At 44.4% G+C, this 144,179-nt stretch overlaps 1 protein-coding gene across 1 annotated transcript; it reads left to right on the top strand.

The window, feature by feature from the left end:
- Positions 1-26,182: 26,182 nt before the first annotated feature.
- Positions 26,183-136,584, top strand: tmc2b (transmembrane channel-like 2b). Its single transcript, XM_070870711.1, has 20 exons — positions 26,183-26,195; positions 26,377-26,433; positions 28,324-28,804; positions 32,584-32,730; positions 35,437-35,527; positions 43,840-43,921; positions 48,772-48,878; positions 72,215-72,313; positions 75,983-76,125; positions 76,409-76,556; positions 83,494-83,682; positions 84,859-85,038; positions 94,623-94,772; positions 95,100-95,228; positions 95,589-95,656; positions 102,492-102,731; positions 110,689-110,814; positions 118,774-118,852; positions 130,110-130,221; positions 136,306-136,584. Exons 1-20 carry the CDS (start codon positions 26,183-26,185, stop codon positions 136,533-136,535), a joined length of 2,871 nt encoding a protein of 956 aa, XP_070726812.1. The 3' UTR covers positions 136,536-136,584.
- The last annotated feature ends 7,595 nt before the right edge of the window (positions 136,585-144,179 follow it).

Raw genomic sequence — 144,179 nt, 5'->3', positions numbered from 1 at the left:
GTTGATGCAGAGAGAGAGAGAGAGAGAGAGAGACCTTAATGCGCACACAATCTTGTTTATGGGATGATCGGTGCCTCGAGGTCTCATGCTTTGTGGAAGAACAGCTGGGGCCTTACAGATTAGGAGTTGGCCATAAGCCACATGCACCCATGTTTGTTCAATAGCATAAAGGAAGGGAACTGTCCAGTTGCTCTTTAAACTTCACCTTGGACCGTGATTCGCGAGCGGTGCCGGGTCCCCCAAGGCTCCTGACCAGCCGTCGTTGCAGAGTTCCCGACGGGCCGAAGGCTGTGAGCTTTGTTGCATCTTATCATACTTCTCTTTTCTTCGTAAACTGTATTATGTTTCTTTTCTCTCAGTGTTTTATCTTTACTTCATTTGTCTTGTCTCTTATTTAACATTCATCCAGATCCTGAACCTGGGTCTATTATTATCGATCCAAAACAACCTCATGCCCCCTTCCCCATTCCACATGGTTACTTTCTCATCCTGCAATCCCTTGTATTATGTATTTTAAATCATTTACAGCATTGTGTTTACTTATAACCATACATGCTTAAAAATATAAATTGGTGCTTTCTTAGCTGAGTGCTGGTAAACTGTATCAAAGCAGGAGCTCTTTATGGGTACAGGAACACTTTATGGAAAGTATGAGATTCAGATGAGATTGGTGACGAGGGAGAAGATCTAGAAGTGGAGGTGTTGGATGAACTTGGTGGGGGGAGGGAGAAGGGATTGAATCAGACTTCTTGGGGAGAGGGATAGCCATTCAGGATAATGCTTGTAAGGGATGGGACATGGCCAAGGTGGCCATCAACTGGTCCAGGCATCGGGCGGTTGAGGGGGTCATTCAGCCCGACTGCCTGCCTCTCTTCCACGGTTACATCCGAGCCAGCGTGTCCCTGAAGTTGGTGCACGCGATGTCCACTGGTATGCTCACAGCCTTCCGCGAGAGGTGGGCACCGGAGGGACTGGAGTGCATCATCACCCCCGGCAACCAAATTTTAATTTGAACCACATAATACTTAAAGTTTAATTTGTTTAAGTTTGTCATTTTTAGTGCCCCCCACCCCTCCTTTTTTAGCCAGGGGGCATTTGATTTAACGTTTTATTGTTTTACAGATACAACAAAATAGTTGTAAGGGATGGGACATGGCCAAAATGGCCATCAACCGGTCCAGGAGGTGGGCGGTTGAGGGGGTCGTTCAGCCCGACTGCCTGCCTCTCTTCCGCGGTTACATCCGAGCCAGGGTGTCCCTGGAGATGGAGCATGCAATGTCCACCGGTATGCTCGCGGCCTTCCGTGAGAGGCGGGTGCTGGTGGGACTGGAGTGCATCATCACCCCCGGCAACCAAATTTTTATTTGATCCAGTTGACTGTCCAAACTTTAATTTGTTTAATTTTGTCGGTTTTAGTGCCCCCCTTTAACCAGGGGACACTTGATTTACTTGTTTTATAGGTGCAACTTAAAATAGTTGTAAGGGATGGGATGGGGACATAATTCGGCATAAGCAGGGGTGTGGCTATGGAAGGATGAATAGCAGGAAGGGCAATAAGGCAGTATGGGATTAGGGAGGATAGAGGATGTAAAGGGGTAGTGCAAAGGGAAGGGGACAGAGACATGCTAGGAATGAGGGGTGGTGGGAAGGAGAGGAGTTGTGAGGAGGATTTATTTGGGTGGGGCAGTAGTATGGGAAGCAATGTGAGTAAGGGGATGAGGAGAAACAACAGGGATGGGGTGAAGTGCCCACCAGAAAGTGCAACCTGACCCCTTCAGCAGCTCATCGCCATGTCGCCCATCACTTCCTACCTAAAAGGAAAGAAAAATGGAAAGAAGCAAAAAGAGAGAAAAGGATAAAAGAAGATAAATACAGAGAATCATGGAGAAAAGAAAGAGAAACACTTAAGCAGGGGGTGAGAGATATGGGTTAAATTCAATAGTGCCCCAAACCTGGCCCAAGGACCAAAACAAATTCATCCACAAGTCTCATAGAATAAATAAAGAAAGATTTGGATTTATATAGTGCCTTTCACGCCCACTGGATATCTCAAAGCACTTTACAGCCAAGGAAGAGCTTTTGGAGTGTAGTCACTGTTGTAATGTAGGAACACAGGGCCATAGTAATACCCACCCTCCTGTATGGCTCAGAGTCATGAACCATGTACAGTAGACACCTCAAGTCGCTGGAGAAATATCATCAGCGATGGATCCTACGAATCCCCTGGGAGGACAGACGCACCGACATTAGCATCCTCGTCCAGACGAACATCCCCAATATTGAAGCATTGACCACACTTGATCAGCTCCGTTGGGCAGGCCACATAGTTCACATGCCAAACATGAGACTCCCAAAGCAAACGCTCTACTCGGAACTTGTCTACGGCAAACGAGCCAAAGGTGGGCAGAGGAAATATTACAAGGACACCCTCAAAGCTTCCTGATAAAATGCGACAGCCCCACTGACACCTGGGAGTCCCTGGCCAAAGACCGCCCTAAGTGGAGGAAGTGCATCCTGGAGGATGCTGAGCTCCTCGAGTATCGTTGCCGAGAGCATGCAGAAATCAAGCGCAGGCAGCGGAAGGAGCGTACGGCAAACCAGGCTCCCCGCCCACCCTTCCCCTCAACCACTGTCTGTCCCACCTGTGACAAGAGACTGTGGTTCTCGTATTGGACTGTACAACCAGCTAAAAACTAATGCTAAGAGCGGAAGCAAGTCTTCCTCGATTCCGAGGAACTGCCTATGATGATGACGATGTAGGAAATGCAGTGGCCAGTTTGCACACAGCAAGCTCCGACAAACAGATAATGACCAGATAATCTGTTTTTGTTATGTTGATTGAGGGATAAACACTAGCCAGGACACCGGGGATAACTCTCCTGCTCTTCTTCAAAATAGTGCCACGGGATCCTTTATGTCCACTTAAGGGAGCATACGAGGCCTCGGTTTAACACCTCTTCTGAAAGACAGCACCTCTGACAGTGCAGTGCTTCCTCAGCACTGCACTGGAGTGTCAGCCTAGATTTTTGTGCTCAAGTCCCTGGAGTGGGACTTGAACCCACAATCTTTTAACTCAGCGGTGAGAGTGCTACCCACTGAGCTACAGCTGACACACACACAAACAATGATATATAATAAACAGCCAAAAATGGAGCTCACTAGTAATATTTAGTAATAAATACGGAAAGCACACAGCAATAAGATCTATAATATATTCATTTTCTTACAACTGCATGCGCTATCTGTTGTTATACTTATTTACTTTTTGTGCTTTGATTTTGTCATGACTTGTAATGTTTGATAATGCTTGAAGTAATGTTTGGTTATATTTCTGTTAATAGATAACCTGTCACAACTATTAAAATTACCGTTACTCATATGTGATTGCCTTTCAGTCCTCCCATCAACAATGGTGTTGTGGCTTGGGTCATCCAGCTCTGTCTGTCACATTCAGTCCGTCTTCAGGTAAGTTTTATTTTTTAAAATTATTTATTTATTTTACTTTTATCTGTTTATTTTCATAGCCTTCTCTGCCACCACCAGTGCCTCTCCAACCCTTCCCACTACCACAGCTGCCCCACTCTCTCCATACTCTCTGCCTCCTCTTCTATCCACACCACGAGTTCCACATTCCTGGCCTCTCCTACTATTTATTTCTGTATCACTCCTGCATGGTGCAACCTGCACTGGCTCTGCAGGCCCCGCATGGTGGAAACTCCCACTGCTGCCCAACCCATTACACAGCCCAGCTCTCTAGCCCATCCTGGTAACACACTCTTTTGCATCGTTCAGCAGAAGAACCGCTGCTGTTATATCAATGCAACCAACCCACTTGACAGCCCCACTCTGTTTCAAATGCTTCCTGCACCAATTTAAAAAACAAATTCTGGTCCGCTGTATTGAAACTCTGCAACAGCCTGACCCCATTCACAGATCCAGCTCCCAAGCATATCCCTGCTGCCCACAACTTGGCCATTCTTCTAGCTTTGATGCAGTTATAGTTCCTTTTTGAATTCCTGCACCGGCATGGTCAAACAATATAATGATCAAGGCCAGAACTACTAGGAGGCAGCCAAAAAGCAGGAAACTATAGACCAGTTAGCCTAACATCTGTGGTTGGGAAAATGTTGGAGTCCACTATTAAAGAAGCAGTAGGATATTTGGAAAAGCAAAATTCGGTCAGGCAGAAACAGCATGGATTTATGAAGGGGAAGTCATGTTTGACAAATTTGCTGGAATTTTTTAAGGATGTAACAAACAGAGTGGATAATGGGGAACCAGTGAATGTGGTATATTTGGACTCCCAAAAGGCATTTGACAAGGTGCCACATAAAAGGTTACTGCACAAGATAAAAGTTCACGGGTGTTATGTCTTTAGATGCTCTGATAATGACTCCAAGAGGCAAAGTATTGCACTTGAACTGTAGTGACCTTAGTCCATTTAATATAACTCCAGAGTGAGGATACCACATGATGGACTCCCTTTTAAACCTGGGTACCTGTGGTGTACAGGTGACCCCTGGGCCTCCACCAGTTGCACCCTCTGGTGGTGCCAGCATAGTGTATACAGTGTGAATCTTGTTGATAGGTACCTCCAGTAAACAAGTCTCCATCTTATGCAACTATACAGTGACTACATCGAGAGTATATCTATAGTATGCATATATAACAGCGGGGTTGGGGGTAATATATTAGCATGGATAGAGGATTGGCTAACTAACAGAGAACAGAGAGTCGGGATAAATGGTTCATTCTCTGATTGACAATCAGTAACTAGTGGGGTGCCGCAGGGATCAGTGCTGGGACCCCAACTATTTACAACCTATATTAACGACTTGGAAGAAGGGACTGAGTGTAACATAGCCAAGTTTGCTGACGATACAAAGATGGGAGGAAAAGCAATGTGTGAGGAGGACACAAAAAATCTGCAAAAGGACATAGACAGGCTAAGTGAATGGGCAAAAATTTGGGAGATGGAGTATAATGTTGGAACATGTGAGGTCATGCACTTTGGCAGAAAAAAATCAAAAAGCAAGTTATTATTTAAATGGAGAAAGATTGCAAAGTACTACAGTACAGCGGGACCTGGGGGTACTTGTGCATGAAACACAAAAGGATAGTATGCAGATACAGCAAGTGATCAGGAAGGCCAATAGAATCTTGGCCTTTATTGCAAAGGGGATGGAGTATAAAAGCAGGGGAGTCTTGCTACAACTATACAGGGTATTGGTGAGGCCACACCTTGAATACTGTGTGCAGTTTTTTTGGTTTCCATATTTATGAAAGGATATACTTGTTTTGGAGACAGTTCAGAGAAGGTTCACTAGGTTGATTCCGGAGATGAGGGTGTTGACTTATGAGGAAAGGTTGGGCCTCTACTCATTGGAATTCAGAAGAATGAGAGCTGATCTTATCGAAATGTATAAGATTATGAGGGGGCTTGACAAGGTGGATGCAGAGAGGATGTTTCCATTGATAGGGGAGACTAGAACTAGAGGGCATGATCTTAGAATAAGGGGCCGTCCATTTAAAATTGAGATGAGGAGAAATTTCTTTTCTCAGAGGGTTGTAAATCTGTGAAATTTGCTGCCTCAGAGAGTCGTGGAAGCTGGGACATTGAATAAATTTAAGACAGATAGAGAGTTTCTTAAACGATAATGGATTAAGGGGTTATGGGGAACAGGCAGGGAAGTGGACCTGAGTCGATGATCGGATCAGCCATGATCTTATTGAATGGCGCTGGAGGCTCAAGGGGCCATATGGCTTACTCCTGCTCCTATTTCTTATGTTCTTATGTACTAGTGAAGCTCAGATAGCTCTAAATGGGCATAAATAAGCAGGTGCCTAGTGATAGAGGACTGAAACACAACACGGATACACCTAAAGGGGAAGGGCTATAGGTGTTGCAGGGTTACCACAAAGAATGCGTAGGGTATGGGGACTTTAGCAGGTAGTATTCAGAACATAACATTTCTCGATTTCACAGTGGATAGTATATGGAGTGCAACAAGTTAGGAGAACTGGTAGTTAGGTGTTTGTGGTGTCTGTGTAAACCATATAAGACAACACAGTTCACAAGATACCCGTGTCATGGCAAGGACAGTCGACAAGTCATCGACTGTAAAGCAAATTGCAATGCATCTGGAGGTGATAAGAATGTAAAGTGATATGAGAGGTGTTCAGAACAGGGACATCAAACAGTAAGGGATACTTTTCATGAGCAATGACACGGGAGATCCTTTAGCAGTTAATAATAAGGGGGAGCCAGAGCTAGTGTCCGCGACCCATTCCTTCCCCGGGGTCTACCTTTCTGCTCCATCCCAATGCAATACTGGCTATTCATCTAGTAACAGAGGGATTCAAAGAGAATCAGAGAAACTGTGTGCGAGGTATAGAGCAGGAGACACACAGTTGAGAGGAGAAAGACAAGGAGAGATTTAGGCAAAGTGAAGAGTAAGGAGAGCTGATGACAAACTCAAATATACAGATGACAATAAATATCTTTGAGAGGCACACAGAGAGCAAGACGAAGAGGAAAATGTCTTCCAAGTTCTGTAAGGAAAAACATCCTTCTGATTTCTAACTTTGCTTGAAGCTGGTTGATTTTGTAACTATGCTTCTAGTTTTGCGTACCCAGCCCAAATGAACTGCTTGCATCTGATTACCCATTTCTATTGTGGAAATTACAAACCCTTGGATCATGTCCTTCGTTCAGTTCGGAATCCGAGTTTATTACTTAGCCATGATTTACAGGGCACAAGAAAAGGCTTCCTGTAGGATGGAAGGGGCGTTTTGTTCTTTGCGATGGGCGCGGCCTCAGGAGCAGCCTGCTGCCATGTTTAAAAAAAACTGTATATGTCCCAGTATTGCTATTAATTAAAATTTCAGGAAATGGGACAAAAAAACTTTATAAAGCACATCAATATTGGAATGCTCAGATAAACTTGCACAAAGCGTATGAAATATTAACCCAATATAAATGTTGAATGGCAGACAGTCATGTATGTCAAGTACAGGAAGACACTCGTCGACTTCTAACGCATCCCCTCTGCCTGTTGCCGGGGTCACATCCGATCCGGGTTGTCACAGAGCGCGGCACCACCGCCCAGGAGCCAACCAATCCACCCAAACACCATCTGACATTTGTGTAGTGGTCTTCACACCAGCCGTCCGGGAAGAATTTAATAGTTCAAACAAGGAGAAACATCTCTTTTATTGAGAAGCTGGCGAAATCAGGCGATCATGGTAAATACGAATAAGACCAAGAACAAAAACCATGCAGATTTGGAAGAGGGTGAGTATAAAACATTTTTCTCCCACAACTATCTTTGTACACTTTCCCTGTCGTTATATTATCCCAAACGATTAAGCTCAATGTGATTTAAATAGTTTGGTGAGCAATCAATGAATGCGTTGTGCCAATTGCTTAATTCAATTAAGTTAACCTCTGTTATGTGATGCGGTACTATTCGTTCTCATTGTTTTAAATTGGGAAGGTGACCTTCAAATAACGATTACAAGGACAACAATAGATTAACGTATCATTCTAATGAAGGATTACTTGTTAATTAAAATCTATGGGTTTAAAAGGACAGTGGCAGTGTGGCAAGGGACAGAAAACATAGAGTATTGGTGAAAGGTTTTTCAGACTGGAGGGACGTATACAGTGATGCTCCCTAGGGACCACTGCTCTTTTTGATATTTATTATTGACCTGGACTTGGGTACATGGGGCATAATTTTAAAGTTTGCAGATGACACGAAACTCAGAAATGTAGTAAGCAATGAGAAGGATAGCAAGATATTTCAGGAGGTCTTAGACTGACTGGTGAAATAGGCAGACGTGGCAGGTGAAATTTAACGCAGTGAACTGTGAAGTGATATATTTTAGAAGGAATAATGTGGAGAGACAATATGAACTAAACAATACAATTTTAAAGAGGGGCAGGAATAGGGAGACCTGGAGGTGTACATACACAAATCTTTGATGGTGGCAGGACAAGTTGAGAAGGATGTTTTAAAAAAAACATGGTGTTTAGTACCATTCGCAACTCCTCAGATAATGAAGCAATCCGTGCCAGCATGCAGCAAGACCTGGGCGACATTCAGGCTTGAGCTGATAAGTGGCAAGTAACATTCCCATCACACAAGTGCCAGGCAATATCTATCTCCAACAAGAGAGTCTAACCACTGCCCCATGACATTCAATGGCATTACCATCGCTGAATTCCCCACCATCAGCAACCTGAGGGTCGCCATTGACCAGATATTCAACTGGACTAGTCACATAAATACTGGGGTAACAATAGCAGGTCAGATGCTGGATATTCTGCAGTGTGTGTCTCACCTCCTGACTCCCCAAAGCCTTTCCACCATCTACAAGCTCAGGAGTGTGATGGAATACTCTCCACTTGGCTGGATGAGTGCAGCTCCAACAACACTCCAACAAGCTTGACACCAAACAGAACAAAGCAGCCTGCTTGATTGGCATCCCATCCACCACCTTAAACATTCACTCCCTCCATCATCAGTGTACCATGGCTGCAGTGTGTACCATCTACAAGATGCACTGCAGCAACTCACCAAGGCTTCTTTGGTAGCACCTCCCAAACCCGTGACCTCTACCACCTAGAAGGACAAGGGCAGCAGGAACATGGGAACACCATCACCTACAAGTCTCCTTCAAGTTACACACCATCCTGACATGGAAGTATATCACCTTTCCTTCATTGACGCTGGGTCCAAATCCTGGAACTCCCTCCCTAACAGTGCAGTGGGAGTACCTTCACCACACAGACTGCAGTGGTTCAAAAAGGTGGCTCACCACCACCTTCTCCAGGGCAATTAGGGATGGGCAATAAATGCTGGCCTTGCCAGTGATGCCCACATCCCGTGAACGAATTAAAAAAAATGATGGGATCCTTGGCTTTTTTAATAGAGGCATAGAGTACAAAAGCAAGGAAGTTATGCTAAACCTTTATAAAACACTTGTTCGGCCTATGCTGGAGTATTTTGTTCAATTCTGGGCACCACACTTTAGGAAGGATGTCAAGGCCTTAGAGAGGGTACAGAAGAGATTTACTAGAATGGTGCCAGGGATGAAGAGCTTCAGTTATGTGGAGAGACTGGAGAAGCTGGTGTTGTTCTCCTTAGAGCAAAGAAGGTTAAGAGGAGATTTGATAGAGGCGTTGAAAACATTGAACAGTTTTAATAGAGTAAATAAGGAGAAACTGTTTCCAGTGGCAGAAGGCTTGGTAACCAGAGGACACAGATCTAAAGTGGTTGGCAAAAGTGTTGTGTTCCTAACACAGATGAGACTGCACATAGGGAGGTTAAAGTAACAGTGACCTCAGTCTTTATTAAGACACTCCAGAGTGAGGAACAGGCCTTAGGGGCCGGCTTATATACAGTGCTCCCAAGGGATGCTGGGATCCCTTGGGACTTCAGGGGATGCACTCCCTGGTGGCGGAATATGGGAGTGCATGCTTTAAAGATACACAACATCACTACCCCCCCAAAGTCAAAATGAAAATTTTTACAAGGTGAGGCGGTCGGGAGCCTTTCTTTCCCTGGTGGACTGCCTCGGTACAAATGTCTGTTCTGGTGTGTTGGCTGTGCCCTCGCTGGGCTGGCGTGTTGTTGGCCCTGCAGGGCTGCTGGGTGAGCCTGGCCTTGCTGGGCGTGTTGGGTTCGATTTCCTGGTCCAGGGTGGTGTCGTTGATCCTTTGGGTGTGTGTTGTGGGCTCTGATAAGGTGGTGTCTGGTGTGGGTTGTTCAGGGCAGTCTGTGAATCGCAGCCTCATTTGGTTCAAGTGCTTTCTGCAAATTTGTCCATTGTCTATTTTGACGACAAACACCCTACTCCCTTCTTTAGTTATCACCGTGCCCGCGATCCACTTGGGACCATGTCCATAGTTTAGCACATACACAGGGTCATTCAGATCAATTTCCCGTGACACAGTGGCGCGACCATTGTTTACATTTTGTTGCTGCCGCCTGCTCTCTACCTGATCATGCAGGTTGGGGTGAACCAATGAGAGTCTGGTTTTAAGTGTCGTTTTCATGAGTAGCTCACCCGGGGGCACCTCTGTGAGCGAGTGGGGTCTTGTGCGGTAGCTGAGCAGTACTCGGGACAGGCGGGTTTGGAGTGAGCCTTCTGTGACTCGTTTAAGGCTCTGTTTGATGGTTTGTACTGCCGGCTCTGCCTGCCCATTGGAGGCTGGTTTAAATGGGGCCGAGGTGACATGTTTGATCCCATTGCGGGTCATGAATTCTTTAAATTCGGCACTGGTGAAACATGGCCCGTTGTCACTGACCAGTATGTCAGGCAGGCCGTGGGTGGCAAACATGGCCCTCAGGCTTTCAATGGTGGCAGTGGCAGTGTTACTATTTCACATTTTGAAAAAGCATCCACCACCACCAGGAACATTTTACCGAGAAACGGGCCCGCACAGTCGAGGAGGTGGGTTAGCTCTGTTAATAAAGGATGATATCAGGGCAATTGTGAGAGACGATATTGGCTCTAATGAACAAAATGTTGAATCATTGTGGGTGGAGATTCGAGATAGTAAGGGGAAAAAGTCACTGGTGGGCGTAGTTTATAGGCTCCGAAATAATAACTTCACGGTGGGGCGGGCAATAATCAAGGGAATAATGGAGGCATGTGAAAAAGGAACGGCAGTAAACATGGGGGATTTTAACTTACATATCGATTGGTCAAACCAAATCGCACGGGGTAGCCTGGAGGAGGAACTCATAGAATGCATACGGGATTGTTTCTTAGAACAGTATGTTACAGAACCTACAAGGGAGCAAGCTATCTTAGATCTGGTCCTGTGTAATGTGACAGGAATAATAAACCATCTCCTAGTAAAAGATCCTCTCGGAATGAGTGATCACAGTATGGTTGAATTTGTAATACAGATTGAGGGTGAGGAAGTAGTGTCTCAAACGAGCGTATTATGCTTAAACAAAGGGGACTACAGTGGGATGAGGGCAGAGTTGGCTAAAGTAGACTTGGAACACAGACTAAACGGTGGCACAATTGAGGAACAGTGGAGGACTTTTAAGGAGCTCTTTCATAGTGCTCAACAAAAATATATTACAGTGAAAAAGAAGGGCAGTAAGAGAAGGGATAACCAGCCGTGGATAACCAAGGAAATAAAGGAGAGTATCAAATTAAAAACCAATGCATATAAGGTGGCCAAGGTTAGTGGGAAACTAGAAGATTGGGAAAATTTTAAACGACAGCAAAGAATGACTAAGAAAGCAATAAAGAAAGGAAAGATAGATTATGAAAGTAAACTTGCGCAAAACATAAAAACAGATAGTAAAAGCTTTTACCGATATATAAAACGGAAAAGAGTGACTAAAGTAAATGTTGGTCCCTTAGAAGATGAGAAGGGGGATTTAATAATGGGAAATGTGGAAATGGCTGAGACCTTAAACAATTATTTTGCTTTGGTCTTCACAGTGGAAGACACAAAAACCATGCCAAAAATTGCTGGTCACGGGAATGTGGGAAGGGAGGACCTTGAGACAATCACTATCACTAGCGGGGTAGTGCTGGACAGGCTAATGGGACTCAAGGTAGACAAGTCCCCTGGTCCTGATGAAATGCATCCCAGGGTATTAAAAGAGATGGCGGAAGTTATAGCAGATGCATTCGTTATAATCTACCAAAATTCTCTGGACTCTGGGGAGGTACCATCGGATTGGAAAGCAGCTAATGTAATGCCTCTGTTTAAAAAAGGGGGCAGACAAAAGGCCGGTAACTATAGGCTGGTTAGTTTAACATCTGTAGTGGGGAAAATGCTTGAAGCTATCATTAAGGAAGAAATAGCGGGACATCTAGATAGGAATAGTGCAATCAAGCAGACGCAACATGGATTCATGAAGGGGAAATCATGTTTAACTAATTTACTGGAATTCTTTGAGGATATAACGAGCATGATGGATAGAGGTGTACCGATGGATGTGGTGTATTTAGATTTCCAAAAGGCATTCGATAAGGTGCCACACAAAAGGTTACTGCAGAAGAAAAAGGTATGTGGAGTCAGAGGAAATATATTAGCATGAATAGAGAATTGGCTGGCGAACAGAAAGCAGAGAGTCGGGATAAATGGGTCCTTTTCGGGTTGGAAATCGGTGGTTAGTGGTGTGTCACAGGGATCGGTGCTGGGACCACAACTGTTTACAATATACATAGATGACCTGGAATAGGGGACAGAGTGTAGTGTAACAAAATGTGCAGATGACACAAAGATTAGTGGGAAAGCGGGTTGTGTAGAGGACACAGAGAGGCTGCAAAGAGATTTAGATAGGTTAAGCAAATGGGCTAAGGTTTGGCAGATGGACTACAATGTCAGAAAATGTGAGGTCATCCACCTTGGGGAAAAAAAACAGTCAAAGGGAATATTATTTGAATGGGGAGAAATTACAACATGCTGAGGTGCAGAGGGACCTGGGGGTCCTTGTGCATGAATCCCAAAAAGTTAGTTTGCAGGTGCAGCAGGTAATCAGGAAGCCGAATGGAATGTTGGCCTTCATTGCGAGAGGGATGGAGTACAAAAGCAGGGAGGTCCTGCTGCAACTGTATAGGGTATTGGTAAGGCCGCACCTGGAGTACTATGTGCAGTTTTGGTCACCTTACTTAAGGAAGGATATACTAGCTTTGGAGGGGGTACAGAGACGATTCAGTAGGCTGATACCAGAGATGAGGGGGTTACCTTCTGATGATAGATTGAGTAGACTGGGTCTTTACTCGTTGGAGTTCAAAAGGATGAGGGGTGATCTTATAGAAACATTTAAAATAATGAAAGGGATCGACAAGATCGAGGCAGAGAGGTTGTTTCCACTGGTCGGGGAGACTAGAACTAGGGGGCACAGCCTCAAAATACGGGGGAGCCAATTTAAAACCGAGTTGAGAAGGAATTTCTTCTCCCAGAGGGTTGTGAATCTGTGGAATTCTCTGCCCAAGGAAGCAGTTGAGGCTAGCTCATTGAATGTATTCAAATCACAGATAGATAGATAGATTTTTAACCAATAAGGGTATTGAGGGTTACGGGGAGCATGCGGGTAAGTGGAGCTGAGTCCACGGTCAGATCAGCCATGATCTTGTTGAATGGCGGAGCAGGCTCGAGGGGCTAGATGGCCTACTCCTGTTCCTAATTCTTATATTCTTATGTTCTTATGACATGGACCCTTGACCATGGTCTGGAGGGCCAGAACCATGAACTTAGTGGTGCCTCTCTGGGGGCGTAGCTCAACTGAGCACACACGCTGCATTGCTGTACACAGGACTCTAAGTCAGAGTCGATACCGGGCCACCACACGTGGGATCTGGCTATCGCTTTCATCATTACTATACCCGGGTGTGTGCTGTGTAGATCCGAGATGAACGTCTCCCTGCCATTTTTGGGTAGCACTACGCGGTTACCCCACAACAGGCAGTCTGTCTGAATGGACAGCTCTTCCTTTCGCCGCTGGAAATGCTTAATTAGCTCTTGCATTTCAACGCGAATGCTGGCCCAGCACCCATGCAGTACACAGTTTTTTACGAGGGACAGCAGAGGATCTTGGCTGGTCCAAGTCCTAATCTGGCGGGCCAGGACAGGTGATTTATCATTTTCAAACGCTTCCATGACCATCAACAAGTCTGCGGGCTGCGCCACCATCAACAAGTTTGCAGGTTGCGCCATTTCCACCCCCGTGGTGGGCAATGGTAATCGACTGAGAGTATCCGCACAGTTCTCGGTGCCTGGCCTGTGGCGGATGGTATAGTTATACGCTGATAGCGCGAGTGCCCACTTTTGTATGCGGGCTGAGGCATTAGTATTTATCCCCTTGTTTTCAGCGAACAGGGATATGAGGCTTGTGATTGGCCTCAAATTTGAGCTGGAAACCAAACAGGTGCTGATGCATTTTCTTTACCCTGAACACACACACTAATGCCTCTTTCTCAACCATGCTGTAGGCCCTCTCGTCTTAGACAAATTCCTGGAGGCATAGGCGACAGGTTGCAGCTTCCCCGCAACGTTAGTTTGTTGTAATACACACCAACTCCGTACGACGACGCATCACATGCTAGCAGGAGTCTTTTACACGGGTTATACAATACAACCAGCTTGTTGGAGCATAAAATGTTTCTGGCTTTCTGAAAAACGATTATTTGTTTTTTTTCCCATGCCCAGTTCTCACCTTTACGCAATAACACATGTAGGGGCTCTAAGAGGGTGCTTAACCCCGGTAGGAAGTTACCAAAATAGTTGAGGAGTCCCAGGAACGACCGCAGCTCCGTGATGTTCTGTGGCCTGAGCGCATTCCTGATAGCCTCTGTCTTGGCATCTGTGGGCCGAATGCCGTCTGCCGCGATCTTTCTGCCCAAAAGCTCCACTTCTGTTGCCATGAGGACGCATTTTGACCTCTTCAGCCGCAGCCCTACGCGATCCAGTCGCTGGAGGACCTCCTCCAGGTTTTGTAGGTGCTCGACTGTATCCCGACCCGTGACCAATATGTCGTCCTGAAAAACCACCGTGCGTGGTACCGACTTGAGTAGGCTCTCCATGTTTTTCTGGAAGATCACTGTAGCCGACCGAATTCCTAACAGACATCTGTTGAAGATGAACAGTCCCTTGTGCGTGTTGATGTAGGTGAGGCCCTTCGAAGACTCCTCCAGCTCCTGCTCATGTAGGCCGATGTCAGGTCGAGCTTGGTGAATGTCCTGCCTCCTGCCTTGGGTAGCGGGTATTGGTCCTGTAGCAAGAAACGATTAATAGTTACTTTATAATCGCCACAAATCCTGACCGTGCCATCACTTTTGAGTACTAGAACAATCGGGCTGGTCCACTCGCTGAATTCCACTGGGGAGATGATGCCCTCTCATTGCAGCCTGTCCAGCTCGATTTCCCCTCTCTCCCTCATCATGTGAGGTACCGCTCGCGCCTTGTGGTGAATGGGTTGTGCCTCTGGGACCAAGTGGATCCGCATCTTCACGCCAGAAAAGTTTCTAATTCCTGGCTCAAAAAGGGAAGGAAATTTGTTAAGAACCTGGGTACATGAGGCCTCATCGACATGTGATCGCGCTCGGATGTCATCCCAGTTCCAGCGGATTTTGCCCATCCAGCTTCTTCCAAGCAGTGTGGGGCCATCGCCTGGGAAAATCCAGAGTGGCATTTCGTGCACCGTGCCCTCGTAGGTGACCTTGACCATGGCGCAGCCCAGGACAGTGATAAGCTCTTTGGTGTATGTTCTCAGTTTCGTGTGGATGGGGCTCAGGGCTTGTCTGAGTGCCTTGTTGCACCATAGTCTCTCAAACATCTTTTTACTCATGATGGATTGGCTAGCGCCAGTGTCCAGTTCCATGGCTACGGGTAAGCCATTCAATTTTACATTTAGCATTATAGGTGGACATTTCATCGAAAATGTGTGCACCCCGTGTACTTCAGCATCTGCCTCCTCTCTCTGAGGCTCGAAATTGCTTTGATCCACCATGGACTGATCGTACTCTGCCACGTTAGCAGGTTTTGCAGAGCTTGCAGCTTGTCTGCATGTTCGTTGGAGGTGCCCCATTGTTCCACAGCTCTTGCAAACATACCCTTTGAAGTGGCATGAATTGGCTGAATGGAAGCCTCTACAATGCCAACAAGGTGTGAATTGCCTTGCATTCATCATTTGTTGTGGACTCTGAGTCATCTGGGTCACCTGAGGCCTGCTGGCAGTTGCAGACTCGTGGTTTCTGCCCTGTACATTTCTGCTCGCAAACACAGTTCCAGTTAATTTATGAACATTGCTAGCACTTGTGTGCTGAGAGATTTGTTTGGTGTTATCACTGGTGAACATAAATGCCTGTGCTATCGCAATGGACTTACTGAGGGTCGGTGTTTCTAGTCAAAAGTTTTTGTAGGATGGTCTTGTGGCCATTGCCCAGTACAAAAAAGTCTCTGAGTATTTGCTCCAGGTAGCCGTCAAACTCACATTGTCCTGCAAGTCGCCTTAGCTCGGCGACGTAGCTCGCCACTTCCTGACCTTCAGATCGGTGGCACGTGTAGAACCGATACCTCGCCATCAGCATGCTCTCCCTCGGGTTACGATGCTCCCGAACCAGTGTACACAGCTCCTCATACGACTTATCTGTTGGTTTCACCGGAGCCAGAAGATTCTTCATGAGGCTGTAACTCGGTGCCCCCGCAGATTGTGAGGAGGACCGCTCTCCTTTTTGCAGCGCTTCCTTCTCCATCCAGCTCATTGGCTACGAAGTACTGGTCTAGCTGTTCGACAAAGGCTTCCCAGTCCTCACCCTCCGAGAATTTCTCCAGGATGCCCACAGTTTGCTGCATCTTTGCGTTGGATTCGTATACTTGTCGCCAGTTGTTGTGTTCCTAACACAGATGAGACTGAACACAGGGAGGTTAAAGTAACCGTGACCTCAGTCTTTATTAAGACACTCCAGAGTGAGCAACAGGCCTTAGGGGCCGGCTTATATACAGTGCTCCCAAGGGATGCTGGGATCTCTTGGGACTTCAGGGGATGCACTCCCTGGTGGCGGAACATGGGAGAGCATGCTTTACAGATACACAACAAAAAGAACCAGAGATAATGTGAGGAAACATTTCTTTGACACACTGAGTTGTTATGATCCGAATGCACTGCCTGAATGGGTGGTGAAAGCAGATTCAATCGTAACTTTTGAAAGGGAATTGGATATATACTTGGAGGGAGGAAAATATACAGGGCTATGGGGAAAGAGCAGGGGAGTGGGACTTAATTGGATAGCTGTACCAAAGAGCTGGCACAGACTGAATGGTCTCCTTCTGTGCTGTATTAATCTATGGTTCTATGATTATCTAATGTTCCAGATATCTGAGGTTTGCATTTTATAATATAAAACATTTTTCATTGTTGTGAATAGTAGTTTCAGTCATATATGTACACAAAGAATGAATATATGTTATATAAAGGCATAATTTAGTAATATGTCATTTTGTTAAGTCCTAGTTCGGGTGGTCAGCTGCATTCGACAATAATCGAGTCAGACACTTTCAATCTTTACGTCTTTATTGAAGCAGCTTCGGACCTGTCACCAAACTGCCAGCACAGAGTCTACAGATTCCGGGGCAGGCAGACAAAAGGTCTGCCTATCCTCACAGACGCATCCCTTTTATTTTTACAAACCGAAGGAGGTATGGCCTGCTTCATCAATCACAGTGTGTTACTAGGGCTTCATGAATTGATAGCCTGTTTATCTTTAGAACACTTTATGCTTTTACGAGCGGAATTGCAACAAGCAGAATTGCTCAGTGACACCAAAACCTCCTACGTGCTAGGATAGCTTAGCTTAATCACGCGAAGCAGATGTGTTCCTTATCAAGTCAAGGCCATAAACCCTTGTTTATCAGTGATGGTCACACAAGCTACTTTGCCCACTACTTTCTCACGGGAAACTAAGTCTGTCTTTTCTTATTTTCTTATTGATTCCTAGAACCATTTTATTATTCATGATTCTTCCACATACATTCACATTCCCCCCCTTTTTATCATTTCATGATAAATTCTCATTCATAAATGTTTACTCTCAATTTTGTGCACGGCCCGGTACTCCCTGCGTCAACGTGCTGGCCAGTCACGCGGTTTCAGGAGTCCCGGTTGCTTAGATCAAATTATGCCCCATATTATTGCTAAGATCAATTTTGTCCCGACCAGTATGTGTGAAATTATACGAATCCAAGGATGGATGTTCACATTTATTCCCCAATCCCAGACCTTTCTCCACCTACTCTGACTTTGTAAGTCTACATCGATATCTTCTTCCAGTACTTTGATTTTAGTTTGCAGTTGGTGGTAGAGCTTTATGGATTGACCCACTCTGAGCCTCAACTCTCGTAATATTTCGGTTAGATGTGGGATGGGTGATATGCGCTTGCCCGATCGTGACAGGTCGTAGTGGCGTAAAGCAAAAGTTTGGCTGTGGTATGGGGCACTGCAGGTCATTTGGGTCCCTTGTCTTACTTCTACACAGGTATCCACACTCTGGCAAGAGGTGATGCCCGTGTTTGAGTCGTGAAGACAGGAATAATTGGACTGCTTTGTGAGACAGGACTGGTTAACGGGCACGTCCACTTCTGCGCACCCGAATCCTGTACCATTCCAACACTGTGGGTACCCATCCTTCCCAAACCCTGTGGTGTTTAGGCAGGTGGCCGGTGTACCTCAGCCATCGGAATATGTGAAGGTAATGTTTTCGGCGGGCGGGGTATCATTGTATCCTCGTATGTAAAGACTGGGATCCATAACCGGGGTTGGGGTAAACAATTCGGTGACCGACATAACAGGGTAGCATACAACTGACTCTGGCGCGAATAAGATCTTATGAGTCCTCAGGAATATATTATGATCATTCCCCAGTTGCCCTTGCACGTTCCTTTTCCTCCTTTGCCTTGTTACTGATTCCAGGGATTGGTCCTTTGAATCAACTAAGTCATCTTCAGGTTGGTCAGGGCAAACAAAGTCCATCTCACATTCCCTGAACCGGCATGGCAAATTCCATCAGTCTTTGCCCTGTAGAGTTACCTGTCGATCAACCTGTGAGAGTATACCCATACGGGATTTTATTTTAGTCATGGTCCATGATTCGAGATCGTCTGGTGTCCTGGTTCCACATTGTACGATATCTCCCTTACAGAGGCGGAGAATTTGCTCCCGTGAGCCGTTGGTTGGGCAGCTGAGTAGTCGTCCCCCTGTTTTTGTTACTGTTATCAGCATGATCACGACTCCTAGATGCAGGGTTCCGTGCATTCTTTCAATCCTGAAAGACAAAGGGGCTTGCAAACCGTCATGTTACTATCGTGGCTACCAAGGACTCATGTTATGCCTAAATACCTAAAAGCAGGACAAACAATCATATGATAATTCGATTAATTAAAATTATGGCTTAAAATTATGGCTAAAACGGTTACGGAATGACGGGAACGAACGTATTATGGCACTTCAATTATTAGTCCACGTCTATCTCCACTCCCCCCCTTTTGATTACCGCCGGTAATCAATGATGCATGTGCACCCACGCGTCTCTACCTTCCACCTTTATAGCGGTGGGGGTGGTGAGTAAGACCTGAAATGGACCATCCCATCGGGGCTGGAGATGACGTCGCGTCCAATTTTTGATGAGGACGAAGGATCCGGGCTCGATAGGGGATGATCCGTGAGAGGAGGGACGGTCATCATAAGCGGCGCGAACCTGTGAATGAGAGGCTCGCAATGCCTTAGTTAGGGCTAACACATAGGTAGTCATCTCCTCATTCATGTGATAAAAGTGAACGGCAACTGGGGAATGGTGGTCCCAAGGGGTGCGAAGAGGTCTGCCGTACACAATCTCGGCCGGGGTGAGACGCGTCGTCCCTGCGGGGGTGGAGTGAATCTGAAAAAGAGCTACAGGTAACAATTTTAACCAAGTCGACCCTGTTTGAGAGGTCAGTTTAGCTAACTTGGTTTTAAGAGTCTGGTTGGTTCGCTCGACCAGACCCGCCGCCTGGGGGCGATAGGCACAATAGAGTTGTTGATGTATCCCTAACTGTTGCACAATTCCTTGTTTACAGCTGCAATGAAATGGGGTCCGTTATCTGAGCTAAGACGACCGGGAACCCCGAAGCGAGGATAATTTCCTTCAGCAATATCTTAACAACAGTACAGGCTCTATTATCCGTAGTGGGATAAGCTTCAATCCATTTACTAAAAACATCAACAATAACCAACACATATTTATAACACTGATAGCGTGGCAATTCTATATAGTCCATCTGCAAAGTCTCGAAGGGTCCGGCTGGCAAGGGTGTTTTACCTAATAAACATGGTACCCCCTTCCAGGATTATGGCATTGGCAGGTAAGGCAACGAGAAATAATATTCTGCGCAAACATTTGGAGGCTAGGATGCCACCATGTCTGGAGGAGCAGGTCACTAGTGGCTTTTGCTCCACAATGCGTGGCATAATGAACACATTCAATTACCCAAAGGGCCAATTCATCGGACATACAAGTTTGACCAGCGGGTGTGATCCACAATCCGGAGGCAGTATCATTTTTACAATCAAGATCGTTCCAAAGTTGTTTTTGTATAGCAGGAGCGTCCACCTATAGGCGAAGTACTTCTTCGATGGTTGGCATTGGCTTTTCAGGGGCCGACAGCTTGGTTTAGAGCTGGACGTCGGCCTCATCATTCGGGGCACAACAATCTGCTGACTCCTTGCAGCACACTTAGCCGCCTCGTCAGCACGGCGATTTCCGATGTCGATTGGAGAGGAACCGGCAGTATGAGCGGAACATTTAATAACAGCGATTTATCGAGGGAGCAGAAGAGCAAGTAATAGGTCAGACACAAGCACTTGGTTCGAGATTGGCGTACCGGTTGAAGTTAGGAATCCTCGGTTTTTCCAGAGCTGGCCGAAGTCGTGGACAACCCCAAAGGCGTAACGGGAGTCAGTGTAGATATTGACTCGGAGATCCTCTCCTAAAATACACGCACGGGTGAGGGCAAAAAGTTCTGTTTGCTGAGCGGAAAGGGGGACCTGGAAGGCTCCAGACTCGAGAGTCGTTCCTTCTTTGTTGATGGAGGAACTGCCATCAGTGAACATAACGAGATCAGGGTTTAACAGAGGGGTATCTGAAAGGTTGGAGCGAGGGCTCGTGTCCTCGAGGACTGAGTACAGACAGTCATGATCCGGCTTCTCAATAACAAGAGGTGGACTTTCAATGAAAGTTGCCGGGTTTAGCGTGGTACAGTGTCTGAAGGTGAGGTGTGGATTATTAAGGAGGTAGATCTCATATCTGTTCTGTCGGGCTGAGGTCAAGTGCTGAGTTTGAAGTTGGCCGAGCAAGGCTACTACGGCGTGGGAGCTATAGACCACAATCTCTTGCTGCAGAGTCATATTAGCAGCGGATTGCAAGCTATCATAAATGGCAGCCAGAATCTGTGTACAGTGGGGATATCCAAGGGCGACAGGGTCTAATTTTGAGGAAAAATATGCAACTGGTCGGTGTCTATCTCCATGCTTCTGAATCAGAACCGAAGTAGCGCATTCTTGGAGAACAGTACAATATAACTGGAACGGGCGATCGTAGAGGGGTCTTCCCAAGGCTGGTGCTTGTGTAAGGCAAAGCTTTAACTGTTGGAAGGCATCTGTCGCCTCTGGTGACAGCGTGAAATCTCCTTCGCTGCTTCTAAGGCTTCGTGAGTTTGATGTGTTAAGGCTTCCTTAAATCTAGTCCATTCAGGACCAGTAAGTACCTGTTGTACCAGAGACCAAAGGTCCCTTGAGTCTGCTTGATAGACTCTGATGGTTCTTGACAAAAATTCAATGAACCGTTGAGGACAGGTATTTTTATTCAGGGCGCTGGTTAATATGGACATAAGTTCATGAGGTTTCCAAGGTAACCACACTTGTATCTTAGCAGGGGGCTGCACATCCGGGCCTCCATCCTCAATAGGCGCTGCTGGTGCCAACACGCGAGGGTTAGGGATAGTTCTGACGGGCAGCTGTTTCGGCGCGCGTTTCTTCAGAGGTCTTGGTGTCTCCCCGTCATTGTCCCCTTCAACATCGTCAACCCATCCCGACTCTGAATCTGTCCCAGTATCTGACCCTGACACTATCACATCATCCTCATCCGTAGGGGTTGATTTCCCCTTTTTCCCTTTACCACTACGTCGTTGATTTCTTTCAAGCTGTTGTAATCTCCCTATTTCCTGTTCAAGTTGACGCCGTCTTTGAACCTGGCCTCTAGTCCCCTCTGCAACGGATCGACAGAAAACCTCATCATCAGACTTAGTTCCCCGACACTGTCGTTCTATATTAGACACATTGTCTAAACTGGGATAAATGAGTGTTGCAGCAGCAGTGGTGCCCGGGGTTGGGACATTAGGACCGGGGTAAGGGGGTGGTAGAACTCCGTTCGTCTGTAAATTTGGCACCGGCACATTTACTGCCACAGCCGCGTCAGCCAAGGCATTAACATCGGGTTGTGCCGTCGGACGAGGCGGGGGAGCCCCTGGAGTCCTATTCCAATTATCCCATTCATTGTCCTCGTCAGCCCCTTGCATGCCAAGACCAGCCATTGAACTACGTAGTTCAGTTAAAGATTCCTTGTTTGTTCTATTTCTCTTTTCCTGTGCACATTCCTTTCTTTAAATTTCCAATGACTTAGGGATTCCCGCATCGGTTAATTTAATTCCTGCCTTGAGAGCATTCTCCTGCCAACTCGCCAGAATATTCTTATCTTTTTCATCCTGACAATGTTGGCGCCAGATTTCAATCAATTTCTTACTCTTTTTCCCGATTCCCCTTTTCCAAATTAATTCTTGGGCGCATTTAATTGTTTCTAAATCGCTTGAACCCCCTAATGGCCATATGTCTGAACCTAATGATATAACTTATCTTAACCTATTTATTCAACATTTTGACGGACTCATTAAGTGAGACAATTTCAAATTGGTTATTCAACGGTTTGACGGACTCATTAAGTGAGACAATTTCAAATCAGTTATTCAACGTTTTGACGGACTCATTAAGTGAGACAATTTCAAATCAGTTATCTTTTAACCCACCACCGTGGTGGGCACCCACAACTTCCTTTTCTCTTTATTCCTTTTCTCTTTATTTATTCCTTTTCTCTTTATTCCTACTGTTTTAACGTTTGACGGACTACTTGTGGTGGACAATTTCCAGATCAACCTATTCCTTCGTAACTTTAACGGACCACCATCGTGGACAATTCCAAATCTATTCCTTCGTAACTTTAACGGACCACCATCGTGGACAATTCCAAATCTATCTTTTCCTGGGGTAATCTGACAACTGACCACGGGCGATCCCGTCAACAATTAATTGAACAGTGGTGAAAGATCCGCGACAAGAACTTACAACAGGAGGAAAACAAAGTGGCAATTTAACTAAATATACTCACTTTGGGGCCCATTTCCTCTGCCGCGTCCCATCTGTAGGATATCAATGATTCAGCCACTTCCAATCGAGAGTTTTTTGGGATCCCACTTCTGACACCAAATGTTAAGTCCTAGTTCGGGTGGTCAGCTGCATTCGACAATAATCGAGTCAGACACTTTCAATCTTTACGTCTTTATTGAAGCAGCTTCGGACCTGTCACCAAACTGCCAGCACAGAGTCTACAGATTCCGGGGCAGGCAGACAAAAGGTCTGCCTATTCTCACAGACGCATCCCTTTTATTTTTACAAACCGAAGGAGGTATGGCCTGCTTCATCAATCACAGTGTGTTACTAGGGCTTCATGAATTGATAGCCTGTTTATCTTTAGAACACTTTATGCTTTTACGAGCGGAATTGCAACAAGCAGAATTGCTCAGTGACACCAAAACCTCCTACGTGCTAGGATAGCTTAGCTTAATCACGCGAAGCAGATGTGTTCCTTATCAAGTCAAGGCCATAAACCCTTGTTTATCAGTGATGGTCACACAAGCTACTTTGCCCACTACTTTCTCACGGGAAACTAAGTCTGTCTTTTCTTATTTTCTTATTGATTCCTAGAACCATTTTATTAACCCTTTCATGATTCTTCCACATACATTCACAATTTTATTACAAAATTTGTTGCAGCTTTGAATTTTTTTACCTAAACAAGATTGATTATTTAACTTATTTTCTAATAGTATTTTTTTAAAATTTTGGGCACTGGCTGTATCAAAAGAATATTTGTTCTCCACAGATATTTTTGTTGTTCCTGATTAGGAGTTGTGATTTAGCTGTGGTTGTTTCAGTAGTTTGTTACGTTTTAAACCTTCAGATTTTAGAGATAAACCTGATTAGGCCTTCAAATAACCCATGAAAGTTGAAACTCTTTTTGGAGTTCACCTGCAAAAACATAAAACATTAAACGGTGCCACCCGACCTGGGTGACACTCCAGACATTTACAAGGCCCTTTTTTTTTCCCCCCCTTTTTTTTGTGTTTTTCTTTTTTTTTGGGCACTAAAATCACAATTTTCCCCAGTGCCCCCTATAAAAGGGAAGGGGGACACTAAAAGCACCGGCAATTAAAACAAATTAAACTTAAAAACGTAAAATCAAATTAAAATTTGGTTGCCGGGCGTGATGATGCACTCCAGTCCCTCCGGTGCCCACCTCTCGCGGAAGGCCGCGAGCGTACCGGTGGACACCGCGTGCTCCATCTCCAAGGACACCCTGGACCGGATGTAAGAGCGGAAGAGAGGCAGGCAGTCAGGTTGAACGACCCCCTCGACCGCCCGCTGCCTGGACCGGCTGATGGCACCCTTGGCCGTGCCCAGGAGCAGTCCTACGAGGAGGCCTTCGGACCTACCCGCTCCCCTCCGCACAGGGTGCCCAAAGATCAGGAGAGTGGGACTGAAGTGCAGCCAGAATTTCAGGAGCAGCCCCTTCAAATAATAAAACAGGGGCTGCAACCTTGTGCATTCCATAAAAACATGGAACACGGACTCTTCCAGACCGCAGAAATTGCAGGCGGCCTGGGAGTCCGTGAACCGGCTTAAAAATTTGTTGCACGGCACTGCTCCGTGCACCACCCTCCAGGCCAAGTCCCCGATGAATAGTGGGCCCATGAAAGTTGAATTCCAAAATTAGAGTTAAACCCAATAAAACTATAAGTATTTGGCTTTCTGGTCATTTTCCCTGTTTAATGCAGAGAGCATGCCGTCTCTCCGTAGCAGTAGCAGCAACGATATAGAATGCAGTTGCATCTTACATCATATACAAAACAAGTTCCGTGGGTCAGAAATCACTGAATTCCAGCTGCTAATGATACATCAACTCCTTTTAGTATTATATTTTGTGAAGAGAGTTGTAAGCATTATTATTTACTTAAAGGTATTGCAAAATATTTTATGTTTTTTTCCTGGCAATGCATTTTTTGCTGCCAACACATTGAGGGAACTTCTCTTCTCCAGATTTTGTACAGTGTCATTATTAGCATATGGGCGCTGCTTTACCAGTGCACTTTGGCTGGCTCACTGAGATGGTGACAAGATCACATGCTGTGCCTCTTGTTCTGACTGATCAGTGGCTCCTTTCCCTGCTGCTACTGGTCCATTTCCTCTCCATCTTCAATCTTGAGACGAGCTAGCAAAATCCTTTAAGCAATGCCCATGGTATGGGTTAAGTTGCCTTGACCAGGCAAGGTGGCTGGATGTTTTGGGGTGCGGAAGTCAAGCTCCAATGCAAATGTTCTCTGCGTATCATAATAAGAAGTAAACAAAAATATCTCAAGTCAAAAATAGCTGGCACAATAAGGAACAAGTAACAAGATCATCAAAGTTGTATATAGAGAGAATGAGCTCACCTTTAAGAGGTTCTGGGGTGCTGCAAAAATAGCCCTGCCCTCTGCTGCATATTTTTGTTGCATTACAGAATAGCACTGTGCAAATGGTACAAAGTAGGACAATTTCTGGGAAGGTGTGAACATCCAACCCACTCCCCCAGTATACATCAATGAGGCTAGTGCTATGGAGCAGCACAAGCTTCTTGAATTCCTGGAGCAGATCCAACACAAAACATGATCCTATTACAAAACTGGTACAGGGATGAAATTCCAGAATTTCCATTCCCTCTGTGCTTGTGCCTGCATCAGTGACACAAGGGAGCCCAATTTCCAGTCTCATGGTTGTAAACGTTTGGCTCGGTTTTACTTTGCTTTTTATAAGAACACTAAGGAGTGGAAATTTAAGAACATTAGAATTAGGAACAGGAGTAGGCCCAACAGCTCTTTGAGCCTGCTATGCCATTCAATAAGATCACAGCTGATCTTTGACCTCAACTCCACTTTCACACCCGATCTCCATATCCCTTGATTCCACTAGAGTCCAAAAATCTATCTAGATTAGCCTTGAATATACTCAACCTTCAGCATCCACAGCCCTTTGGAGTAGGGAATTTCAAAGATTCACAACCTTCGGAGTTCATAGAAACATAGAAACAGTCTTAAATGGCTGACTCCGTATCCTGAGACTATGTCCCCTAGTTCTAGACTTTCTTGGCAGGGAAACAGCCTCTCAACTTCTACTCTGTCAATACCCCTCAGAATTTTATGTTTCAATGAGATCACCTCTAATTTTATTAAACTCCAGGGAGTATAGGCCCAATCTAGTCAATCTCTCATAGGACAACCCTCAATCTAGTGAACCTTTATTGCACCATGTCTAAGGCATGTATGTCTTTTCTCAGATAAGGAGACCAAAACTGTGCACAGTATTCCAGGTGTGGGCTCATCAAAGCTCTGTGCATTTGTTAAGAATAAAGCAAAATACTAGTTACTTTGTGGTTTTGCATACTGACTAAAGCAATAAATCAAAAAAGCATCTCAGTGCAAAATCAAATTCTTGTTTGCAGTTGGAATTCAGATAGATGATGATGAAATGACTGAGTCAGAAGAAGAAGATGATGATGGTAAGACAAACATAATTACTTCTTTGAAAAATGGTTGTTGGAATGTTTAATGATCAAGCTCACCAACAATAGGCCTTCTAAAACTAAAACAGTTAAAATTATTATACTTAACAATTGCATTCAAAATCATATCTTTGCTCAAACATTGAAACAGAGAACCCCGTAAGCAGGAGGCAGTAATGTGTCAGCCTTGGCTCAGTGTTAGTACTTTTGACTCTCAGTCAGAAGGTTGTGGGTTCAAGCTCCAGTCCAGAGACTTAAGTGCATATTCTAGGCTGATACTTCAGTGTTTTAGTGAGGTGTGCAGCACTGTTGGAGCTGCTGTCTTTTGGATGAGACATTAAACTGAGGCCAAGTCTGCCCTCCACTGAAACTATTTGAAGAAGGAGAGGAGAGTTCTCCCTGGTGTCCTAGCCAACATTTATCCTTCAACCAACACCACAAAAACAGATAATTTGGTCATTTAATACATGCACAAATTCACAGGCACATTTCTCTACATTGCAACAATGAATACATTTTTAAAAGTACTTTATTGGCGTTGAGGTGCTTTGGAGTGCAGGTGCAGCGTCCAAAATCCAGAGTTCTGGAATCCGGGCCGATTGGTGGCAGGGTCGTCTGGAATCCATAAAATGTTCCAGAATCTGGACCCTGCTGACCTCGAGGTGTCGCCGCTACCCAACCTCGGGTCTCACCTCGCCGCCCGACCTTGGGCCTTGCCACACCACTCCGCTCTGCTGCCCGACCTCGGGCCTCACCTCGTTGCCGCTGCCGAACATCGGGACCTCCTCGCTGGCCCGCCCGAACACCTCGGGGCCTCCCCGCCTGCCTGCCCGACCAGCTCTTCGGCGGCGGGGCCCGCCCGAACACCTCAGCACCCGGCGACCTGAACAGCTGTTCGGCGAGCACCCCCCCCCCCTCCCCGCCACGACTTTCTGACGTTCCGAAATCCGGAAATACCCGAATCTGGGCTCGGGTGTTTCCGGATTCGTGACATCAGAAAGACATTCCAAAATCCAGCAAATCGCAAAATCTGGAATGACCTCGGTCTCGAGGGTTCCGGATTTGGGACGCTATACTTGTACTCTGAAGTAATGCAAATTATTTCTTTGTTACAATCACTGGAATATAATATGTCTGGTGGTAAATGTATGTTGTTTCAGCTAGAAAACTATCTAAAGTCCTTAACACTTGACAGTCCAACATTCGCACCCAGAATACATGAGCTAAAAGATACGTATACAAATCCATCACATTTACTTGAAATGTAAGAATGATGCTTTGGCTGTGAATCATAAAATGAAGTTTTAAATTTTCTTTTACGCTATAGTTACAGTAAAATCTGCCGGATTATGACTTTTTATATACTTTGACATTGAGGTGCAACTTGTATTCTGCAACAAATATTCTGAATCTTTACAATAACTGTTTCTTTTGATTTTTTTTGACAATTATTCTCGCCTTTTATGACTTCTCTCTCTCCTGAAAATGTTAACCTGCTAGGGTTCGGTTCTGAGAGTGTTGGGCATCTTGTCTAAGGAGCTCTACACCATCAGTAAGCTTAGACACTGAGCTGTTGCACTATGGGGCACATGACCATGAAGCCTGATCCTGCCCTCACCCGAGATCTACATGCTTGCAAGTTGCAGCAGGTATCACTGGGTTGCAATCAGAAGAGGGAAGTCTGGTTGATTTTCCGTTCGCTGTCCCAGGGGAATTAAGGCCAATTGTAGCAGCCATCCTGCCACCCTGACTGAAATCGGCTATCTCAGCACAGATAGGAATCAAACGTGGGACTTTCGGGTCTATATAGCTCAGCTACTCTGCCAATTGAATCATCAGAGGAGTTTCCAAATGTTGCTGGTTTTAACATATTTTCTGTCAATGCAGAGGTAGAAGAGGATGTGAAGCAACCAGAGAAGAAAAGAAAGCAACAAAATAGTAGAAAACCGTCAAAAGCATCTCAGGATGAAGAGGATAGTTCGGAAGAAGATACCAAACCCAAACAAAGGAACAACAGGAGGAGACCTCCCGTTCAGAATGGGACAAAAAAGAACAAGAATAATAAAGATGATGAAAGCGAAGACGATGAAAGCGAAGAAGAAGCAGCTAAAAATTCAAGGAAGAAAACAAGAAACAAAAAGAATAGTAAAGTAGAGGAAAGTGATGACGACAGTGAACTAGAGGGAGAAAATAAGAAAACGAAAAAGAACCCAGCACGCAGTAATAATAAAAATAATAGAAACAATGGAAACAAAAAACAGAAGAATGAAGATAATAAAAAGGAGAAACAAGCAAACCAAAAAGACAACAAGAAGGGTGAAAAGGGCAATAGGAAGGACAAGAAAAAGAAGAAAGGCAAATCCTCCAGGTATTTGGTTGCTGTTTACTGTGCGTGGACACTGACCATGTATTACTGTAGATATGAAATTATTCTAGTGCAACATAAGAACTTGATGGCAAGACAATGAGGTAAATATGCCAGCTGCCTGTATGTATTTCGTAAGCCATAAGGCTGCATACAGTTTTGCTCTGTATATTTATAGAAGGGCATTGGTACTTTGAAATGTCCCATCACATAATAAGAACATAAGAAATAGGAGCAGGAGTAGGCCATTTGGCCCCTTGAGCCTGCTCTGCTATTTAATAAGATCATGGCTGATCTGATCATGGACTCAGCTCCACTTCCCTGCCCGCTCCACATAAACCTTTTACTCCCTTATCACTCAAAAATCTGTGTATCTCCACCTTAAATATATTCAATGACCCAGCCTCCAGAGCTCTCTGGGGCAGAGAATTCCATAGATTTACAACTCTCTGAGAGTAGAAATTCCTCCTCATCTCAGTTTTAAATGAGCGGCTCCTTATTCTAAGACTATAGGCTCAAATTTCCCCAACACTTTTTTCTGATGCCCTCACTCGAGGTGTGCCACTTTTGTCCACCTCCAAGCGCGCCAAAAATCTTCCTCCCGATTCTGGCCGCTCCCCAGCCTCTCCTCGGTGATGGCATAGCGTGACCCAGTGTATTGGGGGCGGAGCAAGGTCCTGGCACTGAAAACAGTGCCGGGACCTCTGCACATGGGCGCTAGAGTCTGCGCGCATGTGCAGTAGCTCCTGGCAGGCTGAATCTGTGAGTGCACGCTGTGTGGGAGGGGTCCGAAGCACGCCGTCCCTAGCCCTGGCCGAATGGACTCCCTCATCGGCGGCCCGCTGCATTCCCTAAGGTAGGACTTCTATTTTTTTTATTTGTTATTTACTGATTGATTGATTGCTTATTACTTTGGTCTTCGTGCTTTAGGTGCAGGATTCCTTCTATTTTTTATTAATTAATTGCTTATTACTTTTAGTGCTTGGTGCAAATGTACTGCTTTGTTTAGTGCTTAGTGATTTAAATGTATCTATGCTTCTTTAATGTTGTTGTGAAGGTGTTTAGTACTTTGTAAGGTCCACTTCCCTCCCCTCCACCCCACCTCATTTCTGGCTGTCTGCTCTGATTTCTTAAATCACCGCAACGTTTTTCTGAACGTACAGGAGTGCCCACTTACGCTGGCCTAAGTTAATTTGGAGTAACTTTTAGCTGGCTAAATTTGCTTAAATGGCCAAAACAGGCGTAAGTGGCTGGTAACGCCCCCTTTTGGAAAAAAAAACTAAACTTAAAAAAAAACCTAACTAACTCACTTACACTGGAGCAAATTAAATGGCCAGAATTGCAACTAAAAAGATTGTCCAGAGAAATCGAGTTGCTCCAAAAAAAATAAACAACTCCTAGGGAAATTTGGGCCCTATGTCCCCTAGTTTTAGTTTCCCCTATGAGTGGAAATATCCTCTCTGCATTCACCTTGTCTAGCCTCCTCATTATCTTATAAGTTTCAATAAGATCACCTCTCATTCTTCTGAACTCCAATGAGTATAGGCCCAGCCTACTCAACCTATCCTCATAAGTCAACCCCCGCATCCCCAGAATCAACCTAGTGAACCTTCTCTGAACAGCCTCCAATGCAAGTTTATCCTTCCTTAAATACGGAGACCAAAACTGTACACAGTACTCTAGGTGTGGCCTCACCAATACCCTGTACAGTTGTAGCAGGACTTCTCTGCTTTCATACTCCATCCCCATTGCAATAAAGGCCAACATTCCATTTGCCTTCCTGCATGGAACATGGGCTGAGCATTTAATCGAGTGAAAATAAAACTCGATAGGAATTATATTCTACCTTTTGGATAAGGAAATAGGGAAAGAAGAGGAAGGAGGAGAACCAGCTGTCACATATTGTGCTTTGAATGAAGTGCACGATTATGGTTATAAAGAGTTAATCAATGAGCAAAGCCCAGGAGATTTCCAGCATCAGAGATGGCAATAAAACAGAGCCCCTGATTCTCTTGCTTCCTGTCCCCACCTTAAGATGGTCCTAAAGAGGTTTTTTTTTAGGGATAGGCATCCTTTAGGGGCTGAGAGTGATTTGTACTCATCATCATAATCAAAGGAATGAATACACTTTTTAAAGAATATTAAATAAAAATAGAAAATATTGGAAATACACTCCAAATCTATCAATAACTGATGTTTTAGGAGTCGGTTTTTCATTAACACTTTGTGATCTAATTAAGGACCTTGACCTAAAACATTAGACTATTTTCTCTTTTCAAATGCTGACAGAGTTATTGTGAGTTTCCATCATTTTCACTTTTATTTCAGATATCCAGCATATGCAGTATATTTTTACTCAATGAAAGAATCTTACTTGTTTGTGCTGCACATTGTTCACTTGAATTGAGCAATATTCCAAAGCATCTGAACCCAGACAGACTATGAGAGCAGAATTGCCCGGTGCAATGTGAGTGGGAAAAGTCAGCGAGCAGTCCCGATATCCCCTTGCTCCGTACCTGTACTATCCAATTTAACGTGACCACCTCTTGTCCGGAAAAATCCCTTATCCAGAACAGGCCAGGTGCGGAGGGTTCCTGATAAGGGACATTCAACCTGTAGTCAGTTCGCACACTGCAATGTCCCACAAACAGCAATGAGATACATGGCCAGTTTTTAGTTATATTGGTTGAGGAATAAAATTGGCCAGGACATCAGGAGAACTCTCCCGCTCTTCAAGTAGTGCCATGGAAACTTTTGCGTCCACCTGAGAGGGCAAATGGGGCCTCAGTTTAATATCTCATGAAAGAACACCATCTCTTACAGTATAGCACATCCACTAGTCAACCAGGATTATGTGCTCAAGTCTCTGGAGTGGTGCATTAACCCACAACCATCTGACTTCGCGGTGAGATTGCTACCACTGAGCCAAGGCTGACACTGCATGGCTAGTTTTTGAAAAGTCACTTTTGTGACTTTAATTTTCTCTACATTGACCTGTTCCCAGAACGAGGTTTGGTGCAGCCAGGAAAGCAAAATCTTCATTACTGGCTTATATAAGTGGGTTGAGAGTTCATCATGCCTCCAGCGAGCAAAATTGATGGCCTCAGCATCCAGCAATGTTGGCAGTACCCATGTATATTTGCCACTAGCAGTGGTTTTCCTACAGTAGCACAGAAGACAAATCACTTCCAGGGTTTTCTTGAGGCATTAGTGCTGCCTTCTTTATATTATACTGCCGCTGTCTGAGTCAGGGTTGCTTCTAGCAGTACAGCAGTAGCATAAATATTACTCCCCGTTTTTCACATCCCTTTTCTGTATTGCTATTTGTGTTTTGTGCAAAACTTCTCAGTGGTGAAATTATCCTATCCTGACTGATGCTAGATAAGCATTGTAGCCTAACCCATGATGAAATATTTAATTTCTTATTAAATAAAACTTTGTGTGATATTATTTAGACAATAATGTATATAAAACCTGTGCACATTCTTTTCAGCTAATATTATGTCAAAGTTGTACACCCATCTAATCAAACCTTTCGTCAGATGATATGAGTATGTGTCAGCAGCAGGCACGGTTTCCTTTAAGTTTTGGCTTGCTGAAATGAATGGAAGGAAAATTTGGCAGGTTCTGTAAGGAGGATGCAACCCTCCCAGACAGAATTTCACTTCTGCATTCTGCGATGCTTAATACCCAGGCAGTAAAGATGAAAATCTACTCCAATAATTGCCCTGAACCATCCAAGGTGTGAATTGTTTACAGCTGTTATACTTTTTCCTTGACAGCTCATCATCAGGTTCATCACAAAGTGAAGATTCTTTGTCAGAGGGAGAACTTGCCAAAGTTTTGGAAGAAGTGGAAGAAAAGAAGAAGCTAGTAGCAATCATGAGGACCAAAGCCTGGCGTATGAAAAGGAAACTTGCGAAATTAAGGTAATTGATTTGCAATTTCTGCATAATATTTCAGTCCTCTTCTTCACTTAAATTATCTACATGCTATAGTTAAAATTACCGTTTAAATAATATGATATTCAACAATTTTAAACAATCTGTATTCATCTAAAAAATAAAATACAAAACAAAATCTCTCCCTAAGATTGTCTGAATCACAGTTCAAGACTCTGTTTAGCCAGATCATTGCATCATGCACACATTTTTCAAGAAATGAATCTTGAAATTACCCTCTGTGAATATTAGGATACAGATGATTAATGTGTTTGTGTAAAATTCCTTTGTCCATTGTTTTATTTTAACAGAAGGATTAACCCATTTTTTGCAGATTAATGCATTAATTAAAATAGTGGACAAATATGTTAATCTTTTGTATGCTAATATTTGTACAATATGTGATTGTAATTTGCAAAAAAAAAATCTTGACTGTTGAAAAATACAATGGTTAAGCAGACCGGTGATTCGTTTAGTTAGGAAAGGCATTCGGACGCATTCATGGTGTAAAGGTCAGTTAAGGGTTTTGTTTTCAAGGGATTGAATATGCCATTACAGTCTGTAGATGACAGTAGAACTATTCTTGTCTTGAACCAGAGTGTGTCCATAATCGAGTCCAGTTGAAGTGTCCCATCAGTGACCAGAATTGGTCCCACTGTATCAGCCATCTTCAACTGAGCCTTTTGGAGGGTACATTCCAATTCTCTGAGCTAGGTTTATTTCTGGATGAGACTAGTTAGTGTGAAGTTAATTGTAAGACAAAGTAGTCATCTACATTTTGGCTTCTTATGTGATATCTGACCAAATTCTGTTGATGGTTTGGCATAACATTTGAAGACCAGTTCATGTGCATTCAAGGTATTTCTGAGTTAATCAAGAACAAATGTAAAAAGGAATGTTCAGTATTGAGGGTACATGAATGATGGTGTGAAAAGGGCACTGATTCTTGCAGGTGTCACCATTTATATTTTGTATTCAATTAATTTTTATTGAGTACTTCCGATGGGCTCAAAATTGGCCTACCACTTTTTTCGGCACACTCACCGGAGATGCGCCGACTTTCTGCGTGGAAAAGTGCTCCGAAAAAATCGGTCCCCACTTTAGCCGCTGTCCAGCCTCTCCCGGGTCTTCGCACAGCGTGGCCAGTCGGGTTGGGGGTGGAGCCAGCGTTTGAAAACAGTGCCGGGTTGTCTGCACATGCGCGTTGGAGTGTGCACGCATGTGCAGTAGCTCCTGCCTCCAGTGTGCGTGCTGCAGCGTGGGAATTCGGCATAATTGATACTAGTTAGAGGTATGCCTGGCCTGAGAGACAGAAGCAGGAGAAATGTTTGGACCGGACATCAGATCGTGCCATTCGGGGAAAGAGCAAGCTCGATTCGGAAAAGATTGATTTTGCCAATTGTAATTTTTGTTATTGTTGGGAAAGACCATACACACAATTATTTGGAATATATCCATTTGAGTCTGTCAAATTACTTTGAAAAGTGGGATGATGATGATCATCATACCAGCTGCTGATGGGTCCCGCCCCTATCCCAGGCCGAGCGGCCTAGCGTACAGGCCGGCCTGCTGCCTTCCCAGGCTGAAGATGAAGGTAGGGTAGGACTGACTTCTATTTTTTATTTGGATATTTTGAAAAAATTATGTAAATATGTTTTGTCTCTTGTGAATAGTGGTGACCATTTGTCAAGCCTATTTACCTGGTGCTATTGTGAAAGAAGAACATAAGTGACGGAGGAACACTGAGAGAATATCATATTTATTGAAGTAGACTTTATTTAGACAACATGGGCTCAATTTTGGCCCAGTATAATCATTGCAAACAAATAGTTGTTTAAATTAGTTGTGAGATTAGGGCAATTTAATTCAACTATCTTTTACTTCTTTTTTTTTTGTAGTTTAAGCTTCCATGAATGCTTCTGTTGTATAGTAAATTAACTTTACGAAGTTTGTCATATGATGTCCTGTACAGCTGTTTGATCCTATTCACGTTATTTAGTTAAGTTATTAAATTCTGCTGGCCTCCGATGTACCTACCTGCGCTGCTTTCTTCACTCCGCAAGGGTTTTCACAAGTGGCCACAAGTGGCTACATACGCTGGTCTAAGTTAGTTTGGAGTAACTATTAGCTGGCCAAAGTGGCCTAAATAGCCAAAATGGGCATAGGTGGCTGGTAATGCCCCCTTTTGGAAAAAAAAACGAAAAAAATCCTAACTAACTCACTTACACTGGCGCAAATTGAATGTGCAAAATGGGGATTTTTAAGATATTCCAGAAAAATCAAGTTGCTCCAAAAAAACGGAGCAACTCCTGGCCAGTTTTGAGCCTGGAGGCAAGTACATTTTTTAACTTATCCTTATCCATTCGATGATTCATCATTGCAAAGCCAAAGAACATTAATTCAGACAATGTTTTCTTCTTCAGGGTTTGTGCTTGAGTGAACTGACTGAGAGACACTGAAAACAATTAACTCAATTCATCCAGGCAGTGGAACTCTTGCTTATAATGTTTTGTGAATATAACAGATATGAAGGAATTTCACGGCAGTTCCCCGGGTCTCGCGCCAGGGTTATGGTGGGAGATCAGGAGAACCTCTGTGGAACTTCAGGGCTGAATAATCCTACCCCCCTGAACATGTAAAATGATTTTCAGCAGCTGCTATCTTATTAAATCAGTTTTAACTTCCATTTATTAGGGAATCTCAGGCATTTGTGGAGAAATTTGAAGGAGCTCTGGGGAAGGGGAAAGGTCGAAAGTTTTATGCCTACAAAGTGATGATGACGAAGGTTAGTATACTGACCAGTAGCATATCTGAGCCTGTGCCCTGCACCAATGGGCTGTAAGGAGCTGTAATAGATGTTACTGTTTCTCATAATAGTGGCAGTGTTCCCACTTCTTTAAGGCCTCTTGTAATGGTTAGCTCCAGACCTGGACCTAGCTTCCCTTGACAAGAGAATGGTAACTGGAATTGGGTGAGCGGGGGCCAGCTGCTCCACTTGGACAAGAGTTACCTCAGTCCTTGAAGACTCCAGAAGAATCTTCCCGGCCATTCACCTCACAACCTTTCATAACTCAGGGTGCACCTCATAAAAGTAGTAGATTAGGAGCTAGAACAAACAAAGTAGCTGGCATGAGGGGTAGACACTGTGGTAAGATGTAGTTGCAGTTATGATGAAGGAAATTATTGAAAGCTTTTGGTGAATTTTGTTGTGAAAAGTAAAAATTGTTCGACCACATGGACTTCAGAGTTCATTTCAATGGATATCTACAACTTAGCTTGTCTGATGACATGAGAGTGTGACTTCTGTGCTGTGGAGGTAACATACAGAATGCAGTTCTTTATAAGTCAGTTGGGGTAGGGGGTACAAGTGGGGAGAAATGTATTTGGTTTTGCAACTTTTATTTACTCAATGCATTCAGTCATAAGTTGCTGCCTCCTTTCTCTGGCTGCTGGCTGATGAATCCTCCTTCCTGGGCACCCTCCTCCTGATGGAGGGACTTCTCCCTTCTCAACATCATCATCGTCCTCTTCAGCATCATGAAGGCCTAATCCTTTCTGCATGGTGATACTATGCAGAACACAACAAATAACAATGATTCTGGAGATTCTTGTTGGACTATACTGCAGGGCTCCACTATACTTAACCTGGTGCCTAAAATAAAACTTAAACATGCTTGTGGTCTGTTCTATTAAATTTTTCTAGTTCCGGGAGACTCATACTTGTACTCCCCATTTTCTGTGGATGACCTACTGGAGTCATATGCTGTGAGTGCAGGGGATATCATTAATCACCAATCAACCACCCTGATATAAGTTTCTGAGTCATCAACGCAGGTATGGTGAATTGGCACATGCAAGAAATGTCCTGACAGCTTCCTGGGTAGTAGGCATTAACATGCATGGTAAGGTGATTGGCATCACATACCAGCTGGATGTTTATTAAATGACTACCTTTCCTATTCATGAAATTGAGGGGGTTATTTTCTCGGGCTTTCAGTGCCATGTGTTTTGTCAGTTGCTTCTTGCACCCGTGGAAACCATCGCTAATCTATTGAATTGGACAGCTTGCTCTCTTTGTTTCACAAGTTCTGTGGAAAAGTTAATAAACTGTAAGACCCACCTAAGTAGGTGACCATCTTTATGCAATATTGTGCTGCTGCCTGCTTAATGTAACAATGGTCACCCAAGGCTGGCTGGGAAAATAAGGGGACAAATATCACTTGCGTGTTTGTCTAACATTTCAGTAGAATGAAGATTGGGCAGGTTCTACAATGGACAGGTGTGCTGCTCCACCAGATCAGGTGGTGAAGGTGAAAATTGCCCCCTATTCATTTTGCGTATTATAAGTACAACATTGTTTTAAAAATTGTGATTATCAGTGTTAGTGAATGAAATACTTTGTCATTTTTTCCATCCAAGGTCAACATTAAGCATTCTCAAATGAAGTATAGTATAGGTCGATGTAGAGTATAGTTCAAGGTACTGAGCCTTAATAATATAACTTCAACTCCAGTCGCTTGTGCCCTTGCTGCTTTTCTTGATGGCACAGCTGGAGCTCAAGTGATAGTAAAAACCCATATCTTAGAACCAGTCGCGACTCTAGCCAAACTGTTTCAGTACAGCTACAACACTGGCATCTATCCAACCATGTGGAAAACTGCCCAGGTATTCCCTGTCCACAAAAAGCAGGACAAATAAATCGGCCAAATACCACCCCATCAGTCGATTCAATCATCAGCAAAGTGATGGAAGGTGTCGTCGACAGTGTTATTAAGCGGCACTTACTCATCAATAACCTGCTCACCGATGCCCAGTTTGGATTTCACCGGCACCACTCAGCTCCAGGCTTTACTGCAGCCTTGGTTGAAATATGGACAAAATAGCTGCATTCCAGAGGTGAGGTGAGAGTGACTGCTCTTAACATCAAGGCAGCATTTGACCGAGTGGTATCAAGAAGCCCAAGTAAAACTGAAATCAAGTGAATCAGGAGGAAAACTCTCCAATGGTTGAAGTTATATCTAGAACAAAGGAAGATGGTTGTGGTGTTGGAGGTCAATCATCACAGCCCCAGGACATCAATGCAGTAGTTCCTCAGGGTGGTATCCTAGGCCCAACCATCTTCAGCTGCTTCATCAATAACCTTCCCTCCATCATAATATCAGAAATGCAGATGTTTGCCGATGACTGCACAGTGTTCAGTGCCATTCTCAACTCCTCCGATAATGGAGCAGTCCATGCCAGCATGCAGCAAGAACTGGACAACATTCAGGTTTGGGCTGATAAGTGACAAGTAACATTCGCGCCACACAAGTGCCAGGAAATGACTATCTCCAACAAGTGAAAGTCTAATCTCCGCTCCATGACATTCAACGGCATTACCATCGTGAATCCACCACCGTCAACATCCTGGGGTCCACCATTGACCAGAAACCTAACTGGACCAGCTACATAAATGCTCGCCACTTGTCTGGATGAGTACAGCTTCAGCAACACTCACAAAGCTTGACACCATCCAGGATAAAGCAGCCAGTTTGATTGACACCCCATCCACCACCTTTAACATTCACTCCCTCCATCACTGACGTACCGTGGCTGCAATGTGTACGATCCAAAAGATGCATGCAGCAACTCACCAAGGCTTCAGCAGCACCTCCCAAACCCGCGACCTCTACCACCTAGAAGGACAAGGACAACAGGTGCATGGGAACACCACCACCTCCACTGTTCCCTTCCAAGTCACACACCATAGAAACATAGAAAAATAGGTGCAGGACTAGGCCATTCGGCCCTTCGAGCCTGCACCGCCATTCAATAAGATCATGGCTGATCATTCCTTCAGTACCCCTTTCCTGCTTTCTCTCCATACTCCTTGATCCCCTTAACATTAAGAGCCATATCCAACTCCCTCTTGAATATATCCAGTGAACTGGCATCAACAACTCTCTGCGGCAGGGAATTCCACAGGTTAACAACTCTCTGAGTGAACAAGTTTCTCCTCATCTCAGTCCTAAATGGCCTACCCCTTATCCTAAGACTATGTCCCCTGGTTCTGGACTTCCCCAACATCGGGAACATTCTTCCCGCATCTAACCTGTCCAGTCCCGTCAGAATCTTATATGTTTCTATGAGATCCCCTCTCATCCTTCTAAACTACAGTGAATAAAGGCCCAGTTGATCCAGTCTCTCCTCATATGGCAGCCCAGCCATCCCTGGAATCAGTCTGGTGAACCTTCGCTGCACTCCCTCAATAGCAAGAACGTCCTTCCTCAGACTAGTAGACCAAAACTGAACACAATATTCCAGGTGAGGCCTGACTAAGGCCCTGTACAACTGCAGTAAGACCTCCCTGCTTCTATATTCAAATCCCCTAGCCATGAAGGCCAACATACCATTTGCCTTCTTCACTGCCTGCTGTAACTGCGTGCCCACTTTCAGTGACTGATGAACCATGACACCCAGGTCTCGTTGCACCTCCCCTTTTCCTAGTCTGCCGCCATTCAGATAATATTCTGCCTTCGTGTTTTTGCCCCCAAAATGGATAACCTCACATTTATCTACATTATACTGCATCTGCCATGCATTTGCCCACTCACCTAACCTGTTGAAGTCACCCTGCAGCTTCTTAGCGTCCTCTCACAGCTCAGACTGCCACCCAGTTTAGTGTCATCTGCAAACTTGGAGATATTACACTCTATTCCTTCATCCAAATCGTTAATGTATATTGTAAATAGCTGGGGTCCCAGCACGGAGCCCTGCGGCACTCCACTAGTCACTGCCTGCCATTCTGAAAAGGACCAGTTTATCCCGACTCTCTGCTTCCTGTCTGCCAACCAGTTCCCTATCCATGTCAGTATATTACCCCCAATACCATGTGCTTTGACTTTGCACAACAATCTCTTATGGGGTACTTTGTCAAAAACCTTCTGAAAGTCCAAATACACCACATCCACTGGTTCTCCCTTGTCCATTCTGCTAGTTACATCCTCAAAAAATTCCAGAAGATTCGTCAAGCATGATTTCCCTTTCATAAATCCATGCTGATTGATCCGATCCTGTCACCGCTTTCCAAATGCGCTGCTATTTCGTCCTTCATGATCGATTCCAACATTTTCCCCACTACTGATGTCAAGCTAACCAGTCTATAATTACCCGTTTTCTCTCTCCCTCCTTTTTTAAAAAGTGCTGCTACAATAGCTACCCTCCAGTCCATGGGAACTGATCCCGAGTCGATAGACTGTTGGAAAATGATAGCCAATGCATCCACTATTTTTAGGGCCACTTCCTTGAGCACTCTGGATGCAGACTATCAGGCCGTGGGGATTTATCGGCCTTCAATCCTATCAATTTCCCAAACACAATTTCCCGCCTAATAAAGATATCCTTCAGTTCCTCCTTCTCACTAGACCCACTGTCCCCTAGTACCTTCGGAAGGTTATCTTCCTGCGTGAAGACAGAACCGAAGTATTGGTTCAATTGGTCTGCCATTTCTTTGTTCCCCATTATAATGTCACCTGAATCCGACTGCAAGACATTTGTCTTTACTAATCTTTTTCTCTTCACATATTTATAGAAGCTTTTGCAGTCAGTTTTTATATTCCCTGCAAGCTTTCGCTCGTACTCTATTTTCCCCCTCTTAATTAAACCCTTAGTCCTCATCTGTTGAATTCTAAATTTCTCCCAGTCCTCAGGTTTGTTGCTTTTTCTAGCCAATTTATATGCCTCTTCCTTGGCTTTAACACTATCCTTAATTTCCTTTGTTAGCCACCTTCCCAGTTTTATTTTTACTCCAGACAGGGATGTACATTTGCTGAAGTTCATCGATGTGATCTTTAAATGTTTGCCATTGCTTATCCACCGTCAACCCTTTTAGTATCGTTTGCCAATCTATTCTAGCCAATTCACTCCTCATGCCGTCTAAGTTACTTTTCCTTAAGTTCAGGACCCTAATTTCCGAATTAACTTTGTCACTCTCCATCTTAATAAGGAATTTACCATATTATGGTCACTTTTCTTCAAGGGGCCTCGCACAGCAAGATTGCTAATTAGTCCCTTCTCATTACACATCACCCAGTCTAGGATGGCCAGCTCCCTGGTTGGTTCCTCGACATACTGGTCTAGAAAACCATCCCTAATACACTCCAGGAAATCCTCCTCCACTGCATTGCTACCAGTTAGGTTAGCCCAATCAATGTGTGGATTAAAGTCACCCATGACTACTGCTGTACCTTTATTGCACACAACCCTTATGTCTTGCTTGATGCTGTCCCTAACCTCACTACTACTATTTGGTGGTCTATACACAACACCCACCAGCGTTTTCAGCCCTTTGGTATTCCGCAGTTCCACCCATACCGATTCCACATCATCCAGGCTAATGTCCTTCCTTACAATTGCATTGATTTCATCTTTAACCAGCAACGCCACCGCGCTTCCGTTTCATTTCTGTCTATCCTTCCTAAATGCTGAATACCCTTGGATGTTGAGTTCCCAACTTTGGTCCCCCTGGAGCCATGTCTCCGTGATGCCAATCACATCGTACGTATCCGTTAACTGCTATCTGTGCAGTTAATTCATCCACCTTATTCCGAATACTCCTCACATTGAGGCACAGAGCCTTCAGGCTTGTTTTTTTAACACACTTTGCCCCTTTAGAATTTTGCTGTAATATGGTCCTTTTTGTTTTTTGCCTTGGGTTTCTCTGCCCTTCACTTTTATTTTTCTCCTTTCTATATTTTGCTTCTGCCTCCTTTTTATTTCCCTCTGTCTCCTTGCATAGGTTCCCATCCCCCTGCCATATTAGTTTAACCCGTCCCCAACAACACTAGCAAACACACCCCCTGGGACATTGGTTCCGGTCCTTCCTAGGTGCAGACCGTCCAGTTTGTACTGGTCCCACCTCCCCAAGAACCGGTTCCAATGTCCCAGGAATTTAAATTGCTCCCTTCTGCACCACTCCTCAAGCCACGTATTCATCTGAGCTATCCTGCGAATTCTACTCTGACTAGCACGTGGCACTGGTAGCAATCATGAGATTACTACTTTTGAGGTTCTACTTTTTAATTTAGCTCCTAGCTCCCTAAATTCGCCTCGTAGGACCTCATCCCATTTTTTACCTATGTCGTTGGTACCAATATGCACCACGACAACTGGCTGTTCACCCTCCCTTTTCAGAATGTCCTGCACCCGCTCCAAGACATCCTTGACCCTTGCACCAGAGAGGCAACATACCATCCTGGAGTCTTAGTTGCGACCGTAGAAACGCCTATCTACTCCCCTGACAATTGAATCCCCTATCACTATCGCTCTCCCACTCTTTTTCCTGCCCTCCTGTGCAGCAGAGCCAGCCACAGTGCCATGAACTTGGCTGCTGCTGTTCCCCCCTGATGAGTCATCCCCCTCAACAGTACTCAAAACGGTGTATCTGTTTTGCAGGGGGATGACCACAGGGCATCCCTGCACTACCTTCCTTGCACTGCTCTTCCTGTTGGTCTTCCATTCCCTATCTGGCTTTGGACCCTTTACCTGCGGTAAGACCAACTCGCTACACGTGCTATTCACGTCATTCTCAGCATCGTGGATGCTCCAGAGTGAATTCACCTTCAGCTCCAATTCCGCAACGAGGTCCATCAGGAGCTGGAGGCGGATACACTTTCCGCAAACGTAGTCATCAGGGACACCGGAGGCGTCCCTGTATTCCCACATAGTACAGGAGGAGCATAACATGTGTCCGAGTTCTCCTGCCATGACTTAACCCTTAGATAGACTTAAATTGGCAACAACAGTGCTAAAAGTTACTTACTGATAGAGAAAAGATAAAAGAAAAGCTACTTACCAATCACTTACCCCCTTGGCTGTGATGTCACCTTTCTATTTCTTTCTACTTTTTTGCCCTCTCCCTGTAGCTGCACTGGCTGGCCTTTTGTAGGCCTCTCGCCGACCCCGGACTCATGTCTCTCCAACGCACCTCCCGACGCCTCTCGCGGCCTTTTGTAGGCCTTTCGCCGACCCCGGACTCACGTCTCTCCGACGCACCTCCCGACGCCTCTCGCGGCCTTTTGTGGGCCTCTCGCTGACCCCGGACTCACGTCTCTCCGACGCACCTCCCGACGCCTCTCGCGGCCTTTTGTGGGCCTCTCGCTGACCCCGGACTCACGTCTCTCCGACACACCTCCTGACGCCTCTCGCGGCCTTTTGTGGGCCTCTCGCTGACCCCGGACTCACGTCTCTCCGACGCACCTCCCGACGCCTCTCGCGGCCTTTTGTGGGCCTCTCGCTGACCCCGGACTCACGTCTCTCCGACACACCTCCTGACGCCTCTCGCGGCCTTTTGTGGGCCTCTCGCCGACCCCAGACTCACGTCTCTCCGACGCACCTCCCGACGCCTCTCGCGGCCTTTTGTGGGCCTCTCGCTGACCCCGGACTCACGTCTCTCCGACGCACCTCCCGACGCCTCTCGCGGCCTTTTGTGGGCCTCTCGCCGACCCCAGACTCACGTCTCTCCGACGCACCAACCTGACTTGGAAGTATATCACTGGGTCAAAATCCTAGAACTCCCTCCCTAATAGCACTGTGGGAATACCTTCACCACATGGACTGCAGTGGTATAAGAAGGGGGCTCACCACCACCTTCTCAAGGGCAGTTAGGGATGGGCAATAAATGCTGGCCCATGAATGAATAAATTTCGAATAAATTCTTACTACTGTGTAGCACAGCACATTGGAACAACAAAGCAGTTTGCCATCTTGCTGCCATTACTCTTCTATCTACAAACAGGATGAAGCAATTAAATGACGATATTGGAAGGTAAATCAGTTTTTAATTCATAACTTAAAAAAAACTTAACTTTATTTTTGATATTAAATGCTGTTTTATTCTCAAGGGTTTATGCCTGTCTGCACAAAATAGAAAACTTTACTCCCTTGGAGGAAGGCCTAAAAGTACATTATGACAAACATGTTTTAAATCATTTTATTAAAGATTATTGTTTGGGATGTATCTGCACAGGAATATTTTAGGTTTTGAAGTGTATATATTTATACTTTTTTTTAGGACTATGAAAGGCCGACCATCATTTGCATGTTTATTTAATATTTCAGAAATGGATCAAATTTAAAAGAGACTTTGAGAATTTTAAGACTTCATGCATACCTTGGGAGATGAAAATAAAAGAAATTGAGAGTAAGTATGTTTAGTCAACTAAATATACTGTATTATATAGTAGTTGCAATAATATTGTAAGTAGATATTAGAACTTTCATTAACATATTCATTGCAGTATATAAATATAATTGGCACATGTAAATTATAAAGCAGTCAATAAATTCTATATAAATGTAAGTTCTTTCTTTCTTAATTCAAGTATTCCTGTTGACCCATCACCATGTGCTTGCTAATCTAAATTGGCAACTCCTTGATTTTAAAATTCACATCCTTGTTTTCAAAACCCTCCATGACTTGGCCCCTCCCTATCTTTGTAAATTCCTCCAAACCTACAACCCTACAAGATCTCTGCGCTCCTCTAATCCTGCCTCTTGCGCATTCCCTATTTTCATCGCTGCACCAATGGCTGCTTGCCTTCAGCTTCCTAGGTCCTAAGCTCTGGAATTCCCTCCCTAGACATCCCATCAGTGTGAAGTGGATTCCAACTCTGTTTTTAATGGTAAAAGGCTAATGTGCTGTATATTCCAATCCTGCCATTTTAGTTATTAAATACGTGCTTTAAAAAATCTACTGATGCATGGTAGATGACAAAACAAAATGAGGCTTCAAATAGGATGGGTTTCCATGAAGTCAAAAACACTCTCCAAAAAACTAGATGACACTACTGTTATAAATACCAAGTTCTAAAGCTGGAATAATATGAGGTAGTCTTGTCTCCTTTCATAGAAGTCTCTAATACACTCTCATGAAAAGGAACAGACCATCATGAGATAGGTGACAAATAATACACTGCCCAAAGTCCAGTCAGAACAACCATCAGAACAGTAAAGATTATTCTGTTTTCCACCATTTATCATATGAATAAAATTAATTCAAGAGGAATGAGCCAGGATCCAGGTCATTGCATTGATTCTTTTCAAGTTCTATTTTAATGACATCCTAAGCACAAAATGAAGGAACATCCCACTCTTGATTGGGCTATGTATTGTGGAAAACTGCCCTAGAACATTGAAGGTTCATTCCTGAATCCTACCAACACATATTGGATGTTCCAAATGTAAATTATCAGATGCTGGCTACTTACACATTTATTTAGGCTTTAGTTTGAACCATGACCTCCATTAGATTCCATCAATGGAATATTTCGCGGTAAATTACTATGTCTGTAAAATGGTAGTTTGCTGCCAAATATTCCATTGGGGAAGGAGCATAAAGATGGCAGTGGTGGGGGGTGGCGGGGGGGAGAGAGGGAGGTATGGGGGTGGGGAGGGGCGATAGGTGGGTAGGGAAGGGGGCGGTTAATTGTATTTTGAGTCTGATGTATATCAGGGACACTGATACTTTTCATTGCCAACATCATCATCATCATCATCATCATCAACATCAACACTTCTATAGTGATTCCTGCCAATTGGTTTTTGCCAACAAGCCTTCTTTGAGTTTTGTATTGGTTGCTGACGTGTTTTCACTTGAACCTATGGCTGCGATTTTGCCAAAAGTGGCGAGACCAGTGCGGCCGGCATTGGTGTGGGGAACGTGCTCCCGGGTCCATCCTGCCCTCTCAACACAATCTTTCATTGATGGGGCTTGTTAAGCCTGCCCGGCCAATTAACAGGAAGTGGATCTGATGATGCGTCATCAGCAGGTTTCCTTAAAGGGACCATGGGCAACTTTTTTTAACAGTTGTTCTGTCCATGTTCTGCAGCATTGAGTTGCTGCAAACACTGACAAACAGTGCACAAAGATGCACGGCAGCACCCAGGCTCTCCTTATGGAAGGAGTCACAGCACGCAGGGAGGTTCTCTTCCCTTTCAGTGGATGGAAGAGACCTCCCCAGGACACCAATGCAGCCTGGTTGCACATTGTGCAGGAGGGCACAAGCAGACTGTGCCACTCATCACATCCCCATCACTTTGCCTTCCCTATTCTACCCCTGCACGTCCTCACTCCCACCAGCTAACCTTGCACCTCCACCTATCCCTCTATCTACATTATCACTTCCCCATCACACTAGGCATCCCTCACACTCGCCCTCATCCTTGTCCAATCATACCAAGTAACAACACACAAGGGTAGGCACTTGGGTGTTTTTAGCCAATGTTCATGTTGAGTTTCTGCTAATGTGTTGTCAAACATTGAAATTTTTATTTTGAACACTTTGTGTTCTTGGACAAATTTGTGTGCACCTTTGGAAGTGGCTTAGTGAGTTGTAGTGGATGGTCAGACATAAGGATACCCTGCACATTGGTGATGAGTGTGAAAGGAATGGCTTGGGCATTGCAGGGATGATTTATGGTGTTGGTGTGAGGTGGTGCCAACCCAGGCAGCAGTGTGGTCAGGTGCTGATGCCCTGTGTCCTGTACAGCATCAGGTGATTGCGGAGAATATTGTTGTTGGTGATGCTGGTGTGTTTAGTGATGTTGGTGTTGGAGCAGATCATGGTGGGATTCTGAGGACCGAGGTGAGATTTTTTCAAGGGCACTGATGCTGCTGGAATAGATGGCAGGTGAGGTTGAGATGACAGAAGCGCTCTGTCAATGATGAGAGAGGTTGCTCCAAGGAGGTGGCAATGAATAGAGTTCACTGCAAACACTTCCAAACTGCATACAGCTCAAAAGTTACTTCCAAATCCTCAAGGCTTCAGCTTCTGACATTGTAAAGTGAACAGCTGTGAAATGGCAGCTTTTATACCACTTCTGTAGCTGTCAAATAGCCAAAGCAATGGAGAGTCACAAAGAACTCAACACACTTACCTGGCGTGAACCCCGAGGGACAGCAAACTCGTTGAAAGCTTGGTAAAATGGTAAGTGCCTGGGTAAAATCCTTTTAAATACCTTTAAATTACACTTAAGCATCTTATTTGACTGGCCTGCCGCTTTGTGTCAGGTCTGTGATCCGCACGCAGACCTGACAGTTGTGAGAGCAGACTCCCGCCCTGCTGTCAATCAAGGCCATTTTGACAGTGGGCCCGCCTCCAAACTCGCACCCGCAGGGTTGGGAAGATTCCGGCCTGAGTGTGACATCCTTGCTACTATCATCCTAGGTAGGATGTCCGAGTATTTCTATTTTTATTTGTTCCTGGGATGTGGGTGTCATTGGCAAGTCCAGCATTCATTGCTCATCCTTAATTGCCCTTGAGAAGGTGTTGGTGAGGCACTTTGAACCGCTGCAGTCTGTGAGGTGAAGGTACTCCCAAAGTGCTGTTAGGGAGGGAGTTCCAGAATTTTGACCAAGTGATGATGAAGGAACGGTGATATATTTCCATGTCAGGATGGTGTGGAACTTGGAGGTGATGATGTTCCCATGCACCTGCTACCCCTTGTCGTTCTAGGTGGTAGAGATTGTGGGTTTGAGTGGTGCTTCGAAGAAGCCTTGGCGAATTGCTGCAGTGCATCTTGGAGATGGTACACATTGCAGCCACCGATGGTGGAGGCAGTGAATGTTGAAGGTGGTAGATGGGATGCCAATCAAGTGGGCTGCTTTGTCCTGTATGGTATCGAGCTTCTTGAGTGTTGTTGGAGCTGCACTCATTCTGGAAAGTGGAGAGTGTTCCAACACACTCCTGAGTTGTGCCTTGTAGATGGTGGAAAGGTTATGGGGAGGTCAGGAAGTGAGACACTCGTCACAAATACCCAGCCTTTGACCTGCTCTTGTTGCCACAGCATTTATGTGGCTGGTCCAGTTGCGTTTCTGGTTAAAGGTGATCCCCTGGGATGTTGATTCAGCGATTGTTAATGCCGTTGAATGTCAAGGCATGGTGGTTAAATTTTTGCATTTTGGCGATAATCATTGCCTGGCACTTGTGTATCCTTGTGGGGCTCCTCCTGGTGAATAAGGAACCTTCAAAAATTAAAAAAAAACTTGGTAGCCAAGATCCTGGCTGCCGCCGGGAACGTACAAAGGGTATTTCTGCGCTCTGTGATAGCAGTGTGGAGGTGTGCTGCATGAAGCATTGATTTGAGATAGAGTGATAGCACTTAATTCACCTTCTTCTGAACAAGATTAAAATCATCTTTCACTGGAAATTCAGCACAGTAGCCCTGGCTTTTCACTTAGACTAAATCAGACAGTGCATAACCTCAATGTCCTCCTTTAACCCTGAGCTGAGCCACGCACCACATTTCCTATCATACCAAGACAGCCTAAGTTCACCTCTGTAACTTTACCTACTTTTTCTTTACCTCACTCCCACTGCCGTGGATGCTCTCATGTCTGCCTTCATCACTTGCAGACTCGACTTCTCCAGTATTATATTTACCACAGCTCAAGCAGACCTCTAACTCAGTCAAAACCTCATCGTCCACATTCTGGTCCATACTTAGACCCACTTATGTATCACCCCTTTCCTAGCTGACCTCTATTAGCTCCCTGTCTCCCAGTATATTGGCTTCAAAGCGCTCCTCCTCACACCCGCATCCAGCTCATACCATCCATTTTTCTGACCCATGTCTGTTGTATATCCTTTCTTCCTCTGTCTCAACAACAGTGGCCACTATACTCTGGAACCCTGTTCCTAAATCCCTTCAATTCACTACAACTCAGTCAATCTTCAATGACCTCCTCAAAACCTATTGCTTTGACCATGCCTTTGGTCACCTCCCTAACTCAATACTTGATACACCTGCTGAGTGTCCATTTCCCCCTCTTTTTATTGTGTAGTAACCTTCACATTTTATTATGTTAAAGGTGCTATATAAGTGCAAGCTGTTGTTGAACATTGAAAGCTATTACTGATACTCATTTGCTTAGAAACCAAATGGCATTAAAAAATTGAATCGGATAGTGAAAATGTGAACATTAAATCTATATGTTTTCAAAAAGTAATTTTAAACTATATGCGATTTATAAAAACATTTCTTTTATCACAGGTCACTTTGGTTCCTCCGTAGCTTCCTATTTTATCTTCCTACGGTGGCTCTATGGGATCAATCTAGTTCTTTTTGGTTTAACCTTTGGCTTGGTTGTCATTCCAGAGGTGGGTCTTGAGTTCTTGATTATAATTCCAGCCTAAATATAAAAAAATCACAGCGTTTAAAAAACTCACATGTTTTATGTCAAATGAAATTAAGGACAGTTAATTCTTTGAATTATCCTCACATCTTGCAGAATCAAATCACCAAAATCTAATTTAAAAATTGCTGAATATTGCGTAAGTGGAATCTGATTAAGGTACATTCACACACAGCGGAGGCAATTGAAGGCAATGGAAATAAAAATCAGGAGAGATGTAAAATGGGTCGTCGATTCACTACCACTCGTTTTACACTATCGCAAAAACTCAAATTACCCCCAATGTGTTAATAGTTTGTAAACAGGAAACGTGTGACTACGTTAAATAACAGTTTGGATGTATAAATATAAGCCAGATAGTTGCTCATAGTCAAAAATAAAATATTTTATCCATTTAGCTCATGTCCATATAAACCTAATTGTTGCTGTCATTGTTGAAACTTTGCAGACCATCTTTAATTATTATGCAGCTAAGTTGAACTGGCTTCTGTGGCTTTCCTCTCCCCCTATCTGGTTTAAGTATCTTGCTCATCTCCTTTCAAAGCCTGATGATACAGCCCCTATTTTATGTATTTACATAGTCCTGCCACTACCCTACATTCTACCTGGCTCCAAACCTCTCCAGCTCTTGCTTCTATTCTCACAAGTTTCTTGGGTCTCTGCCACAATCTCTCTGGCTTCGTCATTCTTCGGCCTGGGCTTTCCTCATAAAACCTGCCTGAATTCAGCTGCCAGGCAGTATGGCAAAGGGAGGTAGGGCAGGGAGACTTACTGTCAAAATTCTGCCCTGCGAAATGCATTGTTTTTCTGTGATGACCCCAAGATAGGCGGATTCTGCTCCTCTTGAGCCCACTTTGCCACAAGTAGATGAAGGTGACGTGTGTGGCTTCATTGTGCCTAGGATTTCCTTTAGTTTCTATTCAGTTCTGGCCCCCAGGAAACACGGCCATTTTCAAACTGGCCTTGTTAGGTCAAGTATGATGTCCTAGAGATGGGAACACACAATGGAGGCCATTTCTTACGCAGATCAGCGATTTTGCAGGACAGGAAAGGATGGAAGCAACTGCCAATGCAGAAGCCTGTTGAAATCTTGGGTATTAAAGGTTATTGCTAAACATTTCAAGCATTTTTAAAATAACTTAATTTTAAGGAAGTAATGGATTTCGGTTTTGGAATTCCATTGTTCATGTGCTTTGACGAAGGGAATGATGAGGACATGGAGGAGAGGATGGCAGTCAGAAGAGTGCAGCAGCATACACAGCAACATATCGTGCTTGACAAACATCATAACCTTCTTTGAGGAGATAACAGACATGGTAGATGCAGTAAATGCCATGGTTGTAGTATATATAGACTTTAGGAAAGCCTTTGACAAGGGAACGCATGGGAGATTACTAGAGAAGATGAAGAGGTGTGCAACTGAATGAAACATTGGTTCGAAAGGACAAAAAAGATAGAAGTTAAGGGTATTAATTGTATTGAGGTCAATTGGGTATTAATTGTATTCAGGTGGTGAGTATTAATTGGGAACTTTCTTGTGTTGATATATATGGCAGCAGGCTCATGAAGAGGAGGCTTATCTTGGAGATGGACGTTAAAACTTGAAAGCCTCATGGCCATTGTGGAAAATGACAGAAAGCAAGTTTAAATCGTTGAAGTTTGATTACCCTCTGCTGTTCTCGGAGTTTGAACTGTATGACCAGTAAAGAATGAGGTTGATATATGGACACAGGTTACTACTCAACCAAAGAGAAAATAAGGAATGGCCTTGCTGTCGCTTCCTGAATGAAGTAAAATCAGAAGTAAGATATTTTCTGAGATGAATGCAACTCAATTGGATAATGAGGCAGGTTTTGACTGTCTAATAGAATTCCTGGATAAAATCTACCCCGCATACAGTTGAAGTACATGTGCTATCTAATATTGCATGATTAAAGGAGTCTGTGACGAATATATTCATCACAGGATTAAAACTCCATGTGACCAGCATAATCTGTTCATATTCATCATTATCTTCATCCTCTTCTTCAGAACTACTTTCTTCATATGTCATTTCAAAAACACTGCGTCTTCACTCTGGGCACTTCGCCGCATAATGATATTTAGTTCTGTTAAATGTCTATGACGCCCGATCAAACATTGATAGATTTTGGAAAATGGATGGTTATTCAATGGAAGACAATATCATGGACTTTAACAAATTGTACAAAAGGTTGACAAAGTTCAATTTGGGAATCCTTGGATGGTAATAGCATTCATATTACTAGATTATGCTAAGATGTTTCCTATGGGCAGGCAGCTGGTCCTAGCTGGTGTCCAGTTCTCTGAAAAGGAGACTCTATTGGATCAAATGTCCTCTGCTTTAAAAACAATTCTGGGAAGACAGTCATTCTCTTCAGCCTTCATGGAACAAATGAGGCATTCCGCTGTGACACGAGGAATAGAAGATTTGATGTTTACCAGGTTTTGAAATATTCCAGATACTGGGTGTAGACCATCTATGTAATGGAAGGATTAAAGATAGACAGAATGGTGATGAAAGCATGTATGGCAACTCCGGTTATACAAACAGATGATAAAATTTGGACAGTAATAATGGGCGAATTAATTCCAGGCGTATCCAAAGAAAAGTCAATATATGCTTTAGATGTGACTCTTGAGTATCATTATACGGCGAATTGCCCAGAGCAAAGACGCAGGGTTTTTGAAATGACTCACGAAGAAAGTAGTTCCGAGGAAGAGGATGAAGATAATGATGAATATGAACTGATTATATTGGTCACCAGTAGTATTAATCCTGTGATCAATGTGTTAGTCACAGACTTTTTTAATTGTGCAGTATTAGTGCATGTACTTCAACTGTATGTGGGGTAGATTGGTTAAAATATTATCATGATTTGCTAAATAGTGAAGATTGACACAAAGTTAAGGAATATAAAATTACTCCATGGTTTAGGTTTGGAGATGACAACACCTTGAGGTCACTCGAGAGTGGTCATTCAATGTAAGATAGCTGAAGTAGCCATTTTATAAGTATGGATGTAGTCTTTAGTGAGATACCTATGCTTTTGAGTAAACCTTCCATGAAAAAGGCACAAATGAAACTTGACATGGAACATAATAAGGCAATTATTTTTGGGAAATCTGCAGTTTACCCAGTCAGGACATTATTGTATCCTCTTAACAAGACCTGATGTTTCTCATCAGAGTGTTAAGCAAGTACTGTTAGGCAGGGAATAATCAGCCATGATCTTATTGAATGGTGATGCAGGCTCAGGGGGCTGAATGGCCTACTCCTGCACCTATTTTCTATGTTTCTATGTATTAATGGCATCAGGCGATCAGGATGAGAGAGAAAAAAAAACACATTTACCCTCCCCACTTATCAACGTTTAAAAATCCTGCAAAAATATGCAGGTGTAGTTGATGAGTATACAAGCCTAATACAAGAGATTAGTAAGAATTATGAAATCTGTAAGAAGTATAGAAGTACGTCCATGTCCTATTTTAAGTCTTCCATTGACTTGTGAGTTTAACAAGATAGTTACCATCGATCGAAAGGTATGGGACAAAATGTTTTCATATTGCCTTTTATTGACATGGCTACGAGATTTAGTATTTCTACACTAATGTATAAAAGGAGAAGAAGGTTATTATAGATTAAATAATGGAAACATGGACAGAGCCTGAACTTGGGACATTAACAAAGTTTTTGACTGATAATTGAGCTGAATTCACTAAAGAGGAGTTCAGAGTGTGAGAATATGAATATCATTGTCATGAATAAAGTAGCTGAGAGCCCTTGCAGCAATGGTCTTTGTGAAAGGAATCATGCTGTGATTGATGACATGGTGCATAAAATTTTGGCTGAACGAACAGAGTGTAAATTGTCAACTGCCTTAGCATAGACAGTTTGCACACAGAATTGTTTTCAGATGGTTGGAGGATATAGTCCTTACCAACTAGTCTTTGGGCACAATCCCAAATTACCTTCTGTTCTTTGTGATAATCCTCCTGCTCTAGAAGATGCAATTAATGGCATATTGTCTGAGCATGGAAATGCTTTGCACGCAGGGAGACAGGTTTTTACCAAGGCTGAGGCATGAGAAAATTCGTAGAGCACTGAGGCATCGTTGGGGACAGCATCAAACAAGAAATTAGGGATGCGTGCAATAAAGGTACAGCAGTTATCATGGGCGACTTTAATCTACATATAGATTTGGCAAACCAAACTGGTAGCAATACGGTGGAGGAGGATTTCCTGGAGTGTATTAGGGATGTGTCGAGGAACCAACTAGAGGGCTGGCCATCCTAGACTGGGTGATGTGTAATGAGAAAGGACTAATCAGCAGTCTTGTTGTGTGAGGTCCCTTGGGGAAGAGTGACCATAATATGGTAGAATTCTTTATTAAGATGGAGAGTGACACAGGTAATTCAGAGACAAGGGTCCTGAACTTAAGGAAAGGTAACTTCGATGGTATGAGACGTGAATTGGCTAGAATAGACTGACGAATTATACTTAAAGGGTTGACGGTGGATAGGCAATGGAAAACATTTAAAGATCACATGGATGAAGTTCAACAATTGTACATCCTTATCTGGAGTAAAAATAAAACTGGGAAGGTGGCTCAACCATGGCTAACAAAGGAAATTAAGGATAGTGTTAAATCCAAAGAAGAGTCATATAAATTGGCCAGAAAAAGCAAACCTGAAGACTGGGAGAAATTTAGAATTCAGCAGAGGAGGGCAAAGGGTTTAATTAGGAGGGGGAAAGTAGAGTATGAGAGGAAGCTTGCCGGGAACATTAAAACTGACTGCAAAAGCTTCTATAGATATGTGAGGAGAAAAAGATTAGTGAAGACAAATGTAGGTCCCTTGCAGTCAGATTCAGGTAAATTTATAATGGGGAACAAAGAAATGGCAGACCAGTTGAACAAATACTTTGGTTCTGTCTTCACGAAGGAAGATACAAATAACCTTCCAGAAATACTAGGGTACCAGGGTCTAATGAGAAGGAGGAACTGAAGGAATTCCTTATTAGGCGTGAAATTCTGTTACAGAAATTGATGGGATTGAAGGACGATAAATCCCTGGGGCCTGATAGTCTGCCTACCAGAATACTTAAGGAAGTGGCCCTAGAAATAGTGGATGCATTGGTGATCCAACATTTACCAGGCAGCAATAGACCCCAGAGCAGGACCTGAACAGAGGCAATGGCAGGCTGAACGGACATTCACGCCATCACAATGGACAATGCGGCCCAGGATGGGGCCATTGGCACCCACTAATAGGGTACTTAAGAGCAGTCAAAGGGACAGTCAGCGCGGAATTCCTGGCTATAGTCTCTTTGTCCCCAACAAGGAAACTTTAACTCATGCATGGAGGTGTGGGGGAAAACACTCAGCCAAATCTTGCAGATTCCAACAGTTTGTCTGCAGAACCTGAAATCTCAGTGGCCATTTAGCTCGAATGTGCAGAAAACCTGCAACCAGACTAATATGAGGCAGATGGATCAGAAGAGGCTTCTGTGAGGCAAGATACTTTTGGGGCAAATCGATAGACGCCGAGGTTCAGCGGGTCCATGCGGCGAATATTCACAGTTCATACACCAAAACGCTACCAATGATGATGAGGGTTTTGTTGAACGGTATCCCAGTACGCATGGAGCTGGACACTGGGGCCAGCCAGTCACTCATAGGCGTTCAGCAATTTGAGAAGCTATGGCCACTCAAAGCCAGTAGACCCAAATTCGAACGTATTGAGACACAATTACGGACTTACACCAAAGAAATCATTCCGATGCTAGGCAGTGCAATGATGGCTGTCACACACAATGGGTTAGTGACCCGGGCAATGGTCCCGCACTTTTGGGGAGGAGTTGGTTAGCTGAGATGAACTGGAAATGGGGGGGATGTTCACGCAATGTCCTCGGTGGAGCAAAGTTTGTGCTCACAAGTCCGACAACAATTCGAGTCACTATTCGAACCGGGACTTTCAAAGGCACTAAAGTAGTGATACACATCACCCCGGACGCTAAGCCAGTGCACCACAAAGCCAGAGCAGTGCCGTATGTGATGGGGGAAAAAATCGAGAGCGAATTGGACTGGCTGTTGCGAGAGGGCATCATCTCGCCTGTTGAATTCAGCGACTGGGCGAGCCCCATCGTTCCCATTCTAAAAGCTCTGTCAGGATCTGTGGCAACTACAAGGTCACCATCAATCGGGTATCCCTACAAGACCAATATCCGCTCAAAAGAGTGGAGGACCTCTTCGCCACGCTGGCAGGCGGCAAGCTGTTCACCACGTTGGACCTCACTTCAGCCTATATCACCCAGGAACTGGCCGACGAATCCAAACTACTGACCACCATCACCACACACAAGGGACTCTTTGCTTATAACAGGTGCCCGTTTGGCATTCGATCAGTGGCCGCGATTTGTCAATGTAACATGGAAAGCCTGCTTAATTCCATTCCGGGAACGATTGTATTCCAGGACGACATCCTCATCACAGGTCGAGACACCGAGGAACACCTCCACAACCTGGAGGAGGTGCTACACCGACTGGACCGGGTAGGCCTGCGACTCAAGAAGTCTAAATGCATGTTCTTAGCTCCTGAGGTTGAGTTTCTGGGCAGGAGGGTTGCTGCAGATGGGATTTGGCCCACTGAATCCAAAACAGAGGCGATTCGACGAGCACCCAGGCCCTGCAACACATCGGAGCTGCGTTCATTCCTGGGACTGTTGAACCATTTCGGGAACTTTCTGCCGAACTTGAGCACGTTGTTGGAGCCGCTACACATGCTCCTGTGTAAGGGTTGCGATTGGTTTTGGGGGGACTGTCAGGAACGGGCCTTTGATTGGGCGCGAAACCTACTTTGTTCAAACAAATTGTTGACCCTGTACAACACCCGTAAACGTTTAGTTCTGACATGTGATGCATCGTCCTATGGGGTTGGGTGCGTGTTGCAGCAGGGTAATGCTGAGGGTCAGCTACAACCTGTGGCTTATGCCTCCAGCAGAACGGGGCTATGGGATGGTCGAGAAGGAAGCGCTTGCATGCGTCTATGGTGTAAAAAAAATGCATCAGTACCTCTTCGGTAGGAAGTTTGAATTAGAGACGGACCACAAGCCACTCAGATCCCTGTTGTCAGACAGCAAGGCTGTCAATGCCAATGCATCAGCTCGCATACAGCGGTGGGCTCTCACGCTGGCTGCTTATGACGACTCCATCCGGCACCGGCCCAGCATTGAAAACTGCGCTGACGCACTCAGCAGGCTCCCACTGGCCACCACCAAGGGGGCAGCTGAGCAAAGCGCTGAGATGGTCATGGCTGTCGATGCCTTTGACACTGCAGGCTCCCCCATCACAGCCTGCCAGATCAAAATCTGGACAAACAGAGATCCCCTCCTATCCTTGATTAAGAAGTCCTGACTGGGGATTGGGCGCCCGCACATGGAGCATGCCCTGAGGAGGTCAGACCATTCCATAGGCGGATGGATGAACTCTCCATCCAAGCCCACTGCCTACTATGGGGCAGCCAGGTAGTGATGCCCCAGAAGGGCAGGGAGGCATTCATCAGGGAACTCCACAGCGAGCACCCAGGCATTGTGATGATGAAGGCCATTGCCCGGTCACACGTTTGGTGGCCTGGAATTGATTCAGACCTGGAACACGATGTTCGCAGGTGCACGACCTGTGCCCAGCTGGGTAATGCCCCCAGGGAGGCCCCGCTCAGCCCGTGACCCTGGCTCACCAAGCCATGGTCACACATTCACGTTGACTACGCGGGCCTGTTCATGGGGAAGATGTTCCTCATTGTAGTAGATGCGTACTCGAAATGGATCGAGTGCATCATCCTGAATTCATGTACGTCATTCACCACCTTGGAAAGCCTACGTGCGATCTTTGCAACCCATGGCTTGCCGGACATCCTGGTTAGCGATAATGGCCCGTGTTTCACGAGCTATGAATTCCGGGAGTTTATGTCGGGCAATGGCATCAACCACGTCAGGACTGCGCCGTCCAAACCGGCCTCCAATGGCCAGACGGAACGGGCAGTCCAAATCATTAGGCAAGGTATGCTCAGGATTCAAGGACCCTCCCTACAATACCGCCTATCACGCCTCCTGCTGGCCAATAGATCCTGCCCTCACTCGCTCACGGGGGTCCCGCCTGCAGAGCTACTCATGAAACGGACACTCAAAACTCGGTTGTCCCTCATCCACCCAGTCCTGCCTGACATAGTTGAGGGCAAGCGCAAGTCACAAAACGAGTACCATGACCGTAATTCAAGGGGGAAATGTATAGAAATAAATGATTCTGTGTTCGTCCTCAATCACGCCATGGGGCCCAAATGGCTTGAGGGTACTGTAATTGACAAAGAGGGGAATAGGTTCATTGTGGTAAAACTCAACAATGGCCAGATATGCCGTAAGCATCTGGACCAAGTAAAAAAAAAAAGGTTCAGCATGGACACGGAGGAACCTGAAGAAGACCATGAGATGGAGCTCACACTACCGCCAGTGAACGTGCAACAAGAGCAAACAGAAGAATGCACAGTCCCTGAGGTCAGCCCGGACAGGCCGGAATCACCACAGGTGACAGACACTCACGTCAGTGTCCAACAACCAGAGCCCAACTGCGGCGCTCCACGAGGGAGCGTAGACCACCTGAAAGACTAAACCTATGATACCAGTAAGACTTTGGGGAGGGGGGTAGGTGATGTCATGTTTGTAACTACAATGTAACACCACTGTATTACTGTATACACTCAACTTAGATGCACACCTTGACCACAGGGGGTGAACTTGTGGGAGACACTCCTTACCTGCTCACACAGGTATATAAAGGGAGGTCCCATGCAGGGTACCATCACTTCTGGGGTGCTGTAATAGAGTTAAGGTCACAGAGTGGCCTTGTCTCTGGAATGTGCCTCATGTGGTTTCATGCTGTAGAGTAAGGACTTTACAGTATGTTGGCCTTCATAGCTAGGGGATTTGAGTATAGGAGCAGGGAAGTCTTACTACAGTTGTACAGGGCCTTGGTGAGGCCTCACCTGGAATATTGTGTTCAGTTTTGGTCTCCTAATCTGCGGAAAGACGTTCTTGCTATTGAGGGAGTGCAGCGGAGGTTCACCAGACTGATTCCTGGGATGGCAGGACTGACATATGAGGAGAGACTGGATCGACTGGGCCTGTATTCACTGGAGTTTAGAAGGATGAGAGAGGATCTCATAGAAACATATAAAATTCTGATGGTACTGGACAGGTTAGATGCAAGAAGAATGTTCCCGATGTTGGAGAAGTCCAGAACCAGGAGACACAGTCTAAGGATAAGGGGTAAGCCATTTAGGGCTGAGATGAGGAGAAACTTCTTCACTCAGAGAGTTGTTAACCTGTGGAATTTACGGCTAAAGGGATCAAGGGATATGGAGAGAAAGCAGGAAAGGGGTACTGAGGTGACTGATCAGCCATGATCTTATTGAATGGTGGTGCAGGCTCGAAGAGCCAAATGGCCTATTCCTGAACCTATTTTCTATGTTTCTATGTTTCTATTTTTATTAGACTATCTGAGACAGAGCTCAATTCAGGAGATTTGGTATACTATAAAAGAGAGAGTGATAGGGAATGAAAAGGCCCTAAGGTAATAGCTTGTGATGGCAAGATAGTACTTGTCAAACATGGCAATCAAACTGTTAAGGTTCATTACTCACGACTAATTGGAATTAATTATAAAATAATTATAAAATCTCAGACTCTGACAGTTGATGGAAGTAAATGAGACACCTTGGGCTGGATTTTCAGCTTTCCTGATTTCAGGACGTTAATCGCGGCGGGGCGGTAAAGATACTGCCTGAAAAAGGTTTGCGCCCTCGACTGGGAAATTCAGCAAAAAATGAGGATCCACGATCGGGGCATTAAATCAGGCATTGCGCAATGGACTTTGTGCTCCCGAGCTGAAAATCGCATCATTAAAAACATTTTAGAAACATAGAAAATAGGTGCAGGAGTAGGCCATTCGGCCCTTTGAGCCTGCACCGCCATTCAATGAGTTCATGGCTGAACATGCAACTTCAGTACCCTATTCCTGCTTTCTCGCCATACCCCTTGATCCCCCGAGTAGTAAGGACTACATCTAACTCCTTTTTGAATACATTTAGTGAATTGGCCTCAACAACTTTCTGTGGTAGAGAATTCCACAGGTTCACCACTCTCTTGGTGAAGAAGTTTCTCCCCATCTCGGTCCTAAATGGCTTACCCCTTATCCTTAGACTGTGACCCCTGGTTCTGGACTTCCCCAACATTGGGAACATTCTTCCTGCATCTAACCTGTTTAAACCCGTCAGAATTTTAAATGTTTCTATGAGATCCCCTCTCATTCTTCTGAACTCCAGTGAATACAAGCCCAGTTGATCCAGTCTTTCTTGATATGTCAGTCCCGCCATCCCGGGAATCAGTCTGGTGAACCTTCGCTGCACTCTCTCAATAGCAAGAATGTCCTTCCTCAAATTAGGAGACCAAAACTGTACACAATACTCCAGGTGTGGCCTCACCAAGGCCCTGTACAACTGTAGTAACACCTCCCTGCCCCTGTACTCAAATCCCCTCGCTATGAAGGCCAACATGCCATTTGCTTTCTTAACCGCCTGCTGTACCTGCATGCCAACCTTCAATGACTGATGTACCATGACATCCAGGTCTCGTTGCACCTCCCCTTTTCCTAATCTGTCACCTTTCAGATAATATTCTGTGTCTCTGTTTTTACAACCAAAGTGGATAACCTCACATTTATCCACATTATACTTCATCTGCCATGCATTTGCCCACTCACCTAACCTATCCAAGTCACTCTGCAGCCTCATAGCATCCTCCTCGCAGCTCACACTGCCACCCAACTTAGCGTCATCCGCAAATTTGGAGATACTACATTTAATCCCCTCGTCTAAATCATTAATGTACAATGTAAACAGCTGGGGCCCCAGCACAGAACCTTGCGGTACCCCACTAGTCACTGTCTGCCATTCTGAAAAGTACCCATTTACTCCTACTCTTTGTTTCCTGTCTGCCAACCAGTTCTCAATCCACGTCAGCACACTACCCCCAATCCCATGTGCTTTAACTTTGCACATTAATCTCTTGTGTGGGACCTTGTCGAAAGCCTTCTGAAACGCCAAATACACCACATCAACTGGTTTTTCCTTGTCCACTCTACTGGAAACATCCTCAAGAAATTCCAGAAGATTTGTCAAGCATGATTTCCCTTTCACAAATCCATGTTGACTTGGACCTATTATGTCACCTCTTTCCAAATGCGCTGCTATGACATCCTTAATAATTGATTCCATCATTTTACCCACTACTGATGTCAGGCTGACCAGTCTATAATTCCCTGTTTTCTCTCTCCCTCCTTTTTTAAAAAGTGGAGTTACATTGGCTACCCTCCACTCCATAGGAACTGATCCAGAGTCTATGGAATGTTGGAAAATGACTGTCAATGCATCCGCTATTTCCAAGACCACCTCCTTAGGTACTCTGGGATGCAGTCCATCAGGTCCTGGGGATTTATCGGCCTTGAATCCCATCAATTTCCCCAACACAATTTCCAGACTCATAAGGATTTCCCTCAGTTCCTCCTTCTTACTAGACCCTCTGACCCCTTTTATATCTGGAAGGTTAGTGGCCTGCAACATAACGTTGTGCATTGCATTGTTTTATTTTAGTGGGGGGCGTTTTGTAAAATTTATGATTCATCATTTTCCTTTGGTGTCTTGTGTATCATTCCAATGTTCACTGGAGATGTGTCTTTATGGGGGCATATAGTGTGTCCAGTATTAGCTCCATCCCTCAGATTCCTCCATTTTGGAGAGCCGGTGCATTACGAGCTGGCAACGTACGAGTGTTGGTCCGGCAGCATTTCCGTGCTGCCTCCCCTGTGGTTGGGTTGCCTATCCAATCAGGGCTTCACCAGGATTCTCTTCGTCATCCTCCAACTCCTGAGGTGGGCATGCAATCTCCACTGGCAATGTTTGGCCCCTCATGATGGCCAAGTTGTGCAGCATGCAGCACACCACAATGAATTTGGATACTTGTTGAGGGGAGTATTGATAGCTGCCTCCAGAGTGGTCCAGGCATTGATCTGTGTTATGTATATAATTATGTAATACTTGCCACCAGAGGGCGCGACTATTGGAGTCCTAATGGTCACCTGCACATACATGCAGGGCCAGTATAAAAGGTTGACTGCCATGTTGTTTGGGCACTCTGGAGTTGTAATAAAGAAAACTAAGGTCACACTAAGTTTAGTTCACAGTACTCAGCCTCATGGAGTTCTTCCATACAGAACAACTGGCGATGAGTAACAGAATACGAACCATCGCAACCATGGCTGCTGTTGGAATATTAGAGAGATTCGTAGAGGGTGATGATTGAGAAGCCTTCGTTGAACGTCTCGACCAGTACTTCCATACACAACTGTCTGCCTGTAGAAGGTGGCATATCTCTGTTAGCACTTCCTTTTGGAAGTGCAGCCTTCTCACACACTGCTCCTCAGAGAGCTGGCAATATGATAGTTGGTGCCTGTAAACCCGTGGTGGGAAGCCTTCTTCCCCAGACATCTTCGGCCTCTCCTCATCTGTGGGCTGACATGGCCAAGAGCCTTTCTTCTAGCTTGTCGCTTCCTGGCAATAGCATGGAGCATGATATGCTTGCGAACTAGTAATGCCCCATTACATTTTCTCACTCACCTTATCAGGACACTGTAATGGCAGATAAAAGTGATGTTAGCAATTTGGAGCTTCATGCAGCGTGCTGTGTGATCAACCATTAGTCAATGTGACCTGCGATGTAGGATCCTTGTCCATCCATTTAAATACACTAGGAATGCCTGGACTTTCAGACGTTTCCTGGGACGGGCGTTTAATGAGGCTTGAGGGCTGAATTTTGCATCCAGGGTGCAAGCGGAGCGTTGTACGAAGATTGACGTCATGATCTCGGTGAAACTGAAGGGCGGGATGGTAAGTTTTTGCGCCTGAAGTTTTTGCGCCATGAGCTGAATTTACCGGCAGGCGCTAAAACCTGGATGCCTGCTGTAATGGCCAAAAACTGCATTTGTAGCGAGCTGGGGTGCAAAAGAGCCAAAAATCCTTGTATTTCAAATGTTCATGGTTTTGTTGATGAGGGTACTGAGGAACAGAATGAAGGGCTGGACAGTGGTAATGTGAGTGATCATGACACACATTTCAAAGCTATCACATCCACAAAACACTTACCCAAAGTGGGTACATGGGTGATATATGTTCTAGAAGAGTCGAATGATTGGAGAGATGCAACAATTTTGGACTACTGGTAGGTTTAAATTTTGGTTGAATATTCAACATGCTGGCCAAGAAGCGAGATCCATGGACTGGGAGAATGGAGTGAAAGAATGGAAAATAAGGAAGCGTAGTACAAGTAGTGATCGGGAATCCGGAAGTGATACACACGTCAGAAAATGATCACTGACTAGAGAAAGAGATTCCAATCGTGCAAGAGGAGATCGTGCAGTAGTCCCTACAGACGTAGAAGTAGAGGCTGTAGCTTGAATAGATTAGGCAATGAAACAAAGACCACAGAACAGTCATGTAAAAGAACTAGAAGTAGAAGTCCTCATGATTGTGAATAAACTTGAGGATAAATGAGTGATAGGCAAAACAAAGGGAATTAGTTGGAAATAATTTGGAATGTATTCTTTTATACCATATGTGGGTCAACCAGCTTTGTCACATAGAACCAGGGGTCACAGTCTAAGGATAAAGGGTATGCCATTTAGGACTGAGATGAGGAGAAACTTCTTCACTCAGAGAATTGTGAACCTGTGGAATTCTCTACCACAAAGTTATTGAGGCCAGTTTGTTAGATATGTTCAAAAGGGAGTTAGATGTGGCCCTTACGGCTAAAGGGATCAAGGGGTATGGAGAGAAAGCAGGAATGGGGTACTGAAGTCGCATGATCAGCCATGATCATATTGAATGGTGGTGCAGGCTCGAAGGGCCGAATTACCTACTCCTGCACCTATTTTCTTTGTTTCTATGTACTGAAAAAGTCCTTGCAGATGGGACTTATAAGACTAATGCGAGGTTAGTAGCTAGGGGTTTTGAAGAGAAAGAGGGTGCTACAGATGTTAGAGTGGACACTCCCACTGCTGGAAAGGTAATCTTAAAAATCTTTTTGGCTCCTTTGGCCATGTATTCATTGGAGTGTAGGTCAATTGATTTAAAAATCGCATTTCTGCAGGGTGATACTTTTCAGAGAAAAATGTTTCGGAAACCATCTAAAGAGGCAGCAGATGCAGAAGGAAAACTATGGAAACTTATTACGATTAGATAGATAAGAATGGAACCAGGCGAGAGCAGTCCCAACCAGCTGGACGATGGTGGAGAGGCGTTGAAGGAGGATGGAGTGGTCAATCGTGTCAAAGGCTGCAAACAGGTTGAGAAGGAGGAGTCATTCCATCGCTCTCTAGCATCTGTCTGAGGCTGAAGCAGGCAGTTCACAACCTTGGTGTCATAGTTGACCCTGAAATGAGCTTCCGGCCACACATTGCGCCATAATTAAGACTGCCTATTTCCACCTCCAGTAATATCGCCCTTCTCCGATCCTGCCTCAGCTCATCTGCTGCTGAACCCTCATCCATACCTTTGTTACCTCTAGGCTTGACTATTCCAATGCACTCCTGACTGGCCTCCCACATTCCACCCTACGTGAACTTGATAAACTCATCAAATCTCGGCTGCCGTGTCCTAACTCGCACCAAGTCCCTTTCATCTGTCACCCCTGTGCTCACTGACCTACATTGACTCCCAGTTAAGCAATGCCTCGATTGCAAAATTCTTGTTTTCAAATCCCTCCATGGCCTCGCCCCTCCCTATATCTGTAATCTCCTCCAGCCCCCCCGAGATATCTGCACTTTTCTAATTCGGACCTCTTGAGCACCCCTGATTTGAATCACTCAACCATTGGTGGCCATGCCTTTAGCTGCCAAGGCCCTAAGCTCTGGAATTCCCTCCCTAAACCTCTCCATCTCTCGTTCCTCCTTTAAGACTCTCCTTAAAACCCATCTCCATCTGCCCTAATTTCTCCTTATGTGGCTCGGTGTCAAATTTTGTTTCATTACACTCCTGTGAAGCACTGTGGTATATTTTACTACGTTAAAGGTGCTATATAAATACATGTTGTTGTAAGCACATGCGTCTATGGCCTGAATCATGCTTCAAGGGTAAGGTATTTTTCGATGAGATCTGTACTGCTGAAAATAGGTTGTGTTCAACTAAAATCAGATCCTGCAATGTTTTATTGGTACCATAAAGGAAAAATCTCAGGCATCTTCATGATGCATGTTGATGATTTCTTATGGGGTGGTACTGCAGAATTTGAAAATATCGTCATTACGAAGATTGAAATAGAATTTAAAATTGGGAGTCAGGCCTGTAAAGCTTTTAAATATATTGGTTTAGATATTAGGCAAAGTGGGTCAGTATAACTTTAAATCAACAGTTCTATTTCGAGAACGTTACTCCCATCTTGTTAACCTTCTAGGTCATCACAGAAAGGTGAAGTTATATCTAAAGAAAAGACAGACCAATTGCGAAGCTTTATTGGTCAGATGAACTGGTTGTGCACACACACTAGACCAGATTCTAGTTTTGATGTGCTGCAGTTAATTATTTTAATGACACACCCCATAATAGAGAATGTTTTAAGGGCAAATAAAACCTTACAAAAATTAAATCAGGACAAATGCCTACTTAAGTTCCATCCTTTGGTGACCCAAAGAAGATGAAGCTAGTTATCTTTAGCGATGCTTCACTTGCTAAACTTCAAGATGGGTGTTCTAGTGCACCTGATTTCATAGTATTTCATATGGGTGAGAATGGGAAATGTTGTCCTTTTAGCTTGGGCGCTAAGAAAATAAAAAAGGTTGTTAAAAGTACTCCGGCTGCTGAAAAGCTAGTTCTTGTGGAGGTAGTGGATATGGGATTCTATTTGACAAATATCTTGAGTGATATCCTGTACAATGGGACTACTGAAGATAGTATACACATTGAATGTTCTGTAGACAATTGTTCATTGTGGTATAATGCACACTCTACGAAAAGGTGTGAGTGAGGAAAGATTACGTTTTGACCTTGCTGATTTGAAATAAATGCTGGCGAGAAAGGAAATCTCTAAAATTAAATGGGCGGATTCAAGCCATCAACTATCAGATTGTTTTACTAAAAGAAGTGCATGTTCGAATAAATTATTAAGGGTCCAGGAGAAGGGTTGTCACACAATGTAATGCTTTGTACAGAGTTCTTTGAGTCAAAGATTGAGACCATCGAACAGCTGACTCTGCCAGTTCCCTTCCTTCCCCTAGCCCACCGGGCCAAACTTCATCTGAGGTTCCTCCCTACCCTAGCCCTGAACTCTCATCAGTTTCTCTCTCATCTCCCCTCTTGACCTCTCCATGCTCATATTGTCCATGAGACCCTCTTCCTGCTCCCTTGACCCTATTCCCACTAAACTGCTGACCACCCAACTTCCTTTCCTGGCTCCCATGTTAGCTGACATTGTTAACAGTTCTCTCTCCTCAGGTACAATTCCCCTCACCTTTAAATCTTTAAATATTGGGAAGACCGAAACCTTTGTCTTTGGTCTCCACCACAAACTGCATTCCTTAGCCACCGACTCCATCCCTCTCCCTAGCATCTGTCTGAGGCTGAACCAGACTGTTCACAACCTAGGTGACATATTTAATTCTGAAATGAGCTTCCGGCCACATATCCGCAGCATAACAAAAAACGCCTATTTTCACCTCAGTAACATCGCCCATCTCTGCCCCTGCCTCAGCTCATCTGCTGCTGAAACTCTCATCCTTCCATTTGTTACCTCTAGACTTAACTACTAACTAATCCAATGAACTCGCGGCTGGCCTCCCACATTCTACCCTACGTAAACTTGAGGTCATCCAAAACTCGGCAGCCCATGTCCTAACTCGCACCAAGTCCCACTCACCCATCACCGCTGTGTTTGCTGACCGACATTGGCTCCCGGTTAAGCAACGCCTCAATTTCAAAATTCTCATCCTTGTTTACAAATCCCTCCATGGCCTCGACCCTCCCTATCTCTCTCATCTCCTCCAGCCCCACAACCTCCCCGAGATGTTTGCGATCCTCAAATTCTGCCCTCTTGAGCATCCCTGATTAGAATGGCTTGCATCCTAGGGTCTTAAGAGAAGTAGCAGCAGGGATTGTGGATGCATTGGTTGTAATTTACCCAAATTCCTGGATTCTGTGGAGGTCCCAGCAGATTGGAAAACTGCAAATGTAACGTCCCTATTTAAAAAAGGAGGCAGACAAAAAGCAGGAAACTATAGACCAGTTCGCCTAACATCTGTGGTTGGGAAAATGTTGGAATCCATTATTAAAGAAGCAGTAGCAGGACATTTGAATAAGCAAAATTCGGTCAGGCAGAGTCAGCATGGACTTATGAAGGGGAAATCATGTTTGACAAATTTGCTGGCGTTCTTTGATAATGTAACGAACAGGGTGGATAGAGGGAAACCAGTGGATGTGGTGTATTTGGACTTCCAGAAGGCATTTGAGAAAGTGCCACATAAAAGTTTACTGCACAAGATAAGGGTTTATGGGATTGGGGGTAATATATTAGCATGGATAGAGGATTGGCTAACTAACAGAAAACAGAGAGTCAGGATAAATGGTTCATTCTCGGGTTGGCAATTAGTAACTAGTGGAGTGCCGCAGGGATCAGTACTGGGACCCCAACTATTTACAATCTATATTAACGAGTGGAAGAAGAGACTAAGTGTTACATAACCAAGTTTGCTGATGATACAAAGATGGGAGGAAAAGCAATGTGTGAGGAGGACACAAAAAATCTGCAAAACGATATAGACAGGCTAAGTGAGTGGGCAAAAATTTGGCAGATGGAGTATAATGTTGGAAAGTGTGAGGTCATGCACTTTGGCAGGAAATATCAAAGAGCAAGTTATTATTTAAATGGAGAAAGATTGCAAAGTGCCACAGTACAGTGGGACTTGGGGGTACTTGTGCATGAAACACAAAAGGATAGTATGCAGGTACAGCAAGTGATCAGGAAGGCCAATGGTATCTTGGCCTGAACAGCCAGTTGTCATGGTGCACATTGGTTGAGGGGGATGACTCATCAGGGGGGAGCAGCAGCAGCCAAGTTCATGGCACTGTAGCTGGCTCTGCTGCACAGGAGGGCAGGAAAAAAAGTGGGAGAGCGATAGTGATAGGGAATTCAATTGTAAGGGGAGTAGATAGGCATTTCTGCGGTCACAACTAAGACTCCAGGATGGTATGTTGCCTCCCTGGTGCAAGGGTCAAGGATGTCCCGGAGTGGGTGCAGGACATTCTGAAAAGGGAGGGTGAACAGCCAGTTGTCGTGATGCATATTGGTACCAACGACACAGGTAAAAAACGGGATGAGGTCCTACGAGACAAATTTAAGGAGCTAGGAGCTAAATTAAAAAGTAGGACCTCAAAAGTAGTAATATTGGGATTGCTACCAGTGCCATGTGCTAGTCAGAGTAGGAATCGCAGGATAGCTCAGATGAATACGTGGCTTGAGCAGTGGTGCAGCAGGGAGGGATTCAAATTCCTGGGGCATTGGAACCGGTTCTGGGCGAGGTGGGACCAGTACAAACCGGATGGTCTGCACCTAGGCAGGACCAGAACCAATGTCCTAGGGGGAGTGTTTGCTAGTGCTGTTGGGGAGGAGTTAAACTAATTTGGCAGGGGGATGGGAACCAATGCAGGGAGACAGACGGAAACAAAAAGGAGACAAAAGCAAAAGACAGAAAGGAGATGAGTAAAAGTGGAGGGCAAAGAAACCCAAGGCAAAAAACAAAAAGGGCCACTGTACAGCAAAATTCTAAAGGGTCAAAGTGTAATAAAAAGGCAAGCCTGAAAGCTCTGTGCCTCAATGCGAGGAGTATTCGGAATAAGGTGGACGAATTAACTGTGCAGATAGCAGTTAACGGATACGATGTGATTGACATCACGGAGACATGGCTCCAGGGTGACCAAGGCTGAGAACTCAACATCCAAGGGTATTCAACATTTAGTAAAGATAGACAGAAAGGAAAAGGAGGCGGGGTGGCGTTGCTGGTTAAAGAGGATATTAATGCAATTGTAAGGAAGGACATTAGCTTGGATGATGTGGAATCGGTATGGGTGGAGCTATGGAATACCAAAGGCAGAAAACACTAGTGGGAGTTGTGTACAGACCTCCAAACAGTAGCAGTGATGTTGGGGAGGGCATCAAACAGAAAATTAGGGGTGCATGCAATAAAGGTACAGCAGTTATCATGGGTGACTTTAATATGCATATAGATTGGGCTAGCCAAACTGGAAACAATATGGTGGAGGAAGATTTCCTGGAGTGCATAAGGGATGGTTTTCGAGACCAATATGTCGAGGAACCAACTAGGGGGGAGGCCATCTTAGACTGGGTGTTGTGTAATGAGAGAGGATTAATTAGCAATCTCGTTGTGCGAGGCCCCTTGGGGAAGAGTGACCATAATATGGTGGAAATCTACATTAGGATGGAGAAGGAAACAGTTAATTCAGAGACCATGGTCCAGAACTTAAAGAAGGGTAACTTTGAAGGTATTGAGGCGTGAATTGGCTAGGATAGATTGGCGAATGATACTTAAGGGGTTGACAGTGGATGGGCAATGGCAGACATTTAGAGACCGCATGGATGAACTACAACAATTGTACATCCCTGTCTGGCGTAAAATAAAAAAGGTAAGGTGGCTCAACCGTAGCTATCAAGGGAAATCAGGGATAATATTAAAACCAAGGAAGTGGCATACAAATTGGCAAGAAATAGCAGCGAACCAGGGGACTGGGAGAAATTTAGAACTCAGCAAAGGAGGACAAAGCGTTTGATTAGGGCAGGGAAAATAGAGTACGAGAGGAAGCTTGCAGGGAACATTAAAATGGACTGCAAAAGCTTCTATAGATATGTAAAGAGTAAAAGGTTAGTAAAGACAAATGTAGGTCCCCTGCAGTCAGAATCAGGGGAAGTCATAACGGGGAACAAAGAAATGGCAGACCAATTGAACAAGTACTTTGGTTCGGTATTCACTAAGGAGAACACAAACAACCTTCCGGATATAAAAGGGGTCAGAGGGTCCAGTAAGAAGGAGGAACTGAGGGAAATCCTTATTAGTCAGGAAATTGTGTTGGGGAAATTGATGGGATTGAAGGCTGATAAATCCCCAGGGCCTGATGGTCTGCATCCCAGAGTACTTAAGGAGGTGGCCTTGGAAATAGTGGATGCATTGACAGTCATTTTCCAACATTCCATAGACTCTGGATCAGTTCCTATCGAGTGGAGGGTAGCCAATGTAACCCCACTTTTTAAAAAAGGAGGGAGAGAGAAAACAGGGAATTATAGACCGGTCAACCTGACATCAGTAGTGGGTAAAATGATGGAATCAATTATTAAGGATGTCAGAGCAGCGCATTTGGAAAGAGGTGACATGATAGGTCCAAGTCAGCATGGATTTGTGAAAGGGAAGTCATGCTTGACAAATCTTCTGGAATTTTTTGAGGATGTTTCCAGTAAAGTGGACAAAGGAGAACCAGTTGATGTGGTGTATTTGGACTTTCAGAAGGCTTTCGATAAAGTCCCACACAAGAGATTAATGTGCAAAGTTAAAGCACATGGGATTGGGGGGTAGTGTGCTGACATGGATTGAGAACTGGTTGTCAGACAGGAAGCAAAGAGTAGGAGTAAATGGGTACTTTTCAGAATGGCAGGCAGTGACTAGTGGGGTACCGCAAGGTTCTGTGCTGGGGCCCCAGCTGTTTACATTGTACATTAATGATTTAGACGAGGGGATTAAATGTAGTATCTCCAAATTTGCGGATGACACCAAGTTGGGTGGCAGTGTGAGCTGCGAGGAGGATGCTATGAGGCTGCAGAGTGACTTGGATAGGTTAGGTGAGTGGGCAAATGCATGGCAGATGAAGTATAATGTGGATAAATGTGAGGCTATCCACTTTGGTGGTAAAAACAGAGAGACAGACTATTATCTGAAAGGTGACAGATTAGGAAAAGGGGAGGTGCAACGAGACCTGGGTGTCATGGTACATCAGTCATTGAAGGTTGGCATGCAGGTACAGCAGGCGGTTAAGAAGGCAAATGGCATGTTGACCTTCATAATGAGGGGATTTGAGTACAGGGGCAGGGAGGTATTACTACAGTTGTACAAGGCCTTGGTGAGGCCACACCTAGAGTATTGTGTACAGTTTTGGTCTCTTAACTTGAGGAAGGACATTCTTGCTATTGAGGGTGTGCAGCGAAGGTTCACCAGACTGAATCCCGGGATGGCGGGACTGACATATCAAGAAAGACTGGATCAACTGGGCTTGTATTCACTGGAGTTCAGAAGAATGAGAGGGGATCTCATAGAAACATTTAAAATTCTGACGGGTTTAAACAGGTTAGATGCAGGAAGAATGTTCCCAATGTTGGGGAAGTCCAGAACCAGGGTCACAGTCTAAGGATAAGGGGTAAGCCATTTAGGACCGAGATGAGGAGAAACTTCTTCACCAAGAGAGTGGTGAACCTGTGGAATTCTCTACCACAGAAAGATGTTGAGGCCAATTCACTAAATATATTCAAAAAGGAGTTAGATGAAGTCCTTACTACTAGGGGGATCAAGGGGTATGGCGAGAAAGCAGGAATGGGGTACTGAAGTTGTATATTCAGCCATGAACTCATTGAATGGCGGTGCAGGCTTGAAGGGCCGAATAGCCTACGCCTGCACCTATTTTCTATGTTTCTATGTTTATTGCAAAGGGGATGGAGTATAAAAGCAGGGAAGTCTTACTACAGCTATACAAGGTATTGGTGAGGCCACACCTGGAATACTGCGTGCAGTTTTGATTTCCATATTTACGAAAGGATATACTTGCTTTGGAGGCAGTTCAGAGAAGGTTCACTTGGTTGATTCTGGGGATGAGGAGGTTGTCTTATGAGGAAAGATTGAGTTGGTTGGGCCTCTACTCATTGGAATTCAGAAGAATGAGAGGTGATTTTTTCGAAACGTATAAGATTATGAGGAGGCTTGACAAGGTGGATGCAGAGAGGATGTTTCCACCGATGGGGGAGACTAGAACTAGAGGGCATGATAGAATAAGGGCCACCCATTTAAAACAGAGATGAAGAGGAATTTTTCTCTGAGGATTGTAAATCTGTGGAATTTGCTGCCTTGGAGAGCTGTGGAAGCTGGGACATTGAATAAGTTTAAGACAGAAATAGACAGTTTCTTGAGCGATAAGGATTTGTGGGGAGTGGGTGGGGAAGTCGAGCTGAGTCTGTGATCAGATCAACCATGATCTTATTGAATGGCGGAGCAGGCTCGATGGGCCGTATGGCCTACTCCTGTTCTTAGTCTTTTATGTTCTTATGTAATCGCTCAACCATTGGTGGCCGTGCTTTCAGCTGGCTAGGCCCCAAGCTCTGGAATTCCCTGCCTAAACCTCTCCGCCTCTCTACCTCTCTTTCCTCCTTTAAGATGCTCTTTAAAACCTATCTCTTTGACCAAGCTTTTAGTCACTTGCCCTAATTTCTTCTTATGTGGCTCAGTGTCAAATTTATTTGTTTTGTCGTATAATACTCCTGTGAAGCACCTTGGGTCGTTTTACTATGTTAAAGGCATTATATAAATACAATTTGTGGTTGCTGAATATGGAATCTTTAATTTTTTTTTACATATTAGTTGTATTATTATGTTAAATTTTTTATTTTACTTAAAGAGAGAGAAAGGAATCTAAATTGTATTCAGGTCATTTGGGTGCTAATTATATTCAGGTGGTGGGTATTAATTAGGAACTCTCTTGTGTTATGTATGGGAGCAGGCTCGGGAAGAGGGGGTTTATTCTGGGGGTGCACGGTATGGGTATGTAATGTGTATCTCTGTAAATAAAGGCTTGTAAGTGACTGAAGACTCAGCTCTAGCATTCTATCCTTCACCACCTGGCTATCCAACTTTTACAAAGGTCAGCTTTTTTTTTTAAAGACTGTTTGAAAGTGGGTTTATGGTGTCCCACAATGTTCCGTTCTGGAGCTACTTGTGTTCACCATGTATAACAATGATTTTGATATAGGCTTAGAGATAGAGATGTCAGAATTTGCAGATTATACCAAAAGGAGGTATAGTTAATTTGTTAGAAGACCAAAGGAAACTGCAATGGAATATTGATAACACTTTTATACTTCAGGTGTTGATGGGCCTACAGTATGGGACCATACCTCGGAAGACGGTGCCAAGGGAAGAACAGCCGACTGCAATGGATTTTTCAGTACTTTGGGAGTTTGGGGTGAGTCTTTAGATATTCTAACAAGCTGCCAATAAATAATTTGTTTTGGTGAGAATTCTGCTGGATGCCATGATGTGGTGGGGCACAAATTGATCATCCGCTCTGCCAAGGTCCCAGCCTTAGCCACACTGCATGGGGCCAGCATGTCAAATGTCATTTCTGGTGAGCTGCAGACTTCAAACTACTTCCACCACCTGGCACGCATGCTGCATTATTGACTTTTGGAAATGGTGCAGTGAAGTGGCAAATGATTCACCCACCTCTTTTCACAATCGCCACATTATCAGCCAACAACCAGAAGATCAGGTATTTCCCTTCACTGTCACTTGCCTGAAGACTCATGCCCGATTTCCTTTTCTTTCAGTTTTGTTCATTGATTGTGTGCAACTTTATGTCCAAGATCTTTGCCTCCATTATTTTTTACCTGGAATTTTATTACTCTTTTTGTGTGAAGAAGAAGAATGTCACGCTATCAGTCCTAAAGTTATATTTTACTAGTTTGAACCTTTGTCCACTAATTTTATTCCAGTAATTTAATTTAAATAATATTCCAGGTTAACTTTTTGTATATTCTTAACCATTTTCTATACCTCAGACTCCTCCTTTCTAAAAGCCCAAGACTATCCAATGTTTCCTTATAATTCTGACACTGGGAATTAGCCTTGGGGCTCCAGCACCCGAGTGTCTCTCTTGTTTCTTAGTGCTCAGAATTGGATACAATATTCAAGGTGTTGTCTGACCAGAGCATTATACAGTTTGATTGTTACCTCCTCTAACTTGTATTCTGATGCTTTGGCTATGTGGCTCAATATCCTATTAGCTTTGTTGATAGCTGTTCTGCATTGGTTGGACATATCTAGCGTCTACTCTCCTAAGATTCCTAGGTTTCTTTCAACTTAATTCTTAGCTATTTCATAAGAACATAAGAACATAAGAAATAGGAGCAGGAGTAGGTCATATGGTCCCTCGAGCCTGCTCCGCCATTCAAAAAGATCATGGCTGATTTGATCCTGGCCTCAACTCCACTTCCCTGCCCGCTCTTCATAACCCTTGATTCCTTTATCATTCAAAAATCTTTCTATCTCCACCTTAAATGCATTCAATGACCCAGCCTCCACAGCTCTCTGAGGTAGAGAATTCCAAAGATTCTCAACCCTCTGAGAGAAGAAATTCCTCCTAATTTCCATTTTAAATTGGTTACCCCTTATTCTGAAACTATGCCCCCTAGTTCTAGATTCCTTCACTAGGGGAAATATCCTCTCTGCATCTACCCGGTCAAGCCCCCTCAGAATCTCATATGTTTCAATAAGATCACCTCTCAGTCTTCTAAACTCCAGTGAGTATAGGCCCAGCCTACTCAACTTTTCTTCATATGACAAGCCCTTCATCTCAGGGATCAATCTCGTGAACCTTCTCTGAACTGTCTCCGATACAAGTATATCCTTCCTTAAATAAGGAGACTAAAACTGTACGCATTTGTAGCAGGACTTCCCTATTTTTATGCTCCATCCCCCTTGCAATAAAGGCCAACACTCCATTTGCCTTCCTAATTACTTGCTGTACCTGCATGCTAATATTTTGTGTTTCATGTACAAGGACCCCCAGATCCCTCTTACCACAGCATTTTGTAATCTCTCTCTATTTAAATAGTAATTTTATTTTTTATTTTTCCTACCAAAGTGGATAACCTCATATTTTCCCACATTATACTCCATCTGCCAAATTTTTGCCCACTCACTTAGCCTGTCTATATCCCTTTGTAGATTCCTTGCATCCTCCTTACAACTTGCTTTCCCACCTATTTTTGTATCATCAGCAAATTTGGCTACATTACACTCGATCTCTTCATCCAAGTCATTAATATAAATTGTAAATACTTGAGGCCCCAGCACTGATCCCTGTGGCACCCCACTAGTTACTGTTTGCCAACCTGAGTGCCATTCATGAAGTATACATGTCATCTATTTTTCCTTCCTATGTGCAGTACTTCACAATTGTATGTGTTATATTTCATCTGATATTGTTCTGGCAACGCATGTTTTGTCCATCTCGTTCGGTAATTTTTGAGCTGCCTCTGCAGATTCCACTGCCCCTCCTAGTTTAGTATTATTTACAAATTTGGCACTGAGTTTTTGAATCCAGATTATTTATGTTAATTAGGAACAGTAATCATCCCAGCACTGAGCCCTGAGGTACCCCCTCAGTAGTCTTTCCACTCCAACATAACTCCTCTAACGGGTACTTGTTTACTACTCTTTACCCAGTTTCTTATTCATTTCTAGGGTTTATCTTAAAACCCAGCAGCTATAAGTTTAGTTAATAATCTTTCATGTGGAACTTTATCTGAAGCCTTGTGAAAGTTAAGGTACATTGGGGCTGAAATTGCCCTCTTCCTTAAGGCGCTCTAAGAGGCGATAACGGGGCGTTAAGTCCTTTCCGACCGAGGGCAACGTGTTTCCGCCGTGTCCCGTGTTGCCACCTCGACCGGCTCTCCAACCTGTTGTTGGGCATGTGCCGACCCCTTACCATCCGTGCGGCGACCTCCTTTCCACCCCTTAAGGGAAATAGCCCCATGGGAGCAGAGCCGCTTCCCGGCGGGAAGCTGCCAGTAGCTGGGCGGTGTGTCCACCCTTAAAGGAGAGGGCGCACCGCTGCGGCTGCTATTTTATTTGAATTGTCAGCCGACTCTGTAGTTGGCCTGACAATGGCAGCCACGGGTTCAGGCAGGCCAGCACCCTGTCCCTGCTGGGCCTGTGGGCTTGCCGTAGGCCTCACTGCTTCCCTCCCCTTTCAGTGAAGGGGAAAGACGCAGCTTCCGCCTTTCTGCCACCCTAAAAGTCATCCGATTAATGTTTTTGAAGAAAAGAGGGCAATTTCCCTCTATTCTCCGTTGATTTGGGTGGTAATTCCTCATATAATTTGAATTATCCGTTCCAAACGGGGCGGAGGTCAATTTTGGCCCCACCATGTCTTAAGGCTTTCCACAGTCCACTCGAGTGTCAGTTCATCAAAAAAGTTGAGGAAGTTGGTCAGGCAGGATCTTCTCCTTCTGAATCCAAGCTGACTGCCGATAAGTAGGTTATTGCCTTAAAGATGATCTTGAATCTTATTTTTGATAATCAATGACATTTTTTACATGGAAAGTAAGTAAGACTAATTGGTCCACATGTTGGATACAGAGTACATCCTGTAGATTTTCATAAAATATTCTCTCTAAATTGATAACATTTTGAGAAATTAATCCATTTCATCATCATCCAAGTTCAGGTCTACACTACTGAATTATTCAGTCACATCTGAGTGAATAGTGGGGAGTTGATTTGCTGAGGTCATAACTGAGTCATTGAAGATCTTGCAGAATGATGAAATGAGCTCAATATTCATGTAATTTTTGTATGTTATTTATAGTAGTGAACTTTTGAAAAAGTTGCTTTTACAAACTAGATGTAATTAACCTTCCTGATGATATCATGAAAAATTAAGGCTGAAGTGTACTTTTGCGACATCCTTTTAAAACAAAAATGCTCATTGCTAAACAGAGGGATGATAAATGTCTTGTGGCTTGTATGCATTATATGCAGTATTACCAAGTCATGATGCCTGAACATTAAAGTGTAAAACATTAGTATACCACAATGACTGAAAACTAAATACTTTTGTACTTTACAGGGATATATGAAGTACTCAGCTCTTTTCTATGGATATTACAATAATCAGCGAATGATTGGCGTTTTCAAATATAGGTTACCATTGTCATATTTCATGGTTGGTGTGGGCTCCTTTGGATATAGTCTCATGGTTGTGATTAGAACGTGAGTATTGAATAAATTGTAGAGAGAATGTTTAGATTCCTGCATAGTTGTGACCGAATCCATCTAGAAAGATGACAATCCAGCCATTGGATAGAAACTAATGGATAAATTATTACAGAACAGTTATAATCAAAGGGTTCAAATGACATTGTAAGCTATGAAGCTTGAGCTATTCATAACTGTCACTTGAATCCTGAGCTGACCGTGCAGATTTGAAACTATATTTATATTTAGAGAATGCTAGTTAAAAATCACAATATTAATGACAATATTAATCCTGTAGAATGGCGAGAAATGCAAATGAAAGTGGAGTTGATGGAGATGATGGTGATTTCAACTTCAGCTGGAAAATGTTTACCAGTTGGGATTACCTCATTGGAAATCCTGAAACAGCCGATAACAAGTTTGCATCCATTACAACTAGCTTTAAGGTAAATTTAGAGCTCTGGCAAATTGAGGCATGATTACTCATCTGCATGTTGACTTTTTACTAAGAGCTCAGTTGTGAAAATTATCTTAATTTGAGTGTTCCAAACCTCCTCCCGCCCCGCGTACCCTGCCCACCATGGAAATGAAGGAACTTGTTGTCTTTTCAGTGATGGGCCTTCTCCTCGAACCACTGCAGTCTTGTGGTGATGATGCTCTCACTATGGTGTTTAGTGGGGAATTTCAAAATATCAAATCAGCAGCGATGAAGGAATGGCAGTAGATATCAGGGTGTGCTGTGACTTAGAGTTCATAGTTTTACCTGACATTGCCGCTGTTGTGCTTCTTGGTGGTAGAGATTACAGGGGACGGAGGTGCTGTTAAATTAACCTTGGTGCGTTACTGTAGTGCATCCTGTACATATGCAGCTACAGCTGCAGGTGGAGAAGGGTGGATATTGATTCCAGTGGAAGAGACACCAGTCAAGTGAACTGCTCTGTCTTGGATGGTGTTAAGCTTCTTGAGTATTGCACCTATCCAGGAAAGTGGTGCAAACTTCACACTTCTGACTTAAGGCATTTAAATGATGGAGAGGCTTTGAGGGGTCATAAGGTGAGTCACTCATCACAAATTACCCAGCCTCTGCCTTGATCTTGTAGCCAATGTATTAATATGGCTGGTCCATTGCACCTGCTGGTCAGTGCTGGCCCCAAGTTGCTGATGGTGGGTGTCTCCTGGTAATGTCAAGAGGAGATGACTAAGTTTTCTCTTGTTTGAGTAGTCATTACCTGTATTTGTCAGCCCAAACCTGGATGTTATCAGTGTGCATGAAATGCAATACACTGCATTCAGAATTATTTAAGCTATTCTGATATAATTTCATTTATTTTAAGTTATGGGGAACAGTAGCATAGTGGGTATGTTACTGGACTAGTAATCTGGCGAAGAGAGTTCAAATCCCACCACAGCAGCTGGGGAATTTAAATTCAGATAATTAAATAAATCTGGAATTAAAAAAGCTAGTATCCGTAATGGTGACTATGTAACTCCCAGATTGTTGGAAAAACCCAACTGGTTCACTAATATTCTTTAGGAAGGAAATCTGCCTGCATGTGACTCCAGACCACATCATCATCATAGTAGGCAGTCCCTTGGAGTCGAAGATGACTTGCTTCCACACTGGAAATGAGTTCTCAGGTGACTGAAAAGTCTAATGCGGGACCTACAGTCTCTGTTACAGGTGGGGCAAAAGATGGTTGAAGGAACAGGCGGGTGGGCGCCTGGGTTGCCGCGTGCTCCTTCCGCTGTCGATGCTTGGCTGCAGCTTGCTCTCGGAGAAAAGACTCGAGGTGTTCAGCGCCTTCCCGTATGCTTTTCCTCCATTTTAGGCGGTTTTGGGCCAGGGAGTCCGAGGTGTCGGTGGGGATGTTACATTTTTTCAAGGAGGCTTTGAGGGTATCCTTGAAGTGTTTCCTCTGCCCACCTGGGGCTCGCTTGTCATGTCGCAGCTTCGAGTAGAGCGCTTGTTTTGGGAGTATCGTGTCAGGCATGCGGGCGATGTGGCACATCCAGCGGAGCTGATCGAGCATGGTCAGTGCTTCGATGTTTGGGATGTTGGCCTGAGCGAGAACGCTGATGTTGGTGGATTTGCAGGATCTTGCGGCGGCAGCGTTGGTGGTACTTCTCCAGTGCTTTGAGGTGCCTGCTGTACATAGTCCATGTCTCTGAGCCATACAGGAGAGCGGGTATCAACACTGCTCTGTAGACCATGAGCTTTGTGCCGAGTTTGAGGTCCTGGTCTTCAAGCACTTTCCCTCCGGGACCGAAGACTGCACTGGCACACTGAAGGCGGTGTTGGACCTCATCGTCGATGTCTGCCCTTGTTGACAGTAGGCTCCCGAGATATGGAAAATGGTTCACGTTGTCCAAGGCCTCATCGTGGGTTTTGATAATCAGGGGGCAATGCTGTGTGGCGAGGGCAGGTTGGAAGAGGACCTTTGTCTTACTGATGTTTAGTGTAAGGCCCATGCTCTCATACGCCTCAGTGAATGTGTTGATGATGGCTTGAAGTTCAACCTCCGAGTGTGCGCAGATGCAGGCGTCATCTGAATACTGTAGTTCGATGATGGAGGATGGGACAACCTTGGATCTGGCCTGGAGACGGCGGAGGTTGAACAGATTCCCGTTTGTCCTATAATTTAGCTCTACTCTAGTTGGGAAGCTTGCTGAGGGTGAGATGGAGCATTGCAGCAAGGACACAGCCTTGCTTGACCCCGGTCCAAACGTGGAATTGGTCTTTGGCGGATCCGTTGGTCAGGATCACGGCTTGCATGTTATCATGGAGCAGGCGGAGGATGGTGACAAACTTTTGAGGGCAGGCCTACAGCAAACCTACAGCAATGTGATTGACTCTTAACCGCCCGCTGAAATGGCCTAGCAAGCTACTTAGTTAAGGGAAATTAGGGATGGGCAATAAATGCTAGCCTTGCCAGTGACGCGCACATCCTGTGACTGAATAAAGAAAATGAACTTGTTTAAATATAAAAAGTTAATGGCCCAGAATTTATTGCCAGAGGTGCACCACCGGAGTATGCCTCCGACCCGCTGAAAATGTACGGACATACCTCCTGGCTCCCAGGCTGCGGAATGTCCGGGTCTCTGGCCGCCCTGCATAAAGGTCCAAGGATCCCAGGGACGCAGGCAGTTCAGAAGCATACTTGGGATCACGTATGTTATGTCGTCCAATCAGAAAGGAGGATTCCATTTACGAATGGAATCCTCATAACATAAGAACATAAGAATTAGGAACAGGAGTAGGCCATCTAACCCCTCGAGCCTGCTCCGCCATTCAACAAGATCATGGCTGATCTGGCCGTGGACTCAGCTCCACTTACCCGCCCGCTCCCTGAATTTAAATTCCCCAGTTGCCATGGTGGGATTTGAACTCACCTCTCTGGATTATTAGTCCAGCCCTCTGGATTACTAGTCTTGTAATTTAACCACTATGCTACCATATTAGGATCCTGAAATGTTAAATAATTTAGACAACTGCAATAAAAATAAAAGTTCTAATTTTCAAATATAATTAAAACTCCCTTCAATAAAGCAAATACAATAAAAATTACATTTTTTGAAAAATAATTTTAAATATTTTGGGCTAGAAATTCCCCAGCCTGTCGTTATTTGATAAATAACGTAATTTTTGTGAAGAAATAAAAAAAATGTTGCCATTTTTTAAGGGGGTAAGTTTGGCCAAAAAATACCTCTGTCGTTAAAAAACGGTGTTGCTGGAGGAATTGTGTTTCATACTGCCATCCTCTCTAACTTTACAGCGAGACCGATACAGGGGAGAAAACATGCAAAAATAAAAAATGAGAAAAACATTCATAAAAGCCTTAAGAAATGAATTGCGGAAAAATGTTTAAAAAAAAACAAAACTTCAACTTATCTTTTTTGTAGGTCTTCTCACTTACCGACGTTTCTTAGGCTGCAACGCCTGCTTTTTCCATGGGTTGTTTTTTGACCCGAGTACGGGTTCGCTGAATGGCCAAATTTAGATGATGCGATTTTTAAGGTATGGCGATCTGGAAAATGGCGATATTTTGAAAACGTCATTCTTAAACGTTGGTGAATTTTGTGCACTTTATTCTAAGAGCAAAAAAGCAATTTCAACCTAAAAAAAATCACGTTAAAACATGCGTTAGGCTGGCTAATTTCTAGCCCAGGAATCCAGACCAACATTTACATTAACTAATTTTCAGTGTTTGTGCATTATTTGTTATTTAAAATTTTTTAGTTTAAGATTATATTAACCCTTCGCTGATGAAAGCAGGCCCAATGCTAGCTTTTACGAGGCGTACAGGTTTTGTGGGCATTTGCTGGGCAGTAGTTAGGCAAATAGCCCAACTCTATCCCAGCGAAAATGATTTCTCAGTCAGTGCAGATGATCTGTCAAGGCAAAACTTGACAGATCCAAGTTCTGGGTTTTTGCGCAAGCACTGCGCATGCGGAAACCCAGAACTTGCGAGGCCTTTCTAAAGGCTCAGTGTACGCTGTTATCGGGACTGCACATTCTGGGCCAATATCTTCTGGCAATGTTATATATTACTAGTTGACCTCCTGTGGTGGTGTAGACAGAGAGTTAAGCAGACATAGTGTAGTATGCAGGCCAAGCAGGATTAGAGAGTGGAGGCTAATTAGACTTGAAGGGGAGGGTGCAGGTAGGGTTCCTAACTGCGCCTAGGAGCTTGCCACAGGAGGTGGGGGGACAGTAGGAAATGTTAACTGTTTCGGACAACCGATGTCTACAACAGTTTAAAGTGTTGGGTAGCCTCATGATTAATTTGACAGTAAAATAATTGATGCAATGAAGTGGCAAAATCTATCAATATAGCATTGCCACTCCATTGTGCCTCTGTTGATTGATCATCCTTACTCACGTCATTATATATTGAATGTCGTTACAAGTCTTCTAGCAGGGTTGGATGTCTGTTGAATGCATTGTTAGCATCTACCATTGCTAAAGTGATAATGATGAAAAGTCGAGGCATATGAGGGGAACTTTTCTGGATCTGTGCCTAGGCGCATTCAGTTTCAAATTACAAATTTAAGGACAGAATTAATTTTTTACTGAATTAAATTTCCTGTCATTTTCCATGTCCTTTCCACAATTCGCTCACCCTTCCTCAAACTTTTGGCGGTCCCATATTGAGACACCTTGTTATTGTTGTAGCCAGTGAATTAAAACTTTTTTTGCAGGTTACTTTATATTCATATCATATACAGGTTGAGCCTGCCTTATTCAGAACCCTTGGGACCTGGCCTGTTCCGGATAAGGGATTTTCTCGGGCGAGGGGTTGTCACGTTAAATTGGATGGTACAGGTTCTGAGCAAGGGCTGGCTGCCTTGGGCTAGGAGTGCGGCAGAGAGATCTTGGGGGTGGTGAGGGGCAGTGGATTGTGGGGTCAGGCAAGTGATTGCGGGAGTCGGCAGCGCGAAAGGACTTCAATTTGTTCATGTCGGAGTTCTGCGCATGCGCCACCCGATGGTCGGGAATGGTTCTGGATGAGGGATGGTTCCGGATAAGGGAGTTCCGGATAAGAGAGGTTCAACCTGTACTGATACAGCACAGAAGGAGACCATTCTGCCCATCATGCCTGCTCGACTCTTCCAAGAGCTGTCCAATTAGTCCCACTCCCCTGCTCTTTCCTAATAACCCTGCAAGTTTCCCACTTCCGAGTTTTTTTTTAATCCAATTCCCATTTGAAAGTTATTATTGAATCTGCTTCCACACCCTTTCAGGCGGGGTATTCCAGATCATAATAACTCGCTGCGTAAATTATTTTTCCTCATGTTGCCTTTGATTCTTTTGCCAATTGCTTTAAATCTGTGTCCTCTGGTTATTGATCTTTCTGCCACTGGAAACTGTTTCGACTTATTTACTCTGTCAAACCCTTCATGATTTTGAACACCACTAACAAATCTCCCCTTAACCTTCTCTGCTCTAAGGAGAACAACCCCAGTTTTTCTAATCTTTCCAAGTAACTGAAGTCTTTCATCCTTAGTACCATTCTAGTAAATCTCCTTTGCATCCTCTTGACATCCTTCCTAAATTCTGGTGCCCAGAGTTGGCCGTAATACTCCAACTGGGGCATAACCAGCATTTTATAAATGTTTAGTATAACTTATTTATTTTTGTGCTCTATTCCTCTATTAATAAAGCCCAGGATTCCTTACACCTTTTTAACAGCCTTCTCAACTTGTCCTGCCACCTTCAAAGACTTGTGTACGTACACCCCCAGGTCTCTCTGTTTCTGCACCTGCTTTAAAATGGTACCATTTAGTTTATATTGCCTATCTTCATTCTTCCTACTGAAATGAATCACTTCTCACATCTTTGTGTTAAATTTTATCTGCCATGTGTCTGCCCATTTCACCAGTCCATGTCCTCCTGGAGTCTGTTAACATCCTCATCGCTGTTTACTATATTTTCCAGTTTCATGTCATCTGTAAACTTTGAGATCATGTCATATATATCCAAGTCCAGGTAATTAACATATATTAAAAAGAGCAATGGTCACAATGATGACTCCTGGGTAACACCACTGCACACTCTGCCTGTTGGACCTCAATCCTTTTCATACCTATGTCATTGACTCCAACATGAACCATGACTTCTGGCTGTTCTCCTTCCCCTGCAAAATTTTCAGTGATGTCCTTTATCCTGGCACCAAGGAAGCAACACACCATGCGGGACTCTCACCCACCGTTGCAGAAATGCCTGTCTCTCCCTGTGTCTATCGAATTGCCTATGACAATTGCATTTCTAAACCGCTGTGCTCCCCACCCCATGCAGACATTTGCCCCACAGTGCTGTGGATGTGCTCTAGACTGCACTACCCCGAGGCGTTGTCACCCTTATCGGTATTCAATACTGAAAACCTGTTTAAGAGTGCAACACTGCTGGAGGATCTCTGCACTGCCTTCATCTTCCTGCCCTGCCAGATGACCTCCCACTAGCTTTCTGTTATTTCTTGAATAAAGAATTTGACCAGATACTGTAAGCTCAAAGTAATTTGTGACCGTAGTCCTTTATTACAGGTCCCCAGAGTGCCTCTCCAGCCTATGAGGCCTCCTTATGTACAGGTGCTCCCAAGGGATTGTGGGATCCCTTGGGACTCCAGGGGATGAGCCCTCCAGTGGTTAAACATTGTATTTACAGGTTTACATATATAACACTATCCTCCTGAACACTCTCTGGCTGTGGGGTGATCATCTCCTCGAACGTGACTCTTGCTGCTCCTTAACCTCAGAAATCCTGTATTCAGAGAATTCTGGAAGTGAACAAATGATTTACTTAGAAAAGTAATCCACGCAGCTTTACTAATGTTACACCCATTCATAATCAGTTATTTTATATATTTTTATATATTATTTTGTCAGGAATCCATTGTGGATGAAGAGGAAAACCAAAAAGATGAAAATATTCACCTACGGAGATTTCTCATTATATTGGCTAATTTTCTTATATTTTGTTGTCTTGCTGGAAGTGGCTATCTCATTTTTTATGTTGTGAAAAAGTCCCAGACATATGCAACATTGTCAGAGTTAACATGGTATCAGAAAAATGAGGTAAGTGTTCTTTTGTAACACTGTCATAAATAGAAAAGAATAATTAGGGACACAAATTTGCGCTTGTCATTGTTAATTTTGTAAATAGACATTGGCCTAGAAATTTGTTTCGGGCAATGGGGCAAAATGGGCGGTATGAGATCAGCCATGTTCAGTTCCATTGCAGTCATTGAAATCCAATATTAGGTGCTGTGTATAACGGCTGGCTGATCCGATACCGACCGTTTTATGTCACCGCCCAAGACAAATTTCTAGATCATTGTTTTGTTTTTGAACTTCTATTTCACAGTGGAACATGACAGCTTCTAATTTTTGTTAACAAAGTTAATCTGTATTATACTTAGTCGATAGGTATTGCTTGCATTTCTTGTCGTAGTTCTAGTGTTGCCCTTCTCTATCATACTTAACTATAAAGTTATTATTCACTAGTTAATCTTCTGTGATGTTGCATGCAGTGCGGCAGAGAATATGTTCACAATCTTAACTATTCCTATGTTACTGTTTCTCCTCTCTTGCTTCTGTCTGTCTCTTTTTTCTTCTCCTCAGCTCTTTTTGCTTATCTCTCAGTCCTCTTCTGCTTCTCTCTGTCTTGGTTTTCCTATCATTTTAACCCTCTAAATGATTGGTTAAGTATTTCCAAAGATAAAAATTGTATATAATAAAAACCTAGAAAAATTATGAGCCTGTTAAGTACTCTGCTCCTCTGCTGCAAGGAAAGGAGTATCCTGTGCCTCTTGATTATGTAGCTGACTGCAAACAGTGGCAAAATACAAAAGATTTCTATCAAATATAAGAGACTTTCTGACTTGGAAGTTTGTTGAACTTAGCAGACCTAATTGTGTTGAGAATAATTTCTACATTTAGGACAACAATTCTGATCCCAGTTCCTGTGACGACAATAGCACCTTTGATAAACTCTGACTTCTTCTATCTTCATTGCAGCTCCATAATCACAATTTTGCAACAGCTTTTTAAAAAAATAGTTAGAGGACAATCATTTTATATTATTACATAATTTGTTCTCTCATTTATGGATCAATTCACAAGAGTTGTATGTTTAGTGATTTTGGCTGTATTCAACATAAATTCTGCGATCAAATTACATTTGCAGTAATCTTCCAAATAGTTACAAAAAAAATTAGCGAAAATTATCTTTTAATTTTGTTCTTTTTTCAGATTGATATAGTTATGGCGTTGTTGGGAATGTTTGTTCCGCCACTGTTTGAAACCATTGCTGCATTGGAAAATTATCATCCCCGTATTGCATTGAAGTGGCAGTTGTGGCGAATGTTTGCTCTTTTCCTTGGTAATCTGTATACGTTTCTGTTGGCTCTTATTGATCAAGTCAATATACAGGTGAGATAGTCTTATTGTTACTATAGTACTTACTTTAGAATATCTTTGTTTCTAGGGGGCCGAAATTGGTGAAGGCCCCCGCCCGCCCAAGTGCCGCCCAAAAGACCGCCGATGGCCGGCGAGTTACCTGACGGTATTTTGGGCGGGGTTTTCATCAAAAAGATTCTTGAAAGGGCGGTGGGCGGCAAAAGAAGGACTTGTGTTGCCAATCTGGGCGGCAGCCGGTGGGAGCTCCCAATCTCGGCGGCAAAGGCGCTTGCCGCCCAAGTGGCACCGAGGATGGAGTCGGGCCCATGGAGGGTCGAAAACCTGAAAAGGAAAATCATTAAAAAAAAATAAAAAACAAAAACCATTGGCACACCTTCTTCAGGATACCCCATCCAGGTAAGTCTTGAAAGAAAATTAAAAAATTAAACTCTTCATACTCCCTGTCGGGGGTAGAAGAGCCTCCAGCCAGCGGTCCTTTCCCGTTCTGGCGCCGACTCCTGCCAGCATCAAAATGGCATATCGGCGGGCGGGAGGTCAGTTGCCCCACTCGTCTGTCCGCTGACGTCAGCAGGCACTTCCCGGTGGTTCTCCCCTCTCGCCCACTCCAGGTCAAATGGTAAGTGGCATGGGCGCAACTTCAAGAGGAATGTTGGCGGCAGTGGACGGTAAGCCCATCAGTTTCAGACCCTAGGTGCTTTTGAACTGGCTAGCCATGTTTTTAAGCTCCATTAGCAAACTTTGATGAGGCTGAAGATTAAGTAGTGACGGACAAAGATGAATAGAAAGGAAACCCTGTCTGCTGTAAAAACACAGCTGACAAGTCCTATACTGCATATTGGCAGCAACTGTGTCTTTATAGCAGATGGAACAACTCTACACCTGGTTCTCCGCTGATACAGACAGTTCTCCATATCGCTTGCCAGGTAGGTGCGACAATGCTTTCAAATATGGGTGGCGGCATCTCGGTGAATGCAGCCAATCAGGTTTTGCTAGCTGATGATCACCCAAGTATGGCTCCTTTTGTGTAGTACAGGTACCACATAAAGAATGAGATGCTGTGATTGGGGTGCTTCTGAAGAAACATCAGCAAAATGATTAACATTTCTGTGCTCTCGGGCCTGCTATCACAACCTACCTTGAGTATTGAAGCATCTGCGTGCACTAATTGTAGGCCAAAGCAAGGTTCGGTCTGCATGACCTACAGATGCAGGTGAGCAGATACCGGTGCATTAATTCATTCCATAGGTCCCCTGTAAAGTGAATTAGTCGCCTGATGAACACATGCAAAAATTGCAAATGCAGGTCTGTTCACAATATTTAGGGATCAGGAGAATAAAATAAATGTACTGAGGCCGAATTTCCCTGACTTCTTCTGACTAACAGGGATGTACTTGTGGTGGGCAGGATCAAATTACACTGTAAATGTCATGTATCCTACATGGTTACTGCTTGTACTTTACAAGGTGTGCCACCAGAGGGCACCACAGTGGGAGACTTGCAGGTTACCTGTACAGGTGTGCCAGGCCTAGTATAAAAGACATGCCACCATGTGTGATCCTCACTCTGGAGTTATCAATAAAGGACTAAGGTGACTACAGTTCAAGTACAACACATTGGCTCTTGGAGTCATTATCAGAGCATCTAAAGACATAACAATTGGTGACGAGATTACAGACCTTCAAGCGAAAATGGCTGCCCTTGGTACGTTGCAGCAGTTCGCCGATGGTAATGATTGGGACGCCTTTGTGGAGAGGCTGGATCACTTCTTCACAGCAAACGACCTGTCAGGCGACAATCCGGCCACACTGGCTTATAAGCGCAGAGCTATCCTGCTAACCAGTTTTGGGCCCACTGTCTATGGCCTCGTGAGGGACTTGCTGGCACAGCGAAGACAATGACCAAGACATATGAGGAGCTTGTAACGCTGATCCAAGAGCAACTCGAGCCCAAAGAGAGCATCCTCACAGCCAGATACCAGTTCTATACCGACAGACACCGATGGCCCGAAGGCCAGGAAATCGCAAAATATGCTGCAGACCTCAGGAGGCTGGCGGCACCGTGTGATTTCGGCAACCACCTTACTGAAGTGCTGCGGGATATCTTTGTCATTGGAATCAGCCCTGAGGGCCTTCTTCATAAGCTACTGTCTGCGGATACCACAGTCACACTGCAGAAGGCCATCTCTTTGAGCGAGGCATTCATAACCTCGATCTGCGGCTCTAGGCAGATGACTCATCCTCAGGACTCGAACCCAGCAAGTACTGTGCACAGAGTGGTGCCTTTTAAAGGCTGGACTGTAGAACATGAACCTTCTCAGGGAAGAGAGAACAGGCCTCCGAGTCCCTTAACTCAGAGTCCGCCGAGGGGGCTAATCGAGTAGCTCCATGCTGGCATTGTGGAGGGAATCACAGGGCTCACCAGTGCCATTTTAAAGACTGTGCGTAAAGGCTGCAGCACCTCCAGCGAATGTGTAAAAGAAATATGATTCACTGCGTTGAAGAGTCTGCAGATAGAAACATAGAAACATAGGAAATAGGTGCAGGAGTAGGCCATTCGGCCCTTCGAGCCTGCACCACCATTCAATAAGATCATGGCTGATCATTCCCTCAGTACCCCTTTGCTGCTTTCTCTCCATACCCCTTGATCCCTTTAGTCGGTAAGGGCCATATCTAACTCCCTCTTGAATATATCCAATGAACTGGCATCAACAACTCTCTGCGGTAAGGAATTCCACAGGTTAACAATTCTCTGAGTGAAGAACTTTCTCCTCATGTCACTCCTAAATGGCCTACCCCTTATCCTAAGACTGTGTCCTCTGGTTCTGGACTTCCCCAACATTGGGAACATTCTTCCCGCATCTAACCTGTCCAGTCCCGTCAGAATCTTATATGTTTCTATGAGATCCCCTCTCATCCTTCTAAACTCCAGTGAATACAGGCCCAGTTGATCCAGTCTCCTCATATGTCAATCCCGGGAATCAGTCTGGTGAACCTTCGCTGCACTCCCTCAATAGCAAGAACATCCTTCCTCAGATAAGGACACCAAAACTGAACACAATATTGCAAGTGAGGCCTCACCAAGGCTTTGTAGAACTGCAGTAAGACCTCCCTGCTCCTATACTCAAATCCCCTAGCTATGAAGGCCAACATACCATTTGCCTTCTTCACCGCCTGCTGTACCTGCATGCCAACTTTCAATGACTGATGAACCATGACACCCAGGTCTCGTTGCATCTCCCCATTTCCTAATCTGCCGCCATTCAGATAATATTCTGTCTTCGTGTTTTTGCCTCCAAAGTGGATAACCTCACATTTATCCACATTATACTGCATCTGCTACTCACCTAATCTGTCCAAGTCACCCTGCAGCCTCTTAGTGTCCTCCTCACAGCTCACACCACCACCTAGTTTGGTGTCATCTGCAAACTTGGAGATATTACACTCAATTCCTTCATCTAAATCATTAATATATATTGTAAAGAGCTGGGGTCTCAGCAGTGAGCCCTGCGGCACTCTACTAGTCACTGCCTGCCAATCTGAAAAGGACCCGTTTATCCTGACTCTCTGCTTCCTGTCTGCCAACCAGTTCTCTACCTACGTCAGTACATTTCCCCCAATACCAGGTGCTTTGATCTTGCACACCAATCTCTTGTATGGGATCTTGTCGAAAGCCTTTTGAAAGTCCAAATACACCACATCCACTGGTTCTCCCTTGTCCACTCTACTAGTTACATCCTCAAAAGATTCCAGAAGATTTGTCAAGCTTGATTTCCCTTTCATAAATCCATGCTGACTTGGACCGATCCTGTCACTGCTTTCCAAATGCGCTGCTATTTCATCTTTAATAATTGATTCCAACATTTTCCCCACTACTGATGTCAGGCTAACCGGTCTATAAATTACCCGTTTTCTCTCTCCTTCCTTTTTTAAACAGTGGTGTTACATTATCTACCCTCCAGTCCATAGGAACTGATCCAGAGTCGATAGACTGCTGGGAAATTATCACCAATGCATCCACTATTTCTATGGCCACTTCTTAAGTACTCTGGGATGCAGACTATCAGGCCCCGGGGATTTATCGGCCTTTAATCCCATCAATTTCCCGAACACAATTTCTCGCTTTATAAGGATATCCTTCAGTTCCTCCTTCTCACTGGACCCTCGGTCCCCTCGTAGATCCGGAAGGTTATTTGTGACTTCCTTCGTGAAAACAAAACCAAAGTATTTGTTTAACTGGTCCGCCATTTCTTTGTTCTCCATTATAAATTCACCTGAATCTGACTGCAAGGAACCTACGTTTGTTTTCACTAATCTTTTTCTCTACACATATCTATAGAAGCTTTTGCAGTCAGTTTTTATGTTCCCAGCAAGCTTCCTCTCATACTCTATTTTCCCCTTCCTAATTAAACCCTTTGTACTCCTCTGCTGAATTCTACATTTCTGGCCAATTTATATGCCTCTTCCTTGGATTTAACACTATCCTTAATTTCCCTTGTTAGCCAATGTTTGAGCCACCTTCCCAGTTTTATTTTTACTCCAGACAGGAATGTACAATTGTTGAACTTCATCCATGTGATCTTTAAATGTTTTCCATTGCCTATCCGCCGTCAACCCTTTAAGTATCATTTGCCAGTCTATTCTAGCCAATTCACGTCTCATACCATCCAAGTTACCTTTTCTTAAGTTCAGGACCCTAGTCTCTGAATTAATTGTGTCACTCTCCATCTTAATAAGGAATTCTACCATATTTTGGTCACTCTTCCCCAAGGAGCCTCGCAAAACAAGATTGCTAATTAGTCCTTTCTCATTACACATCAACCAGTCTAGGATGGCCATCCCTCTAGTTGGTTCCTCGACATATTGGTCTAGAAAACCATCCCTAATACACTCTAGGAAATCCTCCTCCACCGCATTGCTACCAGTTTGGTTAGCCCAGTCAATATGTAGATTAAAGTTGTCCATGGTAACTGCTGTACCTTTATTGCACACATCCCTAATTTCTTGTTTGATGCTGTCCCCACCCTCACTACTACTGTTTGGTGGTCTGTACACAACTCCCGCTAGCATTTTCTGCCCTTTGGTATTCCGTAGCTCCACCCATACAGATTCCACATCAGCCAAGCTAATGTCCTTCCTTACTGTTGCATTAATTTTCTCTTTAACCAGCAACGCCACCCCACCTTCTTTTCCTTTCTGTCTATGCTTCCTAATGTTGAATACCCCTGGATGTTGAGTTCCCAGCCTTGGTCACCTTGGAGCCATGTCTCCGTGATGCCAATTACATCATATCCGTTAACTGCCATCTGCGCAGTTAATTCGTCCACCTTATTCTGAATACTACTCGCATTGAGGCACAAAACCTTCAGGCTTGTCTTTTTAACACACTTTGCCCCTTTAGAATTTTGCTGTAATATGACCCTTTTTGCTTTTTGCCTTGGGTTTCTCTGCCCTCCACTCTTACTTTTCTTCTTTCTATCTTTTGCTTCTGCCCCCATTCTACTTCCCTCTGTCTCCTTGCATAGGTTCCCATCTCCCTGCCATATTAGTTTAACCCCTCCCCAACAACACTAGCAAAAACTTCCCCTAGGACATTGGTTCCGGTCCTGCCCAGGTGCAGACCGTCCGGTTTGTACTGGTCCCACCTCGCCCAGAACCGGTTCCAATGTCCCAGGAATTTGAATCCCTCCCTTCTGCACCACTCCTCAAACCACATATTCATCTGAGCTATCCTGCGATTCCTACTCTGACTAGCACGTGGCACTGGTAGCAATCCTCATATTACTACTTTTGAGGTCCTACTTTTTAATTTAGCTCCTAGCTCCTTAAATTCGTCTTGTAGGACCTCATCCCATTTTTTGCCTATATCGTTGGCACCTATATGCACCACGACAACTGGCTGTTCACCCTCCCTCTTCAAAATGTCCTGCACCCGCTCCGAGACATCCTTGACCCTTGCATCAGGGAGGCAACATACCATCCTGGAGTCTCGGTTGCGGCCGCAAAAACGTCTATCTATTTCCCCTTACAATAGAATCCCCTATCACTATAACTCTCCCACTCTTTTTCCTGCCCTCCTGTGCAGCAGAGCCTCCCACAGGGCCATAGACTTGGCTGCTGCTGCCCTCCCCTTATGAGTCATCCCCCTCAACAGTACCCAAAGCGGTGTATCTGTATTGCAGGGGGATGACTACAGGTGACCCTTGCACTACCTTCCTTCCACTGCTCTTCCTGTTGGTCACCCATTCCCTATCTGGCCGTGTACTCTTTACCTGCGGTAAGACCAACTCACTAAACGTACTATTCACATCATCCTCAACATCGCGGATGCTCCAGAGTAAATCCACCCGCAGCTCCAGTGCTGCAATGTGGTTTGTCAGGAGCTGCAAGTGGATGCACTTCCCACACATGTAGTCATCAGGGACACTGGAAGCGTTCCTGACTTCCCACGTATTACAGGAGGAGCATAACATGGAGATGGCCATGAATCCAGCATGGATTACGAAATGATAGGCGGAGAGGCAGCTCAGCCCCACGATGAGGCATATAGCATGTTTACCTGCGTCACCGAGTGTTCCCCGTTGAGGATGGAAGTCGAGATAAATGGCGTTCCAGTCTTCATGGAAGTGGACACAGGGCGAGCCAGTCAATAACGAATCAAGAAGCCTTTGAGAGGGTATGGGACAATCCAGCTGAACGAGCCAAATTGGTCCCGGTTCAGGCAAAGCTGCGCACCTACACCAATGAACTTATCCCAGTTGTTGGTAGTGCAGATGTAAAGGTACTCCATGATGGCTCTGTGCACAAGTTACCCCTGTGCATTGTTGCAGGTGATGGACCAACGCTACTTGGAAGAAGGTGGATGGAGAAGATCCATTGGAGCTGGGAAGATTTCATCCCCCCCAGCGATTGACATCCCCTGTGTTTAGAGGCAAAGCAAGCCCCCACCTGAGGTTGGATCCGGCACCAGAGAGCAGACCACAGCACCCGAGGCACAGACCGCGCAGCATGATTGCGTGGAGATGATCCAGCTGAGACGACCCGAACGCACCTTCCAGGCACCAGTGGCAGGACTCTAGAGGAAGAAAATTGGACCCAAAGGTGACTTCGCAGCTTCGGTGGCAGAACCCGGGGAGAAGAGGAGCACCGCAGTCGACATCATGGATGGAGGAAAGATGGCGCCCAAATTATGAGGTGATACGCTGAAGAAAAAGATGGCGGCGGCCAGACCATGAGGTGCAACGCTGATGGAGCAACACGTGGCACCAAATGGAGAGGAGGATTGGGGTAAAGATGGCAAGGCTCTCTTAAAGGAGGCCTGCAACCCACCACACTTAAAGGGACAATTACAAATTTTCAATCAATGCAAGAGCAACTGTCAGTTAGATGTAAGATGTGTAATTGATGATCAGCGTTGTGTACTTGCAATAAGCAAAGAAAAAGCGCGCAATCGCGATCGGAGCTACAGGTTATTTACAATGAGTAATGAAATGTTGTGCAATGTAGGATTTCAACTACATTCAGTCAATGCAGCGGGCAGACACCCATCGGGAGCACACTTGCCCAGCGAGCTACCCAATGTATTAGCCTGGGACCAGAATTATGCACCATGGAGTGTGGCCACAAGCAGTCAATACATACGAGCTGCAGAGCAAGCGATCACAGAAGGGCAATGGCACCGGTATCGATACCCTACCCCTGACCGGCTCCACCTCTCAGGTACCCGATGGCACCAACAGCCACGAGCCTGAAAGAGCAAACTCTACCAAGAGGCAGTCCCCAGAACCTGTCGCCACCAAGGCTACACCTGGGAATGAAGGGTCACCCGCAACAGGTCTCTCAAATGGGACCAGGACCAGCCAGGATCTCAAACCAAACAACGCCCAGGCAAGCGAGTCAGCAGTTCCCTGTGCACTGCTTGACGACAGCTCCTCAGGGAGCAGCAGCGACCCAGGGCACAAGGAGAGGACAGGGAGGCCAGCACTGGGCACCGCGCCTCCACCAGACTACCTGGACACCATCCAGCAGTCCTGGAACTAGCTTGTCCTTACACACCTGTGCTGACACCCGTACCGATTCTCAGTACGTATCAAGAATGTATCTCACCAGTCGAATGTACTTGCCTCACAACTGAACCACAAATGTAATGATAATGCAAATTTTTTTTTTCTGGACATGAATGTAATGAGCCTCCGGCATAATCTATATGTGGCGGGGGAGAGAATGGAATGGTCATGGACACACAAACAGAAACCACCAGCACTCTACTGCCAACGAAACACCAACCACTCACCCAAGATAGAAATGACCCACCAAGGGTTAACCAGATAGAGCTAAGCCCAGAGTACAGTCAATGCAGAGGTGATTTGCACTAAAGGCTTGGGAGAGAACGATGTCCTGTATCCTACATGGTTACTGCTTGTACTATTACAAGGTGTACCACCAGAGGGCACTGCAGGTTACCTGTACAGGTATGCCTGGCCTGGTGTAAAAGGCAGGCCACCAGGTGTGACCCTCACTCTGGAGTTATCAATAAAGGTCACTACAGTTCAAGTACAACACATTGCCTCGTGGAGTCATTATCAGAGCATCGAAAGATATAACAGTAACAATATCCACACCTTCTATTATGGTGGGCAGAACTTGTATGGCCTAAAAAGCCTCCTGAAAAAATATGGTGCCTCTACAACTTTGCTGATTCAAAAAGTGAACAATGTCAGTATTGTGTAAGAGGTGTTTGAATTAGACAAGAATAAAGAGAAATGGACGAGAATTGATCAAGAGATGTTGGAAGGAGCCAGCCATGGGAGTCACATACAATACAATCTCAGCTGAGCAAGAAGCAAAGAAGAATACACTGAGAGGGAAAGTGGGAGCAGATAGACACATGAAAGAAAGCCACGTTAAGTTATAATACTACCTGCTATAGCAATGACTTTGAGGGTCTCCAATCACCATGTAATGAGGATTTATACATCTAGGTGGGAGCGAGAAATTTCTCAGAGGTGCTTTGCTTCCTCCTCATTTGCTGCCATGTTTTCTCCTGGAGCTGATGCTGGGCATGTAACATGTCCATCTAAATAAGGGAGGATGTATTATAAATTAGCAATTAATCATGAGAATATGTCATACAATGTATTTTTATTTATTTGTACATTAACAAAGCTGCGCATGAGACACCTCTGCATGCCTGGGGTGCAGTTTTGCTGTTAACAGTGGAGGATAAGGGTTTAAATTGTAAATCTCCTGAGAGAAGGGTATTAAATTGATGACTGGGTAATTAATCTAGCTCCCCAGCCTCGTGAATCCTGTCCTTTTTCAACAACAAAAGTGCTGGCATTGTTCAGTTGCCCCAGAGGATGCCAGACATTCTGCGAGGCAGCAAGTCTTCGGCCTTCCTCTGACCACTTCCCAAAATTATTTAAAAGACCCTGATCCCGAAACCTGGATTGGAACAAGGCTGAACCCAAGTAGAGGGCAGAAGTTGTTGCAGTTGAGCGGAAGATCTAGGCTACATTGTTTGCTAAACCATTTCCTTAAAACATTATAGCTATAAGTATGTATTCATAGCCTGAAAATGTTTTATTTTGCTTTGTTTAGTTGGCAGATGAAGAAAGTGTAAAGAATAAGACTTTAGCCATGCTGAATTCCTTCAATTTAACATCCACTAATTCGACCTCTGCAAGCATTCCGCAAATAGATCCTGCAGATTTTCCCAGGGGGCCTTGCTGGGAGACCGGCGTTGGATTGGTAAATCATTTGAATTTATACTGTAGAAGTAGATTTTGGGATGTTTTATTTTCTAGTATTCACGTGTTTCTCATATCTGTAGCACAAGGTGCAGTCTTGTAACACATAGGCTTTGCTAGGTTCCTACATGAAATAATGTATTTAGCTCACATTTGTTTTGGTCAATTTACAGCTGTGTTAATGGGGAGAAAGAGATACACTGTCTGTTTCAATCATGATTTAATTTTAATAGTTATTACAATGAGGTTAACACTTAAGATTACTGAAACCTCTGATCATTGCATTTGTCGTCAAATAATGAATCTTTTTGTCAATTAATATTTACAGGAATTTACAAAGCTTACTGTGTCTGACATTCTCGTAACTTATATTAGTATATTGGTTGGAGATTTCATTCGTGCTGTGTTTGTCAGATTTGTTAACTATTGCTGGTGCTGGGATCTGGAGTACGGATTTGTAAGTATTTTTTTATCAAAAGAAATGTGTTGAGTGAATTAATGATCACTGTCATTGTTGTTTTATTAGTTATATTTAATGTTTACTTACCAATAAGAATCAGGAGCTACATTTAACTCTATCCAGCCACTGTTGCCTCTTGAAGATGTAAATGTGCATATAACTCACCAGTAGATATCTGCACGCTGTCCAAAAGCGCATTTAAAAAGCAATTCTTGAGGAACAATGGCTGGTACATGAATTAGGACAAGTCAGTAATAAATGGTTCTGACATTGTTTAATAATATGTGACAATAGAACACCTCTTGCTCTGTTGCTTCACTTCTTTTCACCTTGCTACTTTTACCCTTAAAACTTTAGCCTTCATACACTGAGTTTGACATCAGTGGAAACGTTCTCGGACTTATCTTCAATCAAGGAATGATATGGTAAGGAAGCTTTTTGTTCAAAGTGTACAATTCATCATATTTTAGTTAATACAGTAGAGCTGTTTTATCTTGTCCAGCGGGCCCACTAAATGGGCCTAAGTTTCAGGCCGCGTCTAGAACGGCGCAGCCCCGACCTGGACGCCCGTTTTTCACGCCACAAAGTGCGCCTAAAAAAAACTTCCAGATTCTCCGGCTCCCTGCTGGTCCTCTTGAGCCGGGCGCAGCGCAGCACGAGCTGTGGGGGGCGGAGCTAGGTCCCTGCGCTGAAAACAGTGCCGGGACCTCTGCACATGCGCGCTACAGTGGGCGCGCATGTGTAGTAGCTCCAGGCGCCCAAAACTGTGTGGGAGGGGCCCGAAACACGCAGCCCCTAGCCCTGGCCGAATGGCCTCACTGCGGCTGCGTGAATAAGGCTCCTCCCACGCCCAGCTCCTGCTTCCTCCCGACCCGACCTGACTCTCGCTTCCCCCCCCTCCCCCACCCCCCGGACCCGACCCGACCCGACCTCCCTCCCCCCGCCCTCGACACGAACCGACCCGCGCTCCCTCCCTTCCCCCTACGCGAACTCTCTCCCTCCCCCCTACCCGAACCAACCCGACCTCCATTCTCCCCCACGACCCGACCCGTGCTCCCGACCGCCAACCCCGGACCGGACCCGACCCGACCCGCGCTCCCCCCGACCCGACCCGCGCTCCCGACCCCGGACCCGACCCGACCCAATGCCACCTACCTGTAAATCTGGTGCTGGGGACGGGCCCTGCCCGAAGTCTTGGGCCTGGCCGGGCCCGGCCCGTTCAGCCTCCCCGCCCCCCCAACCCTTCTTCTCCTTTCCCCCCCTTCTCCTTTCCCCCCTTCTCCTTTCCCCCCCCTTTTCCTTTCCCCCCCCTTTTCCTTTCCCCCCCTTCTCCTTTCCCCCCCTACTCCTTTCCCCCCCTACTCCTTTCCCCCCCATCTCCTTTCCCCCCTTCTCCTTTCCCCCTTCTCCTTTCCCCCTTCTCCTTTCCCCCCTTCTCCTTTCCCCCCTTCTCCTTTCCCCCTTCTCCTTTCCCCCTTCTCCTTTCCCCCCTTCTCCTTTCCCCCTTCTCCTTTCCCCCCACCCTTCTCCTCTCCCCCCCTTCTCCTTCTCCTCTCCCCCCTTCCCCTTCTCCTCTTCCCCCCTTCTCTTCCCCCTCCCCCTTCCCTCCTCCCCTTCCCTTCCCTTCTCCCCTTCTCCCCCTTCCCTCCCCCTTCCCTCCCTCCCCCTCCTCCCCCTCCCCTTGCTGTCAGAAACGCAGACACTGACAGACAGAGAGTGAGAGACACACAGACAGACAGACAGAGAGATAGAGACACTGACAGAGACACGCTGGGGGGGGGTGGGGGCATCTCAGCACGCTGTTGGAGGGCTCCTGGTGCTGCAGTCAGTAAGTAGAAAATGTTTTTTTTTATTGATTAAAAAAAAAAAATTATTTGTTATTAATTTTTTTTGATTGATTTATTGGTTGAGTTATTGATGTTTTTTCATTTATTATTGATGATGGCTCTTTATTTGTAAAACTGAAGTGTTTAATGTTTGTAAACTTCCCTTTAAATCCCCCCCATTCCCTACACCTGATTTGTAACCTACGCCTGATTTTCTAAAGTGTAGACAAGGTTTTTTCGAGCATACAAAAATCTTCACTTACTCCATTCTAAGTTAGTTTGGAGTAAGTTTTCACTGACGAAACTTTGAAAACAGGCGTAAGTGGCCGGACACGCCCCCTTTTGAAAAAAAAATTCTGTTCCAAAGTGAAACAGTTCTAACTGACTTGACCTGGAGCAAACTAAATGCCGAGAATTTGAATTTCTAAGATACTCCATTCTACACCAGTTGCTCCAAAAAATCAGGAGCAACTGAGGCCGAAACTTGTGCCCAATATGTCACGCTCAGTCCTATAAACAAGTGAGGCAGGGTAGAAACTCATCTCAAAAATGAATATAAACAAGTTAAAGCATGTTTGGTTGAAGTAACCATTTTACATTTGGGTTCCATCCTTTGCATCTTCTGTGAGTCATTTTTGCAAGGGTAGTCAACCAGTTAATTGACATAGGAAGTGTTCAGAAAGCATGTAAGTTGAGTATACATATGGATGAGGAACATCATATGATGAACAGTGGTACAATATGTTTGATTTGTTTTGACCAGAATTGCCCTTTATTCAACAAATTAGGGATGTAACACAAGGTTACTTTAACTATATTTTTCTCCCACTAAATTGTACAAGGATCAGAAACAGTTAATTGGCTATTGGCCATCTCCTAAATATCCTTCCATATTTTATATGTACTGCACTCAGTGCCTGAGTTTTTTCCATGTACTGTTTATATAAAAGATCAGAAATATAAGTTTTTTTAAAAGCTCATCTGTCAACCCTATGGCACTGTACAATGGTGGGTTGAGTGGCTGTCTATTAAATAATAGGATAAGGGTCTGTTCGTGTGATCCTCCATATCCAGAAATGGGAGAAAGGGACTGGGAAACAGTGGGTTAACACAGTTTTGGGACAGGGTTTGATGTAATCTGCAATATCTTTTTGGAGTGGCAGTAGTTATTGGTGTCTTTCCATCATCATAGGCAGTCCTTACACTTTACACTTTACACTTATCATACAACTCAATTTTGTTAGTAGCTTGTAGCATTTGATTTTCTTTCTCTCGTCTGCTGATGGCCACTCAGACCTTCGGCCATTTATGCCTAGTGCCTCAATCTATCATAAATGAGGAAACACTTTTCACTATTGCTGTTAAATGACATTTGCATGAAATAGTCTGCGCTGAGTGCTATTACACAGTGATTGAACAGACGTTATTTCCCTGATTGCCTACATTCACTAACAGAAAAAAATAATTCATTTGTAAAAACAAATTTAGTCCAAGGGGAGAGTAAACAGGTAGAGGTATAAGTAAACTGCCAGCCTTTCACTTATAACACAGTCCCTCATAATACTAATGTACTGCTATAGCTCTTGAAGGTAGTTAGATTATGTAAAGAAAGAAATTGTGCTAATTTAGTGCTTTGGCAGCCTTAGCTTTGCCATCAGGCCCTGACTACCATTTTAATGCTGGCCTGAGTGGGAAAGTGGCTGTGACTCTCCTGCTAGGCTGGAGCAGGCCAGAGGCTGATCACCAGCAGAAGAGGCCCCACAAGCGAAGTGTATTTCTTTCCTTTCTGCTGCCCGGAGGAGCAGGAGTGTTCCTCCATGTCCCACAAGAAAGTATTGGACTCCCCGGACCTGAACTTCTCCCTCCTTCCCAAACAGCTGACTGCTCTGGAACTCTTATCTTCCTTCTCCCCCCCCCCCACTGTACCCCCATCCTCACACTTACCTTGGGCCAGGACAGTAGCCGCTGAGCTACACCATTTTAATGGCTGTGCAGCTGCTTCCCACTGACTTCTCAGCTGTTTCGATCAGCTATTCCCGGATGCGCCTTCATTAGGCCACTTTCTTGCCCAGGAGTTAACATTTATCCCCATTCTTCCCCCACCCCCATTAACACACTCTGTTCAATTTGTTACCAACACATTTTGTGGTTGTTGTAACATCCTGAATTTTTAAACACCTATCTTGGCCAGAAATGTGAACTAATTTTCTTCTGATTAGTTAGCTAGGCAAGAGCAGAGCTGCCTCTTTCTGTTTCCCAGTCACACACACCATTAGTCAGGCCTTCTGAGTTCTGAGCTTGTAACTTTTTGTTCTCTCAATACATGGGTACATTATCAAATAATTCTGACATTTTTAAGAACTCAGTTACAAATCATTTCTATCATGAATATGTTGTGCAATATCAAATATAGAAACTGGTTGAAAATATCAGTTTATTTTCTATTCTTGTCTACCTATCAACTTTATTGCTAAATGAAGAGAGCTCATTTGTGCCGATTACAGAAGTTATTAATACGCAAAAATGTTGTCCATATGGAGTTGAGCTGAATAGAAATAAATGATCTAAAAGTACAAAGCTCATATCCAATTGTGATGGAATATTCTTTAGTTAATTACCAAAACGATTTCGGCTGCAGTATTTTTTTTGTATTCCATTATTCAGATTTGTGCTTGTCTGACTTATGAGGAAAGGTTGAGTAGTTTGGGCCTCTACTCATTGGAATTCAGAAGAATGAGAGGTGATCTTATCGAAACATATCAAATTATGAGTGGGCTTGACAAGGTGGATGCAGAGAGGATATTTCCACTGATGGGGGAGACTCGAACTAGAGGGCATGATCTTAGAATAAGGGGCCGTCCATTTAAAACTGAGATGAGGAGAAATTTCTTCTCTTGGAAGGTTGTAATTCTGTGGAATTCGCTGCCTCTGAGAGCTGTGGAAGCTGGGACATTGAATAAATTTAAGACAGAAATAGAGATTTTTTTAAACGATAAGGGGTTATGGAGAGTGGGCAGGGAAGTGGAGCTGAGTCCATGATCACATCAGCCATGATCTTATTGAATGGTGGAGCAGGCTCGAGGGGCCGTATGGCCTACTTCTGCTCCTATTTCGTATGTTCTTACGTTCTTATGTGCTTGTCTTACCAATAATTATTTTCTTCTTTTTTTAACTAAATTTAGATTTGTTTCAGAAGTAAAAAATAGACTAGGTAATCTTTGTGTGGAATATTTGACATAGGACTGGAAGCACCAATAACTAGTTTATTGGGATAACATTTACTTACATTATGAATGCTTTGTAAGATCTGCCAGATCTACCAGAAGAAAAGTTGGTCTGTATCAGGAATTAATATAAAATGTGTTAACATTGATGCAATTAGTTCTGTAGAACTGATTTTCGGCCAGTAGATGGGGTTAGGAGCTTTGGAAACATTTTTGATCAACATAAAGAAGACAGAGGATGAAATAACTTTCCTGATTTCAGGATGTGCCAAATCATTTTGCAGCCAATGAAGTACATTTGAAGTGTAGTCACTGTTGTACGGTAGGAAAACACAGCAGCCAATTTGTTCACTGCAAGGTCCCACAAACAGCAGTGAGATAATGACCAAATGATCTGTCTTAATGATGTTGGTTGAAGGGTAAAGGTCAAGACACCAGGAGATCTTTCCCACTCCTCCTAATGCCAAGGGATAGTTTACATCTACCTGAGAGGACAGATAAAGCCTCCATTTAATGTTTCATCTGAAAGACTGCACCTCCGACAAGGTGCAGCACTCCCTCAGTACTGCATTGACGTCAACGTGGATTATGTGCTCAAGTCTCTGAGATAGGACTTGAATCCATATCCTTCTGTCTTGGGTGAGGGTGTTGCCACTGAGCCATGGCTGAAACATCGTCACTTATCTGGAGAGAAGGTATCAAACAATGAGTTGATTTTAAGTGGGATTTAATTCTATGCAGTTGATCTCATAGGTAATAAACAAAATTAATAAATCCACAGCAACTGATCATGGATGCAAAACATTATGATATTTTAAAATTTTACTCTAGACTTTAAGAAGTGTATTTCAGAAATAATTCTTAAAATTAGTAATTTTATGTGTAAGGTTTGTAAAATTATATCATTATCAGAATCTGCAAAGCCAAAAGAGGAGATGATGTTTCCTTTACTCAGAGGTGAAGTAGTTTGTCAATTTTGGTGTCTGTCCATATCCCACCTTCTCTGTCCATCAATGATCTCTTTCACTTGTGAATTATTTTGAACCAAACAACACATTTCAAATTATTGTTTGATTTTTTTTCCGCATCATACTGGCCATCAACAATATTGCTGATTTTATGTACAATAAAAGGTGAGGCCTTTTGATAACTCTCTACTGTAGGTAATTGGTGCACCAAAAGAATCACTGGGGCTAAAATAGCACAGCCCTCCTAGCACACTCCTGTGTGGGAGTGCTGCGGATGGAGGTCAGGACCTGGTCTTGGGCTGGAGTTTCTCTCTGGTCATGTAAGCAAGGAGCCTCTGCCTGCACCAAACAAAGCCATTGATGTCGGTATGGTCAGGACTGGAGGCAGGGACTTCAAATACTGGGTGCTTCAGTGTCCTTGGATTAGCAGAGACCTGACACATCATAGACAGTGATATGCTTGGTGTACCAGGCCACCAAATGGCAGATGTGGGACTCCTGAAAATTTTTTTTTATTTAAAACAAAATATTTAAACGCACATCCCCTTACAAAAGGGTAACAATAGTGGGGTACCCTGGAGTTGCAGTAGAAGGTAGTTGCCCCTAGCAGTGTGTGTGTCTGCTATTGGTATTTAAAATGGAAAGGCCGCTCCCTTACCACAGGAACTTGGGCAGGGTCAGCACTGGTGATCCCAAGCAGGCATGTCCAAGCACTTACACTGCGATGTGCCCCTTGTTAATTTTAAATCCCAGTAAAGAGTGGTAAATTTGACTCACTTTAACTAAATTCCCACTGGATTTCAGAAAATAACATTTTGGGATACACCATATGACTAACTTCAGACATTGTATATTGTAAGTATAGTATGCTTGGAAGGAGCAGGTGACTTTGTACCTATGGTTCCCAAACTGCTCTGCCCCTGGAGTTTTCAAAGATCGGTGCAGCAGCATGTAACGAATGCGTGTGGACTAATGAAGCAGAACATTTTAGCAGTAAGTGTGGAACATTAGTGAATAAGGGGAAGAAAATCATGGAGTGTCACATGTTCCAGCTACATATCACTGAGGTATCCATCAGCAGATATAATAGAGAACAGAACCACTCCACTTCAGTAGTATGAGACATCTTAAGTCAGTGGTAAGAACAGACAATAAAAATTTAGATCAGGACAGTCTTCACATTGTTTGTACTTGCATGCATGAGCTATATACAGAACTGAAGAATGTTTTTCTTTTTTTCAGGATGGGCACTTTCTATTCTCCTGGCTTAATTGGCATCAATATCCTACGGCTGTTGACGTCCATGTACTATCAGTGCTGGGCTGTTATGTGTTGTAATGTCCCTCAGTCAAGAGTTTTCAAGGCATCGGGGTCTAATAATTTTTACATGTCATTATTACTGTTGATCTTGTTCCTAAGTTTATTGCCAGTCGTCTACACCATAATGACATTTACCCCTTCTTTTGATTGTGGGCCATTCAGGTAATCAGTTTAAAATATATCATAATGTGTGTAGAATGCATTCCTGTGTTAAGTCTAAAATGTTCTCGTTACATGATCAAAATGCATGTATTAGGTTTCATTATATTTTATTCCCCATCTGTTTTCCTTTATTCATATCCAAACCGATCATGAACCATGCACTAAGAATAATATGCTTGCACGCAAGAAACTGTAGATTAATATGGGATGGAATTACACTAACACATCAAAACGGTGTCCACAGCTTCCATTTGGATTATGTTATCAAGTAAGCTGCTAATAGAATCATAGCCATTCCAGCACAGAAGGAGTTCATTTGGCACATTACCCCAGCGCTGATATCAATTCTTCAAATGGATTCTATTTCCATTTCTCAGCCCTTCCCGACATCATGTTATATTCTTCATTTTCAAATATTTATCCAATTTCTCTATAAATTGTTATGGTCTCTGCCTCAATAGCCACTTCTGCAAAGCATTTCATGTTCTAATAACCCACTGTATGAATTTCACATTCATCACCACTGCTGGGGGTACCCTTATATCTCACCATTCATGACAACTCACTAAGCCACTTCCAAAGGTGCACACAAATCTGTCTAAGAATGCAAAGTGTTCAAAATAAAGGTTTCAATGTTTGACAACACATTAGCAGGAACTCTACATGAATATTGGCTAAAAGACCCAAGTGGCTACCCTTGTGTGTCAGTTTGTATGATTGGACAAGGATGAGGGTGAGCGTGAGGTGTGGCTAGTGAATATGATAATGTAGATAGAGAGAGAGGGATGGGCAGAGGTGCAAGGTAAGTTGGTGTGAGTAAGGATGTGCAGGAATAGGGTAGGGAAGCGTGATAGGGATGTGGTGAGTGGCACATCAGGATGAGGTTGAGTGTGGCTTTGTAGTAACATTTTGTGATCTACTGAGATTATTGAAACGTTTGTGCTGCTGCAGCCAGCTCCTCCTGACGTCATCCCTGCTTGTGCCATCTTGTGCAATATGCAACCAGGCTGCGTTGGTGTCCTGGGGAGGTCCCTTCCACCCATTGGAAGGGACGAGAACCTTCCTGCGTGCTGTGTTCCTTCCATAAGCATTTGGAGGGAGTCTTGGGAGAGCCTGGGTGCAGCCGTGCACCTTTGTGCAGCGGAACACTGACACAACTGCCAAAATCAATGTGGGCATCATCCCTTTAAGGAACTCAGCTGATGATGCATCATCAAATGACGTCATCAGACCCGCTTCCTTTGAATTGGCTGGGAACCTAACAGGGCAGGCATAACAAGCCCCCATCAATGGAAGATTCTTAATGCAGTGCGGGCTGGAGCCAAGAGTGGTTTCTCCACCTGCCACCTATCCTGGCCATCCCAGTCTCGCCACGGTTGACGAGATCGTGGCCTTAAATTGGGAACTTGTTAGACTGTAATTACACTCTGCATCGCCACCAGTGGTGGGAGGGTACAATGACAGTATGACTGAATGGAATGGAAATCGAGACAAGTTCTATAACAGGCAGGCAATCTGCTCTGCCAGATTACCACCTATGCAGTGAAGACATGAACCCAAGTAGAGAAAGTACAGCTAACGATTGCAATTATTGATGGAAAATTGAAACTGAGGCTATCTATCAAAACTGATAACATTTGCAGAGTTCCTGAGATAAGTGTGCATATGATCCACAGTTTGTGTTTTCCCTGTAAAGAAAAGGTTCTCAGATTCACATCAAATGCTATTTCTCGGGTAGTCTGATGAGATTATTGCTATTGTGATGACATGAGCAGTCTCACAGATGGAGGTATACAAGCCTGCGCATGGCATTCTTACCAAGGCAGAGCTACAAGTTATGATAAACTACATTTAAAAATCCTAGAAAACTTCTGTTAACTAATAGCTATTCATTTCTCAGTAATGGGGAAAAGTCTTTATTAACAACAATTTTTATTCTTTAGTGAATTACCCATTTGCAGTATTGCAAATCTGCCGTGGCAAAGTGGCAGGGACATAATTTTAATAAACGTTTGTAAATGGAGATTCAGAATGATGCAATATATACATATAAGATAGAATACTATTATTGATCTGTTATCTATCCATTCATGTATCCCTGGGACAAAAATACTGAAACTAATTGACCATAATTCCATTACAAAATTGCAAAATGATCTTCAGTTGACATTGAAAGGTCATACCTTTTGTGTGAGCTATCAGTGAACAGTGCAACAGATAACACTTCCCATGGAGCTTATGTCAAACAGATGAAAATATGTCAATTAAAAAAAAATGAACTAAGCAGAAGAACGTAGTCAAACCAATATTGACTGTAGTTTGAGGAATGTAATATAATTAGTAAGCTATTGCTGTTTGGACTAAAGAAGTGACCTTCAGAGTGTCAAAACACCCGAATCATTCTCCTTCAGGGATTGTAATACACTTTCTTGTATGAACCTCAGGATTTTAGTTCGCTGTTGCTTCCCCAAAGTGTAACGCGGATAGAAATTTTATTGGGGTTCATCTGACCTCCCGCCATAACTTCGGCAGAAGAGCAGCAGAAATCCTGGAGAAATGTCATAACAGCTGTTTCTCCAGGGTTTCTAGGCTATCTTTTGCCAAAGTTAGGGTGGGAAGTCGTGAGAACCTCTGTGAAAATTCCAGGTGTATGTATAATTTGAATGGCGCCTGGAACTTGTGAAAAATGGCATTTGAGGGAAAATTCACCAATTCCATGCTTCCGGTGGGGAATTGCATTAAAGAGGAGCTGTTAGTGCTACAATACTGTCGGGCCAGTTCTCTGTCCATGCTCTCTTTGAGCGAGCTTCCCTACTGAGTGCAAGATTGCTACATTATTCAGGCATTCCTATGCCCATGTAGATTTACTGCTGCTGAAATATTTTGTCCAGATTACACAACTTATGATCAATTTATAATGATTTAAAATACTATTTGCTATGTAATTAGAGTGCTGTGTCACACAGTGCATCAGTATCAAAGAACTGTTTACCTCACCATCTACACTAATAAAAGCTGATTCTAATCTGCATATGAATGTGTTACTTGTATAGCTCTTTTATTTGATTGAGAAGTGAAAGCTGGTGCCGCCATCAACAGTGGAACTTGTGCCCTCGGCTATCAGGTCCACTGATAGGGTGAGCAAAAAAAATGATTTGTAGCACACACAAACAGGATCTGAAATGTTCTAGTGCAAGATGCAAGAACATTTTTAGTTCTTACCCAGAGTATACTTGTACACGTTTCTCACTTGAATAAATATTCCAAACCTCAAATGGAGCTTTATTTGTAACCATTATTACAATATTTGGTTTTAGTTTTTAACATTAAACTGAGCAATATGTCTAGTCTTTAAAATTAAGCTCCATGATATATTTTCTGATATTTTTCTCCCTTGCAAACAACCTTATCAATGCTCTTCTTTAATTGACCCCTTTCTATATGCAGGAATGCACCCACCCTTGACCAGTTATCCAAGGAAGTTATCCTTATCGATTTAAAATAGAACATTAAATTAAGGCTGAGTGGAAGAATAGCATAAGATCTGTTGTAATCATCTTTAAGACGATAAGGTCTTGTACTGGCTAGAGAAAATGCTCCTTGAGGTTCCCCTGCCTTTCACATTCAGAACATAACAAACTGAAGCTAGTGGGATAAACTGTATGACTTTTAAGCGCTATGGTTGCAATATTCAACATTAGTTAGAAAGCCTAGACATTACTGCTGGCAATATTATGAATGAATGCTTAGTATATTCATGTGACATTTCTATGCCTCTATTTTAGTAAAGCTGTTAATCCATTAAAGTTGTGGATAGAGGGATAGGAACAGGAGTAGGCCTTTCAGCCTCTCGAGCCTGTTCCACCATTCAGTTCGATCATGTTATGTGAATGTGCTAAGCATTGATTAACTAATATTGCCAACAATAATTTCTAGGCTTATAAACTGGCTGGACTGATTTTTTTAAACCAGCATTGTAGGACATAAACCAGAGAAAGTAATTTATATGTATAATTACTTATCCAAACACTATCTTCCCCTTTGATAAGTGAAGATGCCATTAAGGAAGGTGGATGTTTAAAAACGAAATCAGTTTGTAACGTGTGACAGATTTCTCATTATTTAGTGATGAAAAATTAGTCAATTAATATGATTAGTTACATGCATGGTGCAATTTATATTGGTCATAGCTTTTATTATAGATAACATTATAATAATGATCAAATGGTCACCTATGTTGGATGTTGCACCGAGTGTTTTGTGGTTTATTTACACCTTTCAGTAAATTATTATTTGAAGCTCCATAACATTGGGAAGGGAGACACAACAACTCAATAATAGCAAGAGAAGATGAGGTAAATCAGGGGGCAAAAGGGTTAAATATCACCAAACTTACGTTTAATAGGAAGAAAGACCAAGGGAGGTAAGGAGTTTCACAGTTTTGAAGCCTTGCAAAAGAATGAGTTAGAATAAGAAACTGTACAATGTCTTGATTTCAACAGTCAAGATGCCCATGAAGGAGAAACAGCTAATAATCCAACATATTTGAAGAAGGAAATACTGGGATGGAGAGGAGAGAGAAATTGGTATTTGGACAGCAAGCTTTTTCCTATATGTTGTGCAGGGATGTGAGAGTTTCTGGAAGAATCTCTCCAAATATGGGGGGTAATATTTAAGCCTTGGAAGGACTTGGACCTGTATATTATTAAGAGATGTTAAGAGGAAAACAAATATCTGGCATGTAGTGATGGTAAGCAACTGTGACTCATTGGCTGGGATTTGACTAACAATAGTGGATTCGGGTGGGCAACATCGGTGGCTGGTCCCGACGCAGCTGCTGGCTCCATTCCACTCTGTGAAATTAATTTCCCTTGAAAGAGCTTGTTAAGCCCACCCAGCGCATTTCCGGGCAATTAGAGGAAGCGGGTCTGGTGACATCATTTGATGACATGGCATCAGCTGGTTTCTTTAAAGGAACTATGGCCAATTTTATTTTGACATTTGTACTGTCAGTGTTCTACAGCATTAAGGTGCTGCAAACACTGACAAGCACTGCACAAAAGCACAGGGCTGCACCCAGACTCTCTCATGACTCCCTCCATATGCTTATGGAGAGAGTCGCAGCACGCAGGGAGGGTCGCTTCCCTTCCAATGGCTGGAAGAGACCTCCTCAAGAGATCAACACAGCCTGGTTACACATTGCAGAGGAGGGCACAAGCAGGGATGTGATCAGGAGGACCTGGGTGCAGTGTCGCAAATGTTTCAATAATCTCAGTAGATCACAAACAGTACAGAGCCACACTCAATCTCATCATGCTGTGCCTCTCATCACATCCCCATCACTCTGCCTTTCCTACCCTACACCTGCACATCCTTACACCAACTTACCTTGCATCTCCACCCATCCCTTTCACTCGGTCTATATTATCTCATCCCCATCTCACGAGCAACCCCTCACACTCACCCTCATCCTAATGCAACTAACAACACGCGAGGGTAGGCACTTGGATGTTTTATGCAATGTTCATGTGAAGTTTCTGTTAATGTGATGTCAAACATTGAAATCTTTATTTTCAACTCTACATTCTTGGACAGATTTGTGTGCACCTTTGGAAATGGCTTTGTGAGTTGCAGTAAATGGTGAGACATTAAGTTGCCCCCTGCAATGATGAGTGTGAAAGGAATGGCTTTGGCATTGTAGGGATGCTTTATGGTGTTGGTGTGGGGTGGTGCCAAGCTGGCGCATCATATGGCAGCCAGGGTGTACAACATCAAGTGAAGTAAACCTGGCCATGGTGAGGCCATCCCTGGCCTCCTGGGCAGCAATGTGGTTGGGAGCTGATGCCCTGTGTCCTGTGCAACATCAATTGATTGCAGAAAAGTTTGGTGCTGTTGTTGGTATGGCTGGGGCAGCTTATTTTGGGGCTGATCGTAGTGGGATTCTGAGGACCAAAGTAAGAGAGTATAAAGGGCACCCATGCTGATGGAATACATGAGAGGTGAAGTAGAGGTAATGAGGTCAGACTGAATGGAGACTTGTGCAAAGACTTACAACATGGTGAAACTTTTGTGGAAATGCAATGAGGAAGAGCTTGTGGCTGAGGAAGATATCTTTCTAAGGAGCTTTTACTTTACATTTGAAGCTGTGAACTCAACAGCTGATTCAATAGCCACTGAACTCCTGCATCAGCTTGACGGACATGGTACATGACCAACATGGATCCTGTAGGCGAGCTACCAAATGCAAAAGGTAAGTTGAAAATCATTCTTTAGTGGCTCTAAACAAGCCACTAATTTCCTCGATTGGATCCTCTGCCGCTACGTGTCTGGTCTGCTCAACACTGACAGACCCGACATTGGGAAAGGCGCGTGGCAGCGGTTCACAACGGGGGCTTGACCCGCTGGGGGAAAAAAACACTTTCCCACCGAAGAACATAAGAAACCTGACCCGCCATTGATTGCACCCGCTGATTCCTTGCAAAATTCTGGCCATAAAGTTATTTTAGGTGGGACTTTTAAAGGTTTTAAAGGTGGATAGAGGTTTACCGATGGATGTGGTGTATTTAGATTTCCAAAAGGTATTCGATAAGGTGCCACACAAAAGGTTACTGCAGAAGATAAAGGTACGCGGAGTCAGAGGAAATGTATTAGCATGGATCGAGAATTGGCTGGCTAACAGAAAGCAGAGAGTCGGGATAAATGGGTCCTTTTCGGGTTGGAAATCGGTGGTTAGTGTTGTGCCACAGGGATCGGTGCTGGGACCACAACTGTTTACAATATACATAGATGACCTGGAAGAGAGGACAGAGTGTAGTGTAACAAAATTTGCAGATGACACAAAGATTAGTGGGAAAGCGGGTTGTGTAGAGGACACAGAGAGGCTGCAAAGAGATTTAGATAGGTTAAGCGAATGGGCTAAAGTTTGGCAGATGGAATACAATGTCGGAAAATGTGAGGTCATCCACCTTGGGGAAAAAAAAACAGTAAAAGGGAATATTATTTGAATGGGGAGAAATTACAATATGCTGTGGTGCAGAGGGACCTGGGGATCCTTGTGCATGAATCCCAAAAAGTTAGTTTGCAGGTGCAGCAGGTAATCAGGAAGGCGAATGGAATGTTGGCCTTCATTGCGAGAGGGATGGAGTACAAAAGCAGGGAGGTCCTGCTGCAACTGTATAGGGTATTGGTGAGGCCGCACCTGGAGTACTGCGTGCAGTTTTGGTCACCTTACTTAAGGAAGGATATACTAGCTTTGGAGGGGGTACAGAGATGATTCACTAGGCTGATTCTGGAGAGGAGAGGGTTAACTTATGATGATAGCTTGAGCAGACTGGGTCTTTACTCATTGGAGTTCAGAAGGATGAGGGGTGATCTTATAGAAACATTTAAAATAATGAAAGGGATAGACAAGATAGAGGCAGAGAGGTTGTTTCCACTGGTCGGGAAGACTAGAACTAGGGGGCACAGCCTCAAAATACGGGGGAGCCAATTTAAAACCAAGTTGAGAAGGAATTTCTTCTCCCAGAGGGTTGTGAATCTGTGGAATTCTCTGCCCAAGGAAGCAGTTGAGGCTAGCTCATTGAATGTATTCAAACCAATAAGGGAATTAAGGGTTCTGGGGAGCGGGCGGGTAAGTGGAGCTGAGTCCACGGCCAGATCAGCCATGATCTTGTTGAATAGCGGAGCAGGCTCGAGGGGCTAGATGGCCTACTCCTGTTCCTAATTCTTATGTTCTTATGTTCTTATTAAGATAGCAATTTTCTGCATTGGAATATTATGACATCAAATAGATGAACATTCTAGTTCCAAACAGTTTTTGGCTTGCACACTAAAAATGAATGAGTGACACATTGGCTTTAAATAACATGGTTTACTCACCACTAAAATACCATGTTGAACGTAGACTTTTTCGGAATTGTTTCGATCACATTTTAGTCTCCTTTCTTTTTACCAACAGTGGGAAAGCTAAAATGTTTGAGGTCATTATGGAAACAATCGAGCATGATTTCCCAGCATTTATTGGACAGCTCTTCGGTTATGCTGCAAATCCAGGGCTGATTCTTCCTGGAATCTTACTCATGGTGTAAGTTTATTTGCTCCACTTCTTGTACAAAAAAAACCTCTAATCACTTGAATGATAGTTATGGTTTAACACCTTGAAAGGTAATATTTCAAATATAAAATCATGTCCTGCACTGATTACCATAAATGCTTGGATATTTTTCCTGACTGGACCAATGTATCTTCCATTGGTGACTACAGAACAGTAGAAGCCATTTAATTATTGTACTTTAATGGATACCAATTTGAACTGATTAACACTTTTTGCCACCTCACAGCTTATTATTCTGTTAGCATGCTGCTCTGACTGAAATGCAGGTAGACTGGTGAGGTCACTGAATCAGGAAAGAATGTACAGTCAGCTGTGAGACACAGCTATTTTACTCATGCGCAAATTTGAAATGCAAATTAAAATTCAACCAGCTGTACACTTGGTTCTGTTTGCATGCTGGTATTGAATCATAGAATCATAGAAATTTACAACACCGAAGGAAGCCATTTCAGCCCATTGTGTCCGTGCCGGCCAACAAGAGGCTATCCAGCCTAATTTCACTTGCCAGCTCTAGGTCCGTAGCCTGCAGGTTACAGCACTTCAAGTGCACATCCAAGTACTTTTTAAATGTGGTGAGGGTTTCTGCCTCTACCACCCTAGACAGCACAACCCTTTGGGTGAAGACATTTCCCCTCAAATCCGCTCTTAAACCTTCTACCAATTAAAATTTACGCCTCCTGGTTGTTGATTCCTCTGCTAAGGGACATAGGCCCTTTCTATCCACTATATCTAGGTCCCTCATAATTTTATACACCTCAATGTGGTCTCCCCTCAGCCTCCTCTATTCCAAGGAAAACAAACCCAGCCTATCCAATTTATCCTCAAAGCTAGGATTCTCCACTCCTGGCAACATGCTCGTAAATCTCTTGTTTACCCTCTCCAGTGCTTCCTTTCTGGAATGCGGTGACCAGAACTGTACTCAGTAATCTAGCTGTGGCCTAACTAGTGTTTTATACAGTTCAAGCATAACCCCCTGCTCTTGTATTCTATACCTCGGCTAATAACGGCAAGCATTCCATATGGGATCTGTGGACATACACGCCAAGGTCCCTTTGTTCCTCTACACTTTTCGTGTCCAACCATTTAATATGTATTCCATTTCCTTGTTAGCCCTCCCCAAATGCATTACCTCACACTTCTGCGGATTAAATTCCATTTGCCTCTTTTCTGCCCACCTGACCAGTTGATTGATATCTTCCTGCAGTCTAAAGCTTTCTTCTTCATTATCAACCACACAGCCGAATTTAGTGTCATCTGCAAATTTCTTAATCATATCTCCTATATTCAAGTCTAGATCATTGATGTATACCACAAAAAGCAAGGGACCTAGTACTAAGCCCTGCAGAACCCCACTGTAAGCAGTCTTGCAGTCACAAAAACACCCATCAACCATTACTCTCTGTTTCCTGTCTTTGAGCCAATTTTGGATCCAACTTGCCACTGTGCCCTGGATCTCATGGGTTTTTACTTTCATGACCAGTCTGTCATGCGGGACCTTATCAAAAGCTTTGCTGAAATCCATGTACACTATCAAATGCATTACCCTCATCAACCCTCCTTGTTATCGCCTCAAAAAATTCAATCAAGTTAGTCAGACACGAGCATCCCTTAACAAATTTGTGCAGACTGTCCTTGATTAGTTTGTATCTTTCTAAATGAAGATTTATCTTGTCCTTAAGAATTTTTTCCAATAATTTTCCCATCACCGAGGTTAGGCTAACTGGCCTGTAATTACTCGGTTTATCCCTTTCTCCCTTCTTAAAGGTACAACATTAGCAGTCTTCCAGTCCTCTGGCACAACACCTGAAGCCAGAGAGGATTGGAAAATGATGGTCAAAGCCTCTGCTATTTCCTCTTTTGCTCCGCTTAACAGCCTGGGATACATTTTATCCGGGCGTGGGGACTTAATCACTTTCAAAGCTGCTAAACCCCTTAATACCTCCTCTCTCACTGTTTATTTTGGACCAAGAATTTTCAGTCAGTCTACTCAACAAGGCAGGCAGCATTTGGTTGTCTTGTTAAATTAGGTTAGTCTTTAGGGATGTATTAAAATAAATGTGTTTCCTAGCAGGTTGTTTCTATAAAGCAGATGTTCTGCTTGTCCCCATCTTGTTTAAGTGGCTTCTATTGCCTTACAGTATAATTTACCTCCTATTGTGAGTTGTAATCCCATAAAATGTATTTTGCAATGAAACTGGTTGTTCATATGACATGACTGAATGCCTCAGAAATGTATTGGTAGGTTTTCTCACATCTAAGGTCTTGAATTTTTTTTATCATGCTATTCACGTGATCTAATCCATGTTTCCACAATGAGGCTAACTGGTAGATCGTAAGTGTTGAATTTCTACCCAAGCCACATTAATTGAGACCACATGTATACAATTAATATATACATGTAAGTTTAGTTTTTAGACATAATTCTTATACATTTTATGTTCATTTAAATTCCTTGTATATAATCCTATCTATTGTATATTTTTATTATCCTTTTTTCAATTTACTTTGACATGTTCAATTCAAGGGAATGAAAAGTCCATCCAGTTACCCAGCATTGATTCTGTTGGGCCAATTTTACAGCCTCTTCAAACACTTCAATTGTGTATGAATTTCTGAGCTAATTACCTGAAACTGTTCCCCTGATGACTCAATGAATTAATCCAGTGACTAGATAAGCCATGCAGAACTGCATTGTTCCAAGTTTGATCCTATTTTTTGGCTGAATTAGCTGATCCCATTTTAGCTGCAATAGTAGGGCATTAAATTGGGAACTGCCCTTGGATAAGGGAGAGTAAAATGGTCCAGGGTTCCTGCTTTTCATAGAATCATAGAATGTTTAAAGCATGGAAGAAGACCATTCGGCCCGTCGAGCCCGTGCTGACTCTCAGCTAGTCCCAATCCCCTGCCATGCAATTTTTTTCTTTCAGATATTTACCCAACTCCCTCTTGAAAGATAAAATTGAGTCTGCTTCCACAACCCTTTCAGGCAGTGCATTCCAGATCTTAACCATTCGCTGCATAAAAAGGTTTTTTTCTTACGTTGCCTTTGGTTTTTTTTGCCAATCTCCTTAAATCTGTGTCCTCTGGTTCTCGACCCTTCTGCCAATGGGAACAGATTCTCTCTTATCTATTCTGTCCAGACACCTCATGATTTTGAACACCTTTATCAAATCTCCTCTCAATCTTCTCTGCTCCAGGAAGAAGAAACCCAGCTTCTCCAGTCTATCAATGTAACTGAAGTCCTTCATTCCTGGAATCATTCTCGTAAATCTTTTCTGCACCTTCTCTAAGATCTTCACATCCTTACTAAAGTGTGGTGCCCAGAATTGGACACAATACCCCAGTTGGGGCCGAACCAGTGTTTGATTGCTAACCAATGAACCCTGCTGAAAGTGTGTGTGCACGTCCAAGGACACTGGATGAGAACAGGATTGGGCTTGGCTATAATATCTCCATAATCGAGTACTTTGCTGATTTTCATGGACAAGGTTTACACATGAATAGCAGCCGCTTGGGTAAACTACTGGAAGGTGGCCAGCACATATGGGCTAAAGACCAAGGGCTGGATTTTCGGATCTGCTAATTTCAGGGCAGTAATGGCGGCGGGGCGGTAAAGTTTGCGCCCGGGAACAGTTTGCGCCTCCATCAGCAAAATGAATCAGCTGGGTCCTGAGTGTGGGGCGGTGCGCTAAGGGAGCCGTTGCACACCTCTCTTAGGGTGCTAGGTCAGCTGAGCAAGCGAAAATCCCGAGCTAAACAGCCGGCCTTGGAACGCTCTAAGAGAAGCCTGGGGGAAAAAAGCAAACCTGAAAAAAACCGTTAAAAACATTACCAATAAATAACTCACGCCACCACAACATAAATCGCAAAAAAAACAAAAAAAACAATCACACTTACCTGAGGTCGATATTACTTACCTCACTGTAGCTGCTACAGCTCGGACCGCCAGCTTTCACAGGCGGTCCCAGCAGGAGCGCTACGGATCGGGCAGCAGCCAAAAATCGAGCCGGTGTCACAACTAGGGGCATTGCACACCGACCTGCCTCTGCGGGTGGTAATGCTCTATGCCCTGTCGAAACAGGCGCCGAAAGTCCCAGCGAGGCACTGCTGGCGCGCTAACAGGGGCGGCAGAAGACCGAAAATCCAGCCGCAACTCTTCAATTCTTCAAGTGAGGTATGAAGGGGAGAAAATTGGAAAGAGAAGAAAATGGTTTACAAATAAATAAGTCAAAATGTCCTTCAAATTATTATTACTTTCACACACTATTGCTACGACAATGCGGAACCCTATGGTACATGTGCAAGGAAATAATATTAAGACTTAAAAAAATAATTTTCTGTTGCATATTATTTAATATTGATAGGCAGTTAAAAAGGAGATAAAATACCTTACACTTTCTTTGGCCAAAGTGATTGGCATAAAGCTTTTGTCTAGACAGTGACTTTACTGAATTTTCCTTAGTCAGCTGATTTCAATATGTTTAGATTGATACAGGCGAGCTCCTGCCTATATTGGGCCTGATACTAAGAGAAGCGAATAATAAGTGATTACATTATGGGAATGTTAAAAGAAATCTAGCTACTTAGGGCCCAAACTTGGTCAAAGCTAAGACCTGCCCATTTCTCGGCGGCAGATGGGCGGTACATGAGGAATCAGTGAAATTTATTTTCCGGCGGAATCTCAACTGCTGTGCGCAGAACTCTGACCAAGTTCGGGCCCTTAATGGACAGTGTTGTGCTGCAGCCTCATACCCATTAGGTACTCAATTGATCATTCTTTATGTGTGAGCCTAGACTGTAGCAAGCTATTTGACTGTGGAGGGCATCTGAGCTGAGCCATACACTTTCCCGATGGAGACATTGGAGATGGGAGGATCATGATCAGGAACCCTGGCTGATAATTCCCCCCTTTCCTAGCCCAGTGGTCTGATTGAGGTTACCTAACCCAAAATTAAATCTGTGACCTTCTTGTCTGTATAGTTTAATATAACACCAAATGGTACTATAAGCAGGCCATCAGGGGAGCTGAACTTCTTGCTTTAATGGGTTATAAAAAAATAAATGATGAAGAATTTGTCACCTGTAAGTTTTTGGGCCTGTTTACTGTTGGTGGGAATTTCTTATTTCAGAAATGCAGTCAAATGATTCAAAAGAAATTGATTCAAAAAAAGAGAGAAAGTTAGTGTTAAGATATAAATAAAGGGAGCCAAAATTCCTCAGCCCAAACTGGAGCAAATCAGGTGCAGGAGGCCCCACGGAGGTTATGGGCCCAAGTTTCGGGCCGCGCCTAGAACGGCGAGCCCCGACCTGGATGCCCGTTTTTCGCGCCACAAAGTGCGTCTAAAAAAAACTTACTTATTCTCCGGCTCCCTGCAGGTCCTCTGGAGCTGGGCGCAGCGCAGCACGCGCTGTGGGGGGGCGGAGCCAGGTCCCTGCGCTGAAAACAGTGCTGGGACCTCTGCACAGGCACGCTACAGTGTGCCGAAACTGTGTGGGAGGGGCCTGAAGCACGCAGCCCCTAGCCCTGGCCGAATGGCCTCACTGGGGCTGCGTGGATCAGGCTGCCTCCCACGCCCAGCTCCTGCTTCCTCACGACCGGACCCAACCCGACTTGACTCCCGCTCCCCCCCACCACCTCCCCCCCTGCCGGACCGGACCGGACCCGACCCCCGGACCGAACCCGACCCAACCTCCGCTCCCGACCCCCCACCCCCCCCCCGACCTCCGCTCCCGACCCCCTCCCCCGACCTCCGCCCCAGACCCAATGCCACCTACCTGTAAATCCGGTGCTGGGGGCGGGCCCAGCCCAAAGTCTTGGGCCCGGCCCGTTCAGCCTCCCTCTCCTTTCTTTCTCTCTCTCTCTCTCTCTCTCCCTTCTCTCTCTCTCTCTCTCTCTCTTCTCTCTCTCTCTCCCTTCTCTCTCTCTCTCCCTTCTCTCTCTCCCTTCTCTCTCTCTCTATCTATCTCTCTCTTCCCCCCCCTTCTCTCTCTCTCTTTCTCTCTCTCTCTCTTCCCCTCCTTCTCTCTCTCTCTTTCCCCCCCTTCTCTCTCTCCCCCTTCCCCCCTTCTCTCTCTCCCCCTTCCCCCCTTCTCTCTCTCCCCCTCTCTCCCTTCTCTCTCTCCCCCCTCCCCCCCTTCTCTCTCTCCCCCCTTCTCTCTCTCCCCCTCTTCTCTCTCCCCCCCTTCTCTCTCCCCCCCCTCCCCCCCTTCTCTCTCTCCCCCCTCCCCCCTTCTCTCTCTCCCCCCCTCCCCCTTCTCTCACCCCCCCTTCTCGCTCCCCACTCTCTTCTCTCACCCCCCCCTTCTCGCTCCCCACTCCCTTCTCTCACCCCCTCCCTTCTCTCCCCTCCCTCCCTTCTCTCCCCTCCCTCCCTTCTCCCCCCCTCCCTTCTCCCTGCCCCCCCTCCCCTCCCTTCTCTCTCTCCCTCCATCTGCCCCCCCCTCCACCCCCCACTCCCTCCTCCTCCCCCCTCCTCCTCCCCCCCTCCTTTCCACCCCCTCACCCCCCTCCTCTCCACCCCCTCACACCCCCCTCCTCTCCACCCCCTCACCCCCCCTCCTCTCCACCCCCTCACCCCCCCTCCTTTCCACCCCCCTCCTCCCCCTCCCCTCACTGTCAGAAACACAGACACTGACAGACAGAGAGAGACACACACACACAGACAGACAGAGAGATAGAGACACTGACAGAGACACACTGGGGTGGGGGGGTGGGGGCGGCATCCCAGCACACTGTTGGAGGGCTCCCGGTGCTGCAGTCGGTGAGTAGAAAATGTTTTATTTATTGATTTATTTTTTAAATTTTATTTTTTATTAATTTTTTTTGATTGATTTATTGGTTGATTTATTGATGTATTTATCATTTATTATTGATGATGGCTCTTTATTTGTAAAACTGAAGTGTTTAATGTTTGTAAACTTCCCTTTAAACCCCCCCATTCCCTACGCCTGATTTGTAACCTACGCCTGATTTTCTAAGTGTAGATAAGGTTTTTCTGAGCGTACAAAAATCTACACTTACTCCATTCTAAGTTAGTTTGGAGTATGTTTTCACTGCCTAAACTTTCAAAACGGGCGTAAGTGGCCGGACACGCCCCCTTTTGAAAAAAAAATCTGTCCCAAACTGAAACTGTTCTAACTGACTCGAACTGGAGCAAACTAAATGCCGAGAATTGCAATTTCTAAGATACTCCATTCTAAACCAGTTGCTCCAAAAAAACAGGAGCAACTCAGGCCGAAACTTGGCCCCGATATTTCTGGCACGACTTGGGGATGCCAGGTCTCGACTCAAAACTCTGCTGTGTCCCAGTTGGTGCAGGGGTGTATGACAAGTGGATTTTCCTTCCAAACAAGGCCCCTTGTATCAGATGGGGTGGATCTGAGGGATGAGGATTTCCATGCTGGGCATTTCCTCAGCCCAGCTACTCTACTGCCAAGTAACCTGGTAAACACAGCAACGGCGTCAGTTCAGTGGTGTAAGTGGACCCCCATTATAATTCTGCTTCATGATTCATTTCCACCTCTTTATACAGGGAGCAGATTGGGTTGGAATTTTGGCTCCCTTTATTTATATCTTAACCCTAACTTTCTCTTTTTTTGAATCAATTTCCTTTTCTTTATCTTTTGACCTTTGAATCATTTGACCGCATTTTTGAAATAAGAAATTCCCACCACCAGTAAACAGGCCCAAAAACTTACAGGTGACAAATTTGAAAGTAAAATCTAGACATTTTCCCAAGTAAGTTATGGTTGATCAATATTGGATTGACCCTTTACAAACCTGTCTGAGCAATCATCACCTTAATTGTAGTATTGCATAGCGAATAATAAGCTTTTTGCATAGGTATAAAGTGTATTTTCAACAGAATGAGTTCTCCTTTATCAAGTATTAAGATTTCTGACTACGTTTTAACATGTGTTTAATTGCAGTTTAGCCATATACTACCTCAATGCCACTTCAAAAACATATGAAACAGCAAATCTGGAGCTAAAAAAGAAGATGCAAATGGTAAGTTCATATTGAAAAATACTCATCCTGCAAATACAGTTACTAAGCAAACATGGCAAATGTATAGTTTTCTATATTTATGATTGATATAGAAAAGAACATAAATATTGAAGCCCTGAAATTCCTGGCATCTCGGGATTACAATTTCAGCACAGTAGGAACTGCCGGGCAGGAATGTGGAGCACAAACCGATTACGCCATGTTCCAGCATCAGGAAAATTTTGGCAGATGCTCTGCCATTATGTCATTTTTGGGAGACGGGACGGGTGAAATGCCAAGCTGCCCCCGAAGTCCTATGTACAAGGATGTTAATTGGCCCCGCAATACTGTATAGAAATGGCAATTGATCGGAGAATGATCCATTGTTGAGCAATATTTCCCACAGGCTCGGTGCCTATATAAAGTGTGCGTGGTGTCCTTTTACTTTCATGAAATTGTTGCTCATCTTTTGGAGATTTAAGGGCTAGATCTGATAGCCCCTGAAAACAGATGCCTGGATCGCGATGAACCCAACGTAGGCTGCACGAAAACTAATTTAAATTATTGCAGCATTGAGGCAGTGCTAAATATGCTGTTGAATAGCTGAATGCCTCAGCAGGGGGTCCAAGTTCGTGCAATGCAAGCACCACTTAAAGCTAGCCTGCACATCTTAAAGCCAACCTGCACCCCTTAAAGGGGAGATGCATTCTGGCTGGAGCATGTGCTGGAAGTGGCTGGGGAATAGAGTCTGACCTGCAAGAATGCTGACTAATGGTGCAGTAGGGTTTGCTCCAAGGTTCTCATGCTGCACTGGAGGCCCTGGTGGAGGAGATGGACAGGAGGAGAGAGGTCCTCAATCTATAGAGGGCCAGAAGCCCTCCAGTCGATCTATGCGAAGGCAGTGGGATCAGGTAGCCATGGCAGTCAATGTCTGGTCAAGGACCTGCATGCAGTGCTGCAAAAAGTTCAGTGACCTCACGAGTGGTCAAGGTCAGTGAATTCATCTTCAAATGCCATATCCTACCAGCTGCATCACTAGCCTCACACACTGCTGAATACACCACACCCCTATCTCTCACCCACCAGCAATCTCTATCAAACAGACTCATACCTCACATTCATAGCATCACCTCACCCTCACACATTTAGCTGCAAGCCTCACACCCACATCTCAAACTTTCACACACTGCGATCTATTCAACAATGACAGGCAAATCAACCAAACACATTGCACCACACTCACTGACACACTTCCCTCTCTCTTGCAAGACAAGTTGGCGCATAACTGACAGCAACAGGAGCTAACCAGCAGGGGACAGGCACGGCTGCATGACCTTACCCTAATGGAAGGGACAGTGGTCGCCATTAATGGAACGGCCATTGCTGAGCCCGTGGCCAGCGGCGATGGCTGAAACAATCAAAGACGGTGGTATCCTCACACCTAATCCTCCTTCTCACATCCCACTTCCCCCTCACCTCACATTATCATTTGATTTACAAGCTGCAGATGGTGTAAGTATGCACCTCTTGCTTTCTCCCCACCCCGCCCCCCTGCATCACAGTCCTACCCGTATGCCTTTCTCCTTTAAGATGCTCAAGAACTGTAACCTGGCCAGGCAGTGGTGGAACAGCAAGAACTGAAAGAGAAAGAAGGCAGTGATAATGAAGACGCGGTACTATCACTCGATTTCACTCTGGCAGCCACCAGCTCAGATACTGACATGCCATGTACTTTAGTGAATAGCATAGAACTGGTGAGACACTGAGCATGCATGGCCTACATCCAGGGCAGGGGGCAAGGGTAGTGCAGTTGTTAGCTCTCTGGAGAGCGAGGTTACACACGAGTTCTGGTGCAGAGCAATCAGATGAGCACTTTGATCAGGCAGCCTACAGAGGAAGGCTAATGTGTATGCACACTGAAATGTTTGGTGCATTGGCAGGCCTGCCAGAAAGCCTGTCATAATGTAAAGGAGAATGGAAGAATCTTCGCACCAACTTAGCACAGAGCTTTGCACAAAGCTTGAAACCCATCCTTTCCAGCATGGAAGTGATGGCCAACTCCATTAGCATGCTTGCAGACCCAACCACAATGCAGCTTCTAATGGCTTAATGTCGCCGCTTATATTGCAGCACAAGCAGAAGCCATCCAAGGTCTGGGTGCTGCGATTAGTTGACATTTGTATGCAATCTGGCCTGATTTCATTTACAAATTTGGTTTGGAATGTTCATTTCATTTTGGTTTTTATTTTTGCATTGTGGCCAAGCAGATGCTGCGATTGTCAGTGATCGAGGGGATGGTAAGGTGTGGAACTGTTGGTGAATTTGGAATTGGGGTTGTATTTACTGGTATTGCAGTGGGATGAGTTGGTCATGGACAGCCAGGCCAGAAAGGGGCTGTCTGGGTTTCCTCCCCGCTTTCTCCTCCTCCTCCCTTCCTCTTGCTCCTCCTCCTTCCTCAACCTCTTCCTCTTGCTCCTCCTCCTGCTCCTCTTCTTCCTCCTCCTCCTGCTCCTCAGCTGCTCGCCGTACCCTCACGATGGCGCGATTGTGGAGCATGCAGCAGACTACCGCAAATCTCGACACCCACTCTGCCGAGTACTGCAGGGCTCCGAGCCGTCAAGACAGCGGAAGCATTGTTTCAGCATATCAATAATCTGTTCGATGATATTTCATGTGATAACATGGCTTCCATTGTATGAATGTTGGCCACGTGTGTGTGGTGTGTGTGTGTGTGTGTGTGTGATGTGTGTGTGGTGTGTGTGTGTCTGTGTGTGTGTGTGTGGTGTGTGTGTGTGTGTGTCTGTGGTGTGTGTGTGTATGTGTGGTGTGTGTGTGTGGTGTGTGTGTGTGTGGTGTGTGTGTGTGTGTGTGGTGTGTGTGTGTGTGGTGTGTGCTGTGTGTGCGGGGTGTGTGTGGTGTGTGTGTGTGTGGTGTGTGTGTGTGTGTTGTGTGTGTGTGGTGTGTGTGTGTGGTGTGTGTGTGTGTGTGTGTGGTGTGTGTGGTGTGTGTGTGTGTGGTGTGTGGTATGTGTGGTGTGTGGTGTGTGTGTGGTGTGTGGTGTGTGTGTGGTGTGTGGTGTGTGTGTGTGTGTGGTGTGTGTGTGTACATGAGCCATGTTGTTAAAGTATAATCCATGTCTCCCAGAAGCCACCCTCTGGTTTGTTGTGGTGGCTCAATGCTGCTGGGACAGCAGACTGCCGCAGAATGAAGGCGTCATGACGACTGTCAGGATAGCGAATATTCATCCGCATGATACACTGAGTATAATCACACACCAGCTGGACATGAAGGGGATGGAATTCCTTTACAGTTGAGGAACATCACGGAGTTGACATGTGGTGCCCGCAAAGCAATGTGTGTACAGTCAATGTCACCCTGCACCACGGGACAGCCTCGTTTGCTCGCTCTCCCTGCTGCTCTCTGGCAATGGAGAAGGAAATGTATTCAGCTGACTTGGAATACAGAGCCTCAGTTACCTCTCTTATGCAACAGTGCATGCCAAACTGGGAGATGTTGCAAATATCTCCTGCTTCAGCCTGGAAGGAGCCGGATGCAAGAATGCATAGCCACCGTGACGTTCCCAGCCACTGACGAAGCAATCCTCGGCCTGCGTGGAGTTTGCAGTTGTGGCTGTCACAGGTGGCAGATTTCAGTGAACACGTCCCTGGTGAAGTGCAAACGTCTGACGCACTGTTCCTCGCTGAGGTTCAGGTAGGAGTATTACTCCTTGTACAAACTGTGCGGTTAGGGCCTCCTGCTGAGAGCCCTTCTCCCCCTCCTCCCTCTTCCCGCTGCTTGTCCTGCTCTGTTTCACCTCTGCTCATCCTCCCTGTCATGTTGTAGGCCAAGTGGAATGCCTACTCGTGCAGCCATGTCTTAGAGCAAGTGGTCTGTGCAGAATCCTTGAAGTCAGGACAAGGTCCTTCAGAACCTGCACAGCACTCCCTGTAGACTTTTGCAACTCGAAATAACCATACAAGCCACGAACTCAGCAACAGAGAAATCAATCAGCAAGTAACCTGCAAGTAGTTGATGACCCTTTTAAATATCACTGGTGGGAGGGGGAGGGAGAAAGGGGTCCTTTCTGCTGCTGAATGTGTGTTCAGCTGTGCGAGCTTAAGAGAGGGCATTAGCTGGAGTGTTGGGCTCCAAAATGACAGCGCTGGCATCACATCAGTGTTGCATGCTGATTGAAATCATGATCTGCCTACTCTGCATACTTCCAGCACTGCTCCCTGTGCCCGTGCTAATGCCCTACCCAAAAAGGCATCTGCACGACCTACATCAGAAGTGTGTGTGCGCACTGCAAATGCCATTTTGGAACTAAAACGACACTGGTCGCATCCAAACAACGGGTGCTATGGAGCCAAATTTTGCAGCCTTAAGTTACAAGACATTCACAAGCTCTGAGATTTAATGACGAGATAGAGATCGTTGTGGTGCATGTGAGGGGATGCAGGTAGTTCCTCTTGCTCTTGGATGGCAGGAGGATGATAAAACAAACTTTGCAACAGGTTTGGAGAGAGGTGGCTGACAGTGTTGACACAGGACATCGATGAAATGCCACAAGCGGTTCAATGACCTGACCCGAGCAGCAAACGTAAAAATTGTGTCTTGCAATCTTTATTTCTCTGCCGTTTACCTTGTCATAGCACTTCCACCCCCGAGCACTCCAAACCTTCCCTCCCCAACTCTATATGCTCCTCCACCAATCACAAAGGGACACTGCATCGATCTTCCTTCCAATCACACATTCACTTGCTGCTGCTGCCCTGCTTTTCATGTAATAGTAATTGAAAAACATCTGACTCTTCTGCTAACTACTTTCACATTTCACACTGGAGCAACTTTCTTGCAACTGGCCACCTCCTGCTCACAACTGCTTCTTTCTCTCAGCATGCACATTATATGAAGTTGCATCACACATCTGCACAACCCTTTACAAGTACCACACACTAACTCACACCCAGTCAATTTTTTTCAGGGGAATTTGGCTCACAACAACTGGAAGTGCACCAAAACTGGGAGGAGAGCGAGCCGCTATCCAGGCCCTGATCCAGATGGAGGAAGCAGTGGACATCATTTGAGCAGACAGCTTGAGGAGTATTGGTGGTGGGAAGTCTGAAGGCCATGGGCAGCAGAGTGTTTGCCTATCACACTTATCTTTGCTCTTTTCTCAAGCACTCACACATACAGGTAACTTAGCAATCTGATTCTATATAGCACTACCACTCATCTGCTACTGCCTAACCTTTCCATGCCATGCTGACCCTTGTCTCTCCCCTTTTTCTAGGTCCACCCCATGATTCAGACCATAATAGGCATAACTCAGAATGGAACAAATCTCCCGAAGAAGCACCAACACTCACTCCACCCCTCCCAAGTACCAGCACAGAAATTGGCACCTTTGGATAGTGAGTTTAAAAGCACATGGACAATCATGGAGTACCCTCAAACAATGCCTGCTATCATGCCAGAAAGCCAGCTGAGCCAGACTGCCCTGGCAGAGGTTGAGATGCTGTAATCTGCAGCTGGAACTTCATGGCCCCGAGCTCTTGCAGGTCACTGACCACAAGCATCTAAAGGGCCCTCATTTGACCATCAATAGCCTTCTACCACCCATGCTGAAATGACTGGGGGAGCACCTTGTAGGAGCAAAATAATAGCCAAAAAAATTAATTAAGCAAAGTTTTACGGGCTACCAGATGGGTGAAAATATTATTTGATGGTGGTTATGTCAGGCGTTAAAATATCACAGCATTATAAATTGTGACTTTGCAGTGTGGTCCTGTAGTAGCTGCTGAGTTTTTAAAAGAAAGAAAGACTTACATTTATATAGCGCCTTTCACGACCACCGGATGTCACAAAGCGCTTTACAGCCAATGAAGTACTTTTAGAGTGTAGTCACTAGTGTAATGTATTGTCAGGTGTGATATATATTAATGTTTGGAAATACTTTATAGGTAGCTAAAGATGGGAGAAATAGTGTTCAGGACTGTGAATGTGGAGGTTGGGGGGAAATGAGAGTTCAGCTGAAGCAATTGTCCATTAACGGTTGCCAAAGAGCTCTGGTAGCTGTCTGATGTTGTTGCACTCCTGCTTCTGTTCCAACCTTGCCATCGTTGGGATCTTCCTCATCTGATGGTGGATCTTACTGAGCTGTTGTGCCACAAGCAGCACACAACCACAATGCAGGATACTCTGTGAGCTATACAGCAGAAAACCACAGACAAATCCAAGCGGTGGAATCATTGTTTGATCTGAGCGATGATGGATCTAGTGGCACCGTGTTTCAAGTTACACTTCTGCTTAACTGGTGAGCGTGGGTTTTGTAGAAGTGTCTTGAGCCAGGTGTAGCCTTGTCCCCAAGCAGCCAGCCTCTGACTTGGTGTGCTGGGTGAATGAGTGGGGTGATGGAGGACTGCCACAGTATGTAAGCATTATGAAGCTACCAGGAAAGCAGACTCAGACCTGCATGATATACTGGCAGTGATCACTCACCAGCTGACCATGAAGGTGGCCACATGGATACAGTCAATCACAGCCTGAACTTGGGGGGGAAACCTACTGTAGTGGTGAACCCTATAGCCCTTTCATACTGGTTTCTGGAAGTTTTGGTGTGAATGGACATGCAATGTTAAAATCAGCGGTATTTAATCACTGCTTCTGTTTTAGCAGCTAAAGGTATGTTGCATTTAACATTGCTAACCTCTACCACCCACAGGCATAACTGATAAGTCAAGTAAATGTTGACACTTTTAAAATAGATTTTGTCATAGACAGAGCTTGACATTGGAATTTTCACTGCTTTTTAAACTGGAATACTGTCACCCACTCATTAATTTGAATAAATAATAGATTTGTGTCTCAAACTTTATCAGAATTTCAATAACACATTGTCCTAGAAATTTGTTATCCTCTGAAAATGGGCATGGGGATCACGATGCGCGATCAACCCATGCCCGTTCAGATGACTGCAGGCAGCGCGCAAACTTTGTGCTGCCTGCTCATTTTCATGATCGCGCCATTTAGCGCAGCGCTGAACACTCTGCTGAGTGGCTAGCACCACCTAAACCTTGCCTGCACTACTTAAAGGCAATCCTCACCTCTTAAAGTGGAGGTGAAATCTGCCTGCAGCAGCTCATTGAACTCATTGGGGAAGATAGTGGTTGGAGGAGAGAAGAAAAATGCTAGATTCTCTGATGCTGCATTGGAGGCCTTAGTGCAGGTGGTCAACTCAAAGAGAAAAGTGCTGTTCCCACAGGGGGGCCCTCCAGGCAATAGTGTAAAGTCCAATGAGAGCTGGGAGTCACTGTGGTGAATGCCAGTAGTTTAGCCCCGAGGATATGGAGGCAGTGCAGGAAGAAGCTTAATGACCTCACACGAGTGGTCAAGGTCAGTAAATTCATCTTCAAATGCCACATCCCACTATCTGCATCACTAGCTTCATACACTGCTCAGTACACCACAGCCCCATCACTTACCTACCAACAATCTCTATCAAACATTTCTCGTACCTTCCGTTCATAGCTTCACCTCACCCTAACACACTTACCACTGCTGCAAGCCTCACACCCACATCTCACAGCTTGCACACGCCATCAGCTATTCAACCATGACAGGCACATCACCCAAACAAATTGCACCACACTCACTGACACACTTCCTATTCTTTTGCAGGAAAAGGTGGCTTACAACTGGTGCCAGCAGGACCCAACAGGCAGGGGACAGGTGTGCCTGCATGTCCTGATCCAATAGAGGAGGCAGTGCTGGCCATTATTGGGAGGGGCATCACTGATGGTGTGGCAAGGCTGAAAAAATACAAGAAGCCGGTATCCTCATGTAATCCTCCTTCTCACACCCCACTTTCCCCTCAGCGCACAATCTCTTCTCATTTACGAGCTGCACATGGTGAAAGCATGCACCTCTTCCTTTCCCCTCTCCCTTCACCATAACCCTACCCTTGTGCCTTCCTCATTTCAGAGACCAAAAAAATCCAATCTGCCCAGCCAGTGGTTCAAAAAAGAGGGAGAGGAGAGTAATGATAAAGAAGAAACGTCACTCGATCTGATCCTCGCAGCCACCAGCTAAGATACTGGCACTGCTCGGGGTTTAGAGGATAGCTTAAAGGCGAGGTCTGCATGTGGTGAGTCACTGGGCCCTCGTGAGCTTCAGCCAGTTTCCAGCTCCCCGGTTATGCTGCAGAGGACTCAGCTGAGGACGTTGATGGGTTAGCCTACAGAGGAATGCTGATGGGTATGCACAACAAAATGCTTGGTGTGTTGGCAGGCCTGCCAGAAAGCTTGAACACAATGTTAAGGAGCATGGAGGCATCCAGCACCAACCTTGCTCAGGGCTTTGTGCTGAGCTCGACCCTCATGATTTCCAGCATGGAAGTGATGGACAACTCTATAAGTGCATGACTGGGAGCAAGTGATCTGACCAGAACCCTTGAAGTCAGAATCAAGGCCTTCTCTACTTGCAGCACCATTCTCTGTCACCTCACCAACTTTGAATAACTCTGAAAGGATCCAAACACTTCCACAAACTTACACAGAGTGAGTAGAAATTAATCAGCAACTAACCTTATAGTGGTTGCTGATCCCCTAAAATAGTGCCAGGAGAGGGTCCTTGCTGCTACTGAATGTATATTCAGCTGTGCGAGGTTAACACAGGGCCTTAGCTCAAGTGTTGAGGAAAATAGCTGCGCTGGCATCAAATCAGCATTACATGCTGATTAACATCACGATCTGCCTACTCCACATGTGTCTGGCACAACTCCCAGTGCCGACACTAACCTCCTATCCAAGATGGTGTCCGGCACTGCACGAACCAAAAGTGCATTCACAAGGCGCGTCATAAAATGGCATCCATAGCCCTGAAAAATGGAGCGCTACTGAGCCGAATTTCTAGCCCAAAGAACTCTGCTGCTTGAATGAATTAGATGTTGCATAGAATGCGTGCCATCACAGTAAGAACACAGCAGTGGTGCAACGTGATTTCACTTTACACGGATAGTTATCACCCCAAAGTCAGGACCCAAATAGACACTGAAGCAAAGCGGAGTGAGACTTCTTCCTGAACGAAGAAATCTTATCCTGCTTTGCTTTGGAGTTCATTTGTTCCATCAACAAATTTTGAGCTACATACGATTAAAGCTGATGTGAATATAAGAAATAGGAGCAGGAGTAGGCCATCTGGCCCTCGAGCCTGCTCCGCCAATTAATAAGACCATGGCTGATCTGATCATGGACTCACCTTCACTGTTGCCGGATTGCTTTCCAGCAATACTAATATTTGTATAACATTCTCCCATATGAACTAGTAAAATAAATTCAGATATTTCTTTGGGCCTAATCATGTGGCTAAAAATACAATCGAAGCTTGACTGCCATAATGCCATGGGCTAGAAATTGCCCAGCCTTGCGCCGTTTTTTCGGCGATATTTTACCTTTTTTGACAGAAAAAGGCGTTCACCTATATTGGCAAAGTGTGCGCCGGCGGTTTTGAAATACCACTGAAAAGCAGACTGCAATTGTGCAAGACGAACAAAAGCAATATCGCTTTAAATTGGCTCATCGGTGCACCCGTATTCTGGGTGAAAGAAACATCAGAGAAAAGCCTGCGTTGCAGCCCCAGAAACAGCGGTAAGTATGAAGACCTGCAAAAATGGTAAGTTAAAGTTGTTATTTTTTCATTCTTTTTCAGCGATTTGCTAGATAAATGTCTTGTGAATGTTTTGTGATTTTCTTTTTTGTTTTTTGCTTTTTTGTGTTTCCCCCCCTCCCAAGGCCTGTCTTTTAGCGTTAATTGGCCTCGGACGAAAGTTGGCGAGGACCGCAGTTTCCACCATGAATTCTCATGCAACGCTAATTTTTACAGTGGGGCGCATTTTTTGCCAATTTTAAACCTTTCAAAAATAGCGGTATTTGTAATGGTATTTTTGGTGAAAAATGGCGACAAAATACTGCTATCACCAAAGGACTAATTTCTAGCCCTCTGTTGGCTAAGATACCTTCCTGGCAAAACTGAAAATTGTAAGGCAAACGTAGAAGTTAATAAATTACGATTATTTCACATTCTGCAGTGTTTTCCAACACAATAACATTACTTGTATTTACTCTGTATAGTCACCAGAGGGCTCATCCCCTGGAGTCCCAAGAGATACCATAATCCCTTGGGAGCACAGGTATTTAAGGAGGCTTCATAGGTTGGAGAGGCACTCTGGAGACCTGCAATAAAAGACTAGGATCACACTTTACTTTGAGCTCACAGTGTTCAGTCTGACTCTTTCTCCATACACAACAATAACAATGTCATAGTCTCTTGCTATGCGGTGAGGAAAGGCTGGTGGAGGACCTTTGTCTTACAGATGTTTAGCGTAAGGCCCATGCTTTTGTACGCCTCAGTAATTACGTCGACTATGTCCTGGAGTTCAGCCTCTGTATGTGTGCAGACGCAGGCGTCATCCACGTACTGTAGCTTGACGACAGAGGTTGGGGTGGTCTTGGGCCTGACCTGGATGGCAAAGGTTGAACAGCTTCCCACTGGTTCTGTAGTTTAGTTCCACTCCAGCGGGGAGCTTGTTGACTGTGAGGTGGAGCATGGCAGCGAGGAAGATTGAGAAGAGGGTTGTGGCGATGACGCAGCCCTGTTTTACCCCGGTCCGGATGTGGATTGGGTCTGTAATGGATCCATTGATAAGGATCATGGCCTGCATGTCGTCGTGGAGCAGGCGGAGGATGGTGACGACCAGGCCAACATCCCCAGCATTGAAGCACTGACCACACTGATCAGCTCCGCTGAGCAGGCCACATTGTTCGCATGCCAGACACAAGACTCTCAAAGCAAGCGTTCTACACGGAACTCCTTCACGGCAAACGAGCCAAAGGTGGGCAGAGGAAACGTTACAAGGACACCCTCAAAGCCTCCCTGATAAAGTGCAACATCCCCACTGACACCTGGGAGTCGCTGAGAGCATGCAGAAATCAAGCACAGGCTGCGGAAAGAGTGTGCGGCAAACCTGTCCCACCCACCCCTTCCCTCAACTATCTGTTCCACCTGTGACAGGGACTGTGGTTCTCGTATTGGACTGTACAGCCACCTAAGAACTCATTTTAAGAGTGGAAGCAAGTCTTCCTCGATCCCGAGGGAATGCCTATGATGATGATGATGAATCTCTTACATTCCTACAAACTCCAGATTGTGTGTATTCTATAAATATATTTATATCTTGCAATGAGGTGTTATTAAATACAGTCTGATTCCTTTATTAAAGCAACGTGAGGAACAAAAGAACAGAAGGAACAATAAAAATACTGTCAACCCTATGTTGCAAGATTTGGAAGACCTTTTACCAAGTAATGCGAATGCTAGAAAATCGGAATCAGGTGAGAGCTTTATTCTTACAAGCTTCTTTTTCTGTATGTGTTGTCAAATTTTGATAAAATTAGATATCTAGAAAAGACACTCTCGTTTAAATCTTTATTCAGCAATTATACAAATATTTGCATGATGTAATTTGAATTTTTACTAGTAAAATGACTGCACAGTGTAAATAAAAGCTTAAATCAGCTTGGGGACATAGCACAACATAAATGTTTTGTCGTATTACGTTGGGTTTTGTATTTCGCAGTTTTAGCCATTGACTGTCTTTGAAAGCTCTAGAGCAATAGTGCATTAATGAAGTGTAACAGTTCAAATTTAGAGCTGTATTTACCTCTTTCCATTGCAAGAGCAAATTTGCGAGCAGTGTCTGTTTTTTGCCATGGTGTATGCAAGATGTGGGTAGAAATTGCATGATACTTTGAGCTCTGATGGTGGGAAATCTGGCGGCGGGTTGTTGGAAAACAGGGCAGAATCTGGATCTGCCAGGTTTTTGCCTCATTCTCAAATCCAATGTGGTGTGGGATGTGGTAAGCTTCTTCTGCCTGTTCCACTTGCATCTAGCAACAGTTTGGGACCATGCCTATAGTTATGCCTGGATTACCACCTTGTTAAGCTCAGTGGTACCTATATTTGGTTATAGCAGGCACTGGATCTTTATGGGCCGAATGTGGGTCCCACTACTGAGAAACTGAATGGTAATCACTCCCAGAAGGAATGATTACTAGGCCAGACCAGGCCTTCTATCCTAGGAAATAATATGAAAAATTATTTTGTCTACCTTATTCACCAGCCCAATCTAGCTTCTGGTTGCCCTTTTGGAATGGCACGGGGACAAGTACCTCTATTGTGCTGCCTCTATTATTTAAGTGACTCAGGATTTGAATCGCGGTCATGGTGGAATGAAAGCAGGGGACTGAGGTTCTTTAAGTTTTCAGCACATAGCCCATGATGCTGGCAAAAACACTAATGTTGCAGTCATTAAAGTACTAGATATCACCGAGTAGCTTTATTATTGTAATAAACCTATACAAATAAAATGGACAATTATCCATTAAAAACAAATTACTTCTGTTTCCCATTGCTTTAGCTGTTCTCTCCATTCTTGACATTCTATTTTTTATAATTCATATCAAATATGTCTTCTTCCATCTATTTTATACTTATTGTCCATTTAAAATAAGACACTTGTCTGCCTTCTAGGTCTCAATATCAATTTGCAAAGTGGACACCACATCAAAAAAATCACATGTGACCCTAAAGGTTTTTTAATCCATGCAAGGCCTTTACATTTAAGGGATGACATAATTTCATCCATAAGATAATCAGATTAACTTTCGACATAATTTATCAGCACCAAGTGACTGAGCGCAACAAATAGACATGTTCCTATCGGGGGTTTCTGGTAAACCAAACTGTTTACCAGTGCCCATGATCAGGTCACATTAGACTTTCAACAGTAGCGGCAGTCATCCAACTACTGCTTCAGAACAAAAGAAAATGCAAAATATGCAGAGTGGTCCACCAAGAGAAAACATGAACAGAACACAATAACGTTTTTTTCTGCCTTATGGAAATAAAATTGTTTTCTATTTGTTTGAGTTTCAGGTAAAAATATTGAATATTTCCAACACATTCAAATATGTTATGGATTAATACTATCCTCTTTCACCTTTCCTGCCTCTCTTGTTTGTGCTTCTCAACAAATTAATAAAGTTCTGTCAGTTCCCTATAGTTCTGCCTAGTTACCCATTGCAGAAATTTTGAAACTAATTTCAACCAGTTTGAGGCTACAGTTATATTGCACTACCATCAATAATGTTTTGGGAATGCAGACAGGAGTGTTTATACTCTGTCTATGTTGAAGAGATTCTGCAATAAGTTTATAAAATGTCCAGGCTTTACACAGCACTAAACTTTAAAGGGAGATTTTCCTTCTTGTTGTGCCTGAGGAATGTTAAGGTCAATTGGTACCCTTTGTCAGAACTAGAGTGCACATGCTGCACATCCAAACATTAACTTGCCTTTCTATGCATTCCCAGCATTTTCTGTTTTTTTTTCAATTAAAAAAAAAAATTATTGTAATTTGTAAACACTGGTGCCATGGATTAACTGGGCCTTTATACATTGGAGTCTAGGAGGATGAGAGAGGATCTCATAGAAACATATAAGATTCTGATGGGATAGGACAGGTTAGATGCAGGAAGAATGTTCCCGATGTTGGGGAAGTCCAGAACCAGGGGACACAGTCTTAGGATAAGGGGTAGGCCATTTAGGACCGAGATGAGGAGAAACTTCTTCACTCAGAGAGTTGTTAACCTGTGGAATACCCTGTCGCAGAGAGTTGTTGATGCCAGTTCATTGGATATATTCAAGAGGGAGTTAGATATGGCCCTTACGGCTAAGGGGATCAAGGAGTATGGAGAGAAAGCAGGAAAGGGGTACTAAGGGAATGATCAGCCATGATCTTATTGAATGGTGGTGCAGGTTCGAAGGACCGAATGGCCTACTCCTGCACCTATTTTCTATGTTTGTATGTTTCTATGTAACATACTTTCTTTTTGCCTTTGGGACCAAAGTTCAAATCCAGGCCAAACTGATGAGACAGAATTCTACTCTGTCCACTGGTTGTAAAGGCTTTGTGTGATATAAATGTTAGTTTCAGACATTGTCAGGTAGTGGGGACTCATAACACAACATAAACTTGACATGATTGACACAAATTGACAATTTCCTCCTGAGGATGTTTGGTTAACACTTACATCTTCCCTGTGCAATATGTGACTCAAGAGTGCTTGACATTGACTTAAAGTGTCAAAAGTAGAAAAGTATTCCATTCCCTAACACTGACATCTCTCTCTTTGGTGACCAGAAATGTATAAATTTAGAAGAAAAATAGACAGTCAAGTTTCAGAAAAGTTTTCTTTGTGTTGTTGCAAGATAAAAATTCATGCAACCATCCATGGTTAACTAAGGAAGTAAAGGATGGTATCAAATTGAAAAAAGTGACTTACCAAGTTGTCAAGATTAAGGGGAGACCAGAGGATTGAAATTTTTTTTTTAAATCACCAAAGTACGACTAAAAAAAATTAAAGAGAGGGAAGATGAGAGTAAACTAGCAAGAAATATAAGAACAAATAGTATGAGCTTCTGCAGCTGTATATAAAAAGGAAGCGAGTGGCTAAAGTAAACATTGGTCCCTTAGAGGATGAGACTAGGGAATTAATAATGGGGAACAGGGAAATGGCGAAGACTTTGAACAAATATTTTGTATCGGGCTTCACAATAGAAGACACTCAAAACTTCCCAGTAATAGATAATCAAGGGGCTATATGGAGGGAGGAACTTAAAACAATCACTATCACTAAAGAAAAAGTACTTGCTAAAATAATGGGACTAAAGGTGGACAAGTCCCCTGGACCTGATGGCCTGCATCCTAGGGTCTTAAAAGAAGTGGCTGCAGAGATAGTGGATGCATTGGTTGTAATTACCAAAATTCCCTGGATTCTGGAGAGGTCCCAGCAGATTGGAAAACCGCAAATGTAATGCCCCTATTTAAAAAAGGAGAGAGACAGAAAGCAGGAAACTATAAACTAGTTAGCCTAACATCTGTTCTTGGTAAAATGCTGGAATCGATTATTAAGGAAGCAGTAGCAGGACATTTGGAAAGCATAATACAGTTAAGCAGAGTCAGCATGGTTTTATGAAAGGGAAATCATGTTTGACAAATTTGCTGGAGTTCTTTGAGGATGTAACGAGTAGGATGGATAAGTGGAAACTAGTGGATGTGGTGTATTTGGATTTCCAGAAGGCATTCAATAAGGTGTCACATAAAAAGGTTACTGCACAAGATAAGAGCTCACGGGTTTTGGGGGTAATATATTAGCATGGATAGTGGATCAGCTAACTAACAGAAAACAGAGAGTGGGGATAAATGGGACATTTTCTGATTGGCAAATGGTAACTAGTGGGGTGCCACAGGGATCGGTACTGGGGCCCCAACTATTTATAATCTATATTAATGACTTGGATGAAGGGACCGAGTGTAATGTAGCCAAGTTTGCTGATGATACAAAGATGGGTGGGAAAGCAAGTTGTGAGGAGGACACAATAAATCTGCAACGCTATATAGACAGGCTAAGTGAGTGGGCAAATATTTGGTAGATGGAGTATAATGTCGGAAAATGTGAGGTTGTTCACTTTGGCAGAAATAATAGAAAAGCAAATTATAATTTAAATGGAGAAAAAATGCAAAGTGCTGCAGTACAGAGGGACCTGGGGGTCCTTGTGCATGAAACACAATGTGAGTAGGCAGGTACAGCAAGTAATCAGGAAGGCAAATGGAATGTTGGCCTTTATTGCAAGGGGGATAGAGTATAAAAGCAGAGAAGTCCTACAGCGGTACAGGGTATTGGTGAGGCCACACCTAGAGTACTGTACAGTTTTAGTCTTATTTAAGGAAGAATATACTTGCATTGGAGGCAGTTCTTAAAACGTTCACTAGGTTGATTCCGGAAATGCAGGGTTTGACATGAAGAAAGGTTGAGCAGGTTGGGCCTACACTCATTGGAGTTTAGAAGAATGAGAGGTGATCTTATTGAAACGAATAAGATACTGAGGGGGCTCGACAAGGTAGATGCAGAGAGGATGTTTCCCCTCGTGGGGAATCTAGAACTAGGGGGCATAGTTTAAGAATAAGGGGTCACCCATTTAGAACTGAGATGAGGAGAAATTTTGTCTCTTGAGTCGTAACTCTCTGGAATTCTCTGCCCCAGAGAGTTGTGGAGACTGGGTCATTGAATATATTTAACGTGGAGATAGACAGACCTTTGAGCGATATGGGAGTCAAGAGTTATGGGGAGCGGGCAGGGAAGTAGAGCTGAGGCCAAGATCAGATCAGCCATGATCTTATTATATGGCAGAGCAGGCACAAGGGACCAAAAGGCCTACTCCTGCTCCAACTTCTTGTTTTTTTGTTATAAAATAATAAAATATGAAATTGCAGTGTTATACAAAATGTAATATGACTCTTGTTGATATTTTGATTAATGCACGCCTCCTAATTTTTGGCGTCAATACAAAATTAACCACCCAGGTTATTACATAATCTAAGCTGCAGTTTGAGCAACTTAAAAACCAGAAGCTTGGAAAATATATAGGAATATAACAGGAATTTCACAATTACCAACCCCAGCAGCCAACCTCTGAAGATCTGCTTAAGTAGATTCAGATCCTGGTGCTAGTATTCTACCAGTGACATGACTATAATCATACCATAAATTGCAATCCGTATAAAAAGAGTACAGTAGCAGTCAAAAGACAATCTTTAGCAATGAAGAACATAAGTATGATAGAAACCTAAAAAGTCCATTCAGTTTATCTAGTTCTGTCCAACTATAGTCCATCCATTGGATATGCTGTCAATAAATGCCAAAAAAACAACATTGTACTATGTTTAATTTTACAAAATGCAGCGTAAACATGGCCATTGGAGGACTATCAGTATTTGTCTAAACATGTAATTGTTCCACACATAGTTTAAACAAAAATTTAGCAGGTGAAAATGGGTTGACTACAGAACCATCACACCAATGTTATATAGTACCCATTTACGATGCCGTTTGATGCAACTATGCAGTTAAAAATGAAAAGGTTATTCGGGAGGGGAATGAACAGAGAACGGATAGATAAGTGAACTCTTCTATTAATATAAAATGACTGGAGTAGATTTCCCTTTTAAGGAGCCTTGATGTTATTGTGAATGAACAAATTTCATGTTCTCTTCTAACAGTAACATAAATTGAGCATTATTAGTTTTCTAGTAGAATCAAGGTTAGAGTTGAGAGCAACTTATAGCATGCATGAAAATAATAATAGTTGACTCAATTAAATCCAAATTCTATCAATTTTAACAATCATAGATTCAGGAACCTTCACCAAAATTGTGAATATGTGTTTACATTTATTTATTGAAAGTCTATTTTAACCAACAAGTTTTCACAATTTTATTTCATTCAGGTTTTTTTAATAATTAATTCATTAAATTCTATTTGAGATAAAAGCATATTTATTTTCTTTTATGTTTACAGGGCAAAACACAAATAAAAAAGTGGTTGAGAAACAACCCACTGTCACCAATGGAGCGACAAGAGCTCATGGACAACATGGAAAAGAAATGATGCTGGCACCACCTACTCCGCGAACGGTAGTAACAAAACCACCTAACCCAAGGCAAACATCACGCCCACCAGGACAACCGAGATCTGGACCTCCAGGTCCACGCCCACGTGGACCTGCGCCCGGTCAACCAAGACGTTGAGCTTTGAGAGGAAAATGTACACATCTCTCAAATGTACTTTGAGCTGTCAGTATGGGATTATTGTTACAAAAGTCTTGTCAAACATAGGCTTCTTTTTGGTCAACTTTTTACGCAACTGTAAAATTATTTCACCCATCACCAACAAATTTGCCATTTTTTATAAGAAGCAAAAATAATTTAAATGTAATAGTCTAAAATTGATTACTTTTTTCTTAAACATTGAGGTTTCTTACTAAATTTGTTTGAAATCATTATCCTTTATATTCATTTTGGTACTAGTTTTGAAGCAAACCTAATGTAGACAATTCTGACGTAAATGAATTATAAGTACATTAATTGCTTTGAGATATTGAAATTGGTTCTGTATTCATGATCATTAAGAATGTCATAAATTTAAGTGTGAAGTTATTGATGGGAGTTTTGGTCTGTGTATTTCTTTAATAGTGATTTATCTCTTTTAAATGCAGGTGCACTATAAATCATGACAGCAATAATTTTGTAGTTGCTTTTGATATTTATTTACTGCGTCAGTGGAAAATAGAGCTCGCTAAAGTGTGGCATGGTATGTTATTAAAAAACATATAGAATGACAAATTCAGGACTAGTTGTCAAATCAATCAGTCTAATTTTATGTTTTAGGGTGGATACGATAGAAAGTTTATCTATTGAGTTTGAAAATGGTCTCCCACCATAACTTTGAGAGGAGACCAGTGGAATCCCTGAGGTGAGGGTGTAAAAAATATACATCCCAAACTATTCTTCTGAAAATGAATATCTTAAACTATTCTTATTGATCGTTCAGTTTACTGTTATACTTTTTATTCAGATTTAATTTGGGAGATAGTAATTTTCCTTTTACAAGTGCAGTCACAATGCTGCTTGAATGGCAATGAATAGTAAAATACTCATTAGCATGTCCTATATTCCAACATTCTATCTTAAGCCAGCCAATATACTATTTGTTGCATCTTTAATTATGTTGGTGTGTTGGGGATGATGGAATGCTGGATTGAAAATCATGAGCCTGCAGATGGTCCACAGATTTTTTTTAAAAGAAAACAGTAACAAGACTTGTCAACCGATATATCAGAAGCTTAATAATATAAAATAGAATCAGGAAAAGCAGGTCTATTAGTATCTGTAAAGAGAAAAGATGGACTAATATTCTGGGGGAACCCTTCATCAACTGAAAACTGGAAAAGCAGCAACCATTTTACTATGGTTGGAAAAGTTAATGACTTGAATGCAACTCAGAATCTGAAAGAGGCCATCAAGTCTCTGATGATGTCTGCTGAGCCACCAAGTCGAATCCTACACCTACTTCCAGATCCTTGACTGTACCTCTTTTACAAATCTATAATTATTTTTAAAAAGAGTTTATGGCGTCTCTTTCAAGAATGGTTTGTGACAAAAATCCAATTTCTCGGCAGCCTCTGCAAAAATGTGTTTCTAATCCCACTTTAAATTCTTTTTGTGTCTGTTAATTTTGTGATCTCTTCTTCCTGCCTCAATGACCTGTGAGAACAATCTATTGTTATGTATTTTATTATAACTCCTCTTCATTTTGAATACCTCTATGGTCTTTAACCTTCTCAGCTCTAGTGAAAAAGTGTCTCTTCATAGTCTTAAACTCCTAAATAGAAAAGCAGGAAGCTGTTGACCCACAAAGCAGAAGGCAACAAAATGGGAGAAATTTGGGGGGTGGGGGGGAACTTGCAGATGGAGTATGTCTGAAGCAAAAACAGAAAATGCTGGAAACCCACAGATCAGCCAATTCTGAAATGAGTAAAGTAACAGGCAAAGAATCTGGGACGGGTAGGGTAGAAAGTGAAGAAGAGGGCCGGAATTTTGCCGGCACTCCAAAGACGGGATGGGTGGTGGGTCAGCTGTTATGTTTAAAATGATCGACAGCAGGTCGGGACCCCACTGTCATCACGCTGCCATGTTACTTTCTCAGATGTCGGGACTGTAAGGTTCTGCAAAACCAACCACGGAGACATGTGACAGGGAGAATGGGAAGATGCCATGTTTAAAATGACCAACTGCAGCCAACAGCCTGTAAACCGCGGAGGATGATGGGACTCTGGCCACCCTGTACAGTAACAGACAGTGTTGCAGGGGCACAGAACTGGATGGGGGAATGAGCCAGCTACCTTAATGGGGAAGAGTGTACATTCGGTTCTTCCAGGAAAATGGATACAAGGCAATTTTATATTTTAAAAGGACATTTCTCCAGCTTTTTGTATAAAACCCTCACAGAAGAGGCAACAGATCCAGACAAAATCTCCCCAGTAATAGACAAGGCAACACAAAGGGTATGAGTTTAAATAATTAAACAAAGGACCACAGGTCTGATGTAATCATTTTGGCCAGCCCAGACAGAGTGGCAGCTCTGTCGAGATAGTGAACAATCATCTTCATTCACCCCATCAGCGAGCGACAGGATACAGGAGGTGTGGCTAATCTCAATACACATCGAACTGCCATTCACACCCCATTTTATTCAAGGAAGACCCAAAACAATGGCATGCAGTTTTGGCGCGAAGATGAACGGGCTATAAGAAAAGCTGCAAAAACACACAAAGAGGTTGGTTTGGAAGTTGGTTGTTGGAGGTTGAAGTTGGAGGTTGAGGTTGGGGAGTTGAGTCAGCTCTTCACAGGGCCCTCGCTCTGGGGAAGGTGTGCTTAACTCCAGCAGCTTTTTGCTTAGGAGCCACCCGAGAGGCAAATAGAAGAAACCGACGCAACATCGAGGAGGAGAAAAGAACCGACCAACAACGTAAAACCCACCCCAGAGGGACCCCGAGCTGAAATAAGTGCCCCCAGACCCCCATAGTTGATAGGATTGTGAGTATAGTCCAAACCCCCTCACAGACTCAATTTATGATAGGAATTGGTAAGAAGGGTGGAAGTGGGAGGTGGGGTTGTGTGTGAGTGGAATGTTTCAACCTCTTATCTTCCCCTTCCCTGTTGCGAGATTTTTTCGTGTTGTTGAGTGAGATTGTGCCATAACTGCTCTTAACGACCTCTTCCCATGCCCTCTATCTTTGTGTTTACTATTCTAAATAAACAAGATTAGCCATTTTGCACTCTTACCCACTATGTCTGGTGCCTCATTACTCACCCATCCTCATAAATCGCACGTACAGAACCTCAGGGGAGTGTGGATTCGAACCCACACCCCAAGCTCCCTTTACAATGGTGACCCAGATGGGACGTGCATTGAGCGAGGGTGAAGAGATAGTCAGTCTTTGTGGAGAGGAGTATAAAATGGAGGGTAGGATTGCTAGGATAAACTGCTCAAGAAAGTGGGTGCAGGCGCTGCTGAGGGCTGAACGGCCTGAGGATGCAGCAGCCAGGTGGATCCAGAGTAACCCAGAAATGACACAAAGATTAGTGGGAAAGCGGGTTGTGTGTCGGACACAGAGAGGCTGCAAAGAGATTTAGATAGGTTAAGCGAATGGGCTATGGTTTGGCAGATGGAATACAATGTCGGAAAATGTGAGGTCATTCACCTTGGGAAATAAAACAGTAAAAGGGAATATTATTTGAATGGGGAGAAATTACAACATGCTGCGGTGCAGAGGGACCTGGGGGTCCTTGTGCATGAATCCCAAAAAGTTAGTTTGCAGGTGCAGCAGGTAATCAGGAAGGCGAATGGAATGTTGGCCTTCATTGCGAGAGGGATGGAGTACAAAAGCAGGGAGGTCCTGCTGCAACTGTACAGGTATTGGTAAGGCCGCACCTGGAGTACTGCGGGCAGTTTTGGTCACCTTACTTAAGGAAGGATATATTAGCCTTGGAGGGGGTACAGAGACAATTCACTAAGCTGATTCCGGAGATGAGTAGGTTACCTTATGATGATAGATTGAGTAGACTGGGTCTTTACTCGTTGGAGTTCAGAAGGATGAGGGGTGATCTTATAGAAACATTTAAAATAATGAAAGGGATAGACAAGATAGAGGTTGTTTCCATTGGTGGGGGAGACTAGAACTAGGGAACACAGCCTCAAAATACAGGGGGAGCCAATTGTGGAATTCTCTGCCCAAGGAAGCAGTTGAGGCTAGCTCATTGAATGTACTCAAATCACAGATAGATAGATTTTTAACCAATAAGGGAATTAAGGGTTATGGGGAGCGGGCAGGTAAGTGGAGCTGAGTCCACGGCCAGATCAGCCATGATCTTGTTGAATGGCGTAGCAGGCTCGAGGGGCTAGATGGCCTACTCCTGTTCCTAATTCTTATGTTCTTATGTTCTTATGTAAAGATCATAAAAGATCAGTGGAAAAGGCATTGTGGCTGATTTCTTTTCGGAAGCAAATACAGAGCCTGGACAGGCAGGTAGACGTCCTGCAGACAGAGTTAGCTGAACAGAGAGAGGAGCTAGTAAAGACCAGCGAAGAAAGGGAAAAGCTGGATCAGGATTTAAAGTGGGAGAGGCAGGAACGAGAGAGGGATGGAGAAAGCTATCGCAACTACATGGAGTACCTTCAGTCCCAGGTAACTGAGGGAAAAGGTTACGTCAGGGGACTGCAGGAGGAACTTGCCCAGGCTCAGAACCAGGGAAGGTTGGGAGAGGGTAAGAGTCTCCAGCTACAGGCTGCACTTCAGGCGTGCCACAGCAGGGCAGAGGCGGACCATCGTTCCTTTCAGGAACAAATTGATCGGCTCACCCTGGCTCCGGCTGAAGCCAAAGCAGCCCTTGTTCTAGCCGGAGCAAAAGCTCTGGAAGTGCCCGAGTCTCGAATCCCCACCCGGCCCAACACCAAAGCTCTGGCCCTAGTTGAGGCAAGAGCCCTTGGCTGGGCGGAAAGCAAGGCACCCAGTAAAGGAGTGGTGTGCCTTAACAGCCCAGCCGAGGTGCGGAAGGGGGAGCATAGTGAAACAGGCTGTGGGGAGGAGGATAGGGAGGAAGAATCCTACAGGCCCTCTCCCACAGCCCCATTGGGGATCCCGGAGGAGAGGCAGGGTGAAATGTTGGAATTTAAACCTCTGGGACCAGCCCCAATGTGCCCCATCAGGCAGAGTAGATTCAGACCACCCGCAGTGGGTCAGGCTGAGGGTCCCTTACAGAACCAATATGTGCTTCCCCACAGTGCAACCCAGCTGCGGCAGATGGTAGCCCATTTGAATAAACTTACCCGAAAAGGAGACCCCTCTGTCCACTTTATGGAAGTAGAGCAGGTAGGGGTTATAAATGACTGCGATGAGGCCGAACGGAGCAAACTGCTCCTGTTCTCACTGGACCCAGCCCTGTGTCAGGCTCTCTCTGCTGAGAGCAAGAGGGATCAGCAAACAGTGGCCGCTCTCAAGGAGGATGGGGTTAAACGACGGCTGTCCGTTCGACCGGGTACAGGCCACTGTCCAGAGATCCGGGCAGACCCCCCCCCAGGCGTTTGCTGATCGACTGTGGCCAGTTTATGAGGAAGCCAGTGGGGGGAATTTGGACCGAACCCAGCTGGATGCACACCGATGTGGTCGCTGGCTGCGTGCACTGGTGGCAAACAGCCTACCGGAGTTGCGTGCCCAGGCCAACCTGTGGTTCGATTGCAGAGACCCCCAAGCCACAGAGGAGGCGGTGCTGAGGCAGCTGACCCTCTCTTTTTGCAATGGCAGAATCGGGGGGGGGGTGGGGGGAGAAACCCACCAAGGGGAAGGTGTGTGAGATCCGCCCCGGCTCTGATAAGAGAGAGTGGAGGCAAGAAGGGAATTGGCAGGCAGGCAGAGAGGTGGTTTGCTACGGGTGCGGGAAAACAGGGCACATGAGGAGGGAATGTCGGGCTCCGAGGCAGGAAAAGAGAGGTCCACAGGCCCCAACCTCAGCCCCAGTCCCCGCGGCCGCAAGCCCTCCCAAGCCAGCTGTGCCCAGCCCTGCCGCCCCACTCGAGGGTTTCCTCGCGGCTCTGCAGGCACTCTACCCAGACTGGGAAGGTCGCAGCCGTGACTGGGGGCGAAGTCCCTCAGGCCCAGACCAACACCCCCCAATGACTAGACCCCAAGGAACCCGTGTACCTCTGCCTGGTCACCTATGATGCGTGGCGCAGACAACGTGTCATGATGGGGGTTGAGGGGGTCCGGGGGGAGTATCTGCTGGACACGGGCCTCGTGCACCCTGGTTCATGTAGACAACCCGACTACCTTACCCCTATCCAGTGGGATCCCCTACTGCCTAACCAGCTTCACTGGAGAAGAACGCGAGGGCTTCTTCTCCAAACCACTGCAGATACACATAGGCACCCTCCACACCATGTGGAAGTGTGTCCTTCTGCTGTGAGAGGGAGTAGGTAAAGGCATCCGAGGGGCAGATTTCCTCAGCGGCCGGAAAATTCTGGTCGACCTGAGGAACCACTGTCTGTGGGGCACAGCTGACACCGGGGAGGGGGAATGTACAGCAGTACAGTAGGGGAAGCAGGGAATGGGGTCGAGGTCAGAATAGATGGGGGCCCCATGTCTTAGCCCCACAAGCAGTATAATTTTCCCAGGGAGGCTGAGGCAGACATAGAGGTCGCATTGGGATCTCTAGTCAGACAGGGAGTGTTGAGACCAATAGCCACATATGTGAACTCTCCACTTTGGGCAGTTATGAAAACGGACAATTCTTGGAGGGCCACGGTGGACTACCGAGTCCTTAATAAAAATATCCCTGCCTGTGCGCCCACAGTGGCAGCCGTAGCCGACCTATTCGCAGCCATCCCCGGGTCCGCAGCCGTCTTTACGGTGTTGGACATCTCGAATGGGTTCTAGTCCATCCCGCTGCGGCGGGAGGACCAGTACAAATTCGCCTTTACATTCAAAGGACAGCAGTATACCTGGAACTGTCTTCCCCAGGGCTTCCACAACAGTCCGAGCATTTATCATCAGTGTATGGCCAACTGCCTGAAAGAGTTCAGCAGACCCAGACAGCTAGTCCAATATGTGGACGACCTGCTGCTATTCTCTGATTCGGAGGAAGAGCACGGTCCCCTGCTGGCAGAGCTGTTGGGACTGCTGCACGAGGAGGGTTTTAAAGTGAACCCTAAGAAAGCACAGATCGGCCAGACAGAGGTAAAATTCCTGGGGCTGACTGTGCGGGCATTGATGAGGCTAAGAGGAGGGCAGTTCAGGAGTTACTGGCTCCGACTACAGTTACAGGGGTGAGGTCGTTCCTGGGTCTGACCGGTTACTGCAGGGACATCATTGAGGATTACGCAGCCATTGCAGCCCCCCTACTCCGGCTCCTGCGCAAAGGCGTGGAGTGGGAGTGGGATGAGGACTGTGATGCAGCATTTACTCGCCTCAAGGGAGACCTGCAGAAAGCTCTGGCCCTGGGAGTGGTAGATGAGGGCGAGGAATTTTTCCTCAAGGTAGCAGCCAGCGGGGATAGCTTAAGTGCTGTGCTGATGCAACAGCTGAGGCCAGTGGTCTACTCCTCCAGGGTCCTCACTGAGGTTGAGAGGGGTTACTCAAACTGTGAAAGGCATCTGCTGGCTACCCACTGGGCTGTGAAGCGGTCGCAGGTGTTTACAGGAGTGTCCCCAATCATCCTCCTCACCCATCACACCCCCACTCAGATGCTGCTGGATGGGAGAATTAAGGATGGGACAGTGAGCAGCGCATGCATTGCTCGCTGGACTCTCCTGCTCTCACAGATGGATTTGAGAGTAAA

The sequence above is a fragment of the Pristiophorus japonicus genome, chromosome 1, assembly GCF_044704955.1.
Source record: "Pristiophorus japonicus isolate sPriJap1 chromosome 1, sPriJap1.hap1, whole genome shotgun sequence".
NCBI classification, from domain to species: Eukaryota; Metazoa; Chordata; class Chondrichthyes; family Pristiophoridae; genus Pristiophorus; species Pristiophorus japonicus.
The sequence above is the reverse complement of the archived record's forward strand: the minus strand, read 5'-3'. Positions and strand labels throughout refer to the sequence as shown.

Bases quoted from the DNA above. Each gene is read 5' to 3' on its own strand.
- tmc2b (XM_070870711.1), top strand. The intron at 26,434-28,323 runs GTAAGACAAACA...CTGTCAATGCAG, and splicing joins AGAAGAAGAAGATGATGATG to AGGTAGAAGAGGATGTGAAG. The intron at 35,528-43,839 runs GTTAGTATACTG...TTAATATTTCAG, and splicing joins ACAAAGTGATGATGACGAAG to AAATGGATCAAATTTAAAAG.